Source organism: Hippopotamus amphibius, chromosome 12 (assembly GCF_030028045.1).
Source record: "Hippopotamus amphibius kiboko isolate mHipAmp2 chromosome 12, mHipAmp2.hap2, whole genome shotgun sequence".
Classification (NCBI taxonomy): Eukaryota; Metazoa; Chordata; class Mammalia; order Artiodactyla; family Hippopotamidae; genus Hippopotamus; species Hippopotamus amphibius.
This window is the reverse complement of record NC_080197.1, coordinates 60921604-61065782: the sequence shown is the minus strand read 5'-3', so window position 1 is coordinate 61065782 and position 144179 is coordinate 60921604. Positions and strand designations below refer to the sequence as shown.

General features: G+C 37.2%; 1 protein-coding gene across 24 annotated transcripts in view; it reads right to left on the bottom strand.

Annotated features, from left to right (window-relative positions):
• Positions 1-138922: 138922 nt before the first annotated feature.
• The window catches only part of SOX5 (SRY-box transcription factor 5), a 952888-nt gene continuing 947631 nt past the window's right edge, over positions 138923-144179 (bottom strand). For all 24 annotated transcript variants that reach the window (XM_057701095.1, XM_057701087.1, XM_057701097.1 and 21 more), the window contains 2 exons: positions 141639-141855; positions 138923-139759 (listed from right to left, as the gene is read on the bottom strand). In XM_057701095.1, coding sequence (XP_057557078.1) covers positions 139456-139759; positions 141639-141855 — 521 coding nt within the window. In that variant the 3' untranslated portion in view covers positions 138923-139455. The remainder of the gene's footprint in view (positions 139760-141638; positions 141856-144179) is intronic.

Genomic DNA, 144179 nt, shown 5'->3' with positions numbered 1-144179 from the left:
TTCGTTGGACTGATTAACTGCTTTGTTTTATTTTGCTTTGTTTCTTAATCCAGGCAATTAGTCCCAGTTGCATAGGTGGAGTGAACTTGCCTGGGAAGTGTGGTTGAGGGATACTGCTAAGGCTCTCCCCTCAGCCCAATCTGAGATTTCACCCTGCAGGCAACAAGACCCAGCTGGGTCTGGGGGATATTGAAAATGCAAGAGTATTGCACCGTAACAAAAGATAGAAAGATGAGATATTGCCCGAGAATTGTCTACAATAAATTAATGTAGAAAAATAAAAGATACCATTTAAGAAAAGGAAGAAATACCATAAAATGTAAAGAGAGGCCATGATCCTCCTCCTTGCATAGCAATTGTTACTTTAATTATTACGCTCAGTGCAGTAGAAAAGAGAATCAAATGACCTATCATGAACTAAGAAATTGTTGACTATCTCTTTTTCCACTGGGAGGGTTCTGTTTCTGTTGGATTTTAACTTTTGTTTCTACTTTAGAAGTTAATAGAAGTGTGAGGATTAGATAATATCCATAAATGTCTTGAGATTCTCCAATATAATACAAATATACATAGTTACAAGATACCTTATATACACCAAAAGAAATGTGTAAGTAAAAGCAAATATAGATACATTTTGGAGGGGGAGTGTACCTAAACTTATTGTCTTGACTTTGGAATAATAGTTACCTTTTATCTAAATTTATCTTTCTTGGCCACAAGAAGGGTAATTCAGAAAAATTGAAATGAATTCTGAAGATGACGCCCTCATTGATCTTGATGATTTAGGGAGGCTGGCTGATCCTTCCTTTCATGCAGGATTACCTGTAATGTTTTCCAGGGGAACCCAAGTGCATCCATGTGGTGGCTCCCAAAATCTTTTGCTTTACAAAACAGCCAGCCAGAGTTCTTGGGATGAGCTAAGAAAGAGGCAGAGACATCAGGATTCTCCAATGCACTAATTGATTTAGCAGCAGTTTAAAACAATGTTGAGCATTGTCAGAGACGTTCCTTTGAGGTATTAAATCAAGTTTCCCAAGATGGATTGCATGCTAACCACATACTATCTAAAAATCTCAAGGGCTGTTTATTGTTCTGCAATTTATGATCGTCTTGTTAGAGGATTGCACATCAGCTTCCCTCGAGCCCAGGAAGAAACAGAGACAAATAGCATGCAAACTATATTGAACAATTCATTATATTATATTGTAGAAACCTAAGCACAGTGTGGAGATAACCCTTTTATGCATGCTGCCTTATTGAACAGTAATCACTCTGTAATGCTTTAGATATTTAAATCATATTTATAATAACACATATTAATGTAACATCCCTCATAAAGTTCTCAAGGCATTTTATGGGGTATATAAACCATGGAAAAATACAAAATTTTAAAATGCAGATATACCTACCCTGGGGTCTTGGAGGCAACCTAATGAGGAATATATACAAAATCCCAGGCTGACAGTTTAACTATTTAAGTAGCATATAGAATAACTCAAACACATCTTAAGATATTGCTGGTTACGAACTCATTCTTTATCTAAATATTTGGCCAGGTTGTATAAGTGCTTATTTTCAGTTTTGCTGTTATGGGTAGGAAGAAAGAGAGATTTAAAATGTTTAGAATGTTTTCAATCAAAGCTTTCAAATTCATATGCTGTAAAATCGATCACTGATTTGGGTTTATGTATTGTGTAAAATTACCTTATTAGAGCAGTGGGGTTAATTTTAAAACAAACGAAGGTATTTCTCTTGGCATGGCTTACCTAGATTTGGTGTAGGCTGTGCCTCTATGTGTCTGGTAGATAATTCAATTAGTTATTGACTGATTAATCCTCAAAATGGAATGGGGTACTTTGAGGTTTCATGAGGATGTCCCATCGCTTTCACAAGATGGGAGGTAAGGGGACCTAAATTGATCTAGTCACTTCACTTGAATTTTTCTTTTAATTGTTTGCCCCTTAGTGGTTCAGCATAGAACTAGGGAAAAGTAATCAACCTAAGAACATACACGGCAGTATTTAAAGATTGGGGGGGGGGGAGTGGAGGCGGGGAGTTCAGCATTTTCTTATTCGTAACATCCAAAACAGGAATAATATGAGTTAAAGAATATTCTCATGTATAGTTATCCTGCTTTCAAATGAATGAGACATATAATGTTTCATTGTCTAAAATGTAACTTGTTCAAAAGTCAGATGGAGGAGAGAAAATCATGGAAAAGAACTTTTCTGACTGTAGGCCAGTCACACCATTAGCAGTTATGCCACCAATGGCAGCTTTTCAGTTCCCTTTACTGCACTTGGTTTGATTCTATTGTGTACATACTTTATTCAGTGGCTAGGAACACATCAAGTGTTCCAGGAAAGGAAGAAAATAAATGCAGGATAACCAACTCCCAAGTTGTTCAGCAGTGGTTCCAGGGTCAGAACTCTTTCTTGACGACATTATCTGCAACACATTAATATAACTTTGAATGTTTCACGTGAAGGACACATTCTAGTGTGAATAAATGGTTTCCTTTTTGTTGGAAAAGAATTGAACCCAGCAGGAATAGGTTATTAGCACTGACATTCAATTGTTTAAATATAATGAAAACTTTCTCAGTGGTATCCTGCAGGCTGTCTGATTCTGTGTTCTTAATTTTTAAGAAAGCTGTTAAATTCAGAAGTCTGCTCACTAATATTGCCATCTTCTAAGTTGCAGTGGATACAAACCTCTTTTTATGAAAATAGGGCTTTCTGCAAACACAACTAAGCTCAGTTCTAACTGCAAAAGAAAAACTCTTTCTTTAGAATAGATGAGCTGTTCCACTGTTTTAACAGGAACTGTCTGGACTGCTTATCTCCAATTTTCTTCAATTCTGAACTCAAGCCTTTGGAGTCAAAGCATAAAGCAATGGGAAAAATTTAAAATATTTCCAGAAGTTCTGTAACTTAAATAATCTCAATTCACTCCTGAGCATCATGTTTATACAATTCCTGGGAATGATTACCTACTGCATTTTCTGTGCTTCACTCAATGACTGTTTATTTATTGAAGACCTGCTAGGTGCAACTTTCTGTGCTGAGTATTGAGAATTTAGCAATGAATGCAGAATCCCTGACTGCATGGGATTTCCAGTTTAAGGACTTTCAACTTCCAGATGATTAGATGTTTTGGGGGGAAAAACTGTCTACGTATGTAATCTCCCAAAGTAATTTTATGCCTATTTGTTTCAGTAAATCTGATAGAAGCCTGATGTGGGCTTTCTTATTTTAAGCAACTGGTCAACCTTCTTCATGCTCTGGTAGTCAAGAGCACTCCAAATAATGTTACTACTTGAATTAGAGGGAGTGACACTTGGTTAAGTACTTTTCCTACATATGCATGCTAAGAATGCTAGGCGTGCTAAGGTTCTGTGGATGTCTCCCTGATAGATTTCAGAAGTTCCAACTTCATCCCACTGCCAATGCTGCTCTTACCTCTTTAAGAGTTCCCTGCAACAACAACTACAGATGCACACTGAAAATGTTCAATGTCATTGAAAATAAATTAAATGGACTTCTGATATAGGCTTTCATCTGGTGCCCTGTTTGTGAACTGCACTCCAGAGAAGCTATACATGATGTATGTTCACAGAATGGTGGTTGATTAACAAATTAATTCCAAATCCGTCCCCATGCTATAACTTTTATTGACAAGCCCTTATTTGGGTCTTTGGATCAACCCAGAGTCAGCCTCCTTCTTTTATCACATAACAGCTTTTAAAATATTTTAACTCAAGTGACATCAGCAAGATGACTGTCCGCACCTATCCAGTCCCACAGCAGAATGGCCAGAGCATTTCCAGTAAAACGAGATGGGAAGTATCATGGTCACCTTGCCCTATAAGGGAGTTCTTCAGCTTTTCATCATTTTAAGCAGATTTAAATGTGGAATAAGGATAATGTATGCTGGGGAAGAAAGATGGTGGCAAAGTAGAAGGATGTGGAATGCATCCCTCTCCACAGGTGCATCAGGAATACACCAAAAGACACAATTATTCCCACATAGAACCAGCTGAACACCAGCAAATGACCTCAGACATCAGAAAGGACTGCAAAGATCCCAACATAACTGGGTAGGACAGAGGGGAAAAAAAAAAAAAGGAGAAAGAAGAGGAGAAGAAAGGAAAGGGACGGGTCCCACACCCTAGGGCAGGGGGATCTGAAACACAGGGGAGATTCCCGAATTCGGGGAAACGTCCCTTATCTGACGGGGAAACCCCTTCTCCAGCAGGAAAGTTCCCTGGGTCAGAAGGGAGGCATTTAGGACTGTTCAAAGAGGGTGAAATGGCTGAGCTGTGGCAAACGGGAAACACTGAGAAACACATGGAGGGTCCACACCATGGCTCAGCATGTCCGGACTAAGATGTTGATTCACAGCTGAACAGGGGGTCTGGGAGCTGGAACATGGGGACTGGAGAACTGGTTCAGGGTCAGAAACATTGTTGGCAGTGGGGACACAGACTGAGAGGACAGGAGGGAAGAAATCTGCAGGGGAGAATGCCTACCAAGGAAAACTGCTGACTCACAAGCAGAGGGGAGGAGTCACGGGTGTAGCCTCTGTCTCAGCAACTGCAACAGACAGAGGAAGGACCCCTGTGGGCCTAGCTAATGCATTCAGGGATAACAAAGTCCCCCAGGTGGGGCTGGCCTAGAGTGCTTGCAGCCAAGAGCCAAAAGTCCACAGAGTGGCCCAGCTCTGGAGACATTCTGTTTACACCTGAGCTGTCGGTGTCCCTTGGCAACAGGCACTGCCATGGCCGACTGAGCCGCCATGACCCAGGCAGGGCACCACTGTTCACTCACTCCCAGGGGAAGGAGCCACTATTGTACCCTCTCTCTCCCCACACACTGGCACTTACAAACAAACAATAAAGGAAGCTCTGCTGGTCACAGAGTAATATAAAAAGCCCATTGAGGTTAGAAGGACACTTACAGCTGAGACCCCAAGGAAAGAGAAATATTAGTATTAATTCTATTGATCTGGTCCATTCTGGGGTCAGTTCTAGTTTTTTTTTTTTTAATTTTATTTTATTACTTATGATCTTAGTCCTAAGGGATCTACACATTTTATAACATTTTTTATTCTATTTTTTGTTCTATTTTTATTTTTTGCCTTTTTATATATTTCCATTTTTAGCTAAGTTTTTTGTAGTTCTGACTGTATCTCTCCTACCTTCTTTTCATCTCTATCTTTTATACATTTCTATTTCTCTCTTTTTTTTTTTCATATTTCCATTCACACTACGCTATTCTGTTGCCCTGTATTCTATCCTTTTTCAGTTTATTTTATCTTAATATACTTATAAGCAATATTATCAGTCTGCTCTGTTTCCTTGCTTCATTCTCCAGATGACACACTGCTTTGGTTTTTAATATTAGGCTTTCTCTTTATCTTTGTTCTAAGGATAATTGTCTGCTTTCATTCGGAGAATCTTCAGTCTGTCTGGTGGTACTCTTGCTCTTTATTATATTTGATCCTAGATTTCAAAATCTCCCTGGATTTGTGGATTTGTGTTTGTGTGTGTGTGTTTTGTTTTTTGGTTTTTTTTTGGTTTTGAATTTTTGTTGGTTTTCTCTTTGTCTGATGGCATACTGGGGTTCTTCTGTCAGGTCTTTCTAGTGCCTTGTGTTCTATTGGATTCAGTATTTGTGTGTCTTATACATGTATGTGTTTCCTTGACTTAGCATTGGTTTGACTCAACAATCTGCCATTAGTCTGGGGCTTGGACAGTCTTCTTTAAACCTCTTTATTGACCGGGACAAGAAAACTCTGAAGTCTAGACTACTCCATCAGAAGTCAAGTAGGAGGCTCTGGGGAGGGAGCACTGAATCCAGGATGCTAGACTACTAGGGAGTCCTCAGACACAGAAAAGATTAACTGCAGAGAACTCTCATGAAGCCCTGTATCAGAGTCTAAGACTCGGCTTTGTCCGACTGTCTGCAACTGCCAATTCTGGACACATCACACCAAACCACAAACAAGACAGGAACACAAACCCTCCCATCAGCCTACCTAAAGCCACATTAACCTCAAAAATACCCTAAAACACACCTCCTGACATGGCCTTTTTCATCAGAGAGAAAAGACACAGAGCCACACACCAGAAAGCAGACATCAGAACCCCCCACCAGGAAGCCTACTCAAGAAACCGGACAAACCCGACCACAGGGGGCAGAGGGCAGAAACAAGAGGAATTACTACTAGGCAGCAGAGGGAAAGCAGACAGCAAATCTTGTAAATTAGACAAAATGAGAAAACAAAGAAACACCATCCATGCAAAGGAGCAGGAAAAAAAACCCACAAGACCAAATAAATGAAGAGGAAATAGGAAAATTGCCTGAAAAAGAATTCAGAGTAACAAAAATAAAGACGATTCAAAATCTCGATAACAAAATACAGAAAATACAAGAAACAGTTATTAAGGACATAGAAGAATAAAAGAGCAAACAAACAGCAATGGACAACAAAATAACCAAGATTAAAAATACTCTAGATGGTATAAACAGCAGAATAACTGAGGCAGAAGAACAAATAAGTGAGTTGGAAGATAGTATGGGGGAAATAACAGCCACAGAGCAGGAAAGAGAAAAAAAAACAAAAAGAAGGGAAGACAGTCTCAGAGACCTTGGTGACAACATTAAGCACACCAACATTTGCATCACAGGCATCTCAGAAGAAGAAGAAAAAAAGAAAGGGTCTGAGAAAATATTGGAAGAGGTTATAATGGAAAACTTCCCCAACATGGGAAAGGAAATAACTAATCATATCCAAGAGGCACAAAGAGTCCAATACAGAGTAAACCCAGGAAAAATAAACTGAGGCACATATTAATCAAGCTAATGAAAATTAAACACAAAGAAAAAATATTAAAAGCAGAAAGAGAAAAGCAACAAATAACATATAAGGGAAAACCCATAAGGATAACAGCTGATCTTTCTGCGGAAACTCTGAAAGCCAGAAGGGAATGGCAGGCTATACTGAAAGTCCTGAAAGAGAAAAACCTTCAGCCAAGCATACTCTACCCAGCAAGAATCTCATTCAGATTCGACAGAGAAATCAAAAGTTTTACAGACAAGCAAAAGTTAAGAAAATTCAGCAACACCAAACCAGACTTACAACAAGTGCTAAAGGAACTTTTCTAAGTAGGAAACACAAGAGAAGGAAAACACCTACAAAAACAAACCCAAAACAATTAAGAAAATGGTAATAGGAACATGTCAATAATTGCTTTAAATGTAAATGGTTTAAATGCTCCAACCAAAAGACACAGACTGGCTGAATGGATACAAAAACAAGACCCTTCTACATGCTGCCCACAAGAAACCCACCTCAGATTAACAGACACATATAGACTGAAAGTAAAGGGATGCAAAAAGATATTCCATGCAATTGGAAGTCAAAAGAAAGCTGAAGTAGCAATACTCATATCAGATAAATTAGACTTTAAAATAAAGACTATTACAAGAGACAGGGAAGGACACTACATAATGATCAAGGGATCTATCCAAGAAGAACGTATGACAATTGTAAATATCTATGCGCCCAACATAGGAGCACCTCAATACATAAGGCAAATGCTAACAGCCATAAAAGGGGAAATCCACAGTTACACACTAATAGCAGGAGACTTGAACACCCCACTTACATCAATGGACAGATTATCCAGGCAGAAAATAAATAAGGACACACAAGCTTTAAATAACACATTAGACCATCTAGACGTAATTGATATTTATAGGTCATTCCATCCAAAAACGACAGAATACAATTTCTTCTCAAGTGCACACGGAACATTTTCCAGGATAGATCACATCCTGGGTCACAAATCAAGCCTTGGTAAATTCAAGAAAGTTGAAATCATATCAAGCATCTTCTCTGACCACAATGCCATGAGACTAGATATCAATTACAGGAAAAAAATTGTAAAAAAGACAACCACGTGGCAGCTAAAGAATATGCTAATAAAAAACCAAGAAATTACTAAAGAAATCAAAGAGGAAATCAAAAAATATCTAGAAACAAATGACAATGAAAACACAGCAACCCAACACCTATGGGACGCAGCAAGGCAGTTCTTAGGGGGAAGTTTATAGCAATACAGTCCTACTTCAAGAAACAAGAAAAGTATCAAATAAGCAACCTAACCTTACACCTTAAACAGTTAGAGAAAGAAGAACAAAGAAACCCCAAAGTGAGCAGAAGGAAAGAAATCATAAAGATCAGATCAGAAATCAATGAAAAAGAAGCGAAGGAAACAATAGCAAAGATCAATGAAACTAAAAGCTGGTTCTTTGAGAAGATAAACAAAATTGATAAACCATTAGCCAGACTCATCAGGAAGAAAAGGGAGAAGACACAAATCAACAGAATTAGAAATGAAAAAGGAGAAGTAACAACTGACACGGCAGAAATACAAAAGATCATGAGAGACTACTACAAGAAACTAGATGCCAATAAGTTGGATAACCTGGAAGAAATGGATAAATTCTTAGAAAAATACAATCTTCCAAGACTGAACCAGGAAGAAATAGAAAATATGAACAGACCAATCACAAGTATGGAAATTGAGAATGTGATTAAAAATCTCCCAACACACAAAAGCCCAGGGCCAGATGGCTTCACAGGGGAATTCTATCAAACATTTAGAGAGGAGCTAACACCTATCCTTCTCAAACTCTTCCAAAATATAGCAGAAGGAGGAACACTCCCAAACTCCTTTTATGAGGCCACCATCACCCTGATATCAAAACCAGGCAAAGATGTCACAAAAATAGAAAATGACAGGCCAATATCACTGATGAATATAGATGCAAAAATCCTCAACAAAATACTAGCTAACAGAATGCAACAGCACACTGAAAAGATCATACACCATAATCAAGTGGGGTTTATCCCTGGAAGGCAAGGACATTTCAATACACGCAAATCAATCAATGCGATACATCATATCAACAAATTGAAGGATAAAAACCATGTGATCATCTCAATAGATGCCGAAAAAGCTTTTGACAAAATTCAACATCCATTTATGATAAAAACTCGCCAGAAAATGGCCATAGAAGGAAATTACCTCAACATCATAAAAGCCATATATGATAAACCAACAGCCAACATCGTTCTGAAAGAATTCCCTGTAAGAACAGGGGAAATGGGGAAAAACTGAAAGAATTCCCTGTAAGAACAGGAACAAGACAAGGATGTCCACTCTCACCATTATTATTCAACATAGTTTTGGAAGTTTTAGCCACAGCAATCAGAGAAGAAAATGAAATAAAAGGAATCCAAATTGGAAAAGAAAAGTAAAATTGTCACTCTTTGCAGAAGACATGATATTATACATAGAAAACCCTAAAGATGCTACCAGAAAACTGCTAGCACTAATCGATGAATTCAGTAAAGTAGCAGGACACAAAATTAATGCACAGAAATCTTTTGCATTCCTATACACTAACAATGAAAAAGCAGAAAGAGAAATTAAGGAAACTCTCCCATTTACCATTGCAACCAAAAGAATAAAATACCTAGGAATAAACCTGCCTAAGGAGGCAAAAGACCTGTATGCAGAAAACTACAAGACACTGATGAAAAAGATCAAAATTGATACAAACAGATGGAGAGACATACCATGTTCCTGGATTGGAAGAATCAACATTGTGAAAATGACTGTACTACCCAAAGCAATTTACAGATTCAACGCAATCCCTATCAAATTACCAATGGCATTTTTCACAGAACTAGAACAAGAAATCTTACAATTTGTATGGAAACACATAAGACCCCAAAGAGCCAAAGCAATCCTGAGAAGGAAAGATGGAGTTGGTGGAATTAGGCTTCCTGACTTCAAACTATACTACAAGGCCACAGTGATCAAACAGTATGGTACTGGCACAAAAACAGAAAGGAAGATCAATGGAATAGAATAGAGGACTCAGAGGTAAATCCAAGCACATATGGGCACCTTATCTTTGACTAAGGAGGCAAGAATAGACAATGGAAAAAAGACAGCCTCTTCAATAAGTGGTGCTGGGAAAATTGGACAGCAACACGTCAAAGAATGAAATGAGAACACTTCCTAACACCATACACAAAAATAAACTCAAAATGGATTAAAGACCTAAATGGAAGGCAAGACACTATAAAACTCCTAGAAGAAAACATAGGCAGAACATTCTATGACATACATCAAAGCAAGATCCTTTTTGACCCACCTCATAGAATAATGGGAATAAAATCAAGAATAAACAAATGGGACCTAATGAAACTTAAAAGCTTTTGCACAGCAAAAGAAACCATAAACAAGACAAGAAGGAAACCTTCAGAATGGGAGAAAATACTTGCCAACAAAGCAACGGACAAAGGATTGATCTACAAAATGTACAAGCAGCTCATGCAGTTTAATACCAAAAAAGCAAATAACCCAATCCACAAATGGGCAGAAGACCTAAACAGACATTTCTCCAAAGAAGACATACAGATCGCCAACAAACACATGAAAAGATGCTCAGTATCACTAATCATTAGAGAAATGCAAGTCAAAGCCACAGTGAGGTATCACCTCACACTGGTCAGAATGGCTATCATCAAAAAATCTAGAAAAAATGTATGTTGGAGAGGGTGTGGAGAAAAGGGAAGTCTCCTGCACTCTTGGTGGGAATGTAAGTTGGTAAAGCCACTATGGAAAACAGTTTGGAGGTTCCTTCAAAAACTAAAAATAGATCTACCATATGATCCAGTAATCCCACTACTGGGCATATACCCAGAGAAAACTATAATCCAAAAAGAAACGTGTACCATAATGTTCATTGCAGCACTATTTACAATGGCCAGGACATGGAAGCAACCTAAATGCCCATCAACAGATGAATGGATAAAGAAGATGTAGCATATATATACAATGGAATATTACTCGGCCATAAAGAGGAATGAAATGGAGCTATATGTAATGAGGTGGATAGACCTAGAGTTTGTCATACAGAGTGAAGTAAGCCAAAAAGAGAAAAACAAATATTGTATGCTAACTCATATACACAGAATCTAAAAAAAAAAAAAAAAATGGTACTGGTGAACCCAGTGACAGGGCAAGAATAAGGATGCAGATGCAGAGAATGGACTGGAGGACACAGGGTTGGGGGGGCGTGGGGTGAAGGGGAAGCTAGGGTGAAGTGAGAGAGTAGCATAGATATATATACACTATCAACTGTAAAATAGTTAGTTTGTGGGAAGTTGCGGTATAACAAAGGGAGATCAACTCTATGATGGGTTTTGCCTTAGAGGGCCAGGAAATGGAGGGTGGGAGGGTGTCACGGGAGAGAGAGGATATGTGGATATATGTATAAATATATCTGATTCACTTTGGTGTACCTCAAAAGCTGGTACAAGAGTGTAAAGCAATTATATTCCAATAAAGAGCTTAAAACAATAAATAAATAAAATAAAATGTTTTAACTCAATTTTAATGTTCCTACTAATCTCTCAATGAAACAAAATCCATTGAGTCTTAAGAAAACATGCATTATTTGATGTGGTTCAGAGATTTTCCAATATTCTAGTCATTTGCTTTTCTCTGTTCCCTTGCAAGTACCCTCACATTCCTCTACTCTGGCGAGATGTTATTGATGAAACTTCTGAGTTAGAGAATCTTCTATATTGCTACCTTATTTTGTCTATTAATCTGGAATCTTACCATAAGTTTCCTAAAATAATTTGATTAATAATCACAATCATCACAAAAAGTTATATGGTAGTGGCTAAAATGTGGCTCAGGAAGTAAACTTTCTTTCTTCAAATCTGAGCACTGCTGATGACTAGCTTTATAACCTTGAACCAACTGATTAACTTCTTAAGGCTCTTTCCAGATACGTAAAATGGGAACATAGGAAAGATACGTAGCTCATTTGGATGTTGTGAGAGAATTACAATAAATGAGATAAAGTAAAACACCCACATAGGAATGGAAATACAGAAAGCTCTGTCAGAACTGTTAGCTATTTTTACTAATACCAAGAACACTTTCAGAAATGGCAAATAACATGATACTTAATTCAGGTAATCAAGTTCCTTTTTTTTTCTGATTATTTGAAATCTTATATTTTATCAGACATTGATGTCTAAAATGATGCAAGTCTAATAATCCTTTGTGAAATCAATTTGTGGTTTACTTTGATACTTGGAAACTCCAATTCTGTTGAGCTTTGAACACACTAGCTCATTCCAAAGGTTATAGCATAATTGTTTTAAAATACCATTGTCCCAAGTTTGATTCATCTGTTTTAAATATATCTAGTTCTTTTTACAAGACTGAGAAAGCTTTAGAAACACAATTTCATTTTTCTCAAAATACTCTTTGAATTTAAAATTAGGAAGATGGCAGTTATTCATATTTAGTAGATGCGGAAACCAAGGAATTGAAGGTTTAAGTGAGTTGTGAAAGACCACTCTGATACTTAAAAGTAGAATGAATATTATTTTTAAAAAATGTTTCCTATTTCCTGTGGAGTTTGACTACTATTGTTCCTAAGACTATTTTGAATAAGAAATCATGTATCTCTCATAAATCCTGAAAGATTAGCTTAGGGAGGAAATGAGCAAAACATCAGGTAAAGAAATAAAGTGATTGGCATTGCTTAAAGCTTAAAGGAGATGGGACACAAGTCGCCAAAAATACAAAAAATAAATGACATAAAAAGTAATTAAACAAGGGATATTAAAATATCACCAGTAAGAGCAAACACAAAGTGAAAACTGAGTGTGAAATTTGTGTGACTTTGAAGTAGCCAAGATATTCAATTCATTATTCAAAAATCTCTTTAGTACAAAAGAAGAGATTGGGCTGCCAAGTCATGAAATCTTGCAAAAATATATATCAACCAAAAGCCTGTTTGCACAGTGCATTTTCACTTGAATATAGATGAGCATGTTCAGATGACAGGGTTCCATGAGTATTAATGTAAGTGGCAAGTGAATTGTCTAAGCTTCTTACAATTATCTTAGAAGTCTCTTCTAGTCAGAGCATTCTAGGCACTGCCTTCTTGGCTGATAATCCCCTTCTCAATTTCTTATAATAAGCATGTAGAAGTAGCTGTTTGGGAGTCACCTACTTATTGTCTGAATAAAAAAGCTAGAAGGTTTAAGTAGCTCAGAGACTTTAATTTTCTAGATTTTTTTAAAACCACACCACAGTTTTGTTTATCCATAAAATGCTTTGTTAGTAGATTTAATCTGTTCATGTAAACATCCAATACCACTATTCCTTTAATGAATCTAATTTTCCAGTCAATTAAAAGAACCAGTTATTTTGTATGTAGTCACATCTAATACATGTGTGTTAAATCAGGTATTGCTTAATTCTGAGGTTCTTGGAAAACATAGTATTTGAGCCTTGATTGAAGTTGCAAGTCTAGAACAGAAGAACCCGAAAAGTTAGTTTGTAACTTTATTATGCCAATTTGAGTGAGTCACTTTATTTCTCCTAGTCTTTGTTTCCTCATTTGTCAAATGCTTTATTAGTCAGGCTAGGCTAGGCTAGGCTACAGTAACAAATAGTCACCAAAATGTAGTGATTCTTTATGGTAGTCACTTAAAGACTCAGGCTTACGGAGGCCATATTTCTGCTTTCATGATTGCTATGGGAGAAGAAAAATTACTCCATCAATTAAGTATTTCTTTGTGAAAGTGATGTATGTCACTTCTGATTGGATTTCATTAGTTAAAGCGAGTCATGTAGCTATATCTATCTTCAAACAAGTGGGGAAGTGCAATCCTACCATATGCCTGAAAGGAGAAAAACTACATTACTGATAAATAGTACTATTGCTCTCTAGAATAAGTAAAATTACTTATTTGAAAATGCTGGGAATACAATATGCTTAATCAATGACTATATTTTGTTTGTATTTATTTTTAAAGTAAAAGAAAAAGAAACTGAATATTATAAGAATGGTACCATATGACATAGAATACCTTAATAGGCTTAATCACATGGCAACTTTGGATTTTGTTATAATTTTACAAGATTCTTATGCACAAAGACTATGAAGATGTTTGGGGCTGTCCAAAGCAAAAAACAGCTTCACTTTTTAAAATTAAGGTACATTTTTAAATTCACAAAGTTTAAAATTTTTATTTATTAAGAACATTAACATTAAATAAATGAGAAAAATTGAAAAACTTTTTTCTCAAATTTACCTGTGTATGTGGACCTATTTTTTAAAAATCTCATCATGAGTTGTGTTTGTATCTGTGAAAAAAATTAGAGAATGGAGATCATTCAAGCAAATATTACTTTTCCCTCATTTTCCTGCAGACAGAGTTACCTGGATAAGTTACAGCAAAAATAGTCAGAGGTACAGTGTTTAAAAATAAAACAAGCTGCTTTCCTTAGTTTGGATGACATAAGAGTCCTCCTATTTCTGTGCCTTAAATTTCCAGTGCAAAGAAAAGTTCCAAGCATGTAGAGAGAAAAACAACAGGGCATCTCACCCAAAGAGAGCAACCCCCGCAGTCTGCAAAAGAAGCCAGAGGAGCCATGGAGAAGTTCACCTCCACCCACTCATTCCTCTCATGTCTCCATCCTGAGCTGAGAACTTGTTAATGAAAAAGTGTTCTCAGCTTAGTGTGGAGAAAGCACGCCCCATGCACATTCTGTGCTTAAGAAGTCCTGTATACGTGGTTAGCAAGGTGATACTATTTAGTGAGAAGCACACCTTTGTCACCTACATAATGTGCGGCTTGAGCAAATCCCTAAGGCCCTCTAAATCTCCTTTTCCTCCCCTGTGAAATGGTTAAATATCACTTGCCTATACACTTTGCAGGGCTGAAGAGAGAATCAACATACACGGTGTTTGCAAAAGTGAACTGCAAAGGTAAAAATCAAATAAACGTCTGATGGTATTTTTTCCACCCATCTGCCCTCAACTTTTGTTTATTTTTCTTTCTATACAAATGGGATGATGTTGCTTTGTGTGACACAGTCTAAGGACGAGGCCCAATGCTCAGGGTCGTAGATAGCTGCATTTCATTCCATTCCATTAAAGGAAGCACAGCGTAAGTCAAGTGAATAGGGGTGATATCATTACAGAACAAACTGAATTCCTGTAAATTCATTTTAAAAAATAAATACTTTTCAAATATATGGACTTGTAAAACATTAGTGGCATAACTTACAATAGATTACAACCCATCCAGGAATGCTGACTGTGGTGGAAAGCTACCTGTGTATTCATTTAAGAGAAAGACGACATGCCGACAGGTCAGAGGGCCGTCCACCGTCTCTGTTGTGGCCCAAGGAGGTAGTATTTGTAACACTGATCATTGACTCAAGGGGTGAACAGCAGCAGAGGCCACAGTTACAACAGCGAAGGCAGCATCCCCACATGCAGCTAACACTGACTCCTAAGGTAGGCAGTTGTTTGCCCAAGCATAAGAATCTGGCAGGTCTCATTACTGGCTGAATAAATGATAGAGTGTTAGAGAAGGCAAGGATGGATAACAGGCTTGTGTGTGTCAGATTGTAGGTACCACTGGAGCTCTCACAAAGGGCAGCAGTCATAAGAAGAGGACAAATGACAGAGACATTCACCCATGACTTTCCACATCATTTCCCCAACCCTTTCTCACCTCCCATCAATTCCAAAGAAAACGACTATTTTAAATCCTAACCTGAATGGAGTGTTTCCCCCTTACATCTTGTTGTTGTACTTTTTTCCTGTCTAGTCATAATATGCACCAAAAACAACATGTGAGGACAACTTTACTTAGGATATACCCTGCGGCCTGAGCACACGGTTCATTATAGAGCTGCTAGCAGTCAGAGGCTGGCAGTCTTACTTAATGGAATAACAGATAGAGAGCAAGAATAATGGCTCCCTTGTCTCTCAGTCTATTAATAGTGGAACCATTAATATTGCAAAATGACTGGTAATAAGAATATTTTAAGGGGGGAAAAGCCTTGGCCATAAATGAACTTTTATAGCTAAAATGGTTGTGAGGACATAAGTCTAATTCTTAAGAAAATAGAACCCCAGTTTACTGGATACACATATTTATTACTTGTTATTATTGTTTGTTTACTATGTTATTTTTCCTTTCTAAAAAAGATGTTCAGTCATTTCCCTCTTAGCATCAATGTCCAAAGAATACATGGAAACTCATGACCTAGGAATATATTTATATAACATCACAAACGTTTTCCATGGCAACAAGCCTTGTCAAGCTGTCAGATGCCATGAGACAGACTTCTGAGCAGTTTCCAAACAAATACAATTCTAATATAGAAATGAATAGGATTCCTGCTGTTCAACAGTGATATCTAATATTGAACCCACAAACATATAGGACTGCGTGCTAAAAAATGTAAAACAAAAATGAAAAGGAGAAGATGATTTCTTTTAAAGATGCATGCAAGATATACGTTGCCTCCTTGAGAGATGACATTGTCATCTTCTAAATGCCATTTACGTAGAGAGTAGTTTCTTTTCAGAAGATTATGACTATTGTCTTGAAGTTCTGATGATTTTTCTCAATCAACCACATTTCATGAAGAGTGAAAATTCAGTAATATAATAGTTTTAGATATTCAACTGTCAGAGTAAAGACTGCTGCCATTGATATTCTCCTAATCAGAACTCTAAAGACTTACAATTGAGGTGACAAGAAAGACCAGACTTTGGCTTTTTCACTGTACGTCTCCTGTATTTCCTGGTGGCTCAGAAAGCCACAGAGTAAAACAGATGTTTGATATAGAAAGTGCAGTCTAGTTATTTGATATGGATAAATCAATAATATACAGATGAATGGCTGAATGGACAGATGGATAAAAGGACGGATGGCCAGATAGATCCAGCTCATGGTTAAATAACAGGTAACTTTCATTAATCTCAGGATATGTAGTATGTTTTAGTCAAGAAGTTAAATTTTGTACTTGAGCAAACTGGGCACAAAAAGTAGAGTTATTTACCTTGAATTCTTTATTAAGCTTTTGGGAAAGTTAAGAGTAAAATCTAATAGTATGAACTTCTTGCCCTAGACGACCTTAGTTCTAAAACTCAGAAGACCTAGGTTCTTGTCCTGATTCTGCAGTTGTTTTGATTAGTAATCATTATGTAACATATCACCCTAAAACTTAATGGCTTAAAAAATTATGTCTCTTATGAATCTGTGGGTTGTCTGGCTTGATTCTTGAGGGTGATCACCCATGAGCTGCATTCAGCAGGGACGGGGGGCAGGGGGGAAGGTCACCTGGGATTAGGACACTGGGTCAGCTGGCTTTCTCTCTGGTCTTAGGTCACCTCCCTTTCCATGTTGCCTCTCCTACAGAATAGCCAGACTTCTCAATGGAACTTAAGGATTCCATGAGTACAAATACAGAAGTGTCTAAGTCAAAGTCATCTCAAGCCTTAGACTTGAAAGTAGTACACTCTATTTAAAATAGATAACCAACAAGGACCTACTGTATAGCACAGGGAACTCTGCTGAATATTCTGTAATAATCTAAATGGGGAAAGAACTTGAAAAAGAATAGATATATGTATAATTGAATCACTTCGCTGTGCACCTGACACTAACACAACATTGTAGATCAACTATAGTCCAATATAGAAAATAAAGCCAGAACTTTCACAAGACCCACCAAAAGAAGAAGAAGGAGGAGAAGGGGAAGGGGTAGGGGAAGGGGAAGAAGAGGAAGAGGAAGGGGAAGGATAAAGAGAAGAAGTAGCGCAGTGTCACTTTTGCCAAATTCTATTCATTACAGGATATCATAGGTTCAAGAGGAGGTGACCACACACGTGTGTGACTATCAGGAGGTAGGGGTCATGAGCGACCACCAATGTAATAAGCTACTAAATGTGACTTAAAGAATTATTTCCTCCATTGTCAAATGAAGAGGTTGCACTAGATTCAAGTGTACCTTTAATAGTCCAAACTTTCCTGAGCCATTCAATACAGTCTAATATTTCAGGAATATGGCCTCCAAAACACATACAATCTTAGTTTTACTTTCGAAGCCACACTGATATTCCTCTAGTCGAATAGAATTGGCGAGCAGCTCAAACTGAGTACATCTTAATTGCAACTTTCCTTTTATATCTTCCCCTATCCCCAGAGTTCATATTTCAAAGGATGGTGCTCTCTCCTCCCAGTTATCCTCATAAGAAATCTGGAAATCATTCTTGAAACTTCTTGTCAATAACATCTACCAATCAGTGAGTCATCACAATGCTATGATAAAAGTACTATGATTATCCCCATTTCTCATAAGAGGAAAAATAAGACACAGCTAGGTTATAACCGGCTAGGACACACAGAACTAGTGAGTGGAGAAGTCTTAACTGTGACACTATACTAGGAATAATGACCCCTAGCTCCCACACTATGTAAAGATCTGAACTTAGACAACAATTACAAAGACTTGAAGGATTTGCGAAAGAGCAAATATACACCCATGAACTGTTTGTGTGATAAATTTGTAAATGAGAAAAATTTTCAGTAGTAGTGTACCTCTAGGAGGATGGCTTAGGGAAAGAGTAAGCTGTCCATCTTAAAAATAATTTGCAGCACTATTACCATACACACACACACACACACACACACACACACATTGGAAAACAAGATAAAAATATTTTTTATTTTAAGTTAACTCTTACAATACAAATTATACGGAAGCTGTAATACAAATTCTGTTTTATGGGTGAGGAAGACTAAGGTCTTCATATTAAATGACTCAACCCAGGGGAGCTGGCACTTGAATCAAGTGTAGAAACTGCTAGCAATGAGTAGCTAATAATTAATTAGTGGAAGGAACTGGACATATGGCACAGGTTAGAATTATTCAGGAGGCCATCATTCTGAGGTCAGACTTTCGGTAACAGGATTAATCTGTTACTGTGTATCTATTTTAGTTAAAACCTCTGCAGAGAAATGAGAAATGTTAGAAGAGGATCATGTGCTACAAACTTGAAAAAACGAAATAGTTTTGAAACTATTTTTAATACAATGTTTGTGTTGGGGGCACAAGATAAGGTCCTTGAAACACTTGAGTATATATAAAGGCTTTTCTGGAAATAAGGAAAACTATTCATGGAAATGTTTCTTCTCCTGAGAGTGAAATAAATCAACAAATTACTATTTAAAGCATGTGAATAATCCCCTTCCCTCAAGTTTTTCAAGTGACTTGTTATGGCTTTGGATATTTTTTTTCCCACTAATTTTCAGTGCAAAAAGAAAAATACCACACTGGCAAGGATAGGGACATTTTCTCTGAAGCCACTGAATGCTTGCAGTTTGGCTGGTCAGTCTCTCTCCCTTCTTGTCTTCTGGCTGCTATTTAACAATAACCCGGAGGGATCATCCCTTGGGACTGGGCAGGAATTTTTTCCATCTTCAGTGTTTCCTGATGACACACGCTGAAGACAGTTAGGAAAAGAATTTACACAGACCCCATAAACACTGATCTGAACAGTTTCCTCAAATTCATGTGTGCTCATTTCACTCAAAGATTGGTTCGTTTGATTACTACTCCTCAGATCTGCCCTCTTTCTGTGGTTCTCAATTTCATCCAGGGTTAATATCAACTACCATTTGGTTTATAGTACCCCCTATTCCATCCTAGCCTTCTGGCAATTCATAGGTCTACTACATCAAAATTCATCTATTGATTGCTATTAAACTCCTAAAAATTGATATGTGAAAAAATACACATTAGTAACCATGAAAAAGGAGGGATATGGAAATATTAATTCCTCCCACTGCCTCAAATTAAGTGTGGACTATTTTTTAACTTGAAGTTGTATTCATCTAAGGCCATGTCATGAGGAGAGAACAGCAAAGATTTATTAGGATGCTTTGGCCTGAGGTCTACACAACTTGTCTACTTTGCTACCCTATCCAAGGTGACCCAGTTAGAGCACTTTTCTCATGACATGTCTGACTCCATCTCAGGGAAACTATACTTTTCTTTAATGCATAGTTCAGTTGTGTTTTCATCTAAGAGATGTAAGTAACTTGAGTTTAATTTTGGAAAAGCAGAAGCATTTTAAGAATATATTTCACCCACATTCTGAGACCCAAACAGGAGTTAATATATTGGCCATAGAATTTCAAAGCTGAAAATGACTTCAGAGATTATACAGCCCAAGGTCTAATGATTCTTCCTCCTCCAGATCCCTGAAAATCCATCCTCCGCTGTCTTTCTTCACAGCCGCTGCCTCCGTGTCTGCAGTTTTATCTTCCATGTGGGCCACCAATTCCTAGCCCACTTTCAGGCATCATACACACACACACACACACACACACACACACGTCTGCTGCCAAAGTAATCTTACTGAGACATAAGCCTGACCCAATTATTCCCTGGCTTAGAAATCTCCAATGATTTGCCATTCCCTGTTGGATAAAGTCTAAACGAAACAGCATGGGCTTTCCCATCTGTTCCATCACCCCTCACCAGTCTTCTCTCTATCCCTTCCTTTCTATCTCCTTGTCACAGGCCAGACAATTCACTGTTGCCCCCAAAGCATCCCATTCTTTCACACCTCTCAAACCCTACACAAACTCTACTCTCTGTCTGTATGCCCTTCTTCCCCTTCTCCTCCCAGTGACCTCCTGCTTGTCTTTAAAAACCCAAATTCAATGCTACCTTCCTGGGAGCCTTTCTCAATACTCACAGAGAGAGTTCATCTCTAGCTGCTGCAGGCTTCAGGACCACCCGGTCCGGATATCTACTAAAACAAATACCATACCGCATTTCTCTCTCCCCACTGGGCACCAAGCATGGAGGTCATATCTCATACATCTTTTTGTCTACATTTGTGCCTAGCACAAAAAGCACTTCATTCATTCATTCTTTCATTTGTTGAATAAACACGGTGTTACTGGTAGTTTAATATTGAAAAACATCAAACCTGGTCCCTGCTATCACAGATTATAGTTCAGTCGGAGACAGAGACACTAGACACACAAATGAATATTCAGTTACTGTCTGTGATATATGTTTTGACAGAGAGGAACAGAGAACGAGAAAGAGAATAAGGAAGGGATGGAAGAGCTAATTTAGATGGGGGAGGGGCAGGGAAGAAATCTCTGGGCATGTGGCATTGAAGTTGGGATCTGAAGGATGGGTAGGAAGGAGCCAGGAAAAGAGTAAGAAAAAACATGTGTGAAGGTCTCAAATTGGCAACAAACTTGTGAAAGGACTTGGAAACAGGTCAGTACTGCTAAAACAGAGTGAGCAAGGGGACTAGAATGTGGAGAGGGACTGAGGGGCAGGCAAAACCAAATCACAAGGAGGTTGGGTTTTATTGGAAGTGTATTGGGAAGACATTGGAGGGTTAATAACGTTGAAAGTAAGTTCCAAGAACAGACGGCACGTTACCTTTGGAGCAACAAGAGGCTTTCTTCCTTGGGGATCTGGGATGAGAGATGAACTGAGCTAATGCTGGGATGGAGAGCCCAGAGGAGGGAAGAGTGTGTCACTCATCCTCTTAGAGTAGAATTATTGACAGTTCCCTTCTGGGAAAGCTGACTCTATTTGTCGCCAAGAACTACAGTTTCGACAGTTTGAAAAGTTATGAGATCACTCCCTCATGACTGAGAAAATCATAGAATATGTCCTAAAAGGAGTAATGCTCTGATGAAGGACAGGGCTCCAATTGCTGTATAACAAGCACATAACTGGCAACAAAAATATACACCTTCCCTTGGATTCTAAAACTCAACTCAACCTGCCTAAAATTGAACCTACCCATCCCAGTTTCCCATCCTCTCGTCACCACCCATGTCCACCTGGCCCTTCGCAGAGGTCCTTATCTCAATGCCTGGCACGCCCATCAATCCCAGAGATCAGCACTGGCACCTTCCTCTCCCCCACCACCCAGAAACAGTCCATCACCAAGCCCAGCTTATTTTGCTTCCTAAACATCTCTCAAATCTGTCAAATTTCCTCCATCTCCACCACCATCACACGGTTCAAGCTATTATCATCTCTAGCCTGGACCTCTGTAATAGCCTACTAATGGATATCCCCTGTCAGTTCTTCAGCCCTCAAGTTTATTCTTTAACCAACAGTCGGAGAGAGCTTTAAAAATACAAACTGGCATATCTCCACCACTGTCAGTGTTTAAGGCAAACTTGGGAGAACAAACTCCTTACTGTGACTTTGGATGCCTCAATTAACTGGCCTAGATTCTGCCTGCACTTGCTACTATATACTTCTCTAGCTGAATCCTGTGTTATGTTTCCCCTACCCTCTGTAAGCCTACTACCCTGGCTACCATTCAGTTTCATGAGGACATCATGATCTACATGTGATGCTCCACTGGTTTGAAAAGACTTTTCCACTCTCTGCCCTGCTAATACATATGTGTCCTTCATGGGTCAGCTCGACCATCACTTTACTAAAGGAATCTTCCCGCACCTCCTTAACTATTGCAAATCCCCCTGTAATACATTGCCACAGAGCCAGGTACTCATCTTGCATAGCTTTTACAACAGAGGATATTTTACATTTGATTAAGGTTTCCCTCTCCTGCTCTACGGTAAGCTCCAAAGAGCAAGGAATCTAACCTGCCTTAATTCTTTATTACATCCTGGATGCCAGAGGCAGGTACTCAAAAATACCTATTGAGGGCTTCCTTGGTGGTGCAGTGCTTAAGAATCTGCCTACCAACGCAGAGGACACAGGCTCAATCCCTGGTCCAGGAAGATCCCACATGCCGAGGAACAACTAAGCCCGTGCGCCACAACTATTGAACCTGAGCTCTAGAGCCCATGAGCCACAACTACTGAGCCTATGTGCCACAGCTACTGAGCCCACATGCCTAAAGCCCATGCTCTGCAACAAGAGAATCACTGCAATGAGAAGCCTGCACACCACATAAAGTGTAGCCCCCGCATGCGGCAACTAGAGAAAGCCCGTGTGCAGCAATGAAGCCCCAACACAGCCAATAAATAAATAAATAAATACATAAGTTAAAAAAAAAACCCTATTGAATGAGGGAGTGCATGCCCCAGTGTCTAAAATCTGTTGTCTGGATGAAGTGAAGCTATCCTTCTTCCCCTTTTGCTCCACCAACTTCCTCTTAATCCATTAACAGTTTCTACTGATTTCCTCTACCAAACATAAGGTAATTCTTCTGTCACTACTGAGTTCAGATAACCAACTTACCTTTACTTGCAGCAACCTGCAATCAGCTCTCCCCATCCGCACCCTTAGCCTCGTTCTTATTGGTTCTCTAGTTCCCTACAACGTAGCTGGAGTTCTCTTCCTAAAATGCAAAACTAACTGGTTCCTCAGTTTGCGCTCAAGTTAAAGTCCAAAGTAATTCTGAGGCCTTTAATGAGTTAGCCATATCCATTCAACCCCACTCCCTCCTACCACCCTGCTCTCACTAATTGTGGGAACTTTAAAATGCCCTTCCCTCTGCCTGGGCTCTCTTCCCTGACCCGTTACCTGTATCACAGGCCTCAACTCAGAAGCCACCTACCTCTGCTGGACCTTCCCCATCCCCCAGGCTTTGGGTTAGGCGATGTTAGAACTCCTACCAACTTTTTCAATAATACAGGTCCTTTCACACTACACTGCAGTTGCTACGTGGTAAAGGTAGTTTGGCTTGATTGGACTGGATGAATCAGATGAAGTAATATTATTAGTAGCCCTATAAGCCATATTTATGTACGAGTTGAGCATGAGTGATTTTTTACTGAAGAATCAGAAAAGAAGGGTGTGTGAATGCTTGAATAAACATAGGATATTAAGAGGAAGTGGTATTATAGCATCTTGTTCCCTACTGGATTCTTGCATAAGATTTTTTAACTTTTATTGAGATATAATTGACATTACAATAAACTGCATATATTTAAAGTGTACAATTTGATATTTTTTTCTTATTGGTAATGTATTTATGGCAATACCATTGCATATGTTTTGAGGCAGTGTTGCATTATAACTTTTATGGGCTCTAGGCACTTTTGTTTCCATGGGCCCCTTCCTACACATAGACACACACATGCACATACGTTAAGAAATATGTTTGAATAAGTTGATATAAAGACGAATATATTAATATTACATAATAAAGCATTTCCTCAACCTGAGATTTCTTTTTTTCTGATTTTAAAAGAAACTAAAGTATTTTCATGGCGCCTTGAAAGTGTTGTGGCCCCTGTGTGCTGTGCCTACTTTGTGAGTCGGCCCAGACTGAAGATCATGCAATGCTGGTTTGGCATCTAGAATATTCTGCAGTTCTTGAATGCCTGGAGCGAGGGGTGGTTACAAAAATGGTGGGGCATCTACGGGAGAAAGCAGATGCTCTAAATACCCAGTGGACATGAGCGATTGCAAAGGGAGCCTGACAGGACAGCAGTAACTCAAAGGGCACTAGTATGTTCTTGAAGGCTTTTGACATTGTCTCTTATGAGCCCCAGAAATAGAAAAGGGTAACTTTGTGTGATCATCAACGTCCCAACAGGAAACAGATGGCACACTCCATAGGAGAGAGCATGGAGGCTTTATTTACAGAGGTAGTATTTACAAAGGTGTGGGTGTAGGAGAAGCAGAAGGCAGAGGGCATGGAAACTGTGGGTTTATTCCACCAGGTCAGCCTCAAGGGCAGAGAGCGGGGTGGATGAGGATGGAGAGTGGGCTTGCAGGGACAGTGGGAAATCTGATTATTTAATGTTAATACCATTGCGCTTGTGCTCACAGGCTGATGCTATCTGGGGTCATTCAGGTTAAATCTGTTTATCATTTATATCCTTCACTAGACAGAAAACTGGATGAGCGTGGAGATGATGCAGACAGTCCATGACTGTATCCTTAGCTCCTTGCACATGCCCTGGCACAGAGTAGGTGCTTAATGAGTATTGTTAAGTAGATGGATGCATGAGTGAGTGAATAAAAAACAAATTCCTGAGATTTTCTCTTCTGAAGTCAGGGATGCCAAAGGATGACTGGGAAAAAAAGGGCATGTTTTCCAAAAGAAGATATGGACCCAGCTGATCCGTAGATTGCCTGAAGAAGCAAAAGGTCTCCAAGACAAAGCTGCCATTGCAGAGACAACGTGGTGGGGGGGAGGGGCATGGGTGGCCTGAGCACGGTGCCTTAAACTCTAGGGATCATAAAGTGAAGGTGATTCATTAATACTCCTACTTGTATATTAAGAAACCATGGTCCTTGTACTTAATGTGATATCTATTGCTATCACTTCCTGCCCACTCATTCTAGCAAACACGTCTGTGTTAGGGGTCCTGGAATGCCCAGCAGGTTATACTTTAGAGGTTGTGTGGTTGGGGTGAAGGCGTGTGTGAGAGCATCCTCCCCACCCACACCCCACACTAAGCCAAGTTCTCTACGTTATCGCTGTTAACCAACCGGTTTGCCCAGCATATCAACACGGCTCAGTTTTATCACTGAAAGTCCCACATCCTGGAAAATCCCTCCATTGGAGGCAGACTGGGAAAGTAAGCCCTGTTACCTCAGCATAGGAGTTACTGATGTGTTACTTCTCAAAATGCGTTTGATGAATGCAATTACTGCTGTGCAGGTCTTTGTTTTGTCAATAGAGGTTCCATTTTTCATTCTTGTTTCTGTTGTCTTAGAGACTATATTTGATTTTTAATCATTAAAAAAGTTTTTTCTAAATAATACTGGTGTTACATGTATTTATTTCACTTCTCCAATATATTATCCTTGTCAACCAAGGTTAGACACTTGAGAAGAGAGTGGGCATCACATGAATTGCAATCTACATTTTTTTCCCCAATTTTGTTCTTGGAGTTGAAGCAGTGTCCAGGATCTCTGAATGCCAAAGACGATCCTTCCCCTTCTCAAAGGTCGTGCTATGCTTTCAGTGGAATTGCTCACAATCAGATTTGCTTACAGACTGCAAGGTGGGCAAAACGGGTATCTAAATTTACCCTGTAACTTTCACATGCCTCAGAGAAAGTAAGTAACAAAAGATATATATGCTTTCTTTTTTTCCAAAGATTACTGGTGGGTGGAATCCTCAAACTCAAAGAAAAGGAAAACCATATGGGCATAAGATGGACTTTGTGTTAAAAGTGGATTTCTTTTCCTGTAATGAATTGTTCCATACTTTATGTAAATAAAATTGTTTAAAGTTCTCTAGGATACAACTATTACAGCTTGCCCACTGACTGGGTATGCTGTAAAAGAAAGTAGTGAGAACAGGAGAAGTTTTTAAGTTGCTTTTAGCCTACGTGAAAGTAAATATGTGTCCAAGTGTGAATTAAATTCCTAGAGTCGCTTACTTTACTTTACCGCCCTACCTAATATGGACTCCATTCCAAGAAATTCTGAACCCCTGATGTGGGCTGGCGTGAGCTCATGACATTCTCCTTGGGTATCTGTTTGGGTAAATCTAGCTGAAATCTCTTGGGCCAATGTGAGTCTCTGACATAGAACATATCTAAACACTTCTCTGAATTTCTCTTCTAACTGCGAGCAGTCTCCTTTATTACTATTTCTAAATTTTGGGTGTAATGCACATCAAGTAACCACCCTCCTTGAAACGAACTGAGTGGCTCTAGTTCAGGGATAAAATGAGCCAAAGAAATCCTTCATTAAGATAAATCAAGCTTTGTTCAAATAGGGAGAAATCATTATGCTTAGTTCCTGTTTAATTGGAGGCTAAAAATTGATTAATCAATACTTGAATTGTGACAATTACCATATTAATGTTGATAATAAATAACATTATTGGTTCCTTACTTTTAAGGCATTAAATAATTTGCATGCATTACCTCATTTAATCTGATGAGGTGGATATAATCACCCCCATTTTATGGGTAGGTAAACGAAGCTATGGAAAGATTAAACTATGGAAGTTCACACAGCTAGTAAGAGGTAGAGACAGGAAAGGATACAAGTGTCTGTCTGACAGAACCAACTCTCTTTAACGCTATGAAAATCCAGTAAAACCACAGACATTTTTTAAAGCATAGCTGCTGAACCAGGGTGACTTTATACAGGCAAAGATAAGAAACAATCTAAAAAAAATACCTTTGAATAATTGAGGGCAGTTTTCTAGGCAGCCCTCAGGCCATAAGCTATGCCTTTCTCATGCATAGTGAGTCCTTTCTCAACAGAACTTCTACTTCCTTCTTGGAGGGAATTTGTAGGTATTTAACAGCCAAATATTTTACAAAGGCCATTTTGTGATCATACTCACATTGGAGAAAAATGCCTTTCTCCACATTGCTTTGTTCAGGCTCAAATAAGACCTATTTAAATTTGGAATAATGTTGACATTTATATAGCACAAGGCAGAGGATCTCTGCACTTTAAAGTTTTCATTATATCCCTTCCTATTTTCTTTCCTTCTTGAACTGGTCAACCCTAAAGCCACTAGGTGTGTCAGAAGCAGGTAGATGATCTGGGTTAATACAGACATGCAGCGATGCTAGCCCAACATGGGATGTTGGAGCTCAGATGAGGTGAAGAGGGCTTCCAAACAGTGGAGAGTGAACTAACTCAGCACAGAAGAGACATCTGTGTCTGGGAGTGGCCTAGAGCGGTATTTCAGAAACCAAACAAGGTGAGGAGGGTCTCCACACACCCTGGCCTGGCACAGGGTAAGAAGGGCATGCATGCTGGAAACGGACCAGCAGCAGAGAGGGGAGACCGGTTACCTACAGGGGCTTGGACATGGAAAAAAAAAAAAGTAAATGACAATGGAATTAAGTTTCTCATTGTTGAAAAAAGGTGTTACAAGTACTGAAAGTAAGATACTAGAATAAACCGTGTAGTTTGGGATTATAAATAATTGGAAGTATCCGTGTGAATATATAGGATGGGGAGACAGATGGATAGAGATGATAGACGGATAGATAGAAAGATAAATAGATAGATATATTGATAGAAGATAGATAGATAGATAGATAGATAGATAGATAGATAGATAGATAGATAATAGATCGGTAGATATGTATATATACCCACACACACATATGCTAAATATATTCTCTAGCTTTGTCTGCTGACAAGACCTGGGAGCAGCACACCTCAGTAACAGAAAATACACTTGTATCCCAGTTCTTGGGATATACCGTTTTCTGCTAAGAGGACCAAGGATCTTTAGAAAAATGGTTTATTCCAGGGCTGTGGTAAAAGAAACACAAGGTAAGTCTGGAATACCTTGTTGTGCCAGAAATCAAAATCCATCACTCTTTGAGATCTGTCAAAAGGACATGGAGCACAGCTTGAAGGGGCTGCTATTGATCAAATCTGGGGCAATTTGTCATCAAAATAAATAATGCTTGTCAATAATTATAACTCATTGAATAAAATTGGAAATCATGCGTCCAAGCAGGTATAAATGAATGAATAAATTGAAATGATATCAATGAATAAATTTAAAGTTAAATAAAAAATAAGCTATTTGCACAGCTTCAAAGTACCTGGCCACCTATTAAGTAGAAAAGGAACAAGTAACTTTAAGGTGGGGAAACCTAGGCAGACACTGCCTTAAACAAGTGATCTAAATGAACAGCATCTATAGTGGACCCATCAGAATCATGTACTACTTTATAAGACGCAATGAAAACATAGCATCATTTTTGTGATTTTTCTTGTCAAAAATACATAATCCATGTCTAATCATGAGAAACATCAGAAAAACTCAATTTAAGAGATATTCTATCTGGCCTTTTATCTTCAAAAGTATCAAGCGCATTAAAGTTAAGACTGAGGAACTGTCCCAGAATGAAGGAACTAAAAAGGCATGACAAATAAATGTAACCCGAAATTTTGGATTGAATACTTTGTTACAAATAATGTTATCAGGATGACTGGCAAATCTTGAATGAGCTCTAAGGATTAAATAGCAGCAATGCACCAGTGTTAACTTCCTAATTTTGATGGTTGTATTGTGGTTATTTAGGAGAATGCCCTTATTTGGGGGAAATACACAAGAGTATTTAAAGGAAATGAGGCTTAGGTCAACAACTTACTCGTCAGTGGTTTTGGGGGAAAAAAAAAGATCTTCGCACTATATTTGCAACCTTTTGTAAGTTTGCAAGCCTCTCAAAATTCAATAAAATATTTTAAAATAAATCTTTTATTACAATCACCTCCGCAATTTACTAATTTGTAAATTGTGTCATCTCAGACACAGGGTTATCACTAGATTAGAATGTCCATATCATAGGACACAGAAACAGGTCAGGGAATGAGGATAAACATAGTGAAGAAAGGAAAAGGGTCTACACCAGAATCCCAGCAGACACTACTCAGGACACTTGGAACTAAGCGTTTCTCTAACACTCTAAAGGATAGGGATTTATAGTTATTGTGTATTCATAAGTTACTATGAGAATACAGTTAGATAAACTTCCAAATTTATTTAATAGTGAAGTTCATTCTTTTCAACTTATTCCTTTTGCTGAATTTTCGAAGGCCTGTGTTTAGAAAATGTCAGATTGCAGGGATTCAGTGGTCCTTGCTCTTCTGGTGAACAACAGGTAACAAGTCTTCACAGGATGATCTCTGAATAGAGAAAATTATTGTCAGGGGTGCAAGCCACTGAATTTGATGGAAGCCCAGTTTGCCTTATTTACAAAGCCTATGTAGCAAACTCTAGGAGTTTAAGTGAAGTGCAAATCCATTAATTTGGGGGAGAAAAATCAGCTAACTTCTAATTCAGTCTACTTTTAATCGGTGGAAGAAGCACAATGCACTCACTTATATATGCATACTATCTATATTGGGAAGAAAAATAGAATTGAGAGATTCTTGAGTTACCAAAATCTGTCGAATTTCAGTCAAAAAATGTCAATAGAAATTTGTCAATTTCCAATTCACCAATATTTACAAATTTAAAGTAATAACTTTATACAGTTTTATTTCAATGCAGAAAATTCAGATGCCTTAGAAATTTGTTATTCTTTATTCCCTGTTTCTAAATCTTTCCCTTAAGTTGATTTGCCTTCATTTCTTTTTTATTTTCAAATTCCTTCTCAATAAAAATAGGATTCTTTCGGTGTTTCTCTTTAAAGGGGTAAAATATCAATACGAGTTTTCAGGATTATGGTAACTAAAAGTTTAGATACATGAAGTCACTGACATCCATACCTACAGTTTAGTTTAGTGTTTTTTACACACCAAAAGAAAAAAATATAAGGTCCAATGTTATTTAATCTTCAATAAAGTATAATGAAATACATATTGCACTTTTTAAATTTTATATTATTGATTAATAAGGATAAATGAACATTTCCCTTTAAAAAAAATTGCATTTTAAAGGCGAATAATAATTTTTTCCACATGGCACTCAAATACAGAATACTAATTTCACCAAAGGTGCTAGCTAGTTGTAGTTTTCCCCCCATTTTTAACCTATAAGTGGCTTTCCTTGGCATTAATCACATAGTTCCATGTATCTATATTTATAATTTTAACAGATACTTCATAAATATGGAATCAGGCTATTATCTTGATAATGTGCCACTTTTCTATAAATACAGAGATAGGGTAATTACCACTAGAACTATTTGATAAAATTCAAAAATAGATAAATAATGAATAAGTCTTCCATTCAGTCATTAAAATTCAGAAAACAAAACAAAATATATTTAGCCATTATCCTTTTGATGAATTTGGCTCTCTGCCTTCAAACCACTACCAATTTCAGCTGGCATATAAGGAGCGTTTTATGAATACTGCCCAGTGTGCAATGAACTGAACTGGAGACACTAGTCAATAACAGCCCATCAGCATTATCCAAATGAAGAAGCAAATTAAGCATAAAGAAAATTTTTTAAACAACATAAAAGTTGACATGTAAAATAGGAAAATCTAAGAAATTTTAAGTGAAGTTCAGCACTTCGCATCATCCGACTTACGCTTTGAAACTGAGAGGCAAGGTTATTCGTAAATATGTCAGTTACTATAAATTCTGGGATCAGTAGTACAGGATGGTTATATGATTTTTTTTCCTCTTTATAGCTTTATCACTACTGTGTGACATGGCCACTAAGGAAAGCTAGTATATTTGTAGGTTGCCTTAGTGTTAAACTGTCTGGTTTATGTAAATGAATCCTCAAGCCTGCATATAGCATACTGTGTTCAACCACTCATTCTAGAAACATTAGTTTTATTCTTGTTATTTTATGAAGCTTCAATACATTTCTCAGCAAACAATCCCTGGGTACCTACTACTACGGAATAGGACCTGTGATAATCGCTGCAATACAATAATGAAGAAGGCATTGACTCCAGTTGCCCAAATAAATAGACAATTTACAGACCACAATAAGCTTATGATGGTGCCAAGCAATGTGTGTTACAAGAACATACAAAAGAGCACCCAACTAGCCTTCGAGGGGTCAGGGAAGGAGTTCCACCGAAGGGATCACTTCTTCTGAGAAGTCTTTATACCATTTGGTAATTTTTAGTTTGATTATTTATTACTTATCTCTCTTCCCAACCTCACCCACCAGAATGCGAACTCTTTTCTAGCCTGCCTGGTGCATGTCAGATTCTGCCACTCTTTATCTTTCCTTGAGACCGGATCTTACAGTTTGAAGTTCCATGTCTATTTGGGAGATTTTTTTCTGTTCCGTCTCCTCCATTAGATTTGAAGCATTAGGACTACACCAATTTTATATACCATTATCTCCCCATTCCTTGGCACTTAGCACATGATTAATAGCTGATAGAGTGAAGGGGCTAAGTCTAAACTCCAAGGACAAGTAGAAGGAAGGAAAGGAATACATTTCCAACAGGCGGCCTGAAAGCATTAAGGTGAGAAAAATCATAGCGGACTTGGGAACTAAGGAGAAACTAGTGTGGCTGGAAATGATAAATGGAGGTGGATTGAGGAGGGGGGTGGGGGACATAAAGGGGGGAAGAGTTACAAGAGTTGAGGCTGAAGAAGTAAGCAGGAGTTAGCGGCTGGATGCAGGAAAGCCTTGAGGAATAATTAAGATAATCTATGTAGGGTGATTAGCAAAATATCTGGCACATGTAGTCATTCAATAAAAATGTTCTTTTATCATTAAGAATGTATTCTTTCCCTTTTAATCACTTTTACATTGCTGATTAAATTTTAATCAGGAGTTTTTTGAGATAAAGGAAATTGGCACTTAACAAGGTACAATCATTCATGGAGTTCACATTCTGGTGGGTGAGGTTGGGAAGAGAGGTAAGTAATAAATAATCAAACTAAAAATTACCAAATGATATAAAGACAAAGATGAAACTACAACTGGGAGGTGTGATAGGATAACTAGAAGGCTACATAAGATGGTCAAGAAAGAACTCTAAGAGGATGACTCTCAAGTTGAGATCTAGGTGACAAGAGTAAGGCAGTGGTATGGAGACATGGGGATGAACATTCTTGGAGCAGTTGGTGCAATGGTGTTTTCTGGGGGAAAAAAATTCCAGCTTAGAATTAAGGACTAGAAAGAGAACCAGTTTGGTGGGAGTGCAGTGATCTAGGACAGTCACCAGCAGAGATGATTTTGAACAGCTAGGCAGGGGCCATATACTTTTGTTTGTTTGTTTTTTTGGCACACAGGCTTAGTTGCTCTGTGGCATGTGGGATCTTCCTGGAGCAGGGATCGAACCTGTGTCCCCTGCATTGGCAGGTGGATTCTTAACCACTGCGCCACCTAGGAAGCCCAGGGGCCATATACTTTTTTGTGGGCTATGTTTGGGAGTTTGGGTTTTATTTCCAGTGCAATGGGGAAACAGGCTTGTAAGGAGGAGAGTTATCTAAACAGAATGAGTTTTAGAAATATCACTTTGATTGGAGTGAAATGAATAGATTTCATACTGAAGTATTAAAAGATAAGTTAGCTCAACGGGGAAAATGATAGGTAATGATGATGTGCAATGGGGAAACAGGCTTGTAAGGAGGAGAGTTATCTAAACAGAATGAGTTTTAGAAATATCACTTTGATTGGAGTGAAATGAATAGATTTCATACTGAAGTATTAAAAGATAAGTTAGCTCAATGGGGAAAATGATAGGTAATGATGATGTAATAGTCTTTGGTGGGGATGTAATAAGGGAAGAGAAACATGGATAGAAGGCTTATTAAAGATGGTCCAAGCCATCATCATCTCTCACATGAACTGCTATGATAGAAGTACTTTCCTCACCACTTCCACTATTGCCCCTCTTCAGTCTATTCCTAAAACAACAACCAGAGTGACGTTTTAAAGCATAGTCACCCTTTCTCATTCTGCTGCACAGAATCATCCTATGTCTTTCAACTCCCTCAGAGTAATAGCCAAGGTCCTTATAACCACCAGCAAGAACATGTGAGAGCTGGCCCTCCTCTGTCTCTCTTCATTCATCACCTAATGCTCTTTTTCTCACTCACTCTACTTCAGTCATCCCGGCCTTCCTGAGGTTCCTCTAACAAGCATGACAAACAGGTCCTTACCTCAGGGCCTTTGCATTGACTGTTTCTTCTGCCCAGGCTGCTCTTCCCAAAAATATTTTTGTGGCTCAGATCCTCTCTTCACTCCATTCTCTTCAAACATCACCTTTACCAGTAGTGCTAATACTTATAACTGGGATAAAATATACATATCGTGGCAGGCTGATCATGGCCTCCAAAGATACGGGCACATTCTTAAATCTCTGGAACTTGTGAATGTTACTGTGTTTGGAAAAAGGTCTTTGCAGGCGTGGTTAAGTTAAGGATCTTGAGTGGAGGAGATTATCCTGGATTGTTCCAGTGGGACTTAAACACTGTCACAGATGTTCTTATATGAAAGAGACAAGAGGTCAACACACATAGGAGATGGTATCAGATGTAGGCAAAGATGCGAGTGATGTGGCTTCAGACCAAGGAACACCAGCAGCCATGAGAACCTGGAAGAGGAGAGGAACAGATTTGCCTCCTAAAGCTTTCGGTGTGAGGGCAGCTCTGCTGACACCTTGATTTTGGACTTGTAACCTCCAGAACTACAAGAGAATAAAACTCCTAATGTTTTAGATTCCAAATTTATGTATTTTGGTATCGCAGCAATAGGAAACAAATACGTACATCAAACACCTATGCCTTTTACCTTGCTTTGTTTTTATTCCAAAGCATTTATTATCTGCCACAATATGCGGTTCCTTGGTGTATGCTTGTCAGTCATGTGCTACCTGAATGTAAGTGCCATAATGAAGGGAACTTTTTATGCTGTGTCCCCCAGGAACAATGCCTGGCACATAGTTCTCAATGATTATTTGTGAGATGGAGGAAAACAAGGAAAGAAGGGAAACAGAGAGAAAAAGAGAGAGGGTTGGAAACTGGGACAGAGGGAAAGGGGAGATAAAGTTTTAAAAGAGCTAATAGTGATAATGAGTAGAAGAATTTTCCTGAAATAACTTTCTTTTTAGAATTAAAACCCTGTCCAAAAGAAAGCTTGAAGCGATTTGAAGGATTTTAAAAGCTTAGTAATTATGTAAAAGAAATCAAGAAATCTGGTTTTGTTCATTTGTTTGCTTTTAGCATCTGGTAAGAAAGAAAGGAAGAGAAGGGAGAAAAAAAGAAAATTTATCAAAACTATTTCAAGATACATAAACCTGGATAGTCTTATAAATGTTAAGTCAAAAGGATCAAAATAAAATATTTTATCACAAAAGAGAAGAGAAAAATAACAGGCCTAGTTTTTTTGCAAGGATGAGTTCTACTAAACAGTCAAGGAACAAATTATTCTATACTATAAACTATGCTAGAGTATGGGCAAAAAGCACAATCCTCATTTCATCTGAGAAGCCTAACACAACCTCGATGACGAATCCAGACTAAGACAATATGAGAAAGAAAAAGTACAACCTCAACTGGCATATAATTAAAGATGAAGAGAAAAGTGCTAAAAATATACTAGCAAGTCAAATACAGCAATGTGTAAATAAGGTAATATCTCATGACCAAACTGGTGATATCCTGGGAATGCAATGTTGATTTAACATTAGAAATTCACCAGATCATGGGACTTCCTTGGTGGCCCAGTGGATGAAACTCTGTGCTCCCAATGCAGGGAGCCCAGGTTTGATTCCTGGTCAGGGACCTAGATCCCACACGCCCCAACTAAAATATCCCGCATGCCGCAACTGAGAGCTCACATGCCGCAACTAAAAAGCCAGCAAGCCGCAACTAAGGAGACCACCTGCCGCAGCTAAGGAGCCAGTGAGCCGCAACTAAGGAGGCTGCCTGCCGCAACTAATACCCAAAACAACCAAATAAATAAGTAAATAAATATTTTAAAAAAAGAAATTCATCAGATCAAAGGAGAAATGTCATATGATCATCTATTAAGTATTATTTTTTAGTCTTAGCAAACTAAAAGTAGTGAATAATTATTTACTGAAAAAGAATATCTAAAAAAACATATAGCAATCATAACATCTCATTGCAAAAGGATGAAATTGTCCTTTGAACTTAGAAATAGGAGTTCTTGCTTTCCTCAGTTCTATTAACATAGTACTAAAGGTGTAGGCAGTGCAATAAGGCAAGAACAGTTAAAAAAAAAAAAAGAAACCAGATGTGGAAAAAAAGAAATAAAACTGTCATTATATAGAGATAATATGAGTTTGTACATAAAAATCCAAAAGAATCAAAAGCTACATTAGGATAATTCATGGAGAGTTTACCAATGTTGTTGGATATAAAATTTAATTCATATTTCTATATACCAACAGCAGCCAACCACTAGAAAATGTAATCTTTAAAAAAAGACACAATTTGCAACAGCTTTAAAAAATAGAACATTTCTCATAATCAATCTTGCAAGAGTTGTACAGTTTTAAAACATAATCCCAAAATTCTTCAACAATTCTCCCATCACATCGTGGGATTTATGCCTGGCCCCTTGAACCTGATTTCTGTAACTGCTTGACCACTAGAATCTAGTGGAAATGACACTGCACCATTTTCTAAACATAGGTCTTAACGAAATTAACACTTCCACTTCCTATCCCTTAGAATGCTAGCTGTTAGGACTCAATCACCTTGCTGCAAGGTGCTGCACCAATTAGCCCTTGTGGTGGGACCACATGCAAAGGCCCTGGGACCACGTGATGAAAAACACAGGGCTATCTCTATCTATCCCAGCTGCTCAAATCCACTCTTCCCTACTTCCCTAACCCTCCCAAAATCCTGACCACAGAAACCATCAGCGGTAAGAACAGATTTTTGTTGTTTTTAAGAACATAAGTTTTGGAATGATGTATTACATCATCAATAGATAACCAGAATAATCTTCACGGAGAAATTACTAAATTTTTGCTGAATAGCATTTTAAAAGATGAATGGAGATATAGATCCAATGTAATTCCATCAAAATCCCAACAATCTTTTTGGTGGCACTCCTTAAGAATAAGATGGACTCTTTCCTTTTCATATACCAAAACTTATTTTGAAGTAATAAATATTTAGGTCACTGTGGTATTGGAGCAGAGATTAGCAAGTTCACCAAGAAACGACAGAGTTTGAAAACAGAACCACACAATTATGAACAATTTTAATGTAACACTGTAGACTGAGAAAGGCATTTTCAATACACATGGTTGTGTAGTTGTCTATTCACAATGGAAAAAAACTTAAAGTAGACCCATACTTCACACCATATACACCTATCCATTTCAAATGCAGTAGAATTAAATGTGAAAGACAATACTAAAAATTTTTATAAGAACTTAGAGGAGACCTTCTTTAAGACAGTTTACTAAAGACTTCCAAATTTATTAAGAAATCCTGGGCTTCCTTGGTAGCACAGTGGTTAGGAATCTGCCTGCCAATGCAGAGGAAATGGGTTTGATCCCTGGGCCGGAAAGATCCCACATGCAGCGGAACAACTAAGCCCGTGTGCCACAACTATTGAGCCTGTGCTCTAGAGCCTGTGAGCCACAACTACTGAGCCTGTGTGCCGCAGTTACTGAAACCTGCGGGCCTAGAGCCCGTGCTCTGAAACAAAAGCCACCACAATGAGAAGCCCGTGCACCACAATGAAGAGTAGCCCCTGCTCACGGCAACTAGAGAAAGCCCACGTGCAGCAACAAAGACCCAACACAGCCAATAAATAAATGAATTAATTAAAAAATGATTAAGAACTCCTATGAAACTTTAAGAAAAAGATAAACAACTCAATAGGGAAAAATGGCAAAAGTTATGACCATGCACATCATAAAAGAGAAAACCCAAATCACTATTAAAATCATAAGGAACCTGAAAAGAGCGTATTTTACCATATTGTAAATTATATCTCAACAAACCAAAATAAAAACATGAAAAATATCTAAGCTTATGACTAGTCTTAGAAATACAATTTAAAATCACAACCAGAAAACATTTCTCACCCACCAAATTAGCCAAAAAATAAAAATTTCAATAAAGGAAAGTTTTGGCAAAGATTTGAAGCAACTGGAATATCTATAATATATGCTGTTGGTAGGAATACAAATTAGCACAATTTTGGAAACAATTCAATAGTAATAAGTCAAGTTAAGAATGGCACAGAAATCCACTGTTGATTTTACACCTTAGAGAAACTCTTAGAAATGGGCACCAGGAAGCACGCACAAGAATGCAGCACTGTGCGAAATAGCAAAAATCTAGAAACAGCTGGAATCCACCAACAGTAGAATGACTAAATACACTGTGGAAATCAAATATTGGAAAATATATACCAGTTAAAAAATCAAGGAATTAATGTACAATAGAGTATATGCAGTATGAGACCATTTATATAAAAATTTAAATTATGCAAAACAACTTTATGCTTTATTTAGAAATAGGAGAGATAAAATAATAGGAGTGACTGAATTAAATCCTAATAATTTGAAGTTCAGAACTGTGGTTTCCTTGGAGGTGTGGCATTGAATGACATTGCAGAAGGCATCCAGTATTATTCCTCTAGGTCTGGTGTCAAGCTTAATGTTCACAAAGTTGTTCACTATATTATTTATTATATCTTTATTTTAACTGAAATCATCCATAAATAGTTTCAAATTTTTAGGTCTGATGTTGGCTGCCTGAAAATTTACAATCCCCTGTATATGTGGGGGTCATCATGCCAAGTTAGGATATAGAACATGTATTTCAAAGTATGAATGTTGGTTTTACGAGGAAGTTGGATCATTATTTCAAGGAATATGTTCTGTGTTTTAGAGAGAGTTCAGAGACTGACATTCTAATCTTAACTGAAAGCAGACCTCTTAGCCTATGCTTCTACTTCAAAAGTGTCCCTTCCAGATACCAGCAATGAAAAATATCTGAATCTTGAATAAGGGGGAATTAATTTTCAATAATCTCTTATAGATAACTAAGATGAAGGCAATGCAGGATCGTTGCCTTTGTTCTCAACTCTGCAACTGTGATAGTAATTGAAAAATATAACTGAAAACAACCTCAAGGTCAAAATGATGTATCTGTTTGCTTTTTTGAGATTCAAGATTCATTTTGACTGAATCGCTTTGAACTATCTGTACCTGGTTTATTTGCCTAAGATGAGGTACAGAGATCCATGGTCACAAAGAATTGTCTTCATGAGTTTTCTAGTCTTAGTTGTTTTTCGTTTGTTTGTTTCTTGCTTTTTTATTTGAGTAAAGGAACTTAAAATGTTAAAAGCATGGACACATGTTGATTTGATTATTTCTGTTGTTGGGCAGAATGAGATTAGATGAGGGCCAATATAAGGAGTAGAGTCATTGACTGAGAAGAAATTTATAAATTAAAAATAAATTTGAGAGTTAATTCCTTTTGATAATGCCCTAGATACCTTGGGGAGGTGACATATGACTAATTTAAGAACAGTGAGATGGAATCGTCCATGCCATGGCCTACATGAAGGGCCAGTTTATATGTCAAACATTGTCATTTTTGATTTTGCACCTTAATTGACAGAGCTCAGAGTTGGAGAAAGAGACAAGTCACATTTGTCAGGGGAAAGATTAAGTGCAGATCAGTCATGAATCCCTACCCTGTTAAACTTCCATCTCTTCAGTCAAATAATGTTCTGCCTACAACTTTCTAAGGCTTACATTAACAATTTTTGGTCTATTATAAATTCTTATGGTAATATTGTCTTTCTGTGTCCATATAGCATTTTCCATTTCTGGACTCACAACATCAATGACAGAATTTTGTTGACATGTTGGGCCTTTATTTTGCCTACTTCTTGATCATAATATCTCTCTGTGACATTGTTTGGCATTTGCTCCTGTACTAATCTTCCATACAATTTTTAATTATTTTATTCAGCTCTCTAAATGTTTTGACAAGTTAAGCTGCTCTGAATCATTTGCAACAACCTCAGCTCTGAGAAAGAATGCCTTCAATTAAAATAACAAGTGAACAGTTCAAGGAAAATATTACAGAAAAAACAAGAAAGGAAGATATAATTCCACTGTCTGTGCCTCATAGTTGAACACAAGCTTTTTCCCACAGAGACGTAACTTTTGGTTTCCACTTCGCTATTCAAGACTCAAGGGTCTTCATCAAGTATTGTGGTCTAACTGCCTTTTCAAAAATAAAAAATTGTCAGTTTGTGAGTAAAGTTCCAGCAAAGCAAAAAAAAAATGTATCTTGTATGTTGCTAAGAACCTATAAATGTAAGATTTCAAGATGTGGAATGACCATGTTTTAATAAATTGCATTACTAGGGGTTGGCTGTCCCATTCCACAGGCTGTAGAATCAAAAACATTCCACTCACACAGGTATGCATGTTCCCATAAAATGAAACACAGTTTGGGGAGATGTGGTCAATTGCAGCAAAATGAAAGCTTGTCATTTACACCACTAGTGATAGGAGCACCCCAAGAGGGGTTGGTTATTAGCTATTGAAATACAGCATGATCACTGAGCAGTGAGATCAGCAAATTTCAATTGAGATGTGTTTTAGGAACATATAAATCATCAGTCAATTGTTACACATAACCCCTTCCTTACATTTTTCCCCCTTCTAACAAAAAACATGTACAAGACTTTTTTATAGATATAATTTTAAATAATGATGAAACGTAGATAAGTTAAAAATGTTATAAAAACCTAAGGTTTCCTCCCCCAATTATTCATGATATCGAATCAAGTCCTATTGTTCACTGCTTACAAAATCAATACTCACAGATGTCAGTAGAAAGGAAAGGTGCCTTTAATCAGAATGCTCGCAATCTACGGAGGAGGTAGACTCAACATCCCCCAAAAACCACCTCCGAAGATTTTGCTCAGCAGTGAAAACTTTTAAAGAGAAACAGGGAAGTAATATCAGTTAATCATTGAGGTGGGGGTCAGAGTCGCCACCTTCCTCCACTGTGTGCAGGCTTGTCGACCCTTCATGATCTTTCTTTAGATGCTATCCTGTTCACACAGTTTGTTCGGGAAGCTAGGGAAGAGAGCTGGTCACCTGTTAATTACTTATATTTAATTTCTTCTTCTTTGATCTACGGAAAGAATCAACAAGTTAGGCAAAGTATTATGTGACCAAAAGATTTGAAAGATGTGCTTGGGCCAGAGATGAGTAGAGCGTGGGGGTCTCCGGGTTTAACGTTAGTGACAAGACAAAGGCGTGCCTCCTGCAGAGAATTCTTTCCTACAGAAAGCTTTTTCCTACCAAAAGCTGCACAGATAGAACTTAGGAGAAACAGAGTTACAATTTACTTTATGTGGAAAATTGAAGTTCCTAAGAACACAAGAAACACATGGGATCAAACCCATGCTTTAGCAAGCCCAATAGTCTATCTATTATCTACCTATTATCACACCAAAAGATACCTAATGATTGCCACCAAGGATGTTATTCTTAAAAAAATCAGGATTTTCATTTTACGTAATTAAATCAGTGACATGTATATCAATGATTATTTACACACCTCTTTATGCTCTTTAAAAGTCTCTTACTTTCCACTGCTTACTGCTATTTTAGGAAAAGTTGGGGCTATGCTTATATAGCCTCAGGCTTTGAATATAAAGGGGTTTGCAGCCTGAATTGTTTAATCGCCCTGTCCCCACCTCTTGGATTGCCTTCACTCTGTCTAGCTTAAACAATATAGACACAAAAGGTATGCCAGCTCTAGTCAGAAGGATATTTGATCACATGATATGAGAAGTTTCCTAAAGCTGATAAGGACTGGTTTTCTTGTAGTACTAAGACTGAAAGCTATGTTTTTCCAGTGAAAGAGTCAGAAGAAACTATAAAATCACAGTGTGGAGAAGAAGAAGATATGCAAAGAGGAGAAAGAAGAGAAACAAGTTTGCTATACCAGAAAAAAAAACAAAGCAAAAGAGAGAAGAAAGTAATTTAAAGGGGAAATGTCAACAATGTCTAAGGATGAAGATGAAGGCCAAGGAAAAGTGTTGCCTTTAAATATTAAAAGACATAATCATAAGGGCAGGAGGTTATGCCTTCAATTTTTTTTATTTTTTATTTTTTATTTTTATTTTTTTGAGGCAAACAATCTATTGGGAAATAAGAGAAATTTAACTTCCAAAATCAGCTTTGTGGTCAATTATGATTTCTTCCTTGGTAATTGTGATTACTGAAAACTATGTAAAACCTTTCCTTGTTCCTCTGGGAGTTTCTATGTTGGGAATGCATCTCCAATAGCTCCTGTCTGCTATTCCTTCTCCATTTCTCTCACCTAGTTGAATGCATCTAATTAGCATTTCCTCCGCCTGGTTAAGAGTTCCTGAAAGAGCCTAGATGGGAATTCTCAGGACCAGGAGGAACCAGTGACCAGGGAAAACACTGCCCAGGGAAAACACTGCCATCCTCCTTCCTCTTGCCCACATCAGAACCCCAAAAGTATTAACCGATAGTTAGGTAAACTTAAGAACAGTAAGTAAAATTTAAATGTCAATGGACTGAGAAGAAATTAGAAGGTGAATAAACACAGGTAATAACGGTAAGAATTTTTCTGAGAAATTTATTGCTAAAGCGAGAGGCAAGGCAGTAGTTCCGAGGGTTTAGCATAGCAAAAGAACATGCTAACTAGATCTTAGCATGGAGATGCCCACTAGAGAATTCTGTGTATGGCTTGTGTATTATCAGTAGATGATTCCTTTCTACTTTATTAATTAATGCTTCTGATAAAAATAATTCTAGTTATGCTCAAGAAGTAGCCAACCATTGGTTCAAATGTTTTTTCTATGACCTATGATCTATGAGATATGCATGATAGTTTAAGCAAACAGACCTTTGAAACATTCCATACCCTGTTTACAGACGTTAAAAATCCATTGCTCACAAAGTAAAAATTGTAATATTTCAGTTAGATTTACCAGCTTTGATTCTATTACAAACACACGATTCTTTCCCTTGCTTAATAGAAGCATCTTGACTACGAGACTTCTGAAAAGGTCATTTGGTGTCACTCTACTCTCATCCCCAAAATTATTAGCCTAGGGAAACATAAATATGGCATTATTATTTTGAGTGAGATTTTTTTATCACCTTGGTGTGATAATGGCTTTGTTCAATGAAAGAGCATAGTAGTAGGGGGTGGTAAAAATTCAAAAGAGAAATACTTAAAGAAAAAATATTACATTTGTCCTTTGGCAGGTTTTCCTATAGCAAGGATGAGAGAGAGACTTTAGAAGCATAGCCAGGACTCTCCAATGAGGCTTCGAATGGTCTTGTTTGGTCTGCATTGAGCTAATTACCTGGCTATCTGCCAAAAAACCCCTTTACCTTGTGCTATGTAGACTCTAATGTTTGATAATATCTCATTTTTAATGCTAAGAAGTGGCATTTGATGTTGTTACTAGTATTTGGTGGAAAGCAAGGGACAGGAGGTCAGAAACAGTTTCCTGGGAAGTGCTCTTAAACTGTTTCCTCTGCAGCAGGCAAGGTGAACAAAGAGAAACCCTGTAGCCACCATCTCCTTATCCTTCATAAGAATAAAGAAAAAGGAAAAGATTTAACATAACCTGCTCAGTGGGAATCTCAACTTTACAGTTTCAGAACAGCATAATTTGGGTATTTTATATTAGTCTATCATATCCAAGCATTTCAAAAATAAAACAGGAACAGCTTTTAATGCAATCTGTGTTTACTAATATGAACTAATAAAATCTCATAATATTATTTTGTATTGCACTAATGGGTCCTGCATTATAGGATATTAGTTAAATCACCCATTATTCCAGTATTTGATGGATTATTCATAGTGGAAGCATGCAAAGCAGAGTATGAGAGATCTGGTGGGAAGAAACAGGGTGCAGAAGTACAATGGACTCTTTAAAAATAGGTTTTTATGAGAGCTTGATGAAGAAAGGAGAGAAAGGGAGCAATAATACAAAGAAGGCATTTGGTTGTGGAAGACCTAAACCTTATGCGGAGGGGAAGGAGAGCTTCTAGAATTGCTGTGATGACTTGCAGGTTGCTCCAGTAAGTAGACATATTCAGAGACATATTTGACTGATGAGAATGCCGTACCCTGAACTTGACCCTTGTTAAGCCCGCCATCTTCCCTTATCTCCTCAAATCTGAACACATGCACTTAAGGACTGAGATGGTGTCAGATGGACAGTAAGTGTGGAATGGGGACGTTCTTCCAGGCTGTCTGACCAAGAGTCTCTATGTCACACTGCTTGCTTATCATAGTGTTTTATAAAAGACCACCACATATAACTCTGTGCTAAATCAGCTACTAGTTACTTACTAGAAGGTACTGTGGGTAGATGGAAGCAGAGATCAAATATTTATGAAAAGCACCACATCTTCCTGTACACCAAGAATAAGTATTAAGGCTAGACAAAGTGGATGGTCTGAAGTCTGGAGGCCATCATCAACGTCATGCATGAGTGTAATGAGAGATTATGGGTTGGGAGTTCCCTGGTGGTCCAGTGGTTAGGACTCCACGTTTTCACTGCTGAGGTCCCAGGTTCAGTCCCTGGTTTGGGAACTAATATCCCACAAGCTGCGCAGCACAGCCGAGGAAAGAATATGAATTCATGTGAGTGCCATACACATATAGAATATTTATAAGAGTATGGATCTTGAAGTCAGAGACAGCCTCTTTCAATTCCAGTTGCACCTTTTCTAGACAGGTGACCATGGGAAAACTTCCCAAACCAAATAAACATTTCCTTAATAAGATTAAATAAAATTATAACTAATATTCTTATTCAGTCCCATAAATATAATAAATTCTCATTAATTATGCAGAATAATTACTTTGAAGAGCATAGTAATAATAGCTGAGGTGGCCATATGTGATGGTTAATTTTATATGTCAGTTTGACTAGGCTAAGTGATGCCCAGGTAACCGGTAAAATAGGGTGTCTCTGTGAGCACGTTTCTAAAAGAGATTAGAATTTTGAATCCATAGACTGAATGAAGAAGGTAACCGTCACCAGTATGGGTGGGCATGATCCAATCTGTTGAGGGTCTGAATAGAACAAAAAAAAAAAAAGAAAGGGCAAATTTGCTCTCTGCTTGAGTTGGGACATCCATCTTTTTCTCCCTCAGACATTCGTGTTCCTGGTTCCCAGGCCTTTGGACTCTGATGGGGACTTACATCATTGACCCCCTAATTCTTGGGCCTTTGGACTAAAACTGAGACTTACACCATTGGGTCCCTTGCTCTTGGGCCTTTGGACTTACTGAATTGCACCACTAGCTTTCCTGGTTCCCCAGCTTGCAGATGACAGAGTGTGGGACTTCTTGGCCTCCTTAATTGCATGAGCCAATTCCTATAATAAATCTCTCTCTCTCTCCCTCTCCCTGCCCCCCACCGCCCTCTCCCCACCCCCGCCCCGCCCTCTCTCTGTATATATATATCCTATTGGTTCTGTTCCTCGGGGGAACCCCGACTAGTACGGCACACATCCTGGCTTTCCTAGGAGAGCTCTTATTCACACCTGTTATCCCAGCCTAATTATTCATGTTGCTCTCATTCACTCTCCAAACTATCCTGGCTTAGAGAATAAATTATTTTATTCTTTAATGATAGCTATGACTTGTTAAATACTTACTCTATGTTACTACTATTTTTCTAAATATATTTAAATCATTTAATCCTTACAATACTTGTAAGATAGATACTATTATTATGCCCGTTTTATAGATAAGAAAGTTAAAGCACATACAAGTGAAGTAACTTGGGAATTGGAATGTAAACTTTCATTACAGTTTCCGAAGAGCTGAGTCCACTTAAAGTAAACTTTATCGAAGACCAAATTAATCCATGTACCTTAAGACATGTCTGAATTTCTACATACAATAATAATTCTTCCACAAATATTACTTCCTCTCCTTCTCCTTTATGACAGTGACATTTTATAAAGTGTCACAACTTGGGTTCATCTGACTGTTCATGATTCAATTTAGGCTAAGCATTTGGGAAAGAAGTTCTGCAGGATCAATATTATGCCCTTCAAGCATCACCACAGGAGTCATAGCATGTCACTTTGTCCCATTATTGCTGATGTTAAATCTGATCACTTGGCATAAGGTGGCATCCATCAAACGTTTCCACCATAAAGGTACATGTATTCATTTTTGTAATTAATAAATTATAGCTGAAAAAACTTGACTGTATAAATCTATTCAGTTCCCCCAAAACCATCCTCCAATTGTTTTAGCATGCACTGGTGATTCCTCCTTGAATCAATTATTCTATGGTTTTAAATAGTGATTTCTCAAATTTATTATTCCTTCAACAAGTATTGGTTGACTGGGACTTCCCTGGTGGCGCAGTGGTTAAGAATCCACCTGCCAATGCAGGGGACACGGGTTTGATCCCTGGTCCGGTTAGATCCCACATGCCACGGAGCAACTAAACCCGTGCGCCACAACAAGTGAGCCCATGCACTGCAACTAGAGCCCATGCTCTGCAACAAGAGAAGCCACCACAATGAGAAGCCCATGCACCACAACGAAGAGTAGCCCTCGCTTGCTGCAACTAGAGCAAGCCTGCACGCAGCAACGAAGACCCAATGCAGCCAAAAAAAAAAAAAAAAAAAAAGAAGGTATTGGTTGACTTTCTATCATAAAATCTTTTCCAGTCATCTTTCTCTCTCCTTTCTGCCTTTATTAGATTTTTTTAAAAATTCAGTGTGTAATAATCTAGAACTGACTTTATTCATTTTGCTACTCAAACCAACCCAGATTTGGCCTGTGGGAGTCCCATCAAACTGGCTCCTGTGTCCTTTCCACATGCTCCCCTTTAATTTCTGAGCATTATTTGTCCTTTCTTTTACTTATGTTTGTAATCAGCCATCAAAGGAAGATGCTTTTCTTCCTTTCAGTGAGGAAGGGCATTCAGAAACCAAGATTTGGGAGCTACATGAGCTCATTGCTACAGAGTTGTCACTAGTGCCAGGACTTTCCAGTTGCCAGAACTAAAAAATATACGTATTGAGTTGCATGCATATGTACATATATACCATGAATTACATATAGATCATGAAACATAAATATATGATATGTGTTGTGGGAAGACATTCGGGAACCTTTCTGAAACCTTGAAAATGCTGAAGTATGTGGGCCAAGCGATGGGATTCAGAATGTCCTGCTTGAGCAGTGGAGGAGCTGAGGGTGCGGGGCGTGGAGACTAATATCACCCTGTTTGGTCCTGAAGGATGGCTGGTTAGCCAAAGACGGGTAAGATTCCTCAGAGGAGGAACAACCTAAGACAGGCACAGCCGCAGAGGGGCCAACAGGTGTGGTGCATAGAACCTTCCTTATATCACCGTGTTTGGCCCTGGAGGATGACTGGTTAGCCAGAGACGGGTAAGATTCCTCAAGGGAGGAACAACCTAAGACAGGCACAGTCGCAGAGGGGCCAACATGGGTGGGGCACAGACCCCTAATATCTGAGAGAGGTCTCCTGCCCCCAGGGCTGTTTTGCTCTCCACACCCAGCTCAAATCCACACCTGCTCAACTCGGACCCAGGAAGTAAACAAAGATAATTGCCTCAGTCATGTGAGGCCTTTGATTGTTTATGAGTGTAACCTGAGAATGTTAGCCCACGAACTCAATAAAAGCAGCCTGGGATGAGTCAGCGGGGCTCTTGATCCGAGAGGTCTTGAGCCCCCCGGTCCCACTTTTCTCTTCAGTCTGTGTCTGTGTCTTCTTCAAGCTTGCGGCACCCATCACTCGCCTCGAGTCGCCAAGCTGGTCTCGGCAATGTGTCATGAATATGTCATATCTTCATAATACTAACCATAATTCCAATTCAATACCAGAAAACAGAATTCTTCCTTGCATTCTCCAATTTCTTATTAGTATGTCTCTTCACCAACCTTGAGAACCCTGGTTGCTAATAATATCAATATATTTGCTCATTTTCTGACTCCCACAACTCACAAAAAATTATTTCAGAATTGCTACACCGTCACCACTCATAATAACTAACCTACTAAGTTCAAGGGGGTCTTTTGGTAGTACTTTGTGCCTTTACATGAAAGCATCAGACAAAATACTGTGTTCAAAAGTTACTTGGATGAATTCTTTGTCTCCACCCTGGTTATCTTTATCCACCTTATGCACCATTAGGTTCATCTATTTCTGTTGGTATTCATTTTTTAGAAGATTTGAAGTCTCCTAGTTAATTTAAACTTTTTGAATCTGTAGAACAGTAATATGGTTTCAAAGGCGAAAAGTATAAAAAAGAATATACCCCGAGAAGTAATGCTCCCTCCCCTATCCCATCTAACCCTTGTAAACAATCAGTTTCATTAGTTTTTGCTTTATCTTTACTGTCTTCTCATGTTTCTTTTTGTAATGAGGATTATACACACACAAACACAATCTTATTTCCCCTTCTCTTTTACATAATAGGTAGAATACTATAATATTCTTTTGCATGTTTATTTTTTCTAATTTAACAGTATATGCTGGAAATCATTCCATATCAATTTCTAGAGATTTTTCTCATTCTATACGATTAAGTGGATGCACCATAGCTTATTCAACCAATCTCCTATGTATGGGAATTCGGGTTTGTGAGATAATAGAACTATATTGCTCTCTATTCCTGGTTCCTGGTGCAGAGCTCCTAAAACCTATAATTCCCTCAGTGATAAAAGCACTAGGAGCACCTTTTGTTGTAACATTTGGTCTTTGACCCTGGTTCCTGACACACAGTTCCTAAATCCCTTGGAATTTCCTGGGTGATAGCAGTGCCTTTTGTTCTAATGAGGTGACTCTTGATGGGCTCCCCAGTGGGCTCTGGTCATCAGAAAGACCAACCCATGAATAGAAGCTTGGAATCTGAGCTCCATCTCCCATTCTCCAGGGAGGGGAGAGGAGCTAGAAATGGAGTTAATGATCCATCACGGCTGCTGTGATGAAGCCACCATAAAAATTCCCAAATTGTGCGATTAGAGAGCTTCCAAGTTGGTGAGCACATGGATTTGCTGGGAGAGTGCCACACCTTGATGGGGGGGGGGGCAGAGCTTCTGGCCCCTTCCCACATACCTTGCTCTACGCATCTCCCCCATCTGAATGTTTGTCCTTTATCACATCCTCTTATAATAAACTGGTGAACAGTAAGCAAACTGTTTTACTGAGTTCTGGGAGCTGCTCTTTCAAATTAATGGAACCTGCCAAGGGGCTCATGGGGACCTCTGATTTATAGCTCATCAGTCAGAAGCTCAGTCACAACCTGGACTAGTGACTGGCATCTGAAGTTGGTGGAGAGGAGTCTTGTGGGACTGAGATTTTCACCTATGGGAACTGACTAGACAGTGTCAGAAATGAGTTAAATTGTAGAACATCCAGGTGGCGTCCCAGAATTTCTTGGTGTTGGGGAAGAAAAATCCATGTATGGTGTCAGTAGTGTTGTGAGGATGGTAGTAGTAATATGACAGTAAAAAAAGAACCATGGGAGAAGTTAGTTTTTCATACACAGGACTGTTTCTGAAATTTTGCAATTAAATATAAGGCAATGTTGCTACAATGCTGCAATAAGTGCCTTGCATACTTTTTTTTTTTCTTATTAATGGAGATGTATTAATACCTAAATGAATACCTAGGGTTTGCTGGACAAAAGTAAGTACAAATGTAGTTTTATTAGATATTAGATATTACCAAATTCCATTCTGTAGGAGTTGCCACCAGTATTATACTAGAGTGTCTATTTCTCCACAACCTCAACAACAGAGTATGTGCTCAACATTTGAATTTTTGCCAAAGTGATAGGTAAAATTGGCATCTTAGTGGTTTTAAATTTGAATTTCTCTTATTGTGAGTAAAGTTGAAAACCTTTCCATGTGTTTACAGGCATTTTAATATCATTTTTTGTTAATTTTCTGTTTTCTCAATTTGTAAAAGTTCTTTATATATTAGGGATATTAGCCTACAATTTGTGACATACAGTGCAAATGTTTTCTCCCAGTTTGTCATTTGTCTTTTGAATTTGCCTCTGATGATTTTTGCCATTCAAAAAAAACTTTTGTAGGTATTTAAATTTAGCAATATTGAATTATAGGATAACTGGATTGGAAGAATCAATATTGTGAAAATGACTATACTACCCAAAGTAATCTACAGATTCAATGCAATCCCTATCAAATTACCAATGTCATTTCTCACAGAATTAGAACAAAAAATTTTACAATTTGTGTGGAAATACAAAAGACCCCGAATAGCCAAAGCAATTTTGAGAAAGATAAACGGAGTTGGAGGAATCAGGCTCCCCAATTTCAGACTATACTACAAAGCTACAGTAATCAGGACAGTACGGTACTGGCACAAAAACAGAAATATAGATCAATGGTAAAGGATAGAAAGTCCAGAGATAAACCCACACACATATGGTCACCTAATATATGACAAAGGAGGCAAGAACATACAATGGAGAAAAGATAGCCTCCTCAATAAGTGGTGCTGGGAAAACTGGGCAGCTACGTATAAAAGAATCAAACTAGAACACTACCTAACACCATACACAAAAATAAACTCAAAGTGGATTAAAGACCTAAATGTAAGACCAGACACTATAAAACTCTTAGAGAAAAACATAGGCAAAACACTCTATGACATAAATAATAACAAGATCCTTCTTGATCCATCTCCCAGAATAATGGAAATAAAAACAAAAATAAACAAATGGGACCTCCTGAAACTTAAAAGCTTTTGCACAGCAAAGGAAACCATAGACAAGACAAAAAGATAACACTCAGAATGGGAGAAAATATTTGTAAATGAACCAACTGACAAAGGATTAATCTCCAAAATACACAAGCAGCTCAATATCAAAAAAAAAAACAACCCAATCCAAAAATGGGCAGAAGACCTAAATAGACATTTCTCCAAGGAAGACATACAGATGGCCAACAGACACATAAAAAGATGCTCAACATCACTAATCATTAGAGAAATGCAAATCAAAACCACAATGAGGTATCACCTCACACCAGTCAGAATGGCCATCATCAAAAAATCTAGAAACAATAAATGCTGGAGAGGGTGTGGAGAAAAGGGAACCCTCCTGCACTGTTGCTGGGAACATAAATTGATACAGCCACTATGGAAAACAGTTTGGAGGTTCCTTAAAAAACTAAAAATGGAACTACCATATGAGAAATCCCACTCCTAGGCATATACCCAGAGAAAACCATAATCCAAAAAGATACATGTATCACAATGTTCATTGCAGCATTATTTACAATAGCCAGGACATGGTAGCAACCTAAATGCCCATTGACAGATGAATGGATAAAGAAGATGCGGCACATATATACAATGGAATATTACTCAGCCATTAAAAGGAGTGAAATTGAGCTATTCGTAGTGAGGTGGATGGACCTGGAGTCTGTCATACAGAGGGAAGTAAATCAGAAAGAGAAAAACAAATACCATACACTAATACATATATATGGAATCTAGAAAAATGGTACTGATAAACCTAGTGGCAGGGTAGGAATAGAAATGCAGACATAGAGAATGGACTTGAGGACACCAGGGAGAGGGGAAGCTGGGACGTAGTGAGAGAGTAGCATTGACATATACACACTACCAAAATAGATAGCTAGTGGGAAGCTACTACAGAGCACAGGGAGATCAGCTTGATGCTTTGTGAAGACCTAAAGGGGTGGCATAGGGAGCTTGGGAGGGAGGCTCAAGAGGGAGGGGATATGGGGATATACGTATACATGTGGCTGATTCACTTTGTTGTACAGCAGAAACCGACACAATACTGTGAAGCAATTATACTCCAATAAAAAATTTTTTAAAAAAAAGAATAACTGGATTTTGAGTCATAATCAGGTTCTAAAGAAATTCACCCACTTTTTCTACTTGTATGGTTTTATTTTTTATATTTAGGTCTCCTATGCATTCAGAGTTTATTTTTGTGTATGGTATGAGGCATAAATCCAATTTTATCTTTATACAAATGGCTGTCCATTTGTCACAACACCGTTTATTAAAATGTCCACGTTTGTCCCAGATGATCTGATAATTTTTAATATAGTGCTAGTTACATTAAAAAGTCACCTTTCATTATCAATAGCTCCTTGATGCCAGTTGCTATTGTCATATTAATATTCCAAAACACAGTTGCTATTATGTAACATTTACCCTATCCTAAATCACAACACCAAAACCACCAATATGTGACCGTTTTTAAATTAAGTATGCAAGTTTAAGCTTCCTGCTGCTTCTTGCAATATGGCAGACAAGGTATTCTGAAAAAACACTCTATTTAAAACATAGAAATTCTGGATAAGAGTCAAAAACAATACTGATAATGTATTGCTAGGTTTAGCAGAAAATGAGCTAAACCAAAATGAAAAGAAAACTGAAATCTGATCAGGAAACAGGATGGGAAACAGGAGCTGGGTTATTTGTCAATATCAGGAACTAAACTGCTATGACCTTTGGCCCATATAAGGCAGGAAAACTAAACTTTGATCCCAGAAAAAGCCAGATCTCTCAATACTATTCCCTTAATGAAAGGGTAGAATTTTTTAAAATCTATCTTGTGGCTCACAGGGAAATCTTGAGCCAGCTAATCCCACTTCTTATGATATAGTCTAGAGAAATGCTAGAGAATATTTTTCCTTGTGATGGGAACCCTTAGGATTTGCTCTCTTAACAACTTTCACATACACCACACAGCAGTGTTAGTTATTTTTATCATGTTGTATATTACATCCCTAGTACTTATTTATCTTATAACTGGAAGTTTGCACCTTTTGACTACCTTTACCCAATACCCCCTGCTCCACTTCCAAGCTGACATTTTTTTGACTTAGTTTTTTAAAGTACCAGTCCCCTGTGGTGTGAAGAATAGACTGCAAGGGGTGAGGATATCAGTGAGAAAACCAGATAAAAGGCCACTGCAATAATCAAGGCAAGAGATGATGGTGACCTGGACCAAGATAGCAGTACAAGAGCTAGTGAGAAGTAGTCAGATTCTGCTCTGAATTTAGAGACAATGGGATTTCTGGATGGACAGAACATAGAATGTGAGAGGGAAAAAAAAAAGAGTCTAGGAAAACTCCAAAGTGTTTGGCATGGGAAAAAAGAATAAGTTTATTATGAATTGACTGAGGAAAACTGTGAATTTAAACAATAGAAATTCATATTCTCACCATTCTGGTGGCTGAGAATCTGAGATCTAGGTGTCAGCAGGTTTGGGTTTCTTCTGAGGCCTCTCTCCTGGGCTTGGAGATGGCTGTGTTCTTTGGCTTGCAGATGGCTGTGTTCTCTGTGTGTGTTCACATGGTCTTTCTTCTTTGCACACACACGTCTGGTGTCTCTCCATGTGTCCGAATCTCCTGTTCTTATAAGGACACCAGTCAGATTGGATTAGGGCCCACCAATAGAACCTCATTTTATCTTAATTACCTCTTTAAAAGCCCTATCTTCAAATACATTCAAATCACATTCAGAAATACTGGAGGGTAAGACTTCCACATGTGAATTGGGGTTGGAGGTGGGGGAGTCTGAGACACAACTGAGCCGTAACTGTGGGTGAATAGATTTGGGGATGGAAGAGTAAGTCGTTTAAGTAAGTACATGTTAATTTAAGATGTCTTGGACATCTACATAGAGATGTTGAGCGGGCAGTGTGACACATGGGTCTAGAATTCAGGGAAGAGATAACAGCTAAAAATATAAATTTTAATGTCAGCCATGGAGTTTAAAGCTATGAGATTTGGTGACATCATCAAGGGAGTCAGTTTAAATAGAGAAGAAAAAGAGGATCAAGGTTGGAGGCATTGGGCTCCCTAAAAGTAAGAAATTGACAATAAGCAGGAGCTATCAAAGGAAAGTGACCGAAAACTCTAAGAAGAAAATTCAATACACCATCAGAAACTAGGCAAAAGTAGCAAGAAAGAGGGAATGATGCAGTAAATATTACTGAGAGGTGAAATAAGGCGAGGTCTAAGAATTGGTCAATGAATTTGTCAATGTGAAGGTCACTGGTGAAATTAAGTGTTACACTGTTGAAGGATAGAAACCTGAGCGGAGTGGGCTTAAGAGAGAATAAAACCAGAGAAATTGAAGTCAGAGTAAAGATAATTGTTTCAAGAAATCTTGTCTTAAAGGGGAACAGAGGAAAAGGGCAACAGCTGATGGGGAATATGGAGTCAAGGGAAACTTTTATTTTTAAGATGGGCAAGATCCCATACAGAGGAGAAAATTGGTGATGGAGGAGAGAGAAAAGAGAATTACTAGAGCAATTTTCTCAAGTGAAGGAGCAAAATTGTGATCTGCTAGAGGGATTATCTTTGGAGAGAAGGAGCAAAGACAATAACAAGCTTATATACATGACATATATATTATATATGTCATGTATATAATGTAATGAATAACGTGTACATAATACACATGTATCATATATTATTTGCATATATATAAAGTATTTCAGACTTAAGTCTCACTTAACTTTAAGAGTTAAGGTTTTGCCTGCCCCTCCCCCTGTTCCATTCTCCTGGAAAAGGCCCATTCATACTAGGTGGGTGCTTCTGTAGAGGAATGTGGGCTGCTTATTGACCAGAAGGACAAATATGTGATTCACAGCAGTTTATAGCAAATGGTTTAGCTATAGTCATGTGACCACTCAGTGTCCTTTCCTGAATTTTTCAACTAAGAGCTGAGGAAATGTTCTGCTTTCCTCTTTGATCTCAGTATTGCAAGGCTGTAAGCTTGAAACTTCCTGCCATATGGATAAGCTATTCTAGAGAATAAAGCCCATAAAGAGTCAAAGAGAGGATGCAGAGATTAATATATTCCTGACATTGTTTGTGTCCAGGGTTCTGGTTGTCATTAAGGTCATCTCTACAGAGTCCTTCCCAGTAAACTGAACTGTGAATATCTTTTTTGGTTGAAGCTAAAAGAGGATAGTCCCAGGGATCTACAGGGCTGATACAAATCACACTTCTGGTCTTTTCTTTCTATTGTAACGTATGTTCCCTGGCTTTCATCTGCACTAAATTGCAATTGCAATCAACCTTAACTTTTCCTCATTCCTCACACCTCACATCTTAATAATCAGCCAATTTTTTAGCCTCCACAATCAGTCTTTCCTGAGTCAGAAACACCTCCGCCATTTTCATCCGAGCCACTTCCAGGTCTCACCTGTTGAATGAACGAATAATTTTTGATTCCTTTTTTCTAGGTTAGCTCATTCTGTTTCTTCTACCAGGAGTTCTCCATCTACTCAGCCAATACTGTCCCCTCTACTATGTAGGCTCCTGATCCCTCCAAAACTAAAGTGACTTTTCCTTCATTCAAACTCCTTACCTCTCTTATGTGGCTTCTTTCATTTTTGCTTTGCCTATAGTTATTTAGGACCTCTTGTTTTAGTCAGTGTTGTTTATCTATAATCTCTTGTATATACTATGTTCTCAGCAAGTATATAGTATGCTAAGTTATTAAAAATTAACCTAGTATTTTTTTGTCATTTAAGAAAACCATATTTGACTGGGGGAAATATTAAGTGATATAGGTTATGATATACTCTACTACTACGTATAAAGTGACTTTTGGTAAATTTTAAGATTAGTAACAATGGGTGGTGAAAAGATGAGAATTTATGTCCCTTGATATCCTTTGTTTATGTTATTTTATGTTCCCTTTCCCACTCTAAACTTTGTTTAAGACTGAGAAAATTGAGCAATAACGAAGGAAAAGAATGAGGAAATGTGGCATTTCAGAAAAGGACATGGATATGCCATTATTCTTGGACTGCAATTTTTTCTTCTATAGAAAAATATCATCCTGACCTCAGTTCAAGATAGCCTTCATGAAAAGAAACACATCAGTTGATTTCTCCATATAATTGTTGACCTAGCAACTGCTGTCCTTGCTTTATAAATATTGTCTCATTTTTGAAACTTATTTGCTTAAACAAAAGCTGCTGCTGTGAGGCTTATAGGTTAATTATGTCTATTCAAAAAATATATTTGTTTTAAATTTGTTGCTAAAAATTTCTGGAACTAGTAGCAAAATTATTGTAATATAGAAAATGCTATTTATCATTTGTAGTTAAGAGCTAGTAGAGATAGCCCACTGACTCATCAATACTCTTACATCTTAAACAATTTACATTTCTTGTTTTAATACCACATTTTGTCAAACACATCAATGTGAAATGACAGAGATTAAACATCTCATTATTGTGTAAGTAAAACCATCACTTTAGCTTTAACATTCATGCCATACATTAGCACATCCTAAACTGAAAGGAACTCTAGCCCATGATCACATATTCTAAAAATTTGCATTTACAGATGGTGAACCTAAATACTAAAATATATTATCCTATGAACCTATGCTAAGAAACCCCCATTGCACACGAAAGTTAATGCTTGTTACAGCTACAAAAATGAAAAAGCAGCACTGTTAGACTAATAATGCCATATGATCTGTCATGTAATGCAAATACCAAATGTTATATTCCTGAAAAAAAAAATGGGAATTTTTTCTCTGGCTATGGAATGTTATGTTCCCTTTGGGTTATCTCCTGTGGGCCCATTTTTACTCTGAGATAATGAAAGCTTTGCATGAGTAACCTAGGATAGACTATGGTCTTTTGAAACTAACTTTTTCTTACTGCCAAATAAATCTCTTTTAAATATGTTCTCTGTGAGGCAATCATGACATCCATTGGCCAACTGGATCTGGGGTTATGCCTGGATACTTTCCACATTGCACGTGGTTGTCAATTTGAATTGTGTATCAACTACCCATCATATTTGGCACATCTGTACTTAACATTGGCATTAATTTTACCCTATTGTTCTAATTGCAGTACTTTGATGTAATGACACCATTCAATTCACAGATGGTACTGGTGGGGGGTTTTCCCAAAAAAATATAATGTAATTTTAATTTGGAATGTGAGAATGCCAAAAATAAGAGCTTCATTGATTAAGTTATCTAAGCCTGCTAAACAGTTGAACATTTGAACTAAATCGGAAAAACTGGGAGAGAGAACAGCAGGTTTCAATACTAACCTACTGCAAATGTTTTGTTTTTTGATTATAGTCTCTGGGGCTCGTAAGACTTATCTGTTCACAAACTAACTTTGACACACTTAGGAAAGCAAAATAAAATTGATATTTTCAAAAAATTAAAGTCATTTTTTTTAAGGTGGAATCATTTGGTGCATTGAGAGGTCTGCAATTTGAAAAGTAGTCATTTAATTTAAGTGAATAAATTTTAAAATTATTGAAAGGATTATCACAGATTTGATGTCCACATATACATGGATATTCCTGTGACATCAAGAAATAATGCCTATCACAATTTGCATTTTTTGGAATCAAATCAGGGGAAAATTGAGTAACTTTCCAAAGGTCACCCCTCATTGATGGAGGAATGACTAGAACACAGATCTCTACTTCTCATCTAAAATTATTCTATGACATACTACCCATTTTGTTGAGGCAAAAACTGCTACAGTGTTGTTTCAACAGGAAACAGACCTTGAGGGGGGCAAAGTGTGCAAGTGTATAATTGTTATACTTGGCTTTGGACTGGGGCTGTGGAAGGGACAGGAAGTGGGAGGGACTTCTTTAACTCTATGAACAGCTCATTTGTGTAATTTACCTAGAAATAAAAACAGAACCTGGAGGAAGTCATGAAGGGAATAAGAGGCATCTGACTGCAGTATGAGTGAAAATCCAAATGGGCTATAGCACTAATCGTCCACGTACTTTAGTAAAGAAAAACAGGAAGTCAAGAGCTAAGACAATTCTAACATAGCTGCGTATGTCTGATGAAGTGATAGGGTGGATTCATTGATTTGTCTGCTCAGTAGACTTTTATGGGACCAAAGGATCCCCAAGGAAGAGCCTGACCTGTGAGTAATACCCAGAGAAGTTTGCAAGTGTCCAATTCCCAGCCTTCCCCCAGGACTATTGCTGGCCCACCGACAACAAGGCTACTGGCTGAAGCCAAAGCAGCTATTTTTATAAAGAATATTGATTAGTCTTGGGGTCACAAGCAGTAGTTCTCTGGTGTGTAGGAGACAAAGTCCTCTCCACTTCTGCATGGAAGACAGAGTGACTTCAGTTCAGCGATCATGTAGGATATGCCATTATTTGGCCCCATAAATATTGATGGCATTGGAAGCCCCATACCTTGAAGTTTGAGTTTTACTTTATTACAAAATTCATGGACTGGTATGTCTTGGGATACTTGTTGTAAATATGCAACATCCTTAGGGCAGTGGTATCCCTACACCCTGCACCCTGCCAGTGATCACAGGAAGCCCAGTACATTAAAATTGCCAATTTTTGTTATTTAGCATAAAGGATGTGTGAACACTATATTAGGTTATGATAGGAGGCTGGCTTGGGAGGCTAGAGACTTATTAAATAGTACTGATTCAATTTCAACATACTTTTGGAATTTTCACCTGCATCTCTCAACACCCTCTTTCCTCCAAGGCCCTCCCATTGTTGAGTTATTTATTTAAATGGCATCTCCCATGTGAAAAGTCATACTAAGTTCTGTTTCCATCTCAGTGTTCATTGTGGAATTTCAACATCCCCAAATTTGTCTCACCCGTATCTTCAGCGATCAGTATTAAAATGTTAGACTACCCTTGATTTTTCTAGCATGTCCTAAGTTACCAGTAAATTAAGTATCATGAAATCAATTAGAAGCCTCACTTGGGAGAGAACGAATCATACCTCATGGTGGCTTTTCAAATCTTTAAGCATTCTTGTATGCAGTGAGGTCCATGGAGAGCTAATTCTGGAAACTGTGTGTGTACCAAGAACCTTGGAACTTAGCCTTCCCTGAAAGGCTGTGACTCACAGCTCAGTGCTTTGATATACTGCACAGAATCATGGGAAGAGGGCCGTGAAAGAAGTCCATGATAGCATAAAGCTTTCTCTTAGCTAATAAAGAGGCGTCTTCATTTTAGACAGGCATCCTTTCTGAGTGAGTGAACAGTGTTACAGGGCTACTTCACTTTTCTATTTTTCACCACGTTTTCTTTTAATCATTATCTAGAAGTGATTTCTCGTCCACGGATTCCCTACCATCCCTCCATTCCATTTTGGTTTACCTGCTTCCATATTTCTATTACTATAATTTTCTAAAAAATTTTTCTCTCCAGGTATATATTTTTTATTTTACATATATGCCTGTATGTGTGTATATATACAAACTTCCTCATCTACTGCCAAAAGTGATTGTATTCTAATTAATTTTTGAAGCTCGTGCAGCTGTTAATTGAAGTGGCCATTACAAGATGATTTAGCATACAATTTTAGAATCACATATTGCAAGTTTGAAAAGATCTACACCTGTGTTTACCTGTGTACTAGAACTGGTTCTAGGGAAATCCAGATGAGACCCAGGTGCCCAACCCACTTTGCTGCAATATTTACATTTTTCAGTAAATATGTTTATGCCTCACATTTCTCATTACACAGTCCTAATTATGATGAACAGCATTTCTATACCTCTCTCTGGGAAGTGAAATTCCTTTTCTTTCAAGAAGGAGAAGTACAAAATTGACTTATAGTTGTGCCAATTTTTCAAGCTTATTGGAGTGAAGATTCCAGAGCATTGCTCATCAGTGAGTCTCATCTTAAGGCTGGTCTTTTTCTGTGTGTGTATAAATTTATTTATTTTTTTCTGTGTTGGGTCTTCATTTCTGTGTGCAGACTTTCTCTAGTTGTGGCAAGCAGGGACTACTCTTTGTTTTGGTGTGTGGGCTGCTCGTTGGGGTGGCTTCTCTTGCTGCAGAGCATGGGCTCTAGGCATGCAAGCTTCAGTAGTTGTGGCACGCAGGCTCAGTAGCTGTGGCGCATGGACTTAGTTGCTCTGCGGTATGTGGGATCTTCCTGGACCAGGGCTTGAACCCGTGTTCCCTGCATTGGCAGGCAGATTCTTAACCTCTGTGCACCAGGGAAGCCCAAGGCTGGTCTTTGGATAAATAAAATAGTAAAGAATCTTTACATAAAATCTGGGTGTAAGAGTAAAATAAATTATTAAGAGATTGGAATGCAGAAGTTTAATGTGATCAGATGAAGTCAGAAATATTGTTACAGAGCGCACATAGCTTTTAAATTGACGATATGAAATATTTGCACTAAGTAACATTAATTTTTTTTTTTTGCAGCACTGAGAGTTTTAAATATGCTGCCTGCTGCCTTTCTTTTCACTTCATTCATTTGATATTCATTGTGATCAGAACTGAGAAATTCTGAAATGTGATCTTTCAGCTGAAAAGTTCTGGTTGTTAGGTTATTGGGTTTTACAAATTCAGGCATGTTTTAATTAATTTTCTGAAATGAGGTCTAGACCACAACACTCAGAATATTAGATTTTTAAATGACCTAACAGTTTTCCAAGTAGCCTAAAATATGACCACCAAACTAATATAAGTTCGATCTCATTGTCTTAACCATCCACTCTTCTGTTGCTAAACCAAAAAACATTTTTTTCAGCTCTTCATCGGCTCAATTATTCATTTTGACCGAACCTGGGGTTCTTTGATCAAAATAAGTAGCAAGGTGTGAATGCATTTTTAGAAGTCCAATGCGCTATCCATTGCACCACAGAGCCACCTTGAATGCATTTTTAATAGGTCTGTGGAGTTGTTGATTAGCTTCAGCATTTTCTGGTAAATGTGAATTGAAAATTCTTAATTTTTTTCTCAGTTTTAGATGTTCATAGTATTGATTTCTTAGCTTGTCTATATGGTAAGGATTTTTTCACACACAAGAGTACCTTTAAAACCACTTGGTTCAGCATGTAATATTTTGAATGATCTGAAATCATCCACTGGACTGATAATAAGACCATATCATTTCTCTGCCATCACTTGTAAGTGGTATTCATGTGCTGAGATTTAAGAAAATATTTCAACAATTTTACGGTCTTTACCATGTGCGTGTGTGGTAATAAAAGCTGAACCTTGTCTATGGCTATTAAACTTCTTTGTAGGAAACATATTTAACTACATTAAGTATAGTAGAAATGAATTAAGGCTATTCAAATAATTTCCTTTAACTTCCTTGATATACTAGAACAATGGTGTTTCTCTAATAATGGTTAGGACAGCATGAATGCAAAATATTCAGTCTTTATTTTATTCCTTGCAAAAACAAAACTTACAGTTTACTGAACTCACATCTTTTATGTTACTATTTCTTTATTCAAAAGATGTTATGATTTATAAATATGCAAAAACTTTGATTAGATTCCTGTTTTGTCATAATGCTAACTCATCCTATACTTTGAGGTTTGGATTTCCATCAATTAAATATTCTGAGAAACATGAAGAGTGGTTCTTTTCTATTTGGAACACAATGTGTGATGTAAATCAGTTAGAACAAAATAAATATGTTTTAAATGAGACTCAACTGGCTTTAATTTGTGTCCTGAAGAAATGGAGAAGGAAACTAATTTTTTTAGTGTTTACTATGTTCTAGGGACTGAGCTAAGCATCTTACATCTTTATACTAATTTGATCCTCATAAAGGATCATATAACAAGTCTTATAATTAATGAAAATAAACTTTAGAGTGTTTGGGCAAGATTTCCACATATTTTCAAGTACATCCTTATGGAATCCCTTGAATATATGTGTCTGTCTTTCAATTTTGAAATCACACTTAACTTTTGGGCAAAAGTCACTGCAAAATGTATCACACATTTCCCATATACCTGATTTTAAACTTCTCACACAAACATCAGTTACATCTATATGTCAAGGAACATCAAACTAAATTAAAAATCTCAATGTTCTTAGCAAAATCACTAGCAGACTTCTTAACTAACCTGCTAATTCTTTCACAAATAGAGTTCATTTTTGCTTTATAAATGAGAGTAGATTAAGCAATTTTTCTTCCACTGATTTTTTTTTTTTTAGTGACTTAGTTATTACAGTTTCATAGAGCCAGTGAGTACTGCATCACGTACACAAGCAAGGACTTGAAAAGTACTTCTTTGTATAACTTCATCACTTCCGTATGCAGTTGAGGTGTGACCCCAGATAATGTAAGTTTTTTTCAAATTGCTTGGATAACCCATGCTAAGCCACTCTTCTGTGTATTGGGTTTGATCTACTGTCAAAGACTCTGAGTGTGGAGATAGACCCCAGGAATCAATTGAAAATGGGAGGAAAGACCTAGATAATTTCTAATGCCCTTTACCAGTTTTAATTTATGGCAATTATTTAATGCCACCTTGAGGATAATTCCATATACAGCCTCATAATTATGACTGTGTAACTAGAAATATCACAATATACAATATAAGAGGATAATAAAAGTACCGATTATGGAGCATCTACTATAAGACAGGCACTATCCTATATGCCAGGGGTCGGCAAAGTTATTCTGAAAAGAGCCCAAATAGTAAATATTTTAGGCACTGCAAACTGTATAGCCTCTGCAGCAACTACTCAACCCTGCCATTGTAGCATAAAAGCAGCCTTAGCAAAAACGCAAACGAAGGAGCATGGCTGTGTTCCAATAACATTTTCTTTATAAAAACCAGCAGCGGCCTGCATATGGCTGGCAAGCCATAGTTTGCTGATCCCTGTTATATACCATTGTCTGTAATCAGTGGAATAGATTAAACATCAAAGTTAAACAAGGTCCTACTGTATAGCACAGGGAACTATATTCAATATCCTGCAAGAAACCATAACAGAAAAGAATATGAAAAACGAATATATATGTATAACTGAATCACTTTGCTGTACACCAGAAACTAACACAACATTGTAAATCAAGTATACTTCAATAAAATGAACTTTTTAAAAAAGAATAAACATCAAAGAAAGGTATCATTGAATTTATCCTCTAGATAAAGAAACCGGGATTGAAACAGATTTCGTATACAATAAGATCTCATTGGAAAAACAGAGCTGACCTCCACTAATTCAGTAAAATGAATTTGATACAAAGAACTACTGAACCGTGTCAAAAGTACTTAGAAGGAAGCCACGGCACAGAGACAACCCCAAGATTAGCAACAGAAGGAATTTACTACCATCCAAAAGAAGGCCGTGGCATCATCAGAACCAAGAGCAGGACTTCAGGGATCTCATTGGAAAGGGATGTTCAGAGAGATCTGGGAAGAGATTTCACCATTTTGGTGAGCTTGCAGCAGAAAGGGGAAGAGCTACTCTGGCATCCTTCTTCCTGTCCCCTAACCTCACCAGGTTGGTGGTTCTTAGCTGGATTACAGTTTGCATATTATCAGCCTCTTGAGGTACAGGGCAGAGCAGGGAATAGATGTCAGATCACACAGAAAGTTACAGGAACAAATAATAGTAACATTGTTAACAATTAGGATCTAGATCTGTCTCCTCCAACTTCTATACACTTCCGTGGACTCCAGTACAAATAGAGCTGCCTCTTGCCTTCTCCTCTTCCCTTTTACATATGTAATGTTTCTTAGTATCTCAAAATATAACTCTTGAGATCTTTAGCTTCATTCTATAACACTCAATATAAAAAAGACTTTATTTCTCTGAAGAACAAAAACAGTGATGTTCACAGCTGCAGCAAAGGTATTTTTGTTAATTGGCCAATGCTCTATTTCACAATGTTGAAAAGAACTTGCTTACAAAATAATTTAGCTGATTGTCTTTAAACTGTGTATTTAAAGATTCATATCAGAAGCCTACTAAGATTGTCCCAGTTTCATTTGATTATTTATTTGGTAGATTTTCATTCCTCCTAAATCTAAGCTCCCAAGATTATTTTTGGGATCAGTAGTAAAGTAGGTCTCAAAAGACTGACTTAAAATAGAAGTTCGTAGCTTCAATTTAGGTATAATTAAAAATATATAATTAAAATATAATTAAAAACTCAGCACTCAGAGTTTGAACTGTGAGCAATTGCAGATGGAGAGACTGAGGTTCTCTGCGATTGGAATTCCGATTCCCATAAGAAAAACAAATGCCATGCCTGCACCCAAAGAGAAGACACTTGCTTTAGCTGCACTCACTCTTCCTAGAATGGAGAAAGTAAACAGAACTGCACTATTTATTATTTAAAAGTACATACATGAAGCTGAGACGAAGTGAGAGAGTAGCATAGACATATATATACTACCAACTGTAAAATAGCCAGTGGGAAGTTGCTGTATAACAAAGGGAGTTCAACTCAAGGATGGATGATGCCTTAGAGGACTGGGACGGGGAGGGTGGGGGGGAGTCGAGAGAGGGAGGGAATACGGGGATATGTGTATAAATGCAGATGATTGAACTTGGTGTACTTCAAAAACTGGTACAAGAGTGTAAAGCAATTATATTCCAATAAAAGATATTTAAAAAAATAAAATAAATAAAATAAAAAATAAAAGTACATGCATGTTAATTCCTTTTTAAATGTCCTGGATAGTAGCCAGAATTTAGTTTTAATTTCAGACTCAGCTACCTCTGTTCTCAGTGGAGACTCTGAAATTTCCCATAAGTCCTGAATCAAAAGAAGAAATTTAAATGCTACTGAAGGATAATGTTTGGGCAAATCCAACTGGCAATTGCTCTTGAGTTTCTTGTGTCCACTGTGAGCTGATCAAGGGAACTGAATAATGTAGTTGGTAAGGGCATGAGCTTTGAATCCATGAGTTGGAATTCTGCTCTGCCACTAACTGCAGACACTTAGTTAATGTATTTATCATCTCTGTGCCTCAGTTCTCTCATCTCTAAAATGGGGATAATAATGGTATCTTTCCCATATGATTGCGGTGAGGATTACCCAAGCAAAGCTTCTCAAATTGTAAATGAATGTGCATGCAAACCACCTGGGAAGCTTATTAAGGTGTCAATTCTGCTTCAGTAAGTCTGGGGTGAGGCCAGAAATTCTGCCTTTCTAACAAGCTCTGAATAATGCTTAAGATGTTGGTCTGTGAACCATACTTAGAGTAAGAGGGATTCATAAAAGTGACTGGCATGTAGTAAGGGTTCAACAAGTGTTGTGTGTGATTCTTACACAGGGTCCATTGGAGAATGATGGCTTAATGTATCTCATCCTTATCTGGCTACCACACATTACAGACATCACACTGCAGACGGCATCGTCAAGAGTAATCTGTTTGCTTATTTCACTTGCCCCAAGCTGAGGTTTCCCCCGCCCCATACCTTCCTTTTCCTCATCAATTCTACTTGAAGACATCTTTCTGTATCTCCTCAATTATTATAGAACATATTTTCTGTAACACTTTGGCAAAATGACTGTGTACCATCCCCTTTCTCCTATGTAAGTAGCTTTCCCTTCAAATAGAATCCTTGTTCTGACGTCCCATCAGCCTTTGGTATCAACTACTATTCCTAACCTAATGCCCTGCACATATTAAGTGCTCACTCAGTGGGTCTGATTTTTTGAGTTGGAGAAACCATTGCTCTTGCGTGCTTTCTCCTATTCTGAGATGAGATAAGTTGAGGCATAGAGTCCTCTCCCTTGCTACAATTCTCACGACAATTCTAAACCAACTTGAGACAGAGGTGCGCAACACGTTCATTGCTACTAGAAGGAGGTGCAGTTAGATTCCTTCCAAATATCTATTACCCAAATAAATATTTAAATGTTTAAAGCTACCTGTAAAAGATTTAAGGATAAAAATAAAAAATATTTTTTCAAATATGTTGGGTGTAACTCATGTTTTCTGATAAACCTTTTGATCTTTCTTGTCTGTTAAAAATGTTAAGTTGCGCCAAAGCAATCTTGAGAAGGAAAAATGGAGTTGGTGGAATCAGGCTTCCTGACTTCAAACTATACTACAAGGCCATAGTGATCAAGACAGTATGGTACTGGCACAAAAACAGAAAGGAAGATCAATGGAATAGAATAGAGAACTCAGAAGTAAGCCCAAACACATATGGGCACCTTATCTTTGACAAAGGAGGCACGAATATACAATGGAAAAAACACAGCCTCTTCAATAAGTGGTGCTGGGAAAATTGGACAGCAACACGTCAAAGAATGAAATGAGAACACTTCCTAACACCATACACAAAAATAAACTCCAAATGCATTAAAGACCTACATGTAAGGCCAGACACTATAAAACTCCTAGAGGAAAACATAGGCAGAACACTCTATGACATACTTCAAAGCAAGATCCTTTTTGACCCACCTCCTAGAATCATGGAAATAAAATCAAGAATAAACAAATGGGATCTCATGAAAGTTAAAAGCTTTTGCACAGCAAAAGAAACCATAAACAAGACAAGAAGGCAACCCTCAGAATGGGAAAAAATAGTTGCCTATGAAACAATGGACAAAGGATTAACCTCCAAAATATACAAGCAGCTCATGCAGCTTAATACCAAAAAAGCAAATAACCCAATCCCCAAATGGGCGGAAAACCTAAATAGACATTTCTCCAAAGAAGACATATAGATGGCCAACAAACACATGAAAAGATGCTCAACATCACTAATCATCAGAGAAATGCAAGTCAAAGCCACAATGAGGTATCACCTCATACCGATCAGAATGGCCATCATCACAAAATCTGGAAACAAGAAATGTTGGAGAGGGTGTGGAGAAAAGGGAACTCTCCTGCACTGTTGGTGGGACTGTAAGTTGGTACAGCCACTATGGAAAACAATTTGGAGGTTCCTTAATAAACTACAAATAGAACTACCATATGTTCCAGTAATCCCACTCCTGGGCATATACCCAAAGAAAACCATAATCCCAAAAGAAACATGTACCATAATGTTTATTGCAGCACTATTTACAATAGCCAGGACATGGAAGCAACTGAAATGCCCATCAACAAATGAATGGATACAGAAGATGTGGCATATATATACAATGGAATATTACTCAGCTATCAAAAGGGATGAGATGGAGCTATATGTAATGAGGTGGATAGACCTACAGTCTGTCATACAGAGTGAAGTAAGTCAGAAAGAGAAAGACAAATATTGTATGCTAACTCACATATACAGAATCTAAAAATGATACTGATGAACTCAGTGACAAGAACAAGGACGCAGATGCAGAGAATGGACTGGAGAACTCGAGGTGTGGGAGAAGGTGGGGGGTGAAGCGGAAGCTGAGACGAAGCGAGAGAGTAGCACAGACATATATATACTACCAACTGTAAAACAGATAGCCAGTGGGAAGTTGTTGTATAAGAAAGGGAGTCCAACTCGAGGATGGAAGATGCCTTTGAGGACTGGGGCGGGGAGGGTGGGGGGGGCTTGGGGGGGGAGTCAAGGAAGGGAGGGAAGATGGGGATATGTGTATAAAAACGGATGATTGAACCTGGTGTACCCCCCCAAAAAAAGAAAGAAAGAAAGAAAGAAAGAAAGAAAGAAAGAAAGAAAGAAAGGGAGTTCAACTCGAGGATAGAAGATGCCTTAGAGGACTGGGACAGGGAGGGTGGGGGGGACTCGAGGGACCGTGGTGGGGGAGTCAAGGGAAGGAGGGAATATGGGGATATGTGTATAAAAACAGATGATTGAACTTTGTGTACCCCCCCAAAATAATAAATAAATAAATAAAATTAAAAAAAAATGTTAAGTTGCTTTAGGTGTGGATCTGTGCTGGTAGTTGGAAGATTTTACTAGAAATTCTTTTGATTTGAGTTGAATATCTCTGCTATTTTTCGATTTTAGAGGTTTAAGCAGTTTGGGAAGGGAACATAATGATGCAGACTCCGGAGTCATGAAGATCTAGAATTGATCCCATCTTCATCGCTTACTGATTCTGTGATTCAGCAAGAGGTCTAGCTTTTCTGTTTCGTAGGTTCCTCTGTGATTAACAGAGTAAATAATCATTTCTGTTTTGTGTACAGTGACTGGCACAACAAAAGGATCCATAAATCTGAGCCATTCTTGTTGGAGAGACTTTTTTGCATATTTAGGAAAGCCAGTTTCAAGTTCATGATCATGACAATCTTCCATGACTGATTTCTGATATAGTCATTCTTCCCTAATTTATAATTTTTGTTCTCATTACAAGTCAAAGCTTCATTCCAAACACATCATTCATTGATCAGTAGGGACTTCTTGTGCACCAAATAAACTGAGGCACCATGAATTGAATCAAAGGAAGGATGAGAAAGATATCATGTCCTAATTTTTATAATAATCCCATAATATAGAGTTATTAAATAGTTTTATGCTAAAGAGTTTTGTTTTGTTTTGTTTTCCATCTTAAAGGACGAAATATACTTACTCTTTGTCTTGGATTTTTGATTTTGATCAATCAAAAGAAAGAAAGAAAGAAAGAAAGAAAGAAAGAAAGAAGGAAAGAAAGAAAGAAAGAAAGAAAAGAAAGAAAGAAAGAAAGAAAGAAAGAAAGAAAGAAAGAAAGAAAGAAAGAAAGAAAGAAAGAAAGAAAGAAAGGAAGGAAGAAAGGGAGAAAAAGAAAGAAAGAAAAGAAAGAAGGAGGAAAGGAGGGAAGGAGAGAAGGAGGGAAGGAGGAGGAAGGAAGGAAGGGGGGAGGAAGAAAAGAAGGAAAGAGAGAAAGAATGGCAGTGGCAGAAGGCGGGAAAGGAGATTTAAAAAAAAGAAGGAAGGAAGGGAGAGAGGGACAGAAGGGAGTGAGAAATTTCAGAAACCAATTATGTTAAAGAGAAACTGATAAATAAGCAGTCAGGTGAAATCTCTCTGGAAGGAGGATAAATGAGCCAACTTGACTTTCATGTAACCCTTAATATACTTAGAGAAGGAAGAATCAGGAAATGAAGTACTTCTTAGGAGTAGTTTAAGTAAGTCAAGAACTAAAATTAATTTACTTGACTTTCGAGCTATGAGACTTGTTTATGCTTTGTAGAAACCACAACTTCACACTCCCAGATTCTAGTACAATGTTGACAAAACAACTTCCTTGTAAAATCAGACAAACTACTCACCACCAACTGCATTGCATCAAAGATGTCTTTATCACATGAGATGATCACTCTTCCATCCATTGAATGAATCAATGAGTAGAATCAAGAAAAGGATTTTTTTTAAGTGATGGACAAGGTTACCAGTGGGTTCTAAAGTGAAAGTTGTCATGACTTTATACTGATTGAAACAGTAAAAACTAAGAATTCTATCAACACAGTCCAATAGGCATATTGACCCAATATATTAAAAAACGTCAATGATGTAAAACCTTTGAATCTAAAAATATACTTTTAAAGCAAGGATATATTTGTAATTTGAAACCTTGTGATACTAACTGGATATTGGTGTCATTTAATCTGAAGATAAAATGATTGTAAACAACTATAGCCAAGATTTTCACTCTGAAGAACTGACCTCAAGAAAAAAAGCTTAAATTTGAAAACCATTATATGCCAGATAATTTTATGCAATATTTGTATTAATAAATTTATTTAAAATCATTTTATGTATGACAAAAATAATCCAAAGAGTTGGATCATGAGTTATACATCCCTGTGTGTTTACCTCTGTATCCGCTAGCTTTTGCCACAGTTAGACTGAATAATATACAAACACATTATTATAAACATTTATTTAGGTAAAACGTTTGTGGGTGGGTGGGAATTTTGCCACTCCAGCTGGGCTCAGCTGGGTGCCTCTGCTTCAAGTTGGGCTCAGCTTCTTGTGAGTGTTTGCGCTTAGATTTACTTCGTGTGTGTTTATTCTTGGACCCATATTGACAGGGCAGCAGCTAACTGGAAGAGGCTACACTCATGGCGATGGCAAACGGCACAAGAGAACAAGTAGAAATAGTCCTCTTAAGGCCCAATCTCTGAGCAGGCCAACTTTCACTGCTACCTCGTGCTATTAACCATGGTAGGAAAACGTGATTAGTCATATGGCAAATAGCGTGGATATAGGAAGAGCCTTGAATTAGGGTCTTTTATGCAACCCATCACAACCATCTTCACATAACACGTCAGAATTAACAACAGGAAAGTCTACAAAGGACAATTCCAGATGCACTAAAATTACCAGGTAGAGAACGGACTAGAAGTTGTCTGATTGGAAACAGATCCAGTTAAAGAAATCTGTTGGCATACATTGATGAAGTCTCAACTCAAATCACTGAAGGATGCTACAGTTAATATGTACTAGAAATCTCAATATCTAAAAAGCAAGAGTAATAAAAACTGAATTTGGCAAATGGTCTCTTCTATCAGTAAATTTTTAGAATCCAGCTTTGCCCTATTCTCTTTATGTCTCAAACAAGAAGGGGGAATAACAAAATGTGGAAACTATGCTTCATGTGTTCATGTGTTATATTTCTTAAATGAGTGTATCAAAGATTCAGTTAAGGAAAACCAACAAGGTGATTATCTACTATTGAATATTGTACTGATATAATTATTATACTTGGAAGGTGCTAAGTATCCAGGGGAGGTATTGATGGCATCAAGGTGGAACGAAGCCAGCGAACAAGGCATGTGTGATCTGTGCCCTGTCAATTACCCGTCTTCCCTTTGAGGCTTTGAACCAAAGCAGCCAGACTCAATTACCATTTAGCTACATGAAGAGGCTTTCAAATCAAGGCTTAAATCCACAGATCACAAACTCTGGCTACACATTAGAAACACCTGGTGGCACTTTTTAAAAATCCTGCAGCCCTGGTCTCACCCTACAGATTCTCATTTAATCAGTCCAGATTAGGGTCTCAGATTTGGTAATATCCTAAAAAGTGCACGAGATGGCTTCAGGTGCAGTCAGCTCAAGCACCACTGACCTAAACAGCCTTCCCATCTCACCAATCTCCCTCTCTCACACACCCCTCCCTGTATATGAATCCTGGAACTGTGTGGCCAGGTTTGCTTATGGAAGAAGAATGTGGGGCGAGAAAGAGGAGGGTAGGGAGGAGAGAACAGGTCCAGAGAAGCACCATGCACCTGCCTGCCTATGGTACCAAACAAGGATGGAAGTTCTACTCCCATATTTTATGACTTAAAGACTTTTTTGATGGCAGGACATAGCAGACGGAGGCTTGGATAGATGAAAGGCAAAACTCTGTTACTTACAGCTCCAAACAAGAGAACACTGTCAGGCAGGGCCACCTGGGGGCTGCACCCAGGGCCAGGCTAAAGGCAAGCTGGAGCTAGAGGAGCAGCTTAGACATGGCAAGTAGGGCGGGATTAGCTAAATTTCACGGGCTTCCTGTGAATTGGCTGTTATGAATAATTTCGCATTCTCTGTGGCATAGCACCTGTCCCTAGTTGCCCAGTACCTGGCCCTGCGGCAGTTAAGGGAAGTACACAGTGGCCCCAGAGTGTGAGAACCAATAGGCAACTGGTGTGGCCTTAGATGCTCAAACCAGGGAACTGACCAGCTTCTAGCCAGGGCCTCAAAACTGGGTCAAGACGACATTTTTAGAAAAAAACCTTATATGATACCCTAAGAGCCATCAAAGTGATGCCTCATTCAACAGAAACAAAAATCTCCCCACTATTAAAATGTGGCTCCACCAAGGTCCAAAGTTCTGACTGATCCAATATGTAGCTCCCCTATTCTTGGGAAGGAGGAGGAAAGGAGTGCAGGAGTGAGCTGGACTGTGAAAGCATGGAGAGCAGCACAGAAGTCCAGGTGCCTGACGTAAAGAACAAGTCATTCTCCCTTAGCCAAAAGAGACCGATGCGTAGGGGAATTCACAGGTGTTGTACAACATCCCTGATGAAGTCTGGGACAGCAACCCAAAATACACAACTCTTTCTGCAGGGAAGTGTATTAATATTTATTTTCAGTATGATAAATAAAGATTACAAGTAGCCTCATGTCACTTCAGATCAGGTTTGTAGCCAAATGAGTTCAGGTCAGGTCAGATATTACTGCCAAGTAAGTTAAAATCAAAACTTTCTGTTTCCAGAGCTTTATAGATTTCAGAACTTCAGATAAGAAGTTGTAGATCTATATCTTAGATATTACCTGAATCTACACTATCACACTACAGATGATAAAGTGACTCATAAAGGTTAAGAACCCCTCCCCACAACCCCGACAGCGACAGAGCACAGCCGGCAGGGAGTAGCAACCAAGGTCATCCTGGCGCATGTGGCCTCAGACCCTGACACCCCCAAACAAGGCTGGGCCTTGAGAGCAGCCCGGCCCCAGTTCCCAGATGCAGCCTGCCCTCCTGATTTCACAGGTGGAGCTGAGAAAGCCTGGGCTGAGAAGTGTACAGACGGCAGGGATGAGGGGTCAAGTGCAATCAGCTGCCGAGTCAGCCCCTCCCTTTGCTGTCCTTTTTTCTTTTTTTTTAATTAAAGATTTTTTTAAGTTTAAAAAAAAGTTAAGAACCCCCAAATAACCGATTCCATAATTATTTACCAAGCACCACTGCTGAGTATTCTCAACGGGTACTGCAGATACAAAGATGGCCATGACAGTGTCTGCTCTCAGGGCCATACCTTTTGTAAGGAGTATCAATGTGTAAAAATGATGCACAATAAAGCATCTGCAGTGTTATGCTGTGGGTATGATGTTTGGTTAAGGAACTAAGATCACAGAGCCAGATAGAACAGGAGCCAAGACCAAGAGCTAAATCTCCTGATTCCTCAACATGAGAACATTTTTTTAGAATAATTTTGAGCCATCTGTACAAAAGCAATTCATGTTTAGTGGTGAAATGTTACAAGGTATAAATAACTACACAAAAGAGAATAGAAATTACTTGGCATTTTCCCACCCCAAGGTAACCAGTATCAACAAGCGTCTGCATATTTTAGTGGGTAAGAGCAGGTATTTTGGACTTTTGCTACCTTGGTTTTCATGTCCTCTCCCCAATTCCAAGCTGTGTGACCTTGAGCATGTCACTACATTTTTCTGTGCCCCATTTCTTTATCTGTGAAGTGTCATCAGCAATAATAATATGAGAGTGAGTCAAAAATTATCCACACTTTGGCAGTAGAATTTATTTTAATTAATTTTAGGAAAGACAAATACATCATTTTTTCGACATAATCTCCTTGCTTTTCAATACACTTTGTCCATCTGACAGCAAGCTTTCGTATTCCCTCATGTAAGTATATTTTAGGCTGAGCTGCGAGCCACAAATGCATCACTGTCTTCACTTCATCAGAAGTGAATCTTCACCCTCATAGGGCTGCTTTCAGGGAACCAAACAGGTGAAAGTCCAATATCAGGACTATAGGGAGGATGCTTTAACATCTCAAGATGAAGTTTTTGCAGAGTGTCGACAGTGTGGGCAGAAGTATGCGGATGTGCATTGTCATGCAAGATCACAAATCTCTTGGATAGCAGTCCTCTGTGTATAATCCAAAGTTTAGGCTTCAGCACAAACTTTTCGAAACCTAAGTCTGTCATAGATAATTTCATAGGCAGAGCCATGGCTGATTCGCAAATGATTTGCCACAAAATCCACTGTCACTTGTCTATTCAACAACATCATTTCACGTGTACACTTAATGTTGCCATCAGCCATGGACGTGGACAGGCATTTTCTCCTTGTTGATGGCTAACACTTGTGCGACCTTCCTTGAACTTCTCTGTCCATTCATACACACTTCTTCGCAACAAAACACTTTCTCCATACTGCGCACAAAGTCTTCGATAAATAACAGCACCAGGTACACCCTCAGACCACAAAAAATGAATCCCTGCACGCTGCTCTTCTTTCGTGCAAATCACAAGTGGGGCATGCATTTTTGCTCGCACCGCAGTTACAAAAGAGCTGATGTAACACGTTCACATGTGCACAGCAGCGTCTGGGGAGATAGTAGCCTTGAACAGAAAGCGCTAAGACAGGCCAACAGCAGTTTTAACATAACCAGAGTGTGGATACTTCTTTACTCACCCTCGTACTTACAACACAGGGTTGTCACGAGGATTAAATGAGTTAATAGATGTAAAAGGCTTAGAATACTGTTTGGGATTAGAATTTGCCTGTGAGAGGAACCCATCAAGGTTCGAAAAGCAAAGTGTGGTGAGGTTTTAGGGGCCAGATGTAAAGGCAACTGTAAAGTCCTCATCAGCCTCTTGGGGTTCTCAGTAGTTTCTGCTTCACAGCTGCAGACAGACATTTCCAAAGACTCAAGAATTTGTAATTTGGAAGACAAAGTAGCTGCTACAGTGAAACATTATAGGTAAGTTAGGTGTAGTATCATGACAGGGGATGGACTGGCTGAGTCTAATTATGCTAGACAACTGGAGGAAAAATAAATGATAACATTAGTCGAGATCCAGATAAGAAGTTAGACATTAACTATGAACTGATTGTCTTACTTCTTAGAGCCACAAGGTCAAAATTTCTAAAAAATATATAAAAAATTTAAATCTGTGCTAGAGTACCAGGATTAGTATACAAACTGAATTTGTAATCTTGCCATTTCTTATGATAAAGTAAGGGAATTGATGAGAGGAAAAAAATCAAGACCCTGAAAATTGGGATGGGGACATTTGGACAGTTTTCAGCAAAATTGAAAACCTTGACCTCACTAATTCCTCTGAGTCTCCCTTCCTGGCAGAAACAACCCTTATTTCACCATCTGAATTTAACCTTCTCTTTCCTGAAGAACCTGTGATGACTCCTCATGAAATTGTGGTCTTGTAAGGAAACTGTTGACCCTCCCCATGACCTTCATCTACTTCGCATTGTCCCTGGCCTCAGATCTTAGCAGATTACAGGTCCAAAGGGTGACCAGGAGGAAGTATCGCACACAAAAAAAAGAATTTCAAGATTTTACCAATTATTTCTGGGGAATATTGTGTGTGTGTGTGTGTGTGTGTGTGTGTGTATGTATATATTGTAAGGAAGATAGAATAGATTAAAAAGAATGTGATATCTGAACTGATTGAACTGATTAATATAAAGACATCCACCAGATATTTGTAATTCAAGGGGGATGGTAGTGACTCTATCCGTTTGCCTGAGTGATTGACAAAAACCTGGACCTAACATAGCCTTGCAGTAAATAGAGTCAAAATTCCAGAACTTCTTTGGTATACTGTAGAAAAAGTTCAACAAGCAATGGCCCATGGGCCAAATCCGGCTTATGAAATGTTCTTGTAATTAAAGTTTGACTGGAACACAGCCACACTCATTACTTTGTGTATTCCCTACAGCTACTTTTATACCAGAACAAAGTTGAGTAGTTGTGACAGAGACCATATTACCCATAAACCCTAAAATTTTCCTAGCTGGCCCCTTAATGAAAACATTTGCTGATACCTGCTCTAAGAATTTTGAAAAATCCAAAGGGTTAGGGAGGGGCTGGAGTGAAATTTATTGTGTGATCTGCTTACCCATTCCCTTATCTATTTCCTCTGGAGGATCCGGAGAACTCCCTCTTCACCAAGGCCTTGAGAAGTACATGGGTGAAAGTGAAGGATGCTTGATAAACTCTGAAATTCAGGAATGACAGTGGGAAATGCCACCATTGAAAAGGGTTCCCTGATTTCAACTGGGATGATGGAATCCTAGAATAGCAAAGGTCAAGTGGAATACTTAATTGCTAGTGACAAGGTTTGAGTAATTACTGTAATGTGCAGCAGACCCAGAGTAATCATCAGAATACTTTGACCTACAGAGATTTTTGCCAGTGATTAATGGATCATAGTGGACATTCTACTAAAGTCTTACCTGATCCCTAAAAGCAAAGCAAGTGAGTCACAGCCCCTAATACTATTTCCAGCCAGAGTCAATCCACAGAAAGGAAGGCCAGGTCTCCTTGAGGTAGGACCCTGCTACACTGCCGAAAGCTTACGTATAGACACTTATCCCAGCCTGACCCGAAGGGACCTATGGTTATTTACTTGGCAACTATGCACTGGAATAAAAGAAGGAAATGTCTAAACATTTCAAGGATTACTGCCATTGGATCTGAACTGATGCTAAATCCTTGGGATTCCAAATCCCACTGTGGTCCACCAGCCCAGCAGTGTGGGGAAATTATGGAGGTTTAATGATAAATGGAGTTTCGGGTAAGATCCCCCCCCAGTAGACCCAGTGGATTCCTGAACCAGTCCTCTAGCAAGGTCATGCCCTTTGCAACAAATAACTATTAACCATTCAAAAAGCATCTTCTGGATGCTACTGGGTGCTATAAACACTTCTTAGTGTAACATTACGATGAAACATCAAATGACTAGGCAAGCAGACATTGTCAAGCTCATGAAGTCATAATTTTGGATTTGGCGTAGCGTTAGGCTACATGAATATTAGACACAGGGAAGTTATTTTGATATTTACTTTTATTCCTTCAGCAAATTCATATCTTCAGATTCAGTATCTCCAGAGCAAGACATTCATAGACTTTCAGGTCATAATGCTTTTTCTCTGTAAAAGTCTTTTTAACAACTTGAACTTTCTTTCATCTTTTCTTTTAGAAAATTTGTTTTGTGTCACTTAATCAGGTACCCAATAGATTTTTTTTCAAAACTGTTTTAAGTTCTTTGTGATTGTCATAGATTGAATTGCATCTTTCCAAAACTCGTATGTTAAAGCCTTAACCCTCTATGTGACTATTTGTAAATAGATCTTTTAAGCTAATAAAGGTTAAATGAGGTCATAAGGGTGGGGCCCTAACCCAACAGGACTAGTGTCCACCAGTGATGTCTCTCACACATGCACAGAGAAAAGGCCATATGGAAGACACAGTGAGAAAGAGGCTACCTGCCAGCCATGAAGAGAAGTCTCACCCTAACCAACCCTTGCTGGCACCTTGATCTTATACTTACAGTCTCCAGAATTGTGAGAATATAAATTTTTATTCTTTAAGCCATCCGGTCCATGGTAGCCCTAGCAGACTAATACAGTAATACACGGTACACATCTGGACATATGGTAATTATTAAATAAAGTTTTATCAAACTAATTCAAGTTGAAAAATAAAGATTAAAGCATCTAAAACAGTTATGAAAAAGAAGCAGCATATGCAATGAAGAACAAAATAAGATATTCCAGCTATGTGTAAGCAGGAAGTTTTTACATCCGAATATTCTGTATGTGTTAATTGTTTGTAACCTTGAAGGTATTTTCCTTTAGGAATAATGATATTTGCTAGTTAAATTTAGCTGGGTCAGATATTTTCATAGTCCCTTCTCTGCTCCCACCTCCTTGACCATGATTATTTTATCATTGAAATTTCAGTATAAATACTATTCCTCACAGAGGTTTTTTTTCTCTCATTATGATATCTAAAGTTGCCCCAGGCACTATCTCATTACCATATTTTATTTTCTTCATAATATTTGTCTCAGCCTGAAATTATCTTAAATGTTTGTTTTCTTTTTTGCTTTTTTTTTTTACCTTCCAGTAAAATATAAATTTCTTGTAACTTTGTTTTTGTGCTCACCACAGTATCCCCAGCACCTAAAAAAACATCATAGGGACTCAATAAATATTACATGAGAGAAATATTTTTGGAACTGGCTGCAAGTAATCTTTGAACCAAATTTATGGCCTACAATATGGCCTGTATTTTGTGAATTAACTTCAATTCTTCTGATATTATCCATTTATTTTTCTTTTTATTATCTGATTCCATCTCACTGTGTTATATATATCTATGTGAATCATCCAAACTACTTTTGGAGCAAGGTGGCATATAAATAAACAAACAAACAAAAATCATGATAGGTTTAGATTTCAGGTGATTTCCCCCAAAATGTGTTTACTCTGAAATGAACACGAAGTATATCACAAAATATGTATTTATATGTGTATTGTATATTACATTATATACATTATATAATGTTATATATTATATAATACATACTATATATTATATGATATTGTATATAGTTAAATACTTGTTTTGCAGTGTATTTCAGGTTCATTACAGAGTACACATATAACATGTTACATAAATAATTATATAATAATGTAACAATAGTGTATTTTATATTATATAATTTATGTTACATAATATTCTTACATGCACAAGAAAGAAAGAATGTATATAATATCCTTTCTAATGCCTTATCTATACTAGTGTGATTTCTCCAACTATAATAACATACTCTTACTCTCTGCCACCCCATGCACTGTTCTCTATCCCTCAGGGGTGACCTCCAGAGTGGCATTGTTCAGGTCCCCTTGCCATCTGGCTCCCAGTTGGATTCAGCCAATGGCAGGCACCCACAGGAGCCTGGAGGATGGGAAAAGATACCTGTGCTCCCTTCCTACCTTGGCACTGGTCTGACAGCAACTGAGCTCCCCTGTGACCTCGCATCCCATCAGACCACCTTTCTTCCACAACCCCAGCTTCTATCATGTGTCCTTCCTTCCTCCTACTCCCTCAGACTTAAGGGAGGCAATGGCTCCCCACTGCTGCTGACTTCAAGGGGCTTTACCTTTCAGGCTGCCTTAACCCTGCCCCAATATTGTAATTAGTTCATTCAGCTACATTTCTCTAGTTAAAACCTTTTAGTATGCCGTTTCAATCCTCCCAGGAATCAGGCTGAATTTAATAGTGAAGAGATCTTTGGCTGTGTCTTGAGAGAATAGAGAAGTGGTAAAACTACTCCTAATCATATAATCAGTCAGTAAATATATAATGAAGATGTCATATATGTAAGGCACCATGATCTTTTCTATAATAGCTATAATGTTGTGTAAGACATGATCCCTCTCCTCAAGGGAACATTTAAACAAAGGGAAAAATAAGTTACTCTGTATATCCTGATGTTAAAGGAACAATTCCTATTGTCTCCATTTTGGCTGATGTCCCAAAATCTGAGAACAAAGGATATTAATATCCTTTCACAATAATAAAGATGTTAGATCATCTTTTCTAAGAGATGACTCACAGTATATCAGGCAATTCTTAGTCATCATTCACCTTGAAAGCACATAGTGTTGGGGAGGGAGGGGATGGCAAGAGAACCTTATTGGGACCCATTCCTGTGTCTTCTCAAACGTGAGAGATTCAGGATCCAGTATCTGACTCATGTCTGAAAAATAGTCTGAATGTAAAAGGCTGGCTGAATCTTTGTTGGAATATTAAAAAGAATGTACCAATGGTAAAGATTTGTCTCCTGAAGCCACATGTGGACTCTGATGATGAAGGAACATGACCTTGAATTGCCTTGAAACTCTACAAAAGTTGTAAACAAGGAAAATTGGACTTGGAGAACCCAGAGATTGTGTGGGAGGTATAGGGAAAGGGATCTGGGAACTGAAGCCAGAGTTCCCATTGGGGAATCTCTACAGAGCTCTTCAGAACACAGATCAGCGTCTGGAGAGCTGCTCCCGTGCCAGGTTGCACATTGACCAGTCAAGCTACACCCTTGTACCCTTTGCCTCTATCCTCTCTTCCATTCCTCCCTCGAAGGAGCCCTGAGACCACAGTGAACAGAGAAGGAAGAGTGGAAGAGCAAGGAGGGGGAAATAATAAGATTTCTGAGCTGTGGGAGAAAAAAAACATGTTTCAAGTGGATGAGAGATTTAACATTTAATTATTAGATTGGACTGTACCTTTTACTAGAACTAGTAAATGAAATAACTGGTTCACATTTTAAAATGATGAGGAAGGATTTGGGATTAACCCAAAATATCTCAAGGGGTGAGAAAAGGAGATTCAAACAGAGCACGGAGAAAATGGAGTGATGAAAGAATAGAGTTGCTTTTCGATTGGCTGGCCTCTACTTAATCCAGCTTATTCAGTAATAAAGGGGTCAACGCTTTGATTGGAGGAGGAATATGTGTGATCCAAGAAGACCTCAAAATCGCAAATATGCTTGAGTTAGAAAGATTATGTCTGTTCAAGCAAAAGGCATAACCATGTTAACTAAATTGACCAATTCCTACTAACCTACTGGTCAAAACCATATTCAAGATGAAAATTTTATTTCATCTGGCCAAGAAAATTTTTCATCAAATTACCCATGGAATTTCAAGATTCTATTTAAACTTGTAGCAAAATCTGTAGCACATTTTTTAAAATCATTGCTGCAAATTCTCTACTTTGGCATTTTCTTGTATGCCAACATTCTCATATGATTTTAATTTTTCTGCATCCAGGATCTGGGAAATTCGAGCATTAGACATGCAACTTAAATACAGTAGTAGTAGTAGTAGTAATAGAAGCAGTAGTAGCAGCATAATAATAATAATTTTTAAAGTGTTGCATACGTTGACATTAAACAATAGTGTTTGAATTTCCAATATGTCCTTAAAATGCCAGCCCGTTTAAGTAAAGGAAGAAAGAACAGGTCAAAACTGTAGAAGAGCATTAGTTCATGGCCAAAGCAGATTTCAACGAAACTGGGTTTTGTGCATTTTCCCTTTCCTAGCACCTACCACAGTACATGAGGTAACTGATTAGAGTTAGAGCATTTGATACATATTTGTTAAATGAATTGATGTTAAATGAATGTTGAACGAATGTCTACAAGACTGAATTTTCTGTATCTTTGTAATAGAGGTTATGTAATAAAAGAATTCAAATTCTTAAAATTATGCATATTTCAAGTAAATATAAATTCATATCCAACTTTCATCCCATTCATTTTAGCACTATTTATTCAATGCTGAAAATGATAAACATTCAGCTCAGCAATTAAGGATATTAAAATCTTGACAATGATGATGCCCTAATTGAGGTTAATTTGGGATCTATTAAAATCTGATTGAATTTTTAACACTGCGAGAGGGATATTAACATTCAACAAGATTTTTTTTTCCCTCAACTAAAAGACATAAGGCAACCTAACAATAAGGACCTGATCTAAGTGAATGAAAACTGTGAAACAGAAGCAGTGGTTTTTAGCAATGGCTATTAAGCAATAGTAATCTGCTTAAATAGAATTAAGCAAAGGAGGTTGCCCTCTTGCACCATTCTGAAAGCATAGCCTGAGGCATTTGGTTGTCTGTCCATTCTATAGATGAAGCAAACACACCTCCTCAAAATGAAAATTCAGTTCTAATTGTCACCTCCTCCGTGGAGTTTTACTGACCTTCTCAGACCATAACATTGGTTCTCTCCTCTGGTTTATACCTTTAAATAAGTAAAAAGCTGGGCTACAAAACTAAAAATGAATGGAAACTGAAGGAGGAGACAGGGAAACAACATACAGTAGGTTTTGGTCATCTATGGAGCAGTGTCATGAGTTCATCCCCCAATTTCATTTTAGCAGAGAATCGTGCACACAACATACAGATTTCCACGAGAAAAAGGAAGAGAGAAATGGCCAGCTGTTGACTTAACATCCTTTCCAAGAAACTTACAGCTTGTGTCTTGTTCTTGGGAGCTGTAAAAACGAATCCAAACATTAAAGGACTGTGGTGGTAATTGGGATATGCACAGCTGCTAATAGGTCTTAGATGGCATGCTTTCAAGAAGATGGCATATTTTTGAGGAAAGGTTGGAGTTTGAGTTGCAATGTCTGTTGCTTGTGTTGAGCAGAATATGGAAGACAAGGGGATCTACAGACTCTGGGGCCACTTCCCCTTCATCTCAGCCAATGCTCTCTCTCCCCAAGCCCCATACTCTCGGTCTTCCTTCAGTATTTGAGGCGGGTGCAAAGGAGAGGAAAGTTTTATGAGAACACATATACATATTTATCGAATTATCCAAAAGACCTAAAAGTGGGGGAAATTACTGACAAAGCTAATATTGGGAAATAGAAGACAGCCTAAATGAAGAGTGATCCTGAAATCTCAAAACTATACATTAGACTGGGTTGAAGGAGGGCTGAAAGTAAGGAAATAATCTTGTGCATTACACTAGACTTTTCTAATGGGGATAATAAAACTAATGTCCGATTGTACTTTAGAAATAGCAGTGATTTTGTCGGAAACCTTTTAAAATAATTTTACACTTATGGCACACAACTATTTTTATAATAAAGTGCCATCTCTGTTTTGCAAAGAGAGAAGCTGGGGGAAAAAACACAGTATCATCAGCTGGCAGTGAACTCCAGTAAGAGTTATTCTAAATTTTCCAACTTTTGCAGTTATTCCATGTGTCCAAGGCTTAACATGTAACTGAGTCCTATGTAAATATCTGTGACTGGTAACAAAGATAGCTGAGTTTGGACCCAAGATTTTTCACTGAAGCTTTGACCCTTTAGATCTGCTAGTTTCTACTCTCTTTTAGTCATAGTTTTTTTCCACCAGCATTTGGGAATAGTACCTTACAGAAACTGAGAGGTAATTTACAACAATATATGAAAATACTTGGCTACAATGCCAGGTAGCTGGTGTGCCTTAACAAATTTTGGCAGTAGTTATTGTAGTTGTCTTGATTGGCACTGGAGCACAATCACATCTCTTAGTCACATCTGATTCAACAAAAGAGTCTGGAGAAACAGTGCCTAAGGGATGCACCGTTAGATAAGATCTGAATTCAATGGTTCTCTAGGCTCCAGTTTTGATGGAGACATGCCCTTAGGTTGCCTCCATGGAATAGTCACAGCTATTACACTGATCCTAATAAATAATAAAGTGTGGCTGATACAAAAGTAATTTATATTCATGGATTAGCTGGGTACATAGGTTTAATAATATTGACATTACAGTAACATGCTTAATAGCACATTGTCACAGCATCATCTGTTAAGTATTTCTTCCCAATGCATTTCATAGCCTGCCTAATAATTTGTGAAAGGCAATGTAGCTGCACATACTAATTCTTTCGTAAATGTGAACACCCCATTCTTGAATGGCACATAACTTAATTCATGATAACTTGGGTTGTGATTATATGAATAGAAACTCGGTCTCATCTGAAGGGGAAGATTGCACATTTGTAGCCTTATTAGAGTTGGGAAATTGAAATGTGAAAGGAGTGACAACTGCTAAGAGCTGCAAGAGAAAACATTTAACTAAATGCGGTGTAACTGTTCTATGTCACCCTTGCCTCTCATCCCTTGCCATTTCATCCTCTGGCTCCGAAATGTATAGCAAGAGAGCTGAGAATGAAATGAAGCTATGATCCTCTTCCTCACTTAACCTAGATTGTATTTAGCTATTCACTTCACCTTGGCTAGTTCAAAAAAAAATTTGTGGTGCTCAGCCAGTCACATTTTTTTTGTCTGTCTTACTTATAGGAATGCCTTGTTTCATCCACATATTCAGTGACCATTTATTGATCACCTACTGTCATGTGGCACTGAATTAGGCACCTGTAGATCCAAGATAAAAGACAGATATCCTGTCTATGAAGCATCTTAATCAAGGATGGAGATTATATGACACATTAGAGACTGAAAGGAAAGGCCATAGGCAAGCTGCAGCAACAGCTGTCAAAACTTCTGGATACAAAACACAGCTACTTATGATTTTTAAAATCTTATCAAACAACTTGTTTGCCTTCTAAAATTATGTCACTGAATACAACAAAATACAAGATTACATAGTGGTGCTTTAAATAGTTGATGTCAAATGTGGTAGATGGGTCTGATTCTGTTTTCCTAACTACTCATGTTAGAAATGTTAAGACCCACAAGAAATATTTCATCCTGACATATGTATTCCCAGTTTAAATTATTTTATCTCTTGTACTACTTGTGATTTTGCATACTTTATACAAATTACCTTGAGATTTTGATAACCTTGAGATTTAGACAAATTTATCAATTTACACTTCAGTTGCGATCCCCATCTCACTGAAAAGCATCAATGGAAAGGTGACAAACAATTCACTCTTCTTTCATTTGTACATATCAATGTCTTCATTGCTTCACAGGTGGTATGAATAACATGAATTAGAAGGAGAGATCCTCTTGTCTCAATTTTTCCTCTCTCTTCACTGATAGATATTGTTCTTCTGGTTTTCAATCTCAGTTCTTTGTGAAAAAAAAATAACAAGCCGATCTTAAAATTTATGTTGCTGTTCAAAGGACCAAAAGTAATCAAAATAATCCTGAAATAAAAAGAAAAGAGTTAGAGGATTCAAACTTCCAAAGTTTAAAAATTACTACAAAGCTACAGGAATCAAAACATTGTGTGATATTGGCATAAGAACAAGCATAGATCAATGGAATAGAATTGATAGCCCAGATATAAATCTTTACATTTACTGTCAGGTCATTTTTGACAAGGATGCCAAGATAAATTGAAAAGGATAGTCTTATCAAGAAAAGGTGTTAGGACAATTGGATATCCACACGCAAAAGAATGAAGTTGGACACCCTACCTCACACCAAGCATAGCAATTCACACAGAAAGGATTAAATATTTAAATGTAGGAGTTAAAACTATAAAACCCTTAGAAAAAACCATTGGGATAAATCTTCATCACCTCGGCTTAGGCAATGATTTGTTAGCTATGACACCAGAAGCAAAGGAATAAAAGAAAATGTAGATAAATTGAAGATCTTCAAAATTGAAGTTTTTAAGCTTCAAAGGACATCATCACAAACATAAAGAGATAATGCACAGAATGGGAGAAAATATTTGCAAATCATATGCCTGATAAAGGACTTGTATCAAGAATATATAAGGAACTATTATATTATTAGCAATCAGAAAATGCAAGTCAAACTACAATGAGAAACCACTTTACACTCAATAGAATGGCTATATAAGCAAAAAGACAGATAATTTAAAGTGTTGGTGAGGATATGGAGAAATCAAACTCTCATATACTGCTGGTGGGAATGTAAAATAGTGCAGCCACTTTGGAAAACAAACAGCACTTCCTCAAAAGGTTAAACACAGAACTACCGTATGACCTAGCAATTACATTTCTACATATATATTCAAAAGAAGGGAAAATATGTATCCACATGAAAACTTGTATGCATGTTCAAAGCAATGTTATTCATTATAGTAAAAGAATTAGAAATAATCCAAATGTCCATTAATTGATGAGTGGCTTCTTTCATTCCCCAGCATAATGTTTTCACCGTTCACCCATGTTACAGTATATACTAGTACTTTATTTCTTGTTATTGCTAAATAATATTCCATTGTATGGAGGTAAGAGAGTAGGTAAGAGGCTAACAAGGAGAAAGCAGAGCACTGAAAACTAGTGAAGAAAGTATTCTGAGGATAAAAGAATGACAAATATGCACCCCAATGTTCATAGCAGCGCTCTTTACAATAGCCAAGACATGGAAGTAACCTAAGTGTCCATCGACAGATGAATGGATAAAGAAGATGTGTATATATATGTATATGTATATATATTCACAATACCATAAAATGATATATATACATTATATATACACTGTGTATTACTATATATAGATAGTATATATATATATATATATATATATATACACACAATAACATAAAAAATGAATAAAATAATGCCATTTACAGCAACATGGATGAACCTAGAGAATATCTTACTAAGTGAAGTAACTCAGACAAAGTCAAATATCACATGATATCAATTACATGTGAAATCTAAAAAAAAAAAAATTACAGGTGGATTTATTTGCAAAACAGAAACATATTCACAGACATAGAAAACAAACTTACCCGAAGGGGAGGGAAGGAAAAGATAATTAGGAGTATGGGATTAACAGATACACACTACTATAAATAAAATAGATAAGCAACAGATTTTAATGTATAACACAGGGAACTATATTCAATATCTTGTAATAAACTATAATGGAGAAGAATTGAAAAAAGAATATTTATATGTGTGTATATATATATATGTATAACTGAATTACTTTGCTCTACACCTGCAACTAAGGCAATATTGTAAATCAACTATAGTTCAATTAAAAAAAAAAGAATGACAAACTCTGTTAAATGATACTGGGAGTTTGAATGAGATTATGATTGATTGAAAATTGAGTATTGGATCTTTCAATAAACTGAACTTAACAGAGTTCTCTGAGTGAAATGGTGGGATTGAGTTAATGAGGTAAGATGGGAAAGGAAAGTTGACAAGCCCTGACCAATCTTGTAGAGACTTTTATCACAAAGAGAAGCACAGAAATGCTGCAGAAGCTGGAGAGAGTATGTGGTCAAGGCCGTGTCCTTGTATTCTTGTTTTTTTAAATGAATGATATAGCAGCCTGCAGAACATGCGTGGAGAAACCTAGTGACATTGGAGAAGGTGATAGTGTTGAAGAGAGATAGGTAAGTTGATGTATAAGGTGGTGGGAAGGTATAGAAGTTCTCTTCTGGCTGCTTCTGCGGGGTGGGGTTATTGTTACTTTCCATCTTGTAGGATTTTTAAAAGATTATTTTTTAGAGCAGTTTTAGGTTCACAGCAAAATTGACTGGAAGGCACAGAGAGTTTTCATACACCTCTTATTTCCACAGATGCATAACGTACCCCATTATCAACATCCCCCACCAGAGTGGTACATTTGTTACTGTTGATGAGCCTACATTGAGTTGCTTCTGTTTTTATCAATGGAATATGAAAGGGGCATCTGAGCTGTGAGTGAGGAGGTGGAAGGTAGATTGAAAGTTTTAGATGTGAATATTCTCCTGGACAATGAGAGAGTAAACCACATGGGAAAACAACTGAAAAAACTTAGTGGAATTGACATCCACCATCAAGCGCCCATTGGCAGGGTCATAAATTCAATTTGAGGCCAGACATTGTAGTTGGTGGATTGTGATGCCACATTCCTTTCCTTGAAAGTAAGCACGTAGCAGAAGAGTTGAAGTTTGACACAACTGGATTTTTACCAGTTGTATATGACAGAGGATGTAACACAAGAGAGTAAAGGTTTATACGAGAGAGTATGATAATGATGACCACCCAATCTGAGCTTCCTTGGTTGAATGCTTGGATGCAGAACCTGTGGATAAGGAAGGCTGACTGTACAGAGCTGGTAAGGAAGTACAGTCTGCATGGCTTGCTCAAGTTTACAAATTGTGTTTATAATCACAGATGTGGCTAGCCCTTCACACTTCCTACAATCATTTGGGAAACTTAAGACAACATGAGTCCATGAAACATCACTTGCCATCAAAAAGGAAGGATTTGAAAGTTTAACCAGTGCATCTAATTTTTTATTGGTGCAAGGGGATAAATCAGAACACCTGATCATGTTGTGCTGTGAGCTGCGGTAATCATTAGCATTATTTCCATTTCCTTTGACTATAGCCAAGAGCTTTATCCCCCCACACAGAATACATAAGGCCTGAGTATCCATTTGCCAGTGGACCACTGGATGGGATGAAGACAGCTCATTCTTTATTCCACTTCCATCTCTGGCCTGTATGATGGTACTGTCAACAAGGGGGTGACACAATGCCAAGTATCGTTGTGATTTTTATGACCTGGACATCTGTCTAGTATGTACTAGAGTAGGACCACAGGTTCTGTCACAGAGGCCATGGAAAAACTGCCAGATGGTAATGAATTTTAGCCACTGCTGACTTCAGCTGGATACAAACAAATGACCTAAGGGGACCAGGTTCCATATCTTACTTCTAATCCTTTCAAGCTAACCACTCCTTCCAAGATATGATTACAGATGTGACATTAATGCAGAAACAGACTTGAAGCCATGGAGTAGCATTAAGGTAAATAATTTCCATAAGGTGGCCAAAATTAAACACTTAGATACTGAAAAAGTAATTCATGATTTTTTGCAAACCTCTACACTTCTTTCCTTCATCTGAGAGAGACAGAAACAAGAATAATAAAAATATACCACATCTGTTTTCCTGTTTTGTTAACCCCAAAATAGAAAATGTTATTATAATTATTGTATCACTCACAACAGTCACAGAATCATGTATAATAAAATGATGCTGGAATTATAGCCAAAGGATAGAGTGTTTTGTTAAGACAAATTTAATTTTCCAAGAAACAGACTGGTTTTTGTTTTCATTTTTGCTTTAATTTCAAATCTTGCTGCCTTTTTCATGTGTAAAAATAATTACCTCAATGATATAGTAAATGTAAATGACTTGAATTTTTTATAGTTTCTTATGATCATAGTAATGAATCTTTATTTGGGTGGTGGAAGGAACTAGACTGGCTTTATACATGAGCTTTTCTCTGCTCAGTATCATAAGCGATTGAATTTCTGTATTTTTTGTCTTTCTCCCAAAAATGAGAAGAGAAAAATATTACCTCACATTCATGATTAGTTGGTATCCAACGAATTCGTCTCAACTAATGCATTGGTGAATTGAGTGTTATTGCAATGGTAACTGCATGATCTCTGAACTCACTTTCTGCATATAAAGCCATATGGCAATTGCATGAGATCTTGGTAGGAACTGTGCAGAAAGAATATGGTAGACAAAGTATTAAATTCCCACTTTTTAGGTGCTTTCATTTTAACATATTGTCCAAATATGAGGACTCCATGTCATTTCCTCCACACACCAAGTGGGGTCATAATGGAAAATCTCTCTTGATGAATTATTCAAGGCTTCTGGCAAACAATCCTTTCTCTGTGTTCAGCTGTTAGTCCTGATGAAGGCTCCGTCTGAAAGGTTGTTTTGAAGTCTCCATATTTGTAGGGATAGTAAGGAAATATAAGAAACAAAATAATGTCAAGTTTTTTAAAATGGCATCTGTGAGGAAACAGCTTAGAGGAAAATAGTTACACGATTACCTGGATATATAGTATATGCTTAGAATCAAGGATATACCATGTCTTATGATGAGAAACCCCATCTTCTCTTTTCTATTGAATTATATTGAATAAATGCCCAGAAGGAAAGAACTATGTCTTACCTTTCTTGATATTTTCCACAGGCCCTTCTGTACAGCATTGCTCAATAAATATTTGTTAAATAAATTCCTAAGAGAAGAAGCTGTCTTCAAAAACAATTACAACCAGAAAGTTTTCATTTTTGTGTTTTAACTAACTAGAAAAGGGATTTAGGAAATCAATCAATCTATGAATAATCATTAAGTATTAGTTGGAAATTGCTTAACTACTCACACGTAGGAATATTCTTGGTGAAGCCAAAAAAATAAAAATAAAAATAAAAAGGAGAGTCCAATCTGAAGGATAAATAAGGTTTAAATAAAAGAAACCAAAATAAATAACAACCACTATGTAAGAGAATACAACATAGAGAGGCGTGGACTCAACTGCTACCGACAGTGGTTATCAAAATTATCAAGGACCCCAAAGAGTTTTCTTTAAATATGAGCTAATCTATTGACATTTACCACTTTTAATAAGTTAAAGCAAGATTTTAAAGAATTCATTAATTCAATTTTAAAATAACAATAAAAATTCATTTCATGTTAACAGTAATATTTATTTTGAGGAAAAATAACTGTTTATCAAAACAAAAAAATACTTAAGAAGAGTCACACTGATATTTTTTCAAATCTCTTTAATGTCAGGCTTAACAGAAGTCAGCTGGATTCTCATATCTGCTTCTGCATTCATTCTGTAGAGATTCCACATGTCAAGGAGCCTCTGGAAAATTCCACACTATAATCCTAAGAAGAGAGAGAGAAAGGCTAATAATGTCTTAGTTTGATTATGAAAATAGTTTTGATTTCACCACCAATCCCCTGTAGGATGTGGGAACCCCAGGGTCACTGGTCCATACTTTGGGAATCTCTGACACAGGAAATCGGAGTAGAGGAGAGTAATAAGACTGGAAAAGTAGGAGAAGCTTTAATGGGGCATATTTTGAAGTGTCTATGCTGGAAGAAATTTAAGTTTAAAGACTTAAATTTGAGACTTCATGAGTCATTGAAACCTTTCTGCATTTCAATTTCATTGTCAGTTCTATGCAAGGTTGCTATGAGAGTGTAATGAGCTAGCTTATGTACAAAGGCTTTGTGAAATATAAAGCCTTCTATACCCACTATTATTTCTGTTTAGCAGAACCTTGAATTGGGATTCAAAGGATGGATAATTAGCATGTGGGTGTCTAGATCAGAGAGAGTGCAAATGTTCCATTTTAGTACTATGTCTAATGATCACTTTAGTCCTCATTGCGTTGCCTGACTGAATTTCTCTGTTTAAGCACTTTCGTTATTGGACCCTCCATCAGAATACTGCTCCTTATTTTCTTACCTGGCCACTCCTCTTCAGTCATCTTTGCTGGCTCCATCTGTTCTCTCTGAGCAATATCATTGACCTTCTCCAGGGCACTGGCCTTATCCCTCTTTTCCACTCCATCTATGCTACTCCCTAAGCAACCTCATCCCATCTCATGGACTTAAATAGCATCTCTATGCTGATGAATCCCAAAGTTGCATCCCTAAACTTGAATAACAAGCTGCCTACTCTGCATATCTACTTAGAGGGCCAATGAGAAGCTCATACTTCATAGGTCTGAAAGTAAACCCTACCTGCACCTTACTGAACAATCTCCTATTCCTGATTCCCTTCCTGTTCCCATAGTTTACAGGATTCCTTGACCTTCCAACACACCATGCAGGCTGCTGCCTCAAGTCCTTTTTACAGCCTTTCTCTACACCTACAGTGTTCTCCCTCCAAACACACTGGTGGCTTCCTTTTTATTTAATCTTTGCTCTGATGTCACTTTTTCAGTCAGACCTGTTTAAAAACTACAAGCTCATTAAAATCTGCAAATCTATGCTCCCCACTCCTCCCTGCCACTTTCTATCCTACGTATTATCTATAGCATATATTACATACTCAAAAATTATATATTTATTATTTGTTTTATTTTTTTCCCCTTGGGCACCAATTTTGCTTATTTTGTTTCTACATAAGCTCCATAAGGACAAGAATTCTTGCTTTATTCACTGATCTCTGTATTCCCAGGTTTTAGACTACATGGTGCAGCCAGTAGGCACGCAAATGTTTGTTTAATATATAAATGTTTGATCAAACTCTGAAGAGTGTGGCATTAAGAAGGAGCAGAAGATGTCCCTGGCGATACTAAAAAGGTAAAGAGGAATAAGAAGGAGGAGGCAAACATGGTTAAGTGTAAACGGAGCCTGACCGGAAGAGAGTTCGTGCTGCAGAGCAGAAGACGGAAATGTGTTCTTGGCAACAATCAAAGATAACCTCAAAAAGGCTTTCATGGGATGCTGTGGGGTCTTCTTCCATGGAGACTGCTCAGAATCTAGAGGCATGTCTCAGCCATTGTTAGGTTCATAGTTAAGCTATCTGGAGGCAGAGGCTGAATGAAATGACTTCTTGGTTTTCCCAGTTCTGTGTCTCGTGATATATGAATATGAACTCCTGCTTGAAAACAAGTCCCTCATGAGTCAGTATGCACCCTGTCTGTTACCTAATGTATACAAATATATATATAATTTACATTAAATAAGCCTATTTTTGATGGACTGTAAATAGTAGAGTGAGAGGGACTGAGTGAGAATACAGATTGAGGAGGATTTGAATTATTTTCTATGATGGTTAGTAAGTTATTTTTTAAGTTACATTTTGGTTTTACCAACTTGCCAAAAATAATGTCAGCAACTAGATTTCAATTTTTTTTTTTAATGTCTTGATGGCTACCACACTATTACAAAGCATTTCCCAGTCCTCAATAAAGATAAAAATTTCAACAAGGGAAAACCTGTGGAGCCAAGTTTAGAGGTTAAAAACTCAGTAATGAATGTTCTTGTTCTTGTGGGTTATCTCAGATCCTTAGAATTATTTTAATGTCATTTTTAATGTGAATTTCCATGCTATTTTAATTCATTAGTCATGGGCTATCATTTTTCGAAGTAATTACTGTAATTTCATCAAATGACATAATTATAGTAAATACTTTGATGTAATTACCATAAATATGGAAAGAGACACCCGAAGGTGTAATAATGTCACAAACTAAGATATTTATGATGTGTAAAGACAAATTATGATGACATTTATGACATGTAATAACATCACAGAGTTCTATGTTTATGTTGTATAAAGAATAATGATATAAATAGAATGTAAAATTACATCATGTAGATTAATTTATTTTATAAATAGTATAGAAACTTGAGAGCTCTATGAGGGTTCCGGTTCAGATTAATACATCACTGCCACTTTTTGGCACTGCTGCCTTTGAACCCTAATAAATAACTCTGTTATTCTATTACTGGTAAAAACATTCCCCCTTAAAAGCACGGACATAGACACAAAGAAGAAACACAGAATTGAGTAACCTTGTTTAGTGCTTGGAAAAAAACATTCATTTGAAGAGTCAAAAAAAAAAAAAAAATAGCTGTTTGGAAGAAAAGTCAACGTTTGGCCCATATTGTCAGTTGAGGCTAACAGGTCCCATCAGTGTTTTCTTAGAAAGGAGACAGCTTGACCATTTGGCACCTACCAAAGCAGACACCTATTTAATTAAAAGATTTCTTTTCATCATATTATTAAGTTTTATGTCCATGAAGAAATAACTTTGCACGTCTACATTCTGACTATTGGAATAATGTGAAAATAGGCTTCAGCGGAAAAGGAGAGAAGGCCACAAGCTTGAAGCAAAGTCTAATTTTGAGAACTTAGTTCCTGTTGTTAGACTGAGGCAGAAATGTATCTTAAAAATAATTCCTACTACAAAGTTGTAGCATACAGTGAAAAGTATGATGAACATCAATTAGGTTATCTATGATATCATTAGTGATCAGTGTCTTTATGATATCAAGAGAAACCCAATGTCAGAAGATAGCCTTTTCCTAATGGATTAAATGATTTTTTTTTTTTTTTTGAGCATTCCGTTGGTCTGATCACAATTTGGGACTGAAAATTAGTAGTCTGAGATAGCCATTCTCTTTCCTTCTATTCTCTACTGCAGTGTAAAGACTCTTCCCACTCTGCAGTCTTGATAATGTTTTAGGGTAAAGTAATTTTCCCTCTGACACATAATTCCAGATGACGACAGTAATCATTTTCTGAACTGTTTTGCCACTTTCCACCATGGGCTGCCAAAGCTCTATTCACTAATTACAAACGGATTATTCTTGTTTTTTTTCTGTTTGCAAAACCAATCAGACCCAACAGTAAATCCACAGATTCCTATTTCCTTGAAGGTGTGTTGCTTACAATCACTTCCAATCCCAATTTCTGCATTGGCAGAGGTTCTTAATTGCAAACAACAGAATCTACTCCAGCTAGTTTAAGCACTAAACAAATTTATTAAATCGTGCTCTGGAGTTCATGTGATCTTCATGAGGTCCAGCAAATTAGACTCAGAAGCTACAGTATCAGGAAAAAAAACAAATATGCCATGGGAATGCTTGCAGGCATAATATCACTTCCACAGATACAATGTACCCCTTCTCTGGGCAGATGGGCATAGAAACTTGGAAAGTTACTTCTAGGACCTCTGTCCCTGCTACATCTGATAACTCAAGGCCCCTGTGCCATATTCCTCTACAGAGGTCAGCAAAATGGATGCTGCACAGGCCTCGTTCTTCATAGTGCTCTCTGCTACAGGAAGTCATCATTTTGGTTCCATCTGTTTGTTGGAACCTAGATCACATGGTTGGGTCTCATCTGCAAGCGGACAGGAAGGTGAGGTCTTAACCTCAAACTTGGAAAAGAGAAAATCATAATACAGAAAACTACCTTAAAATATGGAAATGGTTTTCAAAAGTCTCAGGGCTGACATAACCTTCACCTATGACCATTGTATCTGGGAAATACTCCATGGGACCTCAGGTTTAGAAAACATGTGGAGATATTGTAAACTGTTCCCAACCATCTCATTCAAGGTTTATCATTTGATTAAATTGCAAAAGCACTTGGATGCTTTGGAGTTCCTCCCACTACATCTCAGTGACTCCACCTTTTAGATGAATATGCAAATAGACCCGGCTCTGAATGGTTCCAAGATAGTAAAGTAAATCACTGTTCTAAACTAAATGCCATTTCACTTTATGAAATTTCATTGGTCATCAGGGTCCCAATAACAATTTTAAATGCTACCATATGACCCAGCATTTCCAAATGGGATATTTGTATATTCCAGGGTATATATCGAAAAAAAAAAATATATATATATATAGTGCATGTATATATATGTATATATAATGGAATACTACTCAGCCAGAAAGAACCAAATTTTGCCATTTGCAGCAACATGGATGGTCTTGGAGGGCCTTACACTAAGTGGAATAAGTCAGACAGAAAAAGACAAATACTGTATGATATCATACGTGGAATCTAAAAAAAATGACAAACTGATGAATATAATGAAAAAGAAGCAGACTCACAGCTATAGAGAGCAAACTAGTGGCTGTGAAGGTGGGATGCAGGAAGAGGGAGGAGTAATATAGAGGTGGGGGAGTGGAAGGTACAAATTATTGGGTGTAAGATAGGCTCAAGGATGTATTGTACAACATGGGGAATAGAGCCAATATTTTTTAAAAACTGTAAATGGAAAGTAACATTTAAAATTGATTTTAAAAAATTTTTAATTAAAAATTAAAAAATTTTAAATAAATAAATAAGATGCTTTTAATTTCTACCAAATTACTAGGGGTTACCACAACATATCTGCCACATACTGACCAATTTTTATGTAACAGGAATTCAGCCCCAGTTTCTCAAAACCATTTGGACAGGCAGGGGAATCAGTACCAGTCCCTCACTGGGATAGCCCTGAACATTAGGATAAGCCTCCTTTAGTTAATTATTTTCATTTTGGAGAAGATGGTCACAGTGATTCAGTATCACAGCTAAAATATATAAGTATTCACACTTAGCTGAAGACACTGTTTCTGGGCAAAGTTGCTATCTCGTTTAGCTCAAATTTTGAGTTGTTTTCCCAAAATAAAAGCTCACCTCACAATCCTTCATACTGAGCATTCTGACAGGTAGAAACACAAACAAAATAGAAAGAAAAGAAAAAATCCACCCAAAACTTATAGGATTTTCCAGATATTTGGGGGTGGGGTAAATCATTAAAATCTACCAGAAATGTAGTCTACTGTCATGAAAAAACATAAGGCCTACTTTGATAAAAACTAGCTAAGAAACTGAGGAAAGAAAGTCAGAAAAAAATAATTTCTTTCCAAGATATTGAGAAGCTAATAGCTGAATGTTTCAGAATGCATATATTTAGCTAAAAGATGACATAAAGTTAGAACTTGCAAGTAAAATTGGAGAGTACAAAAATTATATATTTAGCAACTGTTAGTTTTCTACAGCAGAATATGCTCTTAAGTCTACCATCACTGTTCCCAGGGCAGATGTGAAAAATGACCCAATCCCAATTTCAACTCCGTGTTGCTCTATGTTTCTTTTTTAAACCACATTACATCAATAGTTTCTTAATCACTAGAATTACTTGCCATTCAAAACATAAGTAGTGCAATTGTAACCAGCTTTTTTATTTTCCATTTTATTCCATTTTAAATTAGTCTTATAGCACCCAACTCTGTTTTGAAGTCTTGATTGAAAGCTCCACTTTCTTTAGACCATCTTTAATTAAAAGATAGCTGAATGGGAAGACTTTCTGAATAGGTTAGTTAGGACAATGGATGCTACCAAATCTCATCATCAAATATCAGGGGTACTCCAGAGAGGCATTAAACAGCCCACAATGGTCAGTGTATTTAGAACCTGTGAATTTTGAACTTGACTCCATTCCTGCCTTCCTGTGTGCTGCCCTTGACAGATAATCTAACCTCTCTCACTTCTGTTTTTATCATCTATTGAATTAAGGATGGTGGAATGGTATGCTTGTCAAATTGCCATGCTATGACAAAGGATATGTTTGAAACTCGTAGAAAGTGTTTTGTCCATCTCCTGAGCAAAATGAAACAAGCCCCTATTGTGTTTTAAGAGTGAACTCAATTGCCTGATTTATGCTGTCACATGTTTGCAAAGAGTGTAAATTGATTTTCACTCAAAACAGACTGAAAAGCCAAAGTGCTTGCCAAACTCAAAATCGCTAACCTGTCTGTAAAAGCTCACCCAAGCCCACGGAATCTGAGGGACTATAAATGTTTAAATCAGATGCTTGGAGAAAGCGACTCCAGCCAGAATCATTCCACAGAAGCAAGCTAATTGTAAGCTATACAAACAAACAAACAAACAAACAAACAATCCTTCCAAGAGTGCAATGGTCAGTTTTTCTCCAAATTGATTAACTTTCAGTACAACTAGACTGAAAAAGCTTCACACATATTTATCCTGAGAAAACTAATTTCTCAAGGGAGATCTACAGAGTTTGCCTAGGCTAATTTTTTTTTAAAGGGGAGGAGTACCTAACAAGTGTGGTTGACTTGGGGTAGACTTGGAAGTTCCTGAGAGTTGGGAAAAAAAATTCAGTAACAACATGACTTGCTATTTCACTGCATTTAAGCATCATGGTCAATAACAATCTCAGCCTTGGACAATCCTGGGTTTGAAATCCAGTTCCATGCCTTAATTATCTGTGCTTACTTTCATCATAGGGCTGCTGTGAGGGCTAACAAGGCGAGGTCCACAATGAGATGCACGTGGTAAATGATGAGTGTTGATCAAATCCACTGAATCATTTTATTCTTATAGTTATTTTTAATAAGAAAGATGTAAATATGTTCCATAATTTTCTAGAGTGACCCACCATCCAGGTTTGTCTAGGACTAGGACTTTTCAAGCATGGAATGTTTAAAGCTAAGAGGTGGAGAGTCCTTGGCAAACAGGAATGGTTGTCTCTATAGCTTTTGCTAAGCAGCTACTAAGACATAGCGAGTCAAAATTGTGCCAAAACTTAGTGGGACCCTGGAAAAGAATCAAAACCCACTGTACACTTTTACTTGACCGTTTAGCCCTCAGTGTCGTAAACATGGCAGCTATGAGTGCAGTTCTCGCCTGCATTTTTATTTATTCATTAATTTATTCATTTATTCATTTATTTATTTGTTTATTTATGACTGTGTTGGGTCTTTGGTGCTGCGCGCCGGCTTTCTCTAGTTGTGGATAGTGGGGGGTGCTCTTCATTGCAGTGTTCAGGCTTCTCAGTGTGGTGGCTTCTCTTATTGCAGAGCACAGGCTCTAGGTGCATGGGCTTCGGTAGTTGTGGTGCATGGGCTTAGTTGCTCCGTGGCATGCAGAATCTTCCAGGCCCAGGGATCTAACCCATGTCCCCTGCATTGGCAGGCTGATTCTTTCCTTTTTTTCTTTCAATCTTCATTGGAGTATAATTGCTTTACACTGTTGTGCCAGTTTCCACTGTACAACAAAGCGAATCAGCTGTATTTGTACATATATCCCCTATCCCCTCCCTCTTGAGCCTCCCTCCCACCCTCCCTATCCCACCCCTCTAGGTCATCACCAATCATCGATCTTCCTGTGCTATGCAGCAGCTTCCCACTAGCTATCCATTTTACACTTAGTAGTGTATATATGTCAATGCTGCTCTCTCACTTCGTCCCAGCTTCTCCTTCCCCCTCTCCCTGTGTCCTTGAGTCTGTTCTCTACATCTGCATCTTTATTCTTCCTCTGGCGGGCTGACTCTTAACCACTGCGCCACCAGGGAATTCCCATCTACTGCATTTAATTATTCAACAAGTGAGAGGAACAAAATGGAATCAGATGTTTCCACACACTTTTATTGAAGATCTACTATGCGCACAATGTAGTTGAAATGATAAATACGTGACTCCATCAGTGTGATAGGTGCTACAATAAAGATAAGTGCAAGGCAGAGTTGGGGAAAATTTTGGTTTATTTCAGAGCTCATAGTGTCAATATTTGCTAATGTCTGCTTCCCTCAAGAGATTATAAACTCCTGGACAAGAGGACTTTTACTTGTCTTCTTCATGTGTAAGTCTACTGTATCTACAACAGTGCCATGTAATAGCCACCCTGTAAACATGTATTAAATTGTTATATGACATTAAAAGTATGCTCCCACAGCACATTTCATTGCATCATCAACTGAATATTTCTTACCAAGAGATGTGTTGAGATCTGAAAGATGTTCAGATCAAGACATTTGTCTGGCAATGAATACACAATATGCATACATGAATATACAATGTGTGTGTGTGTGTGTGTGTGTAGATCATGGAAGATTATGAGCTAAAAATAATGATTTGAGAATTGCCAGCATAGAGGAGTAGCATCTGTACTTAGCCATTCAGACATCATCAATGAATGAGTATAGACAAAACAATAGAGTGATTGAAATGTCTTTTTTTAAATAAGCTTTAATTTTAGAACATTTGTATATTTACAGAAAAATAGCCTATTAACTTTGTTCACATTCCCTTAGTTTTTTTCCTAATGTCATTTTTCTGTTCCAGGGTCCCATCCAGGATACTACATTTTAGGTGTCGTGTCTCCTTAGGCTCCTCTTGATGATGACAGTTTCTCAGGCTTTCTGTTTCAGATGACTTTGACAGTTTTGAGAAATTCTGATCAGGTATTCTGTAGCATGCCCCTTTATTGGGATTTGTCTGTTTTTCTCATGATTAAACTAGGGCTATGGGTTTTGGGGAGAATGACCATAGATGTAAAGTGTTATTTTCATCACATCACATCAAGATACATACTAGCAACATGATTTATTGCTGTTGATATTGATTCTGATCACCTGCTGAGAGTAATTGTCAGATTCCTCACTATAAATATGGTTTTAAAATGAGACCTTAATACACATAAAAATTTTCCTTAAAACTATTTAATTTCTTTAAGAAAATTAATAGAAATAAAGTTGAAAGATTTGTTGAACAGAGAATAATTTTTTTTATATATTAGCCTTTGCTTGTAAAAGCCTTTCCTTGTTATAGCTGTAAACTTCTACACTTTAAGCTCCCCCTTTTGTTGGCATTGTAAGTTGGAGAAAAATCTAGCCTCAATGCACACACTCTGGTTAGGATGGTCAGTCAAGATGCCCTGACAAATCTTGGCTAAGATATAAACGCTTATTTTGCAGACGTGAATCATTGCATTTTCCCAGATATTTGAATCTTGAGTGGAGTAATACTGAGATAGGAAATATTGAAAGCCTATTCAATGAGTGTGGTGCTCCCAAGAAATTGTTCATTAATTCTAGCTATCTAGAACCCCAGAACTTTTCCAGTTACTGGCCTTCTGATGCCAGTTCCCTTTTTCTCTTGAACTTTATGACCTGCTCTATTATCTTTCTATTAATCCTTTTTTCCCTTAAGCTTTAATAGCATTTGTTTCTGTTGCTTACTGTAAAAAAATCATTAAATGTTAGCTTTATTTTAAAACAATGTTGAAAAACTTAAAAACTGGTGACATTATTTTCAACTACAATTTCTTTTTATTTTTTTCTGATCTTTATTGGAGTATAATTGCTTTACAATGTTGTGCCAGTTTCCACTGTACACCAAAGTGAATCAGCTGTATTTATACATATATCCCTATATCCCCTCCTTCTTTAGCCTTGCTCCCACCCTCGCTGTCCCAACCCTCTAGGTCATCATCAAGCATCCAGTCCACCTCCCTGTACTATGCAGCAGCTTCCACTAGCCATCTATTTTACATTTGGTAGAGTATATATATGTCAATGCTATTGTCTCATTTCGCCCCAGCTTCCCCTTTCCCCCCTGTGTCCTCAATCCTGTTCTCTACATCTGTGTCTTTATTCTTGCCCTACCACTAGGTTCATCAGTAACGTTTTTTCAGATTCCTTATCTATGCGTTAGCATATGGTATTTCTTTTCCTCTTTCTGACTTCACTCTGTATGACACACTCAACTACAATTTCTTTAAACAAATTCTCTTTCTTCCTTTCTCAGCTCATGAAAATTGCCTCCCACTTCCTCTCTTTCCTTCATTTTTGTTAGTTGAACTATTGTTTTTACGGTTTATAAAAACCATAAACCATAAATCGAGGTTTATGACCACAGTGATCAGGAGGGCTTAGTTAAGCTGGATAACAGGCAACCATAAATCTTAATTGCACTACAGAAAGTTTTCCCCTTACTCATGTTGTCTGATCATCACAGGTCAGCTGGAAGCTCTGCTCCATCTCTTTACTCAAGGATAGGATGTCCGTATTCCCGACAGACATGAATCTTCAGGATTTGAGAAAAAGAAATCAGAATTCCTGTGGATTCTTGGGCATTCCTCCAAATCATAAATTACTCTGTGTATTTCATCATACTCTACAGATTTTAAAATCACAATAAGTGACCATGTCAATAAAAAGTAAATCATTTTTTGTGACATGGTTATACTAAAACTTTCAGAGGTTTTTTTTTTAAAAAGTAAACAAAGGTTCTGATGATGGCTATAAAGTTCATTTGGGGTTAGATGATCATGTTCAAAAATTAGATAGTGGTATTGTTTACACAACTCTGTGACTATAGTAAAACCACTGAATTGTATACTTTAAAGAGGTGGATTTTATGCTCTACAAATTACATCTCTTTAAAGCTGTTGTAAGAAAAAGAAAACAGGTAATATTAAAAGGATACTTTATTATTGTTATTATGAACCAATATATTGTAAAAAGTTTTTCTCTCTCTCTCTCTATATATATATATTATATTCTAATATACAGTAAACCTTAAAGATATTGTAGGTTTCATTCCAGACTACCACAATAAAGCAAATATCTCAATAAAATGAGTCATGTGAATACTGAATAAAGTGAGTCCCAGTACATAAGGAAGTTATTTTACACTATACTATAGTCTATTAAGTGAGCTATAGCATTATATCTAAAAAAAGTGCATACCTTTAAAATGTAAAAATATTTTACAGCTAAAAAATGCTAACCATCATCTAAGACTTCAGGGAGTCCTAATCTTTTTACTGGTGGAGGTTTGAAATATTATAAGAATTACTAAAATGTGACACAAAGACATGAAGTATGCAGATGCTCTTGGAAAAACTGCACCTATAGACTTGCTCAATGCAGGGTTACCACAAGCCTTCAATTTGTAAAAAACACTATATCTTCAAAGTGCAATAGAATGAGGTTTGTCTGTATATGTAATATAGTCTATATAATATATAACATATATAAATTAATATGTATAATATTTTCACTATATATTGGTTCAAGGTCTAATTTTATTATATACGATAATATAAACATATTTATTTAAAATTGTATGTAGTATATAATAAACATATATACACACATACAGGAATGACATGTAAAAATTATATTTACCTGATATTGACATTTGGAAACAAGCATTAAAAAAAAGAATCATTAATATAGTGTAAGTACCAAATAAAAATCATTTAAATAATTGACCATAAGTAAGACAGATAAGACGGTTACCAAACATACTATTTTTTGGTGCTGCATTGAGACCTGATACTTTTGGATGGATGTGAGCCTACTTGTCTGTGAATCCTGGCAGACATTAAGGAAATGATCAATTATAAGTATTAACACATAGTTCCTCAAAGTACCTTTTAGATTCCCAGTATCTCCAATCCCCTTTGAGTCTCTCTAACTCCTCTAATTTCCCTCAGTACTCTGAAATTCTGAGAGCACGTTTTTTTCTAGTATCATTCAGTATCAGACATTCTCTATCTTACTTGGTGCAAACATGCTGTTTACATCTAATGTAATTCCCCACATGGTTGGGGTTTTGTCTGCCATCTTACTATTTTTAAGCTATATTTATGGTCCATCCCTATATATTATTTTCTCTCCCTTTGGGTTAATTGATAGAAAACTTGTAATCATTATTTCTATTAATTTGTTATTTATACATTCTAGTTACTTGTCAAACTATTTACTGCTATTTATACTTTTTTTTCCTGGTTTCCTAGAGATTACAACATGCAGCCCTCGCCTGTCACAATGTAATATAAATGATTCGTTTCACTACTTTACTATACTTCCTGAAACTTATGACTCTTTATTCTGTTTATTTCCTCCTATCCTCTGCATCATCATTCTCTTGCATTTTGCTCTGCATACATTTAAAATACCATAAAACGTTATTATTGTTGTTTTTAAAGAGTTAATATTCATTTTACTTACTCACATATTTATCTCTTCTGGTGTTCATTCATTCCTTTCTGCATCTCAATGTATCTGGGATCATTTTTATTCTTTTTGAAGGATTCTGATTCTTGTTTTTTTTGTTTTGTAATGCTTTTTGTTTGTTTTAGTATAGGCCTGCTGTTGAAAATTCTGTTTTGTTTGTCCAAAAATGTCTTTATTCTACTTTCATTTTTGAAATAGATATTCAAAAGCTTTTCTCTCAGCATTTAAAATAACATTCCATTGTCCTCTGGTGTTTATTGTTTCCATGGAAAGTCAGTTGTCAATCTTATTGTTGCTACTTTGAAGGTAATGCGTCTTTTTCCCAAATGGCTATTTAAATATTTTTTAAATAAATAAATTTATTTATTTATTTATTTATTTACTTATTTATTGGCTGCATTGGGTCTTCATTGCTGCACATGGGCTTTCTCTAGTTGCAGAGAGCAGGGGCTACTGTTTGTTGTGGTGCATGGGCTCCTCATTGCCGTGGCTTCTCTCATTGCGGAACACGAGCTCTAGGTGCATGGGCTTCAGTAGTTGTGGCACATGGGCTCTAGAGCGTGGGCTCAGTAGTTGTGGCACATGGGCTTAGTTCATCTGCAGCATGTGGTATCTTCCTGGCCCAAGGATCAAACCTGTGTTCCCTGCATTGGCAGTTGGATTCTTAACCACTGCACCACCAGGGAAGCCCTCAATGCCTATTTAGATTTTCTTCCAGTCTTTGGTCTTCAGAAGTTTACTCCAATGTGACTATGTAGGTTTTTTTTGTTGTGTTTATCCTGATTTGGGGTTCTCTTAGTTTTTTGAATCTGTCAGTTGTATTTTTTTTTTAATTCCCAAGGGTTATGGTTCTGCTCCTTTCTTGTCTCTTCTTTTTCTGAATCTCCGTTTATATGCAAGTTAGAACTTTTAAAGGAGTACAACATATCTCTTACACACATAATTTTTAATAACAGATTTATTGGGATACAATCCATGTACCATAAAATTCACCCTTGAAGACATTAAACTAAGTGAAATAAGCTAGTCATAAAAAGATAAATAATGTATGATTCCACTTATATGGGGACTATAGCAGTCAAATTCATAGAAAAAGTAGAATTGTAGTTTACAGAAGGTAGGGGGAAGGAGGAATGAGAGATTATTGTTTAATGGGTATAGAGTTTCAATTTTGCAGGATGAAGAAAGTTCTGGTGATGCTTGTACAGTAATGTGAAAGTACCTACTATGTACAGTGTTCAGGTTTACACTGAATTATACACTTATCTTGGTGTACCCTCCAAAAAAATAATAAATAAATAAATAAATTTTTTTAAAAAATGGCTAAAATGGTAAACTTTGTTATGTACATTTTCACACTTTTAAAAAACCCTTTTAAAGTATGTTATTTATTGTTTGTTGCACTCTATTCTAAGAGCTGTGCAACCATCACCACCACCTAAGTTGAGAACATTTTCATCATCTCCAAAACAAACCCTGTACTCATTACAATTTTCTCCTCATCATCCTCTTAAGCAGGCACTGGCAACCACTAATCTAATTTTTCTTTCTGTGAACTTGCCTACTCTAGACACTTCCAATAAATGGCATCATACAATATGTGATCTTTGGTGACTGACTTCTTTCATTCAGCATAATGTTTTTAAGGTTCACCCATGCTGCAGCATGTATAAGTATTTCATCTCTTTTTGTGGTGGAATAATATTCCATTGTATGGATATACCATATTTTCTTTATGCATTCATCAGTTAATAAAAATTTGTGTTGTTTCCACTTTTTGGGTATTCTGAATAAAGCTACTATTAATATCTGCATGTAAAGTCTGGTGGGGACATGATTTCAATTCTCTTGGGTATGTATCTAGGAGTGGAATTACTGGGATGTATGGCAATTCTATATTTAACTTTTGAGAAAATGCCAAGCTGTTTTCCAAAGAGGCTGTACAATTTTATTTTCCTACCAGCAATGTAAATTTTCCATATCCTTCTAAGCTTATTATTTTAGCTATCTTTATGTGTACAAATTGTTATCTCAGTCATAGTTTTGATTTCTATTTCCCTGATGGCTAATAATGATGAATATCTTTTCATGTCCTTATTGATCATTTGTAAATTTTCTTTAAAGAAATGTCTATTCAGGGACTTCCTAGGTGGTGCAGTGGTTAAGAATCTGCCTGCCATTGCAGGGGACATGGGTTCTATCCTTGCTCCAGGAAGACCCCACGTGCTGTGGAGCAACTAAGCCCATGCGCCACAGCTATTGAGCCTGTGCTTTAGAGCCTGTGAGCCACAACTATTGAGCCTGTGTGCCACAACTACTCAAGCCCACGTGCCTAGAGCCTGTGCTCCACAACAAGAGAAGCCATGGTAATGAGGAGCCCACGCACCACAACAAAGAGTAGCCCCTGCTTGCTGCAACTAGACAAAGCCCGTGTGCAACAAAAAAGACCCAACACAACCAATAAATAAATACATAAATAATACATAAATTTAAGAAAAAAGTCTATTCAAATTCTTTGCCCATTTTTAAAGTTGAGTTGTTCGTCTTTTTATTATTGAATTGTAAAGATTCTGTGTGTTTTCTAGATACAAGTTGCTTACCGAATATATGATTTACAAATATTTTTACCATTCTGTAGGTTGTTTTACTTCTTTGATAGAACCCTTTGAAACAGAAAAATGTTTAATTTTAATAAAACTGAAGTTATTTTTCCTTTCATCACTTGTGCTTTTGATATCATATCTAAGAAGCCATTGCCTGATACATGATCACGAAGATTTATTCCTATTAAACTCTTCTAAGAGTTTTGCAGTTTTAGATCTTACATTTAGATTGCTGATCAATTGTATATGCTGTGAGATAGGGGGGTCCAACTGCATTCTTTTGCACAGCTATCTAGTTGTTTCAGCAGCCTTTGTTGATAAGACCATTCTTTCCCATTTAATCATCTTGGCACCTTTGTTGAAATCAATTCACCAGAAATGTAAGAGCTAGCGCTATGTTTTTTTCATTTTTTTTCTTTTTGATTTAGTTTGTGTATTATTACCTACTTTTCTGCTTCCTAGTTTCCTAATCCTATTTTCCGACCATTCCAATCTGTTATTAAATACAGCCACTGAATTTTTAATTTCAGATATTCAGTTCTAGAGTGTTCATTGAATTTTTATAAGTGCCAAAGTTCTGCACTCTCATAAACTTATTCATCTTTTTCCCTTTTTGAACGTATTAATCATAATTATTTTTAAATCTTTATGTGTTAATTCCAAAAACTGAAACTTTTTTGTTTTTTTCTCTAGTTCATTGTTTTGTTATTATTGTTGTTTCCTTTGTTCATATTTAGAAATATTTTATTTAGTTGTAGAATTATGTATAAAAGAAACATAGAGATGCCAGATAATATTACTTTGTCCCAGAGATGTTTTCCTTTTTTTTTTTTTTAATAGTTGACGGGCTGCTTGTGTTAATCAGGAATTCAGCTGCATCTTGAAGGATCACAATTTTAGTAAGACTCAATCTTCCTCTGGTTTTCCCCTGTTTCTAGGGCACAGCTTTCTGGGCCTTTGATTTAGAGGATGTTGGGTCTTTGTCTCATTCATTGTGTAATACTTCAGGAAAGCCTGTTCTGTCCTTAAAAGTTTCCCAGATCAACTTTCTAGAACTCTGCAGTTGATAACTTCAAATTCTACCTCATAATTTGAGGAGAAAAAGACCATGGCTTGACATAGCTGCTTTCCCTCTGTAGGACTTTGTTTCCTATGCACAGTGCGACTGCTTTACATTCTGTCAAAACCCAAAAAGCAGTGGTCCATCTGCTCATCCTCATAGCACTCTTTGAAAAGAACAGGTAACAAGTGTGCATTTAATTGCTAATACCTGTGTTTTTTCAATACAATTCTGAGTTAACAAAACTAATTTTGAGGATGCTGTATTCTATGTCCCTGAGCATATATAATTCATGGTGACACATAAAGGTTCATTGTAATGAAACTGCTTGATTTTGTTTAATCAGATATTTTCCCAACTTTTTAAATTTTGGAGTTCTATTTTTAGATGATTTATGTTAACATCTTGCCAAACACATTTTGAAAAATATTATTAGAGGATGGGTAATATCTGGACCTAAGCATATTTATTTACAACTAATATGGTAATTGAGAATGTAAGGTATATAGGCTTGTTTACCCAGGAATAATTTTAAATGTTTTTCAAGGATATACATAATTCAATATGATAGTGCAAATTTAAAGTGCAATGACCGAAGGAAAAAAAGGGGGGTGGGAATGTTAAGCCAGGAATGAGTCATAAAGTACATGCTAAAATGAAGAGCACATTTTTTACTGGCAAGCAAAAAATTTCCCTCAAGTTTCTGATACCTAGAGTGGAAAAAAAAAATGAGGTGATGCACTGCCAGAATGTTGTTTTTACTATCCTTAATTGTTGAGATGCAAAATTGCTTGTATTTTCACATATCTTAATAGATTCTTCGCAATGATTTATTAAGGCATAATTTATCAATATTGTTTTCATGTATGAGAACATTGACAAGAAAATAAGAAACTTGACCAAGATTGCACAGGTAAAAATGGCATTTGACTAATGCTTATTGACTCCATACAATGTGCCAGGAACATTACTGAATAAATTACAAGTGCAGAGCAATTCTGAAGGATGAGTATTATGATCTACACTTGTTTGAAAATAAAAATCTCAAACATCGAACTGGTTTCACCATAGATGATTGGTTAATAATCACATCTTTATCCTTCAAAGGATCAGTAGTCAAATTAATTTCAGCACCATAGCTACTTGTGAAAAAAAAAAAAAAAGGAAGGAATAGGAAATTTTCTCCAAACTCAAGTTCCCAAACAATATTTCTAAAGCCAAACTAAATATAGCCCTTGTTATGAAGTGCACGTTTGTGTTGCCACTCTTCCTCTCCAGATTCATATGTTGAAATTCTAACTTCCCATGGTATGATATTAGGAGGTGGGGCCTTTGGGAGGTAATTAGATTTAGATGAGGTCATGAGGGTGGAGCTCCCATCATGGGATTAGTGTCCTAAAAAGAGAAAGAATCTAAAGCGCACCCTCTCAGTCATGTGAGGATACAATGAGAAGACAGCCCCCAGCAAGTCAAGAAGACGATCCTCATCAGACACTGAATCTGCAAGCACCTTGATCTTTTAGACTTCCCAGCCTCCAGAATGTGAGAAATAAATGTTATTTAACCCATCCAGTTTATGGTGTTTTTGTTATAGCAGCCTGAATTGACCGAGATAGCTCTGTAAGTTTTGGAAGAGTGGATCAAGGTGGAAAATAAAAAATATTAGGACAGGCATGTGATCTTGTTTCTAGCTTTCAACTATTTCCAAAATTTAATAGAAAACAAAACATTAAGTAGGCCACTGGTGGCAGATGGGCCACCATCCTTAGCTTCTGTTGATTCTTTGGTCTTGCCTTAATATCATACTGCTTTTGGGCTTTTGGTTGTTGCCTGTAAAGTCTGGGGTCAACAAGGTCATCTTCCCTCTCTTCATTAAAAGAAACTTGTTTAACTATAAAGCAGTAGCTGGTTGAAACAAAACAAAACAAAACAAAAACAAAATCCAAAGGCCACTTCAGTGTCCCAAGTAATCCATTCAACCAAAGTTCCATCTGAAGTTCATTAAACCTTTGATCAATACGTCTGGGCATGTGCCTAAGTGAAACAACTCAAACAAAAAAACCTCATTCCCATTTAAGCCCTAAGGTCTTTGTGTTGGTGAATAATTTGTATATGGCACAATTGTATCTGTTCTTAACAAATGCTTACTTACTCAGGTTTATTTTGAGATGAAGAATATCCTCCACAAAACTGATGCCAAACACTCTTGCTTAACTCCTTCAGGTGAGAACTTGGAAGGTGTATAGAATTCTTTCTAATGTACTACCTGTGTGTTGGTATTTCTTCTTCTACTGGTTCTTCTCATTTATTGATGCATAAGGGTAATTTGAATAAATCAATGATGGAAATAATATTCTAATACCAAGAAATACTTTCCTATACAAATCTCATTTAAATAAAGTTAAAATGAGGACTAGTGAGGGAGAGAGGAAAGCGTGGCATAGAGAGAAATATTTTTAAATATATATATATAAATAAGTCCCAACTTTGTTATCAATTTATTTTATATATGAAATCCATTGATTATAAGTTTACATAAATGCACACATACTATGATTTAATGCATACTCCACGTATGCTTTTTAGTATGTTCTCTTTTTAATTTCCCATTTTTACTCTAGTAAGGTAAAATCTTCTCCTCTCTTATTTTAATATTGCCACCACCTCCCACAAACACTGACACAGAGAAACCATTTTACCATTTAGTATATACACAGCTATGTAGTTCCGTGCTTATATAATTGTATTAAGTGAATACCTGTGCCTGTCTATATAAACGTACACATATGTGTGAGATTTTTACACCTTGATTAGTTTACCAAATTAGCATGAGAATAAGTACACCTTTTATATCTTGCTCTTGTTCAACAAAAGTTCTTGGAAATCCTTTCAAGTTGTGTGATCCTATTCTTTTTAATGACCACCAAATATTCCAAAGTATGGATTCACATAATTTGTTCAATCTTATCCATGTTCACAGTCACTCCATTTGTTTCTGGGCTTTAACTGTAATAACCAGGAGCAAATCTGCAATAATTATCCTTATATATATTTCCATACACACTGGTGCTTTTAATTCTGTAGAATAGATGCCCAAGAGAGAAATTACTAGACCAAAGCTTGTATCAGTTACTGTAGGCTGGACAGTGTGACTCAGCCTCTGCCATCTTTTTGGCTCCCCAGCTCATGGTCCTCATCAGGTGGAAAGAGGGAAGAGCTAGAGGACACATTCAATGTGGGAGGTTCATACAGGCAGGGGTGCTGTTGTGGATTAATGCTTGTATTTCACCCCTGACATTCATATGTTGAATTCCTAACTTCTAAGCAATGGTATTTAGAAGTGGAGCCTCTGGGAGGTATTTAGGTTTAGATGAGATCATCAGGGTGGGGCTTCCAGGATGAGATTAGTGTCCTTATAAAGAGAGGAGGAGAGATCAGACAACATACCAATCCTGCTCGGCCATTGGTCAGAATTCAGTCAAATGAGACAGGAAAATATAATCTAACTACATGCCAAGGAAATAGAGAAAAACCCATTTTGGAAAATAGCAGGCATTCTCTATCAATAAATGTGTGTGTGAGTTTCACTAAATAGCAGTAGTTAGCTTTTCAAAAAGTCTGTAACTTCACATTTCTTTCTGGCTGAGTATAGGTGTTATAGATCTTTATAGCTTTGACACTATGATGATTGTAAAGTGATCTATTTTAGAAATGTAATTTGCATTTGTTTTTCTGACAACAAGTAAATTCGAACATCTTTTCAAATGTTTGCGGTCCACTTGGATTTACTAATTTGTGAATTGCTATTTCATGTGCTTTAACCAATTTTTAATTGAAGTTTCTGTTGCTTCCTCATCAGTTTGTAAGAGGCTTGTCATAGTTATTCACCTCTAAATCATAAACATGTTTTCCAAATCATTTTGTCTTTACGGCATTTGTGGTATCTTTTCCTGTAAAAATGGTATATTTTTAAATAATAAAATATCGATTTTTTCCCTGACGTTTTCTGGCATACCATCTTGGTTAAAAAATTCTCCCCCACACGCATTGTGCATACTGTCTCCCATATTTTTATAAGTAATTTTACTGTACTGCTAAAGTTTAAATATTTAATCTATCAGGATATTATTCATGTTGAGGCAAGTAATAAAGTGTGGGTATGGATAGAGGGGTAATTTCTTAATAGTCATAGCGGATTATTTCAAACAAACTTTTTGGCAGTACACTGACCTGTCGAGACAGGGTACAATTTTAATGTCTTACAAAGGTATAAGGGCACAACCTCTAAGTTTTTGGTTTCTCAGTAGTATTTCAACCAATAGTAAAAATTTTCTTGTCATTTTTTCCCCATGATTCATGTCTTGGATTATGTGAAAACAGGTCAATGAGATCACCATAAAAGCCTCTTGAGACTTTGTAAGGAAATGAACATTCACTATCACATTGTAAAGAAGAGAAGCCTTATCCAGGCTTATCCAGGAACTGATCAAAGTCTGTGAAATTCATCACTTGATCTCATAGGAAAAAAAGTAACTATAAAAAGTAACTGCAGACTTAAAACCATGATAAAAGTAACAATAAAAATCTATACCATTAAGGAAACTACGAGATGGATGTGAAGTCCCACACATGCACACATTTTCCCCTTCATTCCTTTTGCCTTCATGTTCAGGAAGTAATTGTGACCCATTGATTCTTTCCTTTCATTGTCAAAGAAAAATGTCAAGGTTAGAAACCACTTCCAGTCACGTGACTCCAGAGCTACACATTCCTTTCACTTTATTCTTTGAAAAGCCCTTTGCTTGGGCTTAGTAAGGCAAGTTGAGTGTCTGAGATCTAAAATGTCATAAAGAAATGCTCTTGTTACAAAAATCACATTTCCATGAACAGAAATATTCAGAACACAAGGAGAGGATAGCACATTTTAAAATACCAGAGTAAACCATGGTATTCTTTCCCCAATCAGCTGTACACAGCTTCTGTTAGATTGTATGCTAACGGAGCCCTCACACACAGAATGTCACTGACATGAAGAAATTCTAAGAAAAAATTTTAAATGGAGTTTGATTTTCCTGGCAGACATCGCTAAAGCTATTCCAGTTTAGATGTTCTGAGCACAGCCCTGAATTTCAGCACTTCTCCAGTTTCAATCACTTCCACAGGCATATCTTTATTTAATCATTTCAGTTTGAAAGCATATTTGTTGTCCATTTTAAGCACGTTTCTTTCATTATCACTTTGTCACCCCAAAATAGTATTTTCTTGAGGGATCGTTTTTATTTAGCAAAAATGACCATAATGCCCTTTAAAAGTTGTGAAATCTTCTTTTGAATATTTTCAAATACCTAGAGCTGCAGACTCAAAGATTTTCAGATTTAACTTGTATTCATGTATCAGGCTAAAATGTTAGAAGAAAGAAAACAGTGTGTATGCTAAGGCAGTGATTTCTTAATTGTAAAAATTGGAGCCACTGAAACAAACTAGTTTGGTAGGAATCTTTCCTGGGACTACTCTATTTTATTGAATGCATTTTCTAGTATAATAATTCATTGCTGCCTCTTGAAGAGAGCCACCATGATTCAGCTGGTTTCTCCCTCTTCTTTGTGTTGTGCTTTATGTTTGGGAGTGGCTTGACTCAGTAACTTCTATGATAATTATTAAATATCATTGCAGCCAGCCTCATACTAAGTAAATCAGAGAAAGACAAATATTGCATGATATAACTTATACGAAGAATCTAAAAAATGATGCAAATGAACTTTTTTACAAAAGAGAAACAGACTCACAGACATAGGAAACAAAGTTATGGTTACCAAAGGGGAAAGAGTGGGGGCAGAGATAAATTAGGAGTTTGGGATTAACAGATACACACTCCTATATATAAACTAGGTAAACAACAAGGACCTACTGTATAGCACAGGGAACTATATTCAATATCTCATAATAATCTATAATGGAAAAGAATCTGGAAAAGAATATGAGTGTATATATATGTACATATATGAATCACTTTGCTGTACCACAGAAACTAACACAACATTGTAAACCAACTTTATTTCAATAAAAAAAAAATTAAATAATACTGCATCCAGAGGTAACGAAAAATGTGATCATTCTCAATTTTATTTAACAGTATCAATTACCTGCTTGGATTCTGGAGACTTCTGAGAAACTGGGGAAAGTTACGGTTGCTCTTCCATGAAGAATGAATTGGTGGGATGGTGCAGTGTTTCTTCAGCACATTAATGGACCTCACTCTAAGGATCAATTTCCTCCTTGTAGTGGTTATCTATTGCTGTGTAACAATACTGCCACGAACATAGCCCTTAACAACGTACACATTCGTTCTCTCACAGTTTCTGTTGGTAGGAGTCTGAGTGGAGTTTGGCTGGGTTCTCCGCTTCAAGGTCTCACAAAGTTTGCAGTCAAGATGTTGGCTGGGCCTCATTTGAAGCTGGACTAGGATCCTCTTCTAAACTGTGGTTGTTGGTAGAATTCAGTTTCTTGCAGGGCCTTAAAGGCCTGCTTTCTTGCCAGATGTGGGCCTGAGGATGCCCTGCGTGCCCTGCCAGTTGGCCCTCTATGTTGGCCACTCACAATATGACATAATAGCTGGTTTCTTTAAAGCCAGTAAGAGAAAGAGAATCTTCTAGCAAGACCAGCCTACATCTAGCATGACTTAGCAATTATGCTAAGTATAATAATGCTGCAATAAATATGGGAGTACAGATATTTCTTCAAGACCTTGATTTCAGTTCTTTTGGATATACACCCACCCAGAAGTGGGACTGCAAGGTCACATGGTCGTTCCATTTTTTTTTAATTTAATTATTTATTTATGTTATTTATTGGTTGTGTTGGGTCTTCATTGCTGCACACAGGCTTTCTCTAGTTACTACGTGCAGGGGTTACTCTTCATTGTGGTGTGCGGTCTCCTCACTGCAGTGGCTTCTCTTGTTGCAGAGCATGGGCTCTAGGTCCATGGGCTTCAATAGTTGCAGCACACAGGCTCAATAGTTGTGGCTCACAGGCTCTAGAGCGCAGGCTCAATAGTTGTGGTGCATGGGGCTTAGTTGTCCCATGGCATGTGGGATCTTCCCAGAGCAGGGCTCGAACCTGGGTCCCCTGCATTGGAAGGTGGATTCTTAACCACTGCACCACCAGGGAAGTCCAGTCGTTCCATTTTTAATGCCTTGAGGAACCTCCATACTGTTTTCCATAGTGGCTGCACCGATTTACATTCCTACCACCTGTGTACCAGGGTTCTCTTTTTTCCACATTTCTGCCAAGACATATCTTTTGTCTTTTTGATAATAGCCATTGTAACCTTTGTGAGGTTTTAATTTAAGTAATTATTATTTTGAATTTAACACTGTAACGTGAAGTAAAAAATCAATAGTTCTAACAATTCTTAAACATCTACAAGATTACCTAAAGCTATGTTCTATATTTGAAACAGCTAAGTAAATTTTATAAAAATGATGAGGTACTACATATTACCTCACAATTTTTTCTTTTTAAAGAAGGGGTTTGGGCTGATTTAGGTGTTTTCAGAATGAAAAGATCTGTTATTTGCAGCCAGGTAATCTGGTTATTTCACAGATATGATAATGATATTTATTAAATGGTTTAAAATTCACATGACTGTATTAATTTGGGAATTGTTTGCCCCAGCACCTATGCTGAGCAAGACACTTGAACATTAAACAAGTTACTATTGAAGGTGAGAAGAGAGAGAATTTGATTCTGACCGAGGTGATCACAGGGGGCTTCAAGGTGATTCTTTTTTTTTTTTTCTTTATTCTTTTTCAGAGTCTTTTCCTGTATAGGTTATTACAAAATATTGAATATATTCCCCAGCGCTATACAGTAGGTCCTTGTTGTTTATCATTTTATACACAGTGCTGTAGTGTATATGTTACTCCCAAAGAAGGTGATTCTTAAAAATTTTTTGCAACTGGGAGAAAATTCTAAAAGATCATCTAGTCCAATGACATCCTTTTACAGGGGTAAAGAGTGGCCTGCACATCCCCAGGTCATATATATGCAGCTGGTAGTAAAGCTGGGCAATCAATCCTAATGTGTGGATACTCCAACTTCCTCGTTCTTTATACTATTTCTATCTCTAAGAATTTCCCAGGCAGAAGTGAGGGGTTTGCCTTGACTCATGATATTGGCATTGGGTATGGGAAAGAGTCCTTTATCATAAATGGAGCTCATTTATTCCTTCCATGAAGATTCTAGGTTCCTTACTTTCAAAATACAAAGAATCTTTGCTGAGGCAAAATGAACAGGGGTTTGGAGTGGAGATCCAATTGCCTCAACGTAGGGATGATACAAAATGGACTAGAAGCAAAAGAGACATTTTCTGGAAAGAAATTTGGCCAGAAACATTTCAAACATTTGACTTGCTAATATCTATAAGTGGGGGAAAAGTACCAAAGAAGATTTATATATATAAATGCTCACAAGAACATTATTTATAAAACAAAATTTCAAAATTATGTTTAATTGGGATGTTAAGATTTTAAACAATAAAGGATAGAGATGTTACCTTCATTATATAGACTGTCCCCAAACTAACAGTGGTTTGATTTAAAAATTTTTTGATTTTATGATGGTGTGAAAGTGGTGTGCATTCAGTAGAAACTGTACCTTGAATTTTGAACTTTGACCTTTTCCAGGTCTAGTGATGTGTGGTACCCTGCTCTCTCCTTCCTCCTGATGAGGGGCTGCCACACGATCACAGGGATAAACAAGGGATTCACTTACATTCATTCCGCTTTTCACTTTTAGTAAAATATTCAATAAATGGCATGAGGTTTAAACACTTTTTTATAAAATAGGCTTTGTGTTAGATGATTTTGCCCCCCGGTCAGTGGATGTAAGTGCTCTGAGCACGTTTAGGATAGGCTAGGCTAAGCGTTGATGTTTGTTGGGTTACATGTATTAAATGCATTTTGACTTCAGATGTTTTCAACTTACCATGGGTTTATTTGCGACATAGTCCCATCAAAAGTGGAAGAAAATGTGTAGTCTCAATTTTGTAACGTGTTGTCTGTAGAGGTAAGTCTCCAGAGGTTTTTAACCTCTGGAGGTAAAGGACTATTTCTTAAAATTTTTCCTATTTTATACTTCCCACATTTTCAATGCATTACTTTTAAAACCAAAAAAGAAAATTTTTTTTCAAATGATGCTCACCCATAGTGTTCATTTTAGATTATTAGGTTATCAGATCGTGATATCTTAAATTGGTATTCCTTTGTGTTGTGAATCTCTGGGGTTAAGTCCAATATATCTATCTGATATAACAGAACTATCAATAGAATGGTAACTTATCAGGTGGAACCATGCTAATCTAAATCAAGACCAGCCCAATTGTACTGTCATTTTGGTGATTTGCAGAATTACCACAAATTATGAAAATGAATTCCTAAGCTGCCCCAAAGATTACCGGCTCAAATGAAGGCAGTTTCACTTTGGTTAAAGTCTTCAAGAGGATAGTCATTAACATTTTGAAAACCTCCATCATTTGTTACTCCGGAAATGTCCATGATCTGGAAACTCTATTTAAAAATTCCTATATTAATATAAAGTAAGAAGTTTTCTTTTTTGTTTTCTCAGTTGTTTTTACGGCACTAGATGCTTGCAGACAAAGCTAACACTAGAAATTTTGAGAACATGGCTTCAAAGAACAGCTCCACTGTCTTATTGATAAGCCGATATATTATTATTAAAACCATTTGAATTCTGTCTTCAAAAGGTAATAGTTCTTTCAGAAAAACTGGCAGACACCTCAAGAATAATGCATTTTGTCCATCATCTACCTTTATCTGTCACTTCAATCCTGATTTTTTTTTTCCACTGTGGGGAAAAAAGAAAGTTTTACCACTGTTTTCAACATGCTGTCAAGAACGTCTTTATTGTCATTCCAGGAGTTGTCTATGCAATTTCCTCCTCCCTGATAGGAGAATGTGTTGACCCTCCTTATTCAGGCAGAATAAAGCAGGCTGTGATGGCACTACCCACCTCCTACATAGGACTTCGCTTTCTCTCGGGAAAGAGACAAAAGAAGCTTTGAGAATCACAATCACTTCTACTTCATTTCCTCAGTGTTCCTTTCAGGTGGGATTTGGAAACTAACTGAGGTTGAACATTAATTAAGGTCTAAAGATTTACAAACTTCCCCTCAAAATCAATCCATTTATAAGTTGTTCTGCTTACTGATGAAACAGAGAAAGGAGAAAGCCAGAAAAATATTTTCTCAAAACTCAGAGAAAGAATGTGCTCAACAGAGAAGCCCAGGAAAAGTGGCAGTTCCAATCCGCCTCTTTTATTCTTCTCTAAGTAGGAAAATATGTACATTATGGAATGCTATGAAAGACATGGTTTCTGAGAGCAGGGTTTGTGTGTGTGGGTGTTATTGCTAAAATGATTAAAATTATGTTTTATTTGTTCAATTTAGTTTTTCAGAAAGTTAAGAATTAGAGGATGCTCCCAAAACTAAGAAGAAAGAGTAACAAATATATCATGAATTATTTACTTAGATTAGGTTAATACATTTAACAAGAACAACCTCTGAGACATTAACAGGTTCAACGCCTGAAGGCTCAGGTATAGTTTGACCAGCCTTGGGGACAAGTTTTTAAGTGTCAATGAGTGTCATTCTTCAAAATTCAGTAACAATCATTAACATCCTTTATTTTTTTACGTTAATTTTTCAGGCAATTTTTAATTTTTTCCTTTGCACATATGAATAGAAGATTCATTGGTATGAAATTGTGCACAAAATCTCTTAGCGAAGCCCCCATATCCATCATTCATTCATGCATTATTTTATTATCTTATTTATCTTACAAAATTTATCATGTCATGCACCATCCTAGGCACTGAGAATATAGAACCAAAAAAAATACACTCCCTTCCCTCAAGGAGTTCACAGTCTAATTAGCAAAAGAGATATACAAGATAATAAATATCATATTGAATTTTAAATAATATTTTAAAACTATATGCAGCTCACAGGGAGACACACACAAAGAAGAGTTGTATATTCTACTACAAATAAGGAATATTAGAAAAAGTTTCACAGAAGACATTTAAGCAGAGAACCATGGCAAATTCTCACTGAAATGATTTGTTACTCTTAACTTGAATACTTACAAAAAAAAAAAAAAATTGAGTTACCATTTCCTGAGGAGATCAGTTAACTTAAGGAGATCAATTAACTTGCCTGAATTGCTTAGTGACTAGTAGTCCTGTCAGATTTGGAATCCAAGCCACTATCTCTCCAAAACCCACACTCTTTCCATTATACAACCCTGCTCATTCCCACGCCTCCTTGTCTGTGAGCCCCCTGTAAAAATTTCTCTCATCCCTCTGCTTACTTTTTTCAAGACTATTGACATCCAATACATTTCTTCCTTTATTAAACCTTCACTGTGACACAGGAGGGAAGAGGGCAGGGCACTACCTTTAAAAGAATGACATAGCCATTGAGGATACAACATAAACTGGTTAGAACCAACTAGGTCCAAGATGACTGAAGATTCACCTTCCAGTAGATCTTAAGCCTCATTATAAGCTCATTGTGATATGTTAGCATACGCTAAATGACACACACACAGGCGCCATGACAGTTCTGAGGTTGACCATAAAAGGCCAAAAAGTGGGTGGTGGCCCAACTCCTGCAAATCCCTGCCCCTTTCCCCAAAATAGTTAGAATAATCCTCCTCATTAGCCTATGAGATTACCCAGCCTATAAAAAGTAACCACCCCATATTTCAGGGCCGCTCTCACCTTTTGAGATGAACCATATGCTGTTTACAGAATGTCTCTCTCTCTAAATAAATCCACTTCTTACCTATCTCTTTGCCTCTCACTGAATTCCATCTGCACTGAGACATGAAGAACTTGAGCTTCATCAAATCCTGTGGCCAGGTGTGCAATCTCAATTTAAAAACAGTGGTGTTGGGACTTCCTTGGTGGTTCAGTGGTTAAGAATCCACCTTCAAATGCAGGGGACGCAGGTTCGATCCCTGGTTGGAGAACTAGGATCCCACATGCTGCAGAGCAACTAAGCCCATGCACTGCAACTACTGAGCATACAGGCCACAACTAGAGAGTCTGTGTGGCACAACTAGAAAGCCCACATGCCACAGTGGGGGATCCCGCATGCTGTAATGAAGATCCCAGAGAAGATCCCGCATGCCACAACCAAGACCCAATGCAGCCAAAAATTAAATAAATAAATAAATAAATACTTAAATAATAAAAGAAAGGCAGTGGTGTTGCAGGAAGGAAAGTGGGGCTTGAAAGGATGGTCATGCCCCAGGTCTCAGGCAAGTCTCTGGGACAGCGGCCAAGTGTGGGTTCTTGGCTTTGCACAGAAAAGAATTCAAGGTGAGCCATAGTAAACTGGAAGAAGTTTTATCCAGGGAGATACACACTCCACGGACAGGGTGTGGGTCATCTCAGAAGGCAACAGGCCCCAGGGTAAGGGGTTGTCAGTTTTCATAGGGTTGGGTAATTTCATAGGCTAATGAGAGGGATGATTATTCCAACTATTTTGGGGAAAGGGTGGGGATTTCCAGGAATTGGGCCACTACTCACTTTTTGGCCTTTTATGGTCAGCCTCAGAACTGTCATGGCACCTGTGGGTATGTCATTTAGCTTGCTGATGTGTCACAATGAGCACAACGGAGGCTCAAGGTCTAGGGGAAGACAATAACCTGCCATCTTGGACCTAGTTGGTTCTAACCAGTTTATGGTGTGTCCTCGATGGCTGTCATTCTTTTAAAGGTTGTGTGCTGCCCCTTTCCTGTCTCAGTGGGTTTGGGTCCCAGCCTGTGGGTTCAAGTACCAATCTGAGTTTTGGCTGAGGTGTGCTGTTTCAATTGTATTTAGATTCAATGAACTATGGAATCTTGGAACTGAAAGAGATATTTGAAGCCATTAATTCAACATTGTTCTTTCATAACAGGATTAAAAAAAAAAAAGTTTCCAAAATAAATTAAGTGACTTGAGTAAGATCATAAAGCTGGTTAGTTGCAGAGCAGCCCCAGAAGCACTTAGTGCAGGCATCTTCCCTTATGCTTAAATTGTCCCTTCTCTGGGTGGTCATAATACCCAGCATCCATCTCCAGTTGAAAATTTGTTTTATAGAAGAACTGGCTTTCTTCTTTTGCTCCTCAAAAAAATACACTAAGTATATGCGGGTGGGAATCCTAGAAAGCATGAATGAAATGTAAAAACAAAATAACTTGGTTCAGAATAAGAAATGCAAAGGAATTGGTGCATGAAAGAATAAGAGGAGAATCAAGAAAGCAAAGCACTCAAGCTGGAGCCTCAAATTGTCAAGGTCCGAGAGCATTTGGGGAAGTATAATTGGCATTTTAATTTAGTTGTCTGCCTGTAAGTTGAATCTATACCGTGCAGGGCCCTTTGGGCTCCCGGACAAGGAAACCTTTTTGTCCCCCATTTCTTGGAGGCCTACATGACCTTCCCTGAGTTCCAAAGGGCAGGTTCAAGAACAGTTGCAGATCAAGGGAGGAACAGCCATGAAACCACCTGAGGCAACATTAAAGGGACCAGAGAAGCTCATCATGGTTAGGAGACCAGGGTGACCTGAGACTCTGCTCATGCCCTAATCTTGTCAGCAACCCCACCCTTTTGAAACTTTGCAGCAGAAAGAAGGATGCAAGACTGTTACTGCCTGGATCCTTATCACATAACTCTGACAACAGAGTCCTGACTATATAATCTCTCCCTCTTCCCCAGGGAGAGGGGCACAGTTCTTGAGGCTCTATCCTACTGTCTTCCCCCTTTGCCTGGCAAAGAAATAAAGCCACTCTTTCTTTCTCCTCCATAACTCTGTCTCCATATATCTGTTCAGCATTGGTGCACAGAGAGCCAAGATTTTGGCACCAAATCCTCTTTGTCTTCTTCACCTTTCAGGAAAACCTACCATATGCATCAATACCTTGTAGTATGGAAGTGAAGGAAAAGGAATTATATTCTTTTTGGGGGTTTATATTGTCAAATAAAAAACAAATCCTGATTTAGTAAGGAGAGACTAATATTGGAAAGGATTATTGTAAGCAGATAGGGTAGGGGGTCCCCTGGAAAAAGAGAACCTGGCATGGACTTCTTGACATAAAAGACACCAGTTTTGACATAAGCCATTTTGTGGTCTAAGCCTGGCCGCGGTGCTTGCCCTTGTACAGGTCTCAACAATTAACGACCTTAAGGGAACAAAAGAATGCAGGCTGTTATCAGGTGAAAGAAGTAACAATAGCAAAGATAATATATCAGTTCTAAAGACTCCCAGTTCTGTTTCAGTGGCAAAGATTAGCCTGAAGCACTCAACCACCAGGTCAACTGGAGTCTAATGGGTGATGATGTTGGCCTTTTCTGACCCTCCTGACTTCAATCAGCTAAAGCTTAGAGTCTCAACCACCCAAGCCACTTCATGAATATGCAGGTACCCTTAGCTTAAAACTTTCCCAGTTTCACTGTTCAGGGAGACAGTGCTTTGGGAAAGATCCCTGGTGTTCTCCTTACTTGCTGCAAGTAATAAATCCTTCCTTCTCCGGACCTTTGTCTTGCTTGTGTCTTTTGGCTCAACACTCACCAAGAAGTGAACCGCATTTTCAGGTAACATCATGACAAGAGGTGAAGGGGAAGGGACTATTGCAGTGGGGGGAGGGGGACTATTACAATAGCCAGAACTCTGACCAGAACTTCTGCAAGTGTCTTCAGGGTTAGGCACAAAGGGTTTTTATAGGGAGGAATAAACAAGTCTAGAAGGAACAAAGTGTGAGGAAGCGGGCATGGTGGGATAGTAGACAGAGAATGTTTGAGCCTGAGGCCAGGGTGTTCTCAGAAGAGGCTGTGTAGCTGGCTGGCTCAAACTGAAGGCAGGTAAAGTTCAGAGAACTGGAGGCAAGAGGGAAACAAAGTTTGATTCATAAGCATTTTGCTCCCAATGATCAATGAGCACAAGCAGTTTAGCTAATCATTTATAGGACAAAGAATAGAAATTTAGATGGACTATGTCTGGCCTTATCACAGGTAAGTGGAGCAGGGGAGGGTGGGCGCCCATGAGTTTTATATCAGTCCTCAAGGGCAGGGTGGTTCTTTGCAGTAAATCCTTTTCCAGAACACAAAGGGTGAGGGGAAGTTCTTAAGCTTTGCTGTTTTCTAGGAACACAGGGATCAGGTAAAATTCAACACTGTCACCTCAGAGCAGAAAGAAGGAAATACCTGTGAGAGGTGAGGTGGGAGTCAGATTGGAAATAGGAATTTGAAGTCACCAAGACGATCCTTGAAGTCTCTGGATATGCAAAGAAACTCTGTGCCAGTTCCTTGGATTAAATCATCATAGCTGTCCTCCTCCATCATAATAGAATATCTGCCCTGATACCAATATGGGACAAACTTCTTGAGAACAGACCATTTGCCTTTCTTCTCTCTGTCCCTTGCACCTGACATCAAAAAAGTTCCCAAATAAACTTGTGTTTTCAGCCAGAGCAGGGGCTGCTGCAGGAGCTACTAGAAGGGCCATGGGGAACTCAGAGGGAGTCATCAGTGGTGGAGAAAAGGAGAGGAAAATTTGAAGCTCCCAGGGGAAATAAGCCATGACTAGATTAAGATTTTAAAAATCAGATGAGATGAACACATTAGAGACATAATTGTGGGGCAGAATACTTAACTCTGGCCAGGAAGTGTTTGTGTTTTGGAAGCTGATTGCTCAGTAAGGAGGACGGCAGATGGCTCCCTGATATTGTTGCTGGGATTCTTCTCAAAGTCTTTCCTTCCAAAGGACTGAGGAAAATAATTTCTTCTGAAGTGGTACCAATCATTACTTAACAGCAACCCACTGGTCAACATGGGGCGGGTGGGTGTGGGCTGAGTGTAAGCAGTGTAAGATTGGGGGTCCCTGGAGAAGGAGAACCAGGCATGGCTTTCTTGACATAAGGGAAGCCATTTTTGCCCTACACCATTTTGTGATCTAAGCCTGGCCACGATGCTTGCCCTTGAACAGGTGTTAGTGGTCAATGATCTTCAGGGGAGGAAGGGAATTCAGGAACAAAGGAAAAGCAGTCAGGAAGCAATAGTTCAGCAATAACACAGAGTCCTGGTCCTCCTCAAGGACATACACAACAATCTGATAGTCTTTGAGCTCTGCAGGAGCTAAGGCCCCACCCAGGTGGAGGGTGGAATGATGATGTTGACCCTCTTGACTTCAATCAACTAAAGCTGGGATTCTGTCAACCTTTGCCCCAATTCCATGCTCAAGTCTCCTCTACTCAAGCCCCCTTATGAATATGCCTATACCCTCAGCATAAAACTTCTTTCTTTGATTTTGCTCTTTGGGAAAGCATTGCTGTGGGAAAGATCCCTGGTGTTCTCCTTACTTGCTCAAGCAATAAATCCTCCCTTCTCCTGATTTTTGACTTGGTTGTGTCTTTTTTGGACAGCCAAGGCGAATCAAGTTTTTGGGTAACATGAGGAGCCTCCACCTTTGACTAAATCATCAACCAGGTCCCCACTTTAGCTGTTCGGGGAGACACTGCTTTGAGAAAGATCCCTGGTGTTCTCCTTACTTGCTGCAAGTAATCTTTCCTTCTCCCGACCTTTGGCTTGGTTGTGTCTTTTATCTTGACACCCACCAAGAGGAGAATCCAGTTTTGGGGTAACAGATTGTTATGGGTACAGAAGAATCCTCAGGGATTCAGTTCGTGATATGAAGGTGTTGGAGAGGAGTAAGAAAAGAGCTAGCCTGGGGTGTAGGGTGGGGCAGGGGGCTAGGAAACCCTGTTTGAGGGAAAACACAGCAGTAGAGGGACCTACTGCAAAGGAAGGATGCAGGGTAGGTCCATCTCATTGCAGCCAGAGATTTTTTCTGGAAGGAAGAGGAAGCCCTGACATACCAACCCACAAGTGGTCCAAAGGCAGTAACTAGGAGAGCAAGTAGAACTCACTGACATATGTGGTCATTTCTGTTGCCTGTATGTACTCGTAGAAACAAATAGAGACACAGGAAAAATCACCAAAGTGGAAATGAGACAGTAGAAATAAAGTATATTCTAACAATTAGAAATGTGTCCCAAAAGAGTCAGTGGCAAGTGTATCAACAAGCCAATATAAGCTGGGTAGTTACACTACCAACTGGTAATTTTTCGAGTGTTGCCATGGCTTTAAGAAACCAAAAGTCCTTTTTTTTTTTTCTTTTCTTTGTTCCTTTCTGTTATCTTGTGCCTATGTTTTTGTTGGTGCTTCTAATCCTTTTTGGAAGTAGCAATAGCATAAAGATTTCAATTAGACGTGTCATGGTCATTCACAAGTTTACAAAAGTAAATCTTTGAGAAGGTTTTTCTTTTTAACAAATGAACTATTGTATGAAGGAAATGGGATAAGGGATTTGCTTTTAGAACTTGTTTTAAAAGAGTTCATGGAATAAAACTTGCAAAATAAATATTTTCTTTAAAAAAGAACTAATTATGATTCACTGTTGCTAATCATATTATTAATTTTATTTTATGCTGTATTTCATGAAGGATTCTAAGATGAACTCCCCCTCCCCCCACATTTTAAACATCTCTAAAATCAGGATGCATCTTACAATCCATGTGATAAGAAACAAATCCCATCTTAGATTAATTGGCATTTTTACTTTCTTAGTGATATATGAATTAATGGTGTATTTTATAGTGGATAGTCTTAGAGCTGATGTGATGTGTTTTCCTTTTAGTCGAGTCTTTGCCTGTGAATCACTGATTTGGATTTGTGAATAAGGAAAGGGAACATTCACATAACAAGCTAGATCTTTCTCCTTAGATAGTTTGTGTTCCATGAGCTTCTACATGGATCTGCTATAGTTCTACTCGTTATTGCTCCCCTGGACTAACTCTTCAGCCTTCTGACCAGTTTTTCTTCCTTTTGGGAAACCAAAGATTTGACCATACAATTCCATTGCTTAAAAATACTTACGCCCAAGTAGAGAGTAAAAGGAAATGCATTACAATTTGATAGGAAAATGACCTACTCAGCTAAGAAAAACTAATATCTAATATATTACTATGTATTACATCTTGATAAAAGAAATAAAAATCTAGACAATCTCAAGCCAATCTAACCTTGCAAGGGCCACAGTTCTAACAAATTCATTTCACAATTTTAATTTTAATGCAGGAAAATAATAGTAGAAAGAAAATAGAAGATTTAAGATTTATTAATGTGAGATACTGTCAATTTAAAGGGTCACTGTCTTGCTTTTCTCCAGCAATCCTAAGTCACAGCAGGAGGGAAAGAAGAGTAATGGGAAATGAATCTTAAAGTTTAATTTTTTTCTCAGGTATTCAAAATAACTCCAATTTGGAGTTTCCATTCCTGAAAACATTTTATTCCTATCCTAGATAAAAACTCTATTATCCTATCAACATAAGATTTGTGAATTTATAGGTTTATATAAGATTATTTTTAATAAATTAATACTATGTACTGATTAAATCACTCCCTCGAAAATAAAAACTATGTAAAATTAAAAAAATAAAACAAAACAAAAAAACCAAACAGAACAAAATAAACAAAAATACTTATGCCCAGATGGCGGTGAGGGCTGAGAGTTGGAAGAAAAGGAGAGTGGCTGTTAGTGGGGACAGTTTCTTCTGGGGGTGAGAAAAGTGCTCTAAAATTGACTGTGAAGATGGTTTCCCACCTCTGTAAATATTGTAAGAACCATTGAATTGTACCCTTTAAATGGATGGATTGAGTGGCATGTGAATTAAATGTCAGTGAAGCAGCTTGAAATTGTTGGCTGTAATAGTAATGAAAATAATAACAAAATAAGATCCTATGAGTGATATGGTTTTAAAAAATAATTTTGCAAGGATCTTATTGGTCAGGTTCTGATTTCTCTCCCCAGACTGATCTCCTGACAGTTTCTTCCACACTCTATATACAAGGAGGTCACTCTTTGGAAAATGCCACAAACTTTAAGAATCCCATCTACTTGTTCACATTGTTTCTTGCTAGGGAAACATCACGCCCTCATTCGCTACTCAATAAACTTACTCTTTAGGGCTCAACTCAGGTTTCATTTCTGGGAAACAGTCCCTTAACATTTCTAGCTGTAATTAATAACCCTTCTCCTTTGCTCTCTTGTATTTTATACACATATCTAAAGTGATACCTAATACATATTCGGTATCAAATGCTTTTTGTGGAGGGCATTTATGTAAATGTATGAAGCAGCCAGGTATAATGACTGGCAATGGTGGCTATTGTTGCTGGATGGAGAGTACAGGTCCAGCCTAAATGCATTCTAATTTGGTTTAAAAACAAAACAATGTGTTGTCTAAAGAAAACCTATGGAAGAAATTCAGAGTACAGGCTGCCAGTTCACATCCCCTGCTCTCTGTGTTTCCGTCTTCCTACCAAACTAGAAATGTTTATGCTCAATGCTTGCCTAATATCTGAAAGGCAATCAGTATTAAATGAATGAATGAGTAAAGCAGTATGTCCTTCTTCTCTATTGAAAACAAACAATTGTGAAGGGAAGAACAGGGAAGGAAAAAGAAGGGGGTGGAAAAAATACCAATGCAATCCTTATAGGAATCAGTCCTGGGTTTAACCAGGGAAATCATTCAGGTTTCAATTCAAAGAGGATTCACTGAAATGCTAGTTTATTGTTTACAATTATCTTGAGGCAACTGTTATGGACTAAAATGTGTCCCCTCCAAATTCACATGGTGAAGCCCTAACCCCCCAGTACCTCAGAATGTGACTATATTCGCAGGTAAGGCCTTTAAAGAATTAATTAAATTAAAAGAGGGCATTAAGGTGGGTCCTAACCCAGACTGAACAGTGTCTTTGTAAGAAGAGGAGATAGGACACACAGAGAGACAAGAGGTATGCTGGTGCACAGAGAAAAGACCATGTGAGGACACGAGGAGACAGTGGCCTTCTGAAAGCCAAGGAGGGAGACCTTGGGAGAAACTCAACTTCTAACAGCTTTATCTTGGTCCTCCAGCCTCCAGAATTGTTAGAAAATAAAGTTTCAGCCACTCAGTCTGTGGTTTTTTGTTACGGCAGCCCTAGCAAACTAATACAGCAACTGTTGCAGTAAGTGGTAAAATGAAAGTGTGGAACTGAAAATTGAAGCTTTTTCCCCAGAATGTAATAACGATGTCCCTATAAAAAGTCCTAAATTACTTTTAATTATTACATTGAAAAACACGATTATAAATTTTATAAAAATGATCATCTACTGTACTCAACTCATTCACAGAAAGTGATGAATAGTAATAGGGTATTCCAGATTTATGTCTTTTAGTGAAGGATCCAAAAGCAAATTTGGCATTTTAAATTTTAATCATTTCCTTCAAGCATTTCTTCTTTTTCGGTTTTCATCTTTTTTCTTCAACACAAATTGTAGCTTACATATCATTTTCATATATCACTTAGATTAGATATTTTTGTCTTCCCCTTATGAGGATTCCTTGATGTCCTTAGGCTTTGATGATGTACTCCCAAATCCACGGTTGTGGAGTATAAATCAGATGATTTGTATACCATAGAATTTTTGTTGTGTTCCCAGTCCCGTTCAAGAAAATACAGTTATAAAAGAAAGTTACTTGATTATTAAATGTTACAAACATTGATACGTAAACTCAATATTGTCAAGACGTCAGTTTTTCTCAATTTGATCTATAGAGTCAATGCAATTTCAATAAAATCCTAGCAAGTTATTTTGTAATATTCACAAACTGATCCATGTAGGGACAAGGACTATATGGGAAATATCTGTACTTTTTGCTCGATTTTGCTTTGAGCCTAAAACTGTTAAATATTTAAAAATAAATGTTACAAACAAACATACTGCAACAATGATAATAATTTTTGGTTATATTTCTTGTAGTAGCATGTAACCTAGTCATTTCAGCATCTATTGAGGTGATCATGTGGTTTTTATCCTTCAGTTTGTTAATATGGTGTATCACATTGATTGATTTGCGTATATTAAAGAATCCTTGCATTCCAGGGATAAACTCCACTTGATCATGGTGTATGATCATTTTAATGTGTTGTTGGATTCTGTTGGCTAGTATTTTGTTGAGGATTTCTGCACCTAAATTCATCAGTGATATTGCTCTGTAGTTTTCTTTTTTTGTAGCATCTCTGTCTGGTTTTGGTATCAGGGTGATGGTGGCTTCATAAAATGAGTATGGGAGTGTTCCTTCCTCTGCAATTGTTTGGAAGAGTTTGAGAAGGATGGGTGTTAGCTCTTCTCTAAATGTTTGATAAAATTCACCTGTGAATCCATCTGGTCCTGGACTTTTGTTTGTTGGGAGATTTTTAATCACAGTTTCAATTTCATTCCTTGTGGTTGGTCTGTTCATATTTTCTATGTCTTCCTGATTCAGTCTTGGAAGGTTATACCTTTCTAAGAATCTGTCCATTTCATCCAGGTTGTCCAGTTTATTGGCATATAGTTGCTCGTAGTAATCTCTTATGGTGCTTTTTATTTCTGTCGTGTCCGTTGTAACTTCTCCCGTTTCATTCTAATTTTATTGATTTGAGTCCTCTCCCTCTTTTTCTTGATGAGTCTTGCTAGAGGTTTATCAATTTTATTTATCTTCTCAAAGAACCAGCTTTTAGTTTTATTGATTTTTGCTCTTGTTTTCTTTGTCTCTATTTCATTTATTTCTGCTCTGATCTTTATGATTTCTCTCCGTCTACTCACTTTGGGTTTTGTTTGCTCTTCTTTCTCTAGTTTCTTTAGGTGTAAGGTTAGATTGTTTATTTGGGATTTTTCTTGTTTCTTGAGGTAGGATTGTATCGCTATAAACTTCCCTCTTAGAACTGCCTTTGCTGCATCCCATAGGTTTTGGATCGTTGTGTTTTCATTGTCATTTGTCTCTAGGTATTTTTTGATTTCCTCTTTGATTTCTTCAGTGATCTGTGGGTTATTTAGTAGCATATTGTTTAACCTCCATGTGTGTATGTTTTTTACAGTTTTTTTCCTGTAATTGATTTCTAATCTCATAGCATTGTGGTCAGAAAAGATGCTTGATACAATTTCAATTTTCTTGAATTTACCAAGGCTTGATTTATGACCCAAAATGTGATCTATCCTGGAGAATGTTCCATGTGCACTTGAGAAGAATTGTGTAATCCACTGTTTTTGGATGTAATGTCCTATAGATATCTATTAAATCAAACTGATTTATTGTGTCATTTAGAGCTTGTGTTTCCTTATTAATTTTCTGTGTGGATGATCTGTCCATTGGTGTGAGTGGGGTGTTAAAGTCCCCCACTATGATTGTGTTACTGTCAATTTCCTCTTTCATAGTTGTTAGCATTTGCCTTATGTATTGAGGTGCTCCTGTATTGGGTGCATTTATACTTATAATTGTTTTCTCTTCTTCTTGGATTAATCCCTCAATCTTTATGTAGTGTCCTTTCTTGTCTCTTGTAACATTTTTTATTTTAAAGTCTATTTTATCTGATATGAGTATCACTACTCCAGCTTTCTTTTGATTTCCATTTGCATGGAATATCTTTTTCCATCCCCTCACTTTCAGTCTATATGTGTCCCTAGGTCTGAAGTGGGTCTCTTGGAGACAACATATATATGGGTCTTGTTTTTGTATCCATTCAGCCAGTCTGTGTCTTTTGGTTGGTGCATTTAGTCCATTTACATTCAAGATAATTATCGATATGTATGTTCCTATTACCCTTTTCTGAATTGTTTTGTTTTTGTTTCTGTAGGTCTTTTTCTTCTCTTATGTTTCCCAGTTAGAGAAGTTCCTTTAGCATTTGTTGTAAGGCTGGTTTGGTGGTGCTGAATTCTCTTAGCTGTTGCTTGTCTGTAAAGCTTTTGATTTCTCCATCAAATCTGAATGAGATCCTTGCTGGGTAGAGTATTCTTGGTTGTAGGTTCTTCCCTGTTACCACTTTAAATATATCGTGCCACTCCCTTCTGGCTTGCAGAGTTTCTGCTGAGAAATCAGCTGTTAACCTGATGGGGGTTCCCTTGTATGTTATTTGTTGTTTTTCTCTTGTTGCTTTTAATAACTTTTCTCTGTCTTTAATTTGTGTCAGTTTGACTGCTAGATGTCTTGGCATGTTTCTCCTTGGGTTTCTCCTGCCTGGGACTCTGTGTGCTTCCTGGACTTGGGTAGCTATTTCCTTTCCCATGTTAGGGAAGTTTTCAACTATAATCTCTTCCAGTATTTTCTCAGGTCCTTTCTCTCTCTCTTCTCCTTCTGGGACCCCTATAATGAGAATGTTGGTGTGTTTAACATTGTCCCAGAGGTCTCTTAGGCGGTCTTCAGTTCTTTTCATTCTTTTTTCTTTATTCTTTTCTGCATCAGTGATTATCACTATTCTGTCCTCCAGTTCACTTATTCGTCCTTCTGCCTCAGTTAATCTGCTGTTGGTTCCTTCTAGTGTATTTTTCATTTCAGTTATTGTGTTGCATATCTCTGTTTGTTTGTTCTTTAATTCTTCTAGGTCTTTGGTAAACTTTTCTTACAACTTTTTGATCTTTGTATCCAATCTTTTTTCAAAGTCCTGGACCATCTTCACCATCATTATTCTGAATTCTTTTTCCAGAAGAGTGCCTATCTCCTCTTCATTTAGTTGTTTTTCCAGTGTTTTATCTTGTCCCTTCATCTGGTACAAAGTCTTTTGCCTTTTCATTTTCTGTGTCTTTCTGTGGCTTGATTTTCAGTTCCACAAGATGAAATACTGCTGATACTGCTTGAATCTGCTGTCTGCCCTCTTGTGGAGGAAGCTGTCTAAGAGGCTCATGGGTGCTCCCTGATGGGAGGGACTGATGGTGGGTTGGGCTGGGTGGGTGGAGCTCAGTAAAACTTTAATCCGATTTGGTGGGTGGAGCTCAGTGACACTTTAATCTGCTTGTATGCCAATGGGTGGGTGTAATCTAGTCATTTCAGATCAAATTGCTTTATTCCATTTTTTCCTTCTGTCAGTAGTTGGTTATTCATTCTTTCACCATTCTATTTTTGTTTACCCTAGAGATCACATTATTAACTTCCTGATACTGCTAGACATTTAGAATCTTTTAAATTCATTTATCACCTTCTCTTTTTCCACTATTATTGTTATGCATTTACTTCTACATTTATTAAAAACTTGACATAGCATTGTTTATAGACCCAACCCATTTATATATCACACATATTTTATCATTTCCAGTACTTTTTATCTATACCTGTAGTTTCCATTTTTTCCCATGTAGAATCATTTTCCTTCAGCCTGATGACATCCCTTTAATATTTCTTGAATCAGATCCATTGGTGATGGGTCCTCCAAGCTTTATCTTGTCTCAAAATATCTTCATTGCAACTTCATTGTGGTAGGTAGACTTCTAGTTTGGCAAATTCTTACAGCATTACAAAAATGCGATTTCATTTTTTCTGGATTCCTTTGTTTCTGTTGAGAAGTCAGCTGTTAGACTTGTCGCTTTTTTGGACAATAATGTGTTGTATTCTGTGGCTGTTGTTAAAAAGTTTGTCTTTGGTTTTCAATGATTTCATGAGAAAATTTATATACATGGTTTTATTTGTTCTGCTTGGATTAACTGAACTTCTTGAATCTGTGCAGTATCTTTTATATGAAAAGTTCTCAACGATTATCTCTTTAAACACTTTTGATAACTTCATATATTTTTATTAAACTGTTTTTATTTTCACTAATTCTGTGCTTTTCTGTGTCTAATTGATTATCACTTGAGGATCTTACCTATTTTTCATCTATTTTCCTGACTATATTAGCTCTAGTCGTGTTAAAGTCTTTGCTAACTTCAATATAAGTATCATCTGTAGATAAACATCTACCGTTTCTTTTTCTCTTGATTATCAAGTTTTGCCTTTGCATATGTTTAGATTCCCCCCCCCCCAAACTTTTAAAATAAAAGAACCAGTATGATTTAATCTTCCACCAGAGTACTTGGGCTACCTCTATTTTGTCTCAGAGTGTAATTTTCCCAACCTTTACTTGTGAGCATGGTGGATATTTGTCTCCTCAGCTATGAAAGACTACAGGGGATTCAGGTCTGCCCTTATAAGGTTCCCAGCCCAACTCTCCTGTATCTTACCCCTTGAAGATAAAATGTGGCAAGTATCTTGAGAGGGTGATTAGCTGTATGCTTGAGTCAGGTCCCTTATCTATGGCTGGTCTTTGTTTCTTAAGGACTGAATGACACATGAGATTTCAATCTTTCTTTTGGAAGCTTGCCATAAATCAACATTCCACACAGCTCTAGAACACAGCAAATATATCATTAACAAAAACCAGTCTTGCATTTGAGGTCCTTCATGTTTCCACTTAGGCACTTTGGATTCATACGTCTACTTTGCTGGTTTCTCTTTCACCCATAATTTGCCAAATCTTTTATAGCAAATCTCAGAATTCGATACTGTTTTCACCAAATAGTAATGGTTAGCAATTATCAGCTTCCTCTTAATTTTTGCTGTTCTGAAATTATGATTCATCTAGCCCTCATTTCTTCAGCTTCCTAAGGCCCTAAAATATAATGTTGGGGGTACTTTTCCAGCTTTTTCTAGTTGTTCCAGTGGGAGGTTGGCCATTCACCAGCTACTACATTCATTTAGAAGCTGAAGTCTCAGTAAATATTAAAATGATTCTTGTTCTGATTTGAAATCCCGTGTCACTTACAGTCTGGTTCATTAATCATATTCTTATATTGTTTTATTGCTTAATGTGTGCTAGTCTTATTTACTTTATATCTTGTATAGACCTATCATAATACTGAACATAGCATAATTAAAAGCCAATTTGAAACATCTGATTGTTGAAAAAGCTAGTCTATGGGACATGATAAATATTCATCACAATCACAATTCTTCTGGCTTTATCCTTTGTAAATCCTTGTTTAATCCATATATCCAGCTATCTATTCATATGTATACTCTCTTTCTCTCTGACCCCCTGCAAATTGTCTTTATAAAACTCTGCTTAAGGACTGATAGAGTAAGCATATATGAAACAAATCTACAGCTTTTGTAAATCTGCTTACATAAAGTGGCTCTTTGCATTGTTTCTTATCCCTTAAGTGTGAAATCCATTTGAGAAGTTAGGGCAATGAAGGTTTATTTCTCATGATAAACTTGCATGCTTCCTTCAATTAGGCAATAAGGATTCTCTAATCCATGTAGTTTCCTTGCCTTGGCTGCTATGAAAATGAGTTGTTTTTTGTTTAGTGATTTAGTGATTAGAGCTATCTTCCTTGGACAGTGTACACACACACACACACAGAGAGAGAGACACACACACACACCTCTTTTATAAAGAGATGAAAGGTAGAGGGTGGGGAAAAAGGAACATGTGTGTGTGTTTCTATAATTGTAAGCATATGTGTGATTCTTTCTTATTTCTTACTCTTACCTATTGTCTCTTTATTTCCTGTGTGCCAATTGTGCTGGCATTTTTGTACTTCTCTATTTATTGTAAGCCACTCCAAACTTTGAAAGTGGGTGAAAGAGTCTATGAATTGATATAAAGTCAACATGATGCACTAGGGAGCAGAGACTCATCAACTTTGACAAGAGTTTGGCTTTTTATTGCCAGAAGGACCAGGTTAGCATCCTTAATTTAGTGTTTGCCAAATACTGAATCATTAAGACGAGGGAAGACAAACCATACCACCTCTTATGATTTTTATCATTTTCCCTGATGTATTTTTTATTCATAAAAATGTCTAATTTTTTTTCATGATACAAACTCAGGCTTCGTGTGTTTAAAATTTACATGAAAAGTGTAAAATTTATAAAACTTCATCACAGTTTGGCAACATAAACTTTGGGGAATCTTGAAGTATCTGAAAAATTAAGTGACCTTTTAAAGTTGTTACTGTAACAACAGGAGACAAAGCTACACCAGAGGATTTTATAAGCAAGAGTCTAAGATATAGGTGACATAATAGGCTATAATATCAAAGCTCACAGATCTGTAAAATCAGTGGCTTACTGGGAAATGGATAACTCCTTAATGAGGACAATCTAAAAGTCTCTCTTCAATATCTGTAGTAAGCATTTGTGCCCAATGTTATACCACTGGCAATTTAATTCATTTTCTACATGTCAAATAAGCCCTGCCAATAAGAAAGCAGATTAATTTCTCTCGTGCATGTTAATCCAGTGGAATATAATGATGCTTGAAAGATCATTTCCAAATAAAAAAGACAATTTGTGTAATTATTTGGGGCCTACTAGCAATGGCTGTAGTCCTGAATCAAACGTTCATGCAACCACAATTTATAAACTTGTCCTCTAGTCAATTGTAGGTTTGAAATATAAGGCAAAACGAATGCTTTATTGAAGGCCAATATTAGAACAAATTGAATAAAGCCAGTCTTCCATGTAAGTAATTACTTACTTCTATGTAAGTAATTATCTAAATATTTTCTATGGTTTCTAAAACTTTCTACCAGGGCCACATGAATTTATTAAAAAAAAAGTTATCACAGCAGTGATTTTTATAAACAAGACTTTATTTCAAATATATTTTACAGTTTGTGTGTAATTAGGATTGCTTTCCAGACTCTGAAATTTAATACTAACTGAACAGGCAATGTACAAAATGATGGTGTTTACTTAGGCCTACTGGATTCCTACAATTGTTCTTATAATTATTTTTTTCCTTTTTAAAATTGAATAAGTAGAGACATTAATGATAAAACAACTTTCATCCTCTTGGTTATGTTTTGAATACCAACAAAGTACCATTCCACACCATATTCACTTGTATATATTTAGAAAATGGTAATAATAGGGAGAGTAAAATCTCATGTGTTTGGACCTAATTGCAAAATGATGAAATATTGTGATCAGAGCTGATCTGGTTCATTCTTGGTGGTAAAAAACAGTTTGCTAAGTAATTTGGTAGAACAAACTAAATTGTAGGACAGATGTTTAGCCTGTTTAATAAAACATAACTATTTTTAAGAACTTTTAGCAATACTATTGCATACGCTTTACATACTAATTACAATGCTTACTTATAAAACAGGTCTCAGCTAGTTATTAGGTTGCTTTAGAAACTCAAGAAAAATAAATTGGATTTTTTTCATAAATATTCTTTAACTTAGATAGTGAACTAATTCATGCTTACCTTCACCTCCACTGTAATAATTGAGGTTTCAATGATGATGTTAAGTTATAAGTAGGGATAACTTCTAAACTTTAAAATTTGGTAAGAATGACAGTATCTTGATTTTTTTAAAAAAACATATATGTGAACTTCCTCAAACACCATCTTCTAAAATTGTCAAAATTGAGATAAATAAAAAAAGAATGGATTTCTTTTCACTATTGCCAGAATTTTTTTGGTTTTTCAAGGCATTGGCAGTTAAGAAAACAATCTATTATTGCATGCTGGTCCTAAACATTCCGTAAGAAACTAAAACCCATAAAGGCCAAGAAAAGAATGTTTCTAAAATAATGTGTGACAAGACAAAACTAAGTGAAGTTTATTTGGTAGAAGAGAGACCAAAGGTGGGACTTTACACCTTGGGTAAGCCAAGCTTTCATAAGCAGACAAGATTTCTCCATCTACATACACTCAACATACCCCGATGATGCTGTTTCCTGAAGAAAGAGGGTGAGATTGTGACCACTGTAGCTATAGCTGGTCTACTAAACACACTACATGGGACGATCATTTCTCCACTTCTACAATGGATATTTTCCTTTCAAAAGCACCTAAATTTTTTGGCAAATATTGAGTGCGTATAGTTTTGTGCATTTCAGCTGTATTTTCAATGTTCCACTGGCCTGGAGTCTCTGAAGCCTACTGCTTTGCCATGATGAACAAAAGGAGAAGCAGAGAAACAAGGATAATGTGTGGACATGTTCCAGTGGATCAAAAGCCCTCAAAAACAATCTATGAAGGGACAGATTGAGAGCTGTTTCCAGTCTCCAACTCTTGTCTAATCAGTGACCCTCAGCTTCATAGAGGTTTTTAGAGGGGCCTAAGGTTCAAGTATGGTAGGCAATAGGATCTACAGAATTTGACATGCACAAAAGGTAGATAAAGGAGGAAAATAGCCCCACCTCCTGGTTGTTTTGAAACACCAGTGCGCGCAGAATAATTATTTGGAGCTGGCTACTTATCCATATCCCTAGAGATTGTGATTCACTACATTTGGAGTCGGGCCTAAGAAAATACACTTTTAACAGTTAATTCTAAAACAGGTAGCCCACGGACCAGACATTGTAAACTCCTGATACTTCTGTGAAGGGCTACAGTGGGCAAAATGTTAGTAGAACATACCTTCTTTAGATACTTCATATTCATTTGACTCAGATGTTATCTAACCCAGTGTCTTGATACTTATTTAAAAACCAACCAATTAAACAACCAACCAACCGAAAACTCTTACGGGAAACGATCACACATAAAACTATCAAGATAGAAAAACATATTATGGTGGAAGAGAAAGCAAAAACGGCCATTGGAAGGAAAGGAGCCCTCTTGTTTTAATATTTGCTTAAAAAGTTTAAGGTAGAATCCAGAGATTAATGTCAGAATGTTAAACTATCTAGAAATATCCATTATTCTAAATTACATATCAGTAAAGTGAAATTTATTTATAGTTCTTACTAATTTCATAATCTGAAATTTAAAATGTCTATACCAACAACAAACTGAAATTCAATTCTAAAGCCCTGCCCCAATGATAGTGTCAAGCTTTAGAGAAATGACATTGTGTGCTTCAGGCTGCACGATTTTTAAGTGTTATTAGACTCGATTACATATAAGAAGGATACCTTTTGACGTTACAGTGAAGCTCTCTGATGAGAAGCATTATAAAGAGGCCTTCTTGAAGGACCTCTAAGATTTAAACCCTTAGTTCTCAAAGTCAACTTCAGGAAGTGGGGTTATTTATATTGAAAACAAAATTAAATTATTTTTCATACTTTTGCTCTTTTCATAAGAAAACTAATGATTAAACTGCCATAACAAGAATCGTGAAAAGAAACACAGTATAATAGGTAAAGAACACATTTGCTGTTTTTATTGGTGCCTTGCATGGCAGTAATACTGAAAAAAGAAAATGCAAAAACAAAAAACAAAAAAACAAACAAACAAAAAAACAGGTTGGTGGCAACCCACATCTTTTTTTTTAAGAGTACACAAACTCCTGTTTTATTTTTATTGTGGCATGAATGATAACATAAAACCAAAAACATGAAAATATACAACTTATATTACACTATGTGTTATGAACAAAATATAAATCTATAACTCTATGTTATATTTACATAATTATTTATTTTATTAAATTTCAAGTGAGATGGTAGGTTGCACATACTTTGTTTTAAGCTCCAGGCATTTGATTGTCTCTTTTCTACTTTTTCCCATTTTTTACTCAGAAAATCCAAAATGTTAGAAGGACTAAAAGCTTTAGAGCCAGTGGAGCTGTATAAATACTGTTTTAGTGAACCAGTGACAGAAACACTGGGGAGGACAGGAATCAATCAGTAGAAAACCCAACATCATCTTCAACCTGGAAAACTGATAGTTATAGGAAACTTTAAAATTAAATACTGTAAAAGCCTGTCTAAACGAAAACCTACGCCCTATAAGACAAAAGAGATCTCTGAACCACTTTAAGTGGGCTTCATATTTTTCCTTGCAGACCCCATAATTTTTACTTTACTATTAACTTGATAGACAAATATTTTATAAACCTGTTTGTAAATATACAGTTGTTTATTACAATTCAAATAATTTACCCATTAGAATGAATGAAAATGTAATGATTTTTGATGTTTTAAATGTGATATAAGAAGTTTCTTCTGGGAACAGTAACATCTTCTGGATTAAGAAAATATCTGAAATTGGACCATAAAATATTTAAAGATAATTTTCTTTAAATGAATTAAGGTAAAAAGTCTACTCCAAAGTCAAATCTATCAAATAATTTCATCAAAGAAATTCTTTTATATTTGTTCCTTAGAAGAGGATTTGGTTTCAGTAATGATTACGTTCTTTGGGAGGGATTTTATACATGGTTAACTCTTAACTGCAGATGCCAAATAAATGTTAAAAGTTGGCTGAACTAATTTAAGTATAAGTGGAGTGAAGAATAGTTTTGTATTTTATTCGATTGTAGTAACTAGCCAAATTCTTAGTAACTTATATGAATAACTTTAACCTATTTTCTCCAGTGATGCTCTCTTAGATTCATATTAAAACATGACCATTTTTAGAAGAACTGATTACAACAGCCATAAAAAAACAAAACAAAACAGAATTCTGGCAAGATTATCCCTCAGTACTGGGGTGAGCGTGTGTGCCTGTGGGGTGTGTTGTGTGTGTGTGTGTGTGTGTGTCTGTGAGAAAGAGAGAGAGAGAGAAATGTAAAACATGAACACGCAGGTAGGGAAGGGGAGAGAAGGGAGACTTTGTGTTCATTTGAGTTGGATCTTACTCTCATTTCCTCTCCCTTACCTTTTTTGGTCATCATGGGGCACAGAAAAAGAATACACGGTTTTAGGATCCTTTACAAAAATGATAAACCAATCAAATGCCAAAAAGGCAATGTGCTAATAACCCAGTAGGCGACCATTCATAGCACCTTTTACCAAATGACTTCGAAGCACTTTAAACATTAATATGATTTTTTGTTTGTTTTCTCTTGGGGAAAATTAAGGCAAAACAATTTTGACCCCCAGTGAATTAGCCATCAGAACAAGAGAACATAATGCAAAGCTATGGACTTGCTTTTTGTTTCAATTCATGCACAGTTTCGTCTCTCTGACATAAACCTAACTAAATAAAAGTAAAATTAACTTCTGAATTTCAGCTGTTAAAGGTCACCATTAACAATTTCATTTTCCCCTTCAAATAAAACAAGGTAACAAACAAAAAAAAGACCAAACAGAAATGTTTTGTCAATTCACTGGTAAGTGTGTTAGAATTGGTGTCAGCCATGAACGCCCTGGTGGCATCTACCTGGAGCTAAAACAAAGTATTCTTGTAGCCCAAAGGTATGAAATGAAAACAAAGCATCTCTATAATATGGTGGAAAGTAAGTATCCAGCAAACGTGAGAGGTGAACCCCCAGAAGTCAGAAAGAATTTGTTAACAAAGAACAAATTTTTAAAAATCTGTTTTCACATTGTACATAATAATGATATAAAAACAAGTGTCTTTTTTTTTATCCAGAGTGCTTAAAAACAAAACAAAACAAAACAAAACAAACAGAAACAAAAAAATTGGCTCTAGATGACTGTGGCAATTAAATAACTAAAATGAATGATGAGAGCATAAGTTAATTAAGATTGAACGTGACCCTCCTATTAATTCACTCGTATGTATTAAACACCAGAACTTGATGTTGTTGGGGCCAAATTTTCAAAAAGGCGAAAACTTATGGAAGGAGAAATGAAATTGTGTGAGTGAATGTGTGTGTGTGTGTGTATATATATATATTTATATGTACACACACACACACATATATATATACGTTGGAGATGGAAATTCGTTTTAAATATCTAACAACTTATTGGCTGCACTTCCAAATCAGAGCAGAATAAAATAGAAAGGGAGAAATAAATTATACATAACTTACTAATCTGGGAACAGCTGACCATTATTATTATTATTACTATTATTATTATTATTTTATCATCATCATTATTACAACACTAGCAAAAAGAGGCAGTTCAAATGAAAATACAGTCATCAAAAACAAACAGAAAACAAACAAAACAAAATCTCTGACATGCAGGGTATGATGAGCTCCTCCAAGCAAAACCCCAGAGCAAGTCTTTTGAGAGAGAGAAAAGTAAAAAGGATTTTTTTTCTTATTTATATGTAAAAATCAAATTTTAGGGTCAGGTTTGGGAAGAGTGGGATAGGAAAATGATGACTGGAGTGAAAACTGTAGCACATCCAAGCTGCTGGTTGGAGTATTTACTGTCTGATGCTTCAGCACAAACAACGCTGACTCACTTTAAATGATTTCCCATTTATTTGGACAAGCCCTACGACTGCCTTGGCACTTGGCTGGCAAAGTCTAACTTAGTAGTCCCGTCACCATTAGTTGTTGCTCTGTGCACACACTCTGCTGGAATCAGAAATTGGACTTCAATGGATTCATCCTGCAGCAAGAGTAAAGCAGCGGCAAGGGTTGCTGGACTCAGCCAGGCTCCTCTTGTTGGGCTGCAGCGACTTTTAATCAAATCCTGCTTTTTACGGCATGAAATGCACATGGCCCACAATTCTGAAATGCAAATGGCCTTCACCTCATTTCATGGAGGGATGAAAAATGCCTTATAAAATCATCAGTTCCATTTCCTGATCAGGAAAGGATGGACTGTTAAAGAAATAAGCTAATTCTATATTTCTAGAAAATGGGCAAATATATATTCAAGAGAAACAATGATTGTTTTGCTCCAAGTTATCAACAGGAAAAACAGAAATCATTAAGTAGCAAATGTTAGTGGAACCATCTGACCAGGGAGGAGGAACATCTGGGAGCAGTCTGCTTCCATGTTATACATGCACCCCTCTATAACACAGGGCTACCTGATTCATCCAATAATAATTATATTAGAAATTTTACAATATAATTTCTGAGCCCCATATTGGTTAAGCTGTCATTTGAAGTGCAAAGTCAAGGTCAAGGTTCCTTCCAGACCAGTCACTTAGAAGGATGTGGGATTTCATCCCCAGACGTGGGTTTAACTCACAATGGTCCAAGGTTATTCCTATTAGTACCATAATCACACACATACATACACACAAAAATCCAAGATCAGAAAATATTTTTTTCTTTAAATTTCTTATGTCTCTCTCTCTCTCTCTCTTTTCACCTGAGAACAGCACCTACAGTTTCCATTAAAAAAAAAAAAGTCAAATCTCACCAGCTGCTGGTATTTCAGGTTTTTCAAGGGATTGTCTAAGATATAACACTGTCCTAATTTAAGAAGGAACAGGAAAAAGGAAAAGGAAAAAAATCAAATGGGTCAACACTTCAGTACAAATTTGGCACTTGCTCAAAGATGTAGTGTGGTGTGCAACAGATAAAGTCTTCTAAAGAAAACGATTGCTTATTTTGCAGTGGATAGCAAGGAAGTTAAAAACAGGCTCTTTTTCCCTCTTCCCCCCCATGCACAGACTTCCATCTTTAAAGTATAGAGATGGAGAAGGTGGAGAGAAGTAAAGAGAAATTCATCTTTCTTTTTTTTCGTCAGGTGCATTACCAAAAATAAAAAAATAAAAATAAAAATAAAAAAGGAAAGGAAAGGAAAGGAAAAGGAAAAAACCCAGAAACCCCAAAAAAACAAAACAAAACTTATTTCTTTTTAAAAATTGTAGCACAAAACAACAAAACACATTCACAAGCCACTTGTTGGCACTGTGTACCTGAGTGAGAATTTCTAGAACATTGTAGAACAAACAGCCATAAAGTTTATTTAAAAAAAAAGTTGACGGGTAAGACTTCAGTGCTTGGATGTAGCAGCTGAATTACTGGCATTATTTTACCCATAGCTTATTTCAATCTCTTGTTGTTGATATTGTTGTTTGCTTGTTGTATTTTTATTTCCTTTCCAAGCCTTTTGAGGCTGAGGTCTATTAGTCAGCTGATGTCCCAACTATTTAAGACTAACAGTTAAAGTAACAGTCAGTGTATGAGAAAGTTAATGTGCTTGGCCACTGGTAAGGATGAACCAGCTAGGGCTTCTTTAAGTCCTAAGGTCACAACAATTTTTTGACCCTTATCAGTTGGCTTGTCCTGCAATGTGGTTTTCACTGTCACTCCCATAATCTACATCTGGGTCATCCTCTTCCTCGTCGTACTCATCATAAATTTCTCCGTTGATGTCCTCAGCCTGGATCTCTTCTTTGATATGTGGCTCCTCTCCTTTCACACCATAAGTGCTCTGGATAACAGGCATCCCGGGCTCCGGGCTGCTGGACACGCTCGAGTGCTCCGAGGGCAGGTGAGGGGAGGGCATTCCGGCCATGGCGATGGCTCCAGGGTACACGACACCAGCAGTGGCGATGGGGATCTGTGCTTGTTGCCTGTCAGAGAGGAATTCCCAAAAAGAGACTGTGGGTGAGTGGACAGTTGAATGCGGGCCTTACTCTGTAATTGGTTTGCTCAGCTTGTCCAACTGGAAGGTTGTGATTTTCACCCTACTGTCTGACATTTTTAAAGCTGTATCCTACTTTGATCCTAATCCCTTACTTCTGTACAGTGCTTTATAGATTACAAAGCATCTGCACGTGTTACCCATTTGATTCTTAAAATGATTTTGTTTGTTACTTTTCTATTTTATTAAAAGGAACTGAGGTGCAGAAAGTTTAAGCAGAAGAACTCAAGTCCCTGACACCAAGTTAATTTTTCTTTCACTATAACATGTCAAAACAGTTTTTAAAAGAATTAAACCGAAAGATAATTCAATTTTAATGGAAAACCCCTAAAGTCTTAGAGCTCTCAAAATAAAACTTAATTGCCCAGAACTCACCAGAACTGAACAATATCATGTGGTCCGCCTCATCCCTGAAATAGTTTTCAGTGGAGGCAGGAAGAAGGGCTGGCCTCATGGGTGGACCACCTCTGCAGCTGTAGAGGACCCGGGGCTTAGAAAGACCCTACACTTGGTTTAAAGTTCTGTTGTCACAATCTTGAAATTCTTAATTCTTAACAGGGACCCCACATTTTCATTCTACATGGGGCTCCACAGATAGATTCTGTAGCTGGTCCAAGTAAGAAGGGATGAATAGATGATGCTCATTCATTCACATGTTTACTATTTCCCAAAGGAGTGCTGGGTTTTGTGCTCACTGTGGAGAAGAATCCTGCACTGGGGTATAAATCGCAGACCCTCTGGATAGAGCAAGCAGAAACTGTCATGGGAGTGGTAGGGACAGGGCAGATTTGAAAAGTTTTTTGTTGTTTTTTTAAAGTATCCTCTGGCCATTTTCCTTTCTTTCTTTCCTCTTTTTTTTTTTTTTTTTGTCTAGGAGTTAATTTTAATGCAAACATATCAATCTTATCCTTGATAGTTACCAGGTTTTTTCTTTTTTTCTTTTTGTAAGAACTTTTATTGAGATATAACTGACATACAATGAACTGCATATGTTTAAAGTGTACAATTTGATATTTTTTTCTTATTAGTAATGTATATATGGCAATCCCAATCTCCCAATTCATCCCACCCGAACACCCCCGCTCTTTCCCCCCTTTGGTTCTGGCCATTTTCGGAACAGTACTCATTATTCTAAGAAGCTCTCGGGATTTTATTTACTGTTCCAAATATGAACAATTTTATTTCTGTGTTTTTGGAGAAAATTCTGCAGAAGCAATGTGGTTGCAGGCATTGTCACAGGAAGCAGTAAAGACATACCGAGAGAGGCATCCTTAATTCAGAAGGAAACTTTCCCATTCACAACTTGTGCCCTAAACAGAATCCCTTCTTTATGTGATCTTCTAAGGCCACACATGTGTCTTGAGAGCCCAGAGACCCCGCTATATTCAGAAACAAGTCTTTCTTTTGGAATCATTTTTATGTTGTATTATCTCAACTAAGTTGTGAGTTGCTGTGGAATTTACACTGTGAGGACTTGGAAATAATGAAAACCAGGAAAGGAAAAGAACCACCAGTAAGAATTCTATGTTTTCAATAGCAAACTTCAAAATTCTTTACTCTCAGATATTTTATTTTCAAACCTGCTGTTAACAAAACTCCCATGTCAGAGCCACTGTTCTAGGAGCCCGCAGCGAATCCATGTGAAGGGTACTTTCTTGGGATTATAAGGGGACAGTTTAGTCTCTGAAAATACACGGAGCTCAGGTTCTTTCTCAAAATGCTGCTTTGCAACTAAACAAATACATCTCACATCCCATTAGGTGTAACAGGAAGTGCTCTCTATGGGGAAAGGACTGGAAGGTCCTTACCCAACATTGAAGTACTGCCGCATTTCCTGCCGCCTGTTCCTCATGATTGCCTTGTACTCCCCGATGCGCAGCTTCTTGCCATCCACCAGGCAGGTGCGCTTTGGCCTGGGCTTGTACTTGTAGTCAGGGTACTTCTCCAGGTGCTGCTTGCTGAGACGGGCTTGCTCCTCGTAATATGGCTGTTTCTCTAGGTTTGTCATAGCTTTCCAGCGAGACCCTACGAGGAAGAAAAGGTTAGAATTCCCATTTGCACAGCGTCTGAGGACCCTAAAATGGCATAACTGAGAACATGAAAATCTAAAGTAAAAATGTTGGCCAAATCCCAGAAAGACATAAAAAGGTTATGATTAGTGAGCTTTGACTCAAGAGGTGAGACTTCACAAGAACAAAGGTGTTGGCAGTGTCCTCAAAGAAACTGTGTCTCCAAAGATACAAACACTAAGCAATATTTTTCTTCTGGCTTGAATGAACAGTTTAGCTAAACTTGTACATTATGTACTTAAAAGCTCATAGATAATTTACTGGAGATATCTTTCATTTCTACATTACACCATGACGTCGTGCAACTGTGAACTGAAAAGTTATACAAAAACATATTTTGCATATTTTGAACCTGAGGGTAATCATCCAATGACTGAGTACTGTTACGCAGGGGTACCTTACTTACTACAAAGATGTCATTCTCATTCTCCCCCAAATGTTTACATATGCTAACGTGATTAGTTAAAAATTCATTTCATTAAAATTCTAATTATAAAAAAATACACTAATGAATATCCACTGGGTAACTACTCTGTGCTAATTTACATAAGTTGTTTCATTTTTACCTTTCACCACAATCTCATAAGCAGACAACACTTATACCTATTTCCAAAGATGAAAAAATTGAAGTTCAAATAGATGAAGTAACTTACCCAAGGTCACATAACTATTACATTGTGGATCACTGACTCAAACTCAGGTTTGACAGAACTGAAATCGTGGTACAACGTGTTTCCTTACACACCTATACCCACCTACTATACAGGATCTAGCAGAAATCAAAATTTACAAGAATAAGCATGTGTTCAGTAATATTTTTCTCTTAATAAATCACTTTCAATAATACATAAATATGTCACTTCCTGTGATATAGTGTGCATTGGTAATGTTAGTCCAAATTGGTCTTCCCTTTCTTTTCACTTGTAATTTTGGTTTGGATTCCAGTAGGATTGCGAAAAAATAACTGTTCGAAGCTTACTTAAAAATAGTTTATGCTTATACTCAATATAGAAGTGATTTAAAGCTTTGGCTCTATCAGTATGGCTATGTGTAGTAGTAACAGAAGTAGTAGTAGTAATATTTATTTTTTATTAAGCATGTGAGAAAAATCTGTTTATTTGCAGACGTTTATCTGTGAGTAATCAGCTCAACTCTACCCAAATGCACAAAGACCAAAATGACTGGAATTAGAAGATCCCTACCAATTATGTACTGGCACTGCTGCCTTTACCTGCCTTCCACGGTCATCTAAGCAAGATCTTAAACCTTTTGAATGAATTCATTACTCAACCATAACTCCACATCTCAAATGCAAATAGCTCAGTGATGAACAGCTTTTTCCTACATGTGTAGAGAATCCCCATTATGGGCCGTTATATTTACTAATGGAACGCAGAGAAAGGGACAACATCTCTTCCCTAAATGGTTTCCTGTTGGGACAGATGTTGCCTAGGTGGGTATATCCATGTAGGTGTTACAAAGATTTATCAACAGATTTTTTCTAATCTAGACAGCCAATAGGATTTCATTATATTTACAATAGAAACTCAGGTTACAGTTCAAATAATAGAGTTTATTTTTCTATTCCTTTCTCAAACTTATGTTTAAATGCAATGTCCAACACTTAGTCAGCTGGTCAGGCCACATCATTTGTAGGTACAATCTCACTCTTTATTATCCGACATTATTTTCCAGAGGCACTTGAAAATCATGAAGCTGTTCTCAGGGCAAATATAAACACAAGTAAAGCTATAACACTACTGAACTGGATCAATTCTTTTTGTGGAGTTTCTTATAAGTATGTATACCAGAGTTTTCAACCTCAGAACAGGGAGTGGAAAAGTGAACGCATCAGAGTAACTGACTGAATAATTATAGAAATCGAACAGTGGATCAAGGACGGTTGACTTAAAATTGATTGGCTATCCTTATCACCAAGCAGAACAAAGAAACCAGCATTCTCAGAATAGGAATTGCCAAAGATTTTCACCTCAGTCTACATGTTCTATTAGCTCAAAAAATAATATTATTCTCTAAGGAAAGGGAATGTTCACGCCTCACAGTAACATGCCTTGGAGTGTAAGAGCCAGATTTAGATTTCCTACTATGTGCGTGATGCTGTATTAATTCCTGCACATGGAGCGGTGAGTCGTTACAGCTCCTATCTTCTTGGAGCTTATGTTCCAGCCGAGAAGAAATATATTAAATAGGTAATTGCAAAATGTATAATTTTAATTATAATTGTGGAAAGTACAGGAAGCTACGAGCACATATGATAAG